Here is a 144,179-nt window from a genome sequence, read left to right as displayed (position 1 = left end):
CAAACATCTACCAAAATGGAAAATCGAGTGATGACAATTAAGAAATGTTCTACAAATACAATATGTAAAGTATATATTTAGATACAACTTAGTATGGCAAAGCTTTATGTTGTGGTCTTAACGAAATTATATCTTTGCTCTGTCCGCCCCAAAACTATGCGCTGTATTTGGTTTAGGGTGCAATAATTGCAAACTAACTCGCTACCAATTATTAAAAAAACCCTCTTAAAGCGCTAAAAAGCTAAAAATTTCAGTTTTGTGTAAGTTACTTCAATATACAATCATAAGTTCCCCACAGATTTTATATTATTTTACAATGATAGACATGGGAATGATATAATAGTTAAAGACTACGAAATTGCATCCTCGAATGAAGTAAAATGCATAGCAACACTATTAATAAAGTATCTATCGATTTGTCATTATAACAAAAAGTCATAACGACATAACTGTTTTTTTTCAAGGATTGAAACTTGAGTAAAAAATTACATGTTTATGTGCACATTTCCCCGACATCATTACATTACAAATTATTTCTAGACTTTCACGCAAATCGTTTCGAATTTATAATATAATTGTAGGGTTTGATGCTCCGCCTGGAATTTCATCTTCCGGATCTGAAAGAACGCCATCCAATCCTGGAATTATTTTTATCATATCGTCTTTCTTAGAATTTCTTTTCAAAAACAAGGAAATTTGCACTACCGATGACAGCATGGTAAATAAAAATGCTAAACCAGCAAAATAGAACGACCATCCATAACTATACTGAAAAACTAAATCACCGCTTTCGTTATATTGTCGATGTCCAACCTCGTCGTTTATTGATGATATGTACAGAATTATTCCTACCGCAAAAGTTAAACCTGGAAAAAAAATTATTATTAGGTTATACATGAACATGTACAGCAAAGTAAAACGTTAAAATTGATTACATTCAATTAAAAGTATTATTTTTAGCAGTCCAGCCACAAAAGTATAAGTAGTCCAGTAACAAAAGTATGGTAGTGCAGATACACAAGCATCAATAGTCCAGTAACACAAGTATGGAAGTGCAGATACACAAGTATCAATAGACCAGGAACACATTTTTAGGTAAAAAAAGGAGATTTCTGGTATGATTGCCAATGAGACTATAACTATCCACAAAAGTTTAAATGAAGTGGATGTAGGTTATTAAAGACAACCGTACGACCTTCTTGTAGTCCACTTCAGATCAAACGTATTGGTAGTCTTGTGAATAAAGTATCAGTAGTAAAGGTACATATTGCAGTACTGTTTGAAATATAAACGGTCACAATAGGAAGATATAAAATATCGGGATTTTAGTATTTAGTTTTTTTTTGTGCGCAGGTATTTTGTGCTATATTAAGAAACATGATACAGGGTTTTGATTTAAAAATCACAATGCTAGCTTGCCTTAATCGATTTCCAGTTTTTCAAAATACAGAACGACTGCGCATAGTAATGGGACAAACGTATCTCCAAGCAGTGCTAGCTGTTAAGTTCTTATTATCATAGTTATTCGAAAATTCAACAATCAAATCGAATATAGCTTCAAAAATGATTTTCTACGCTAAATAATAAAAACTGACTATATCCTCCTATATAGAGAAATAAAGGCACCAGTACTATACTGCTGTCAAATCAATTAAGAGATTAAAAATAAGAAAAGAACGCCGAAACAACAGCAACCCTGCACTATTATATTCTTTGACAACATATACCATGAAGCTTGAAAAGTAAATGTTCTATATCCAATAATAAAGGCGTTACCTCCAGATATATAGACAACAGATCCGATCAAGGTTTTTATGTCTCCTTGAATGTTTCCAATAGCACTCACAGTAAAACCAGTGACTAGTAAAACCAACGTTATGACAGGGAAAACTGTAGATACTCTGTTGGCTCCTAAAAATAAAAACTTATTATTAATGTAATTGGAAATAAAAATATTGCACGATTTATATTTAGAATACATTTTTTTTTATAGTATATGTCCCTTCCTGTTATTATAAGCTTGTGTGACTTATCACCTTATATTTATTTGCAATAAGTATTACAACGGATGCCAATAACGGTTCAGGGACTTTTTACCCTTTCGGAGTACATGAGTGTACCCAGGCTTTTGTATTTATCTGAGGAAAAATAAAACTCTAACTAAATAAGATTTGTTGTTATCATATTTATACTTCTTTATTTCTCTTCGCTATCTAAAAGAAAAACCATTATACGCCAAAAATCACCCACTTTCATTTTTTGTAATTCAAAAAAGATGATAAAATCCTTAACGGAAAGTAAGGAAAATGATGAGGAGAGTTGGGTTCATACGAAATAGTTATGCGAATTACGTTCTTAAAGACAAGAAGGACAAAAAAATGCACTGTTACTGGTCAACCTTTTTAATCATTAGAAACCTAACAACTGGTGTCGGGTTTGTCAGAATAATGCGAAGGAAGAGAGAGTTGACCATATTAACAAATGACAAATTAATAACAGCACTTGTTCTGTCAAAGTTTGCATTTATGTATTTTGTATCAGAAATTTTAAATTCATTTGTTCTAATTTCATGTGACCCGCATGGAATATAGTTCTCTCTGAAAACAGACTACATGAAACAATTACGCAAGGCAGTCGATTCATCTCTTTCGGTGGCAATAAGTGCTCTGTGACACTAGTATAGATTCATCTCCTCAATAACTACAGCCCAATACAGATATCAATTCCGTAAGATGTTTTATTTTAATCAAATGAGACGATTTGAAAGTCGTCCATTGTATATTCTCTTTGTACCCCGCAGATAATTTGTCTTATCCATAATATATATATATATATATATATATATATATATATATATATATATATATATATATATATATATATATATATATATATATATATATATATATATATATATATATATATATATATATATATATATATATATATATATATATATATATATATATATATATATATATATATATATATATATATATATATATATATAAAGAGATGTAGTATGATTGCCAATAAGACAACCATCCAGTAAACATCAAGAGACGGGAATGTAAAATATTAAAGGTTCAAGTAAGGCATTCGATACATTAAAACTCATACCTTGAGTTATATTATAAAAGGTCTCTACATTTGCCTTAGTATATCCGTTTGAATTTTGGCTAAGTAACATATTGGCGATTTTTTCTTCACCAAATGATAGCATACATTTCAGTGCCTCAAGGGGAAACATTTATTGTTTTTTAGAATAAAAAAGAACAATGCTTAACTTGCTTTAGTTGTTTACAATAAACTCCTACACCACTGTATTGTATGACATATGATGTACTATTACATTCACATCACAAATTAAAATGAAGATTTGTCTTACTCATAATAGCCATGGACGTTTCTTGACCCTCTTCTCTTCCTTCATCTGCATTTTCATATCCTACATTAACACATATGTCTGGGTAATCGTATCCTACAAAAATGAACATTGTAATATATAAATGATAGAATACATATAAAAATCCAATTAAAATAACACTACCAGGAACATTGGAACAGTATATCTAACTGTCAACATATATGTTCCTGTAGGGACTGGCCTAAACATGCCGTAAAGTATGTGGACGAGACGAAAGTAAATGCTGTACATTTCATTGAAAGGTTTTTCCATGAATTGTTCACCGAACGCAGAACAATCTACTAGTACAAGTATATGTTTAACATTAATTGCACTGCTTATGTCACTTATATCTTATACCTTCCTCAACTGTGATTTGATTTATTGCGTCACTGAAATTTATACTTTTCTTAACTTTGAATGGATTACAAAAGTCACTGATATTTTATACTTTTCTGAACTTTGATTGGATTGTTTACGTCACTGATATATTATACTTTCCTTAACTTTGATTGGATTGCTTAATTTACTGATATATTATACTTTTCTTAACTTTGATTGGATTGCTAACATCACTGATATATTATACTTTCCTTAACTTTGATTGGATTGTTTACGTCACTGATATATTATACTTTCCTTAACTTTGATTGGATTGCTTAGTTCACTGATATATTATACTTTTCTTAACTTTGATTGGATTGCTAACATCACTGATATATTATGCTTTTCTTAACTTTGATTGGATTGTTTACGTCACTGATATATCATACTTTCATTAACTTTGATTGGATTGTTTACGTCACTGATATATTATACTTTTCTTAACGTTGATTGGATTGCTAAATAAAGGCAACAGTAGTATACCGCTGTTCAAAACTCATAAATCTATGGACAAAAAACAAAATATCACTGATATATTATACTTAACTTTGATTGATTGTTTACATCACTGATATATAATACTTTCCTTAACTTTGATTGGATTGTTTACGTCACTGATATAGTATACTTTTATTAACTTTGATTGGATTGTTTACGTCACTGATATATTAAAATTTCCTTAACTTTGATTGGATTGCTTGCGTCACTGAAAAAAAAAAGTAAATCACAAAAATACTAAACTTCGAGGAAAATTTAAAACGAAAAATCCCTAATAAAATGACAAAATCAAATGACAAATCACATCAAACGAATTAACAACAACTGTCATATTCCTGACTTGGTACAGGCATTTTCAAATGTAGAAAACGGTGGATTAAACATGGTTTCATAGCGCTAAACCTCTCACTTGTATGACAGTTGCACCAAATCCCGTTATATCTACAACGATGCGTGAACAAAACAGACATATAATAGAAAAAATTGTCACAATATGGTGACAAAAGTCATCACTGTGTTACAACCTCAAACTAAATAAACATTTACAAAAAGCACAAAAAGCATCTATCAAATTAAAAAAACAAATTCATTGCTTCGCGTTTCTGACGTCAGCAAATGTAAACGTCACATAGGAAGAAATTTTGTCGTTCAATGTAAATTACATCCGTGATGTCTAATACTTTCCTTAACTTTGATTGGATTGTTTACGTCACTGATATCTTATACACTTTCCTTAACTTTGATTATATAACTTATGTTACTGAAGCCTTATACTTGTTAACCTCCTATTTGTTTTATACTTTCCTCAGCTTTGATTAGAATGCTTACCTCACTGATATCTTATAATTTCCTATTAGCTTTGATTAGATTGCTTACGTTTTTGGTCGTTTATACTTTCAATTTCATTACTGCTTATAGACTTCTCTTCTGTAAAGTAGTCAATGATTCCGTAACGACATCATTTAGATTAACGAAAGATTGATCATGCAAATTTTCAAAACCACTTTCTACAAATTCCTTCCAGAAACCTTGACATTGTTTGGTTAAGAGTGATATGCTTAAAAAGCTTATTTGTCCTATGTTATGCACCTGTTGTTTAATGGTACTCGTTTGTTTATGTGGTTCAGAAGTATTTCTCGTTTCTCATTTTTTATATGGATTAGGCCGTTGGTTTTCTTGTTTGAATTGTTTTACACTAGTCATTTTAAGGTCCTTAAAAGCTTGCTGTTCGATGTGAGGCAAGGCTCATTATTGATGGCCGTACTTTGTTTTATAACTGTTAACTTTTTATACATTGGGACTTGGATAGAGAGTTGTCTAATTGGCACTTATACCACATATTATCCCAAGCAGATAACCTTAGCCGTATTTGGAACAACTTTTAAGAATTTTGTGCTATCAATTCTCTTCATCTTTGTTTGGCTTTCTTTACTCTTTTGACCTGTGCGTCACTAATGAGTCTTATGTAGACGAAACACGCGTCTGGTGTATTGAATAATAGGCCTGATATCTTTAATAACTATAAGCTTGTCGTAATGTTCTATTGTATTGTTTATTTGTGTGTTTCTCTGTCCTGTATGTTCTTCCATTTATTTGTATTTTAGTCCTGGCATGAAATGTTGCCATTTTAGTGTTATATTTAATATTGCCACTAAATTTGGAGGTTTGGCTAGCCACAAAAGCAGGTTCAACACACCATTTTTTTTTAAATGTCGTGAACCAAGTCAGGAAAATTGCTATTGTTATCTTATAGTTCGTTTCTGTGTGTGTTGCATTTTAGTATTTCTGTAGTGTCGTTGTTCTACTCTTATACTAGATGTGTTTCCCTCTGTTTAAGTTTGTCACCTGGATTTGTTTTTTCTCAATCGATTTATGAATTTCGAACAGCGGTATACTACTGTTGCCTTTATTCTCATTTATATTATATTAACATCATTTAATCGCATGAGGTTGGACTGATTTGGTTTATTAGATGGATGAGGTTGTTTTTTTGCGCTATTTATATTCACAAAAAAAAACCCTCACATGTAAAATATTTATTCCATATAGACGTAAAGTTTTTAACTTCTATGTCATTTGGCTGTGCTTGAAAGTTGTCTCATTTGCAATCATACCACACCTTCTTATGAGTATCTTAATCTTTATATATGTATTGTTCACCATTGACAGATATTTGTATTTACATCTTATAGTATTAGCTGTAAGGACATTTGGTATGATTGCCAAATCGACTACATTCACCAACGAACGGTGGATGCTTTGCGATGAATACAATATTTTAAAGGCACCTTGGTTTCGTAAAATACATTCATCTAGACACAATAGCCCTGCATTAGAAGCTTTTTTGTCGTGTAAACGAATAAAAAAGGACTTTATTCTTAATCTGCTTCAAATTTTGTGATTAAAAGATTTATTTTCGTCTTTGACCCACAGTTACTGATGTATCAATGCATTATATATATATTTTATTTACTGATATACAGCGAGAAAATTCCGCACCAGGAGGCGTCCTTCAGCTAGCCTCTTAACACCATTGCCATGCCATTATCACTATCAGATAGCGCATATGATATACTGAACCTTGGTTATTAACTACACTCTAAACATTACAGTTATGACGATTTGATCTTTTATTTACCCGAGAAGAATCCTATATACTTGGTACGAATTCATACAAGTATTTTACTTTTTATGAAGATTTGCACAATAATAATATACTATTTATCATATTTTGTTATTAGTTTGAAATAAAACCCATTTTACGAACAACACTGACAGCTAGATAGTGACCATGTTATGAGAAAATGACTAATTAGGATTTGATCTGAAAATTATTTAGTGTTTTCGTAAAAATAAACTGTTTTATAATATTAAGATGTCAATATTCCCTTTACTAAAGGTCTATGCTAACGGCAAATTGAAGGATACGAAGATCTGTAGGGAATTGGTTTGACAGTTCAACAGATATATACTATACGATTTTGAAACATTTTCAAGGGATGCTATCGATTATGTGTTAATATTTTGTTAACTTTGTTAATAGCAAATAAACACCATATTTATAGAAGAAATGACATTTATAGAATACCAAGGTGGTCCAAGGTTATCTCAAAGTGTGGTTCGACTTTGACAGTTCATATATAGGATAACATTGGATTTTGACGACGTCTTGTCCAAGTCAAAGATGATAATTATGCTTCTCAAATTCAACAAATGTTCGTGTAGAAATTGGAATGTACACTTAAGATTAAACCGAATAATTTCACGAATACACTAAGTAATCACTGTCATGAAAAATTAGAAAAATACTCAAATAGTAAGTATGGCATAGCAAAAACCTTATTTCAGACTTGCCTGCATGATGGATATGTTGCTGTCGTAAAGCAGCGTTAATCGGATTGTCTACATCAAGACTACATGATTTTAATATAGATTTATAATATTTAGTTTTTGTCTGCACTTTTATTTAGTTAAATCAATTCATAATGTTTACAAATAAAAATAAAATTGAGAATGGAAATGGGGAATGTTTCAAAGAGACAACTAACCGACCAAAGAACAGAAAATAGCCGAAGACCACTAATGGGTCTCCAATATTATACAGCGAGAAAATCCCGCACCCGGAGGCGTGCTTCAGCTGGTCCCAAACAAAAATGTGTGTGTACTAGTTCAGTGATAATCGTCGTCATACAAAACTCCAAAATATATAAATGAATTAAATTCATACAAGACTTACTAAGGTCGAAGGCTCCAGACTTGAGAAGGCGCAAAAACATGTAATACGAAAATTAGATTAATTAGCCTCAACTTCGCTATAGAAAATGGAAAATTTAATGGCATAACAAGAAATAATACAATATGATTGCACTTTTTGTAAAAATGGCATTGCGACCATTGGTTTTCCCGTTTGAATGGTTTTACACTAGTAATTTTGGGGCCCTTTATAGCTTGTTGTTCGGTGTGAGCCAAGGCTCCATGTTGAAGACCGTACATTGACCTATAGTGGTTTACTTTTATTAATTGTTATTTGGATGGAGAGTTGTCTCATTGGCACTCGCATACAACTTCCTATATCTATTTTAAGGTTTTCGAAAGTTTCATATTAAGTTTATCAAACTAATGATTTCGATCAATGTAAAAGGGTTGTTTGATTGTGGTATAAAAACTCGACAGCAAAAATTGCTTAATTCGTTGAAAAATTCTAATTACAACATAAAACGACACATTCAAACAATTTCAGAGAGGAAAGTGAATATGAAGAGCATGAAGCAAAGACGAAATAAACAGTTTATGATATACATGTATTACCAGGCAGTTTAAACAATATTATAGTTTGAGCCATGAAAAAAACCCAAACATTTTATAACAATATCAAGTTTTGAAGGATTATTTGCCAAGTCTGTTTCGCGTATGGAATCCTGCCAGAAATAAGCTAGCAAACAATTCCAGCGACCAAGCAAGATAGTGATCAATTTTATCGAGTTTGAGTCTGGTTAGCACCTGTATTATTATCTAGGATACATGCAATATATCTGGAATTATTCGAGAAAAACGCATTTCAATCTAAAGGATGTTCTATGTTTGATTTATAGATCTGGCTCATACTGAAATTGAGGTTTATAATGAGTGTTGTGTCCGTTCGTCTGTTCTCTTTTTGGTGATTGATATTTAGCATCATTTAATAGAACTCACCAATATTGTCAATATGTCTTATTCTTACTAAATAACAACAAATCAGTTATCGAAGCTTAATTTCATAGAATACTACATATTACTCATTTCTCTGTTAGAATTTATACATGCAATTTGACCAATTTAAAGTTCATGCAAAAAATTCAGAAGAAAAATATCTAGAAAACGTATATATAGCCTTATTAAGTTTATCTCTAAGGAGTTCGAATATCAATTTATAATGGTAAATTGTCTCCGTGTTAACTTCAAATTCAATTAATAAGTACATGGAAATCAATTACTGGAGTCCTTGAATGTAATGAAATTGTTATCAATGAACTAAAAGAAAATAAGTAAAATATATTTGACATGACGATATTATTTCTGAATCAATAATTTTAGCGGAGAAAAAACGTAAACATTTCACGAAAAGAGTTTAAAAAAAAAGAACTTTTGAAATGAAACAGTAACAGTTAATATAAGTATATTTAACAACAACACGACCATGCAACAAATCACAATGCACTACACAAATTAAAAAAAAACAAATATACTTTTGAAACCAAACAGAAAAAGTAAATGTTAGTGTACTTTTAAAACAACAACACGACCATACAACGATTCACAATGCACTACACAAATTAAAAAAAAAAAAAAAGTAAATATAAGTGTATTTAACAACAACACGACCATACAACAAATCACAATGCACTACACAGAAAATTGACGATAGAACAAAACGAACCTCATTAAAAATTAACCATTCTGAGTGGTCCCCCCAGATAATGTAAGCGGTGGTCAAAGGACATCAAGTATAATATTATTGTATTGCTTGTAAGCTACAAAATTCTCGTTTTGGTTTTCTATTATAGAATTTATATTTCAAACGGTAATAATACATAATAGCTTGAGCATTTGATAGTTAGTTGAAACCTACACAAATCAACCTTAATACCTTTTGACTTGTTGGTTGATTTAAATTTGCTTAATATCCAGTGGGATATAATTTCATGCATTTAAAAGATAAAACATCAATATCATTAATTCTATTTTTGTATTTATTAGGAAAATAGCACAGGGAATAGAGAAACGCACATAATCGTAACTGAATTATAAGACTGTCAAGCATGGACGAGAAAATTGACGAGTTTGGCTAACCATCGTGTAAGAGTTCGAGTTAAAGTTAGAGTTAGAGTCCCAGTGCGAGATATCTTTCGAATTAAACTGAGTTCAAGTCAGGTTTCGAGTTAATGTTCGAGACACACTATGAAATAGAGTCATGTTTCGAGTTAGAAAGTGATCGAGTGAAATTTTTAATAAGAATTCGAGTATAGATTTTTGTTCTTACTTCAATATTTATTTTTATTTTTTCAAAACATTTCAAAACACTGTAAAAAATTCACAAAACAAGCAGCAGTCATATAGAAGAGTATAATTTTCTTGAAGTTTTCCAACTGTAAAATAATCATTCAGAGAATTACTTATTCTTGCTTCGGTCAAAAGACAATTTATTCGGACAATTATTCAATCATCATTATGAAAAAAACTGACTTAATTGTTTTTGTTACCCGATTATTATAGTAGGGGTATTATCTTTTCTTCTTTGTGTGACCGTCCGTCCATTAGTCTGTATCACAAGTTAAAATTTTGGTGTATGGTAGTCTATGTTGAATTTGTTAACATAAACTTAACATTTTCTATACATAATTGTTCATGATGGTGTTGATCAAGATTTCACGGTTATCTTATCAAAAGATTCTATTTAGTTCTTCGACATGAAAATTCTTGTCATATATACTGTATATAAATATGGATTTCGATTGTCATTTTGAAGTTTCTATACTTCCTGATCACAGCAGTATAACTGTTTACGAATTCTGTTCTCTTAATTGATTCTTAAAAAAAGGAAATAAGCAAAATCCCAAAAATACAGAACTCCTAGGAAAATTCAAAACGGAAAATCCCTTATTAAATGGCAAAATGAAAGCTCAAACACATTAAACGAATGTATAACAACTATCATACTCCTGACTTAGTACGTGCATTTTCTTATGTAGGAAAATGTTGGATTAAACCTGGTTTTATAGCTAGCTTGACCTCTCACTTGTATGACAGTCGTATCAAACTCCATTCCTAATCACCAATATTTCCGTAGCGTGACTGCAATAGATATAATGTCGGTTTTGTCGAGTTACTGGCAAACTTCGTGACTACTAGTAAATTCAGTAGTCCTATCTTATGATTGTATTTGTTAAGCAATTGGCACATGTAAACATGTTAGAAGTGACAAATTTCGATGAAACGTGACACCCTATCCAAACGTGCATCTGTTTATAAAGATATAAAAGTATATAAATAGTAAATGCTTTAGAGAGTTTGCTTCTCAGTTTCAAAATAATAAGCTTTTCAAAACACTTGTTTATATTTATAGGGGATTAATAAAGGAATAAAAAGAGCCAAAAAAAATATATAGGTCAATGTGCTTGTTTTTGAGATATAAGCCATTGCAATTTTGGCGGGGAAATGTTCACTCATGATTTTTCATAGCTTTATCGTTGACATGTTTAAGTTCTCAAAGACTTTTTAAAATATAATTAAAATAATATAAGACTTTTTACAAATGGCTTATCATTACACATGTAAAAGATTTATGAAAAGAAAACTTGGGATCAATGAGCATTTTTTGAACACCATTGGGTATGAAACAAAGTCAAAAGAAAGTGCGGTATTCTGAAGAATATCAATGGACATGTTGGCAATTTTTGCAAGAGAAGACAAATTGAAACCTCAGTGCAATTTCAGTCTACATGAGACGATAACAACTAAAGAATAAAAACATATCTAAATCAGCAAGACATAACTCACACTTGGTCATCAGCAATAGACAGGGGTCTATACAACTATTAATCGCCAGAACCCTTATGTTGTACTTGCATATAAAAACGACTATAAAGTTCTGTAAATAGTTATCAAAGGTACCAGGATTATAATTTAGTACGCCAGACGCGCGTTTCGTCTACATAAGACTCATCAGTGACGCTCATATCAAAATATTATAAAGCAAAACAAGTACAAAGTTGAAGAGCATTGAGCACTGTAAATAACACGAATTGTTTCAAACCACAAAAAAATGTGATATGACAAAAAAGAGACACTAACGATTTCTGTGCATGTGAACATGAGGCTATGAAATTTTTTTTTGTTGAAAAATAGACAAATAGATAAATAATAAAAATGATAAGATAGATAAACAAAAGATAAACAAACAAAAAATTGAATAAGAAAATAAATGAATAAGAATATTTATAACACAAACAAAATAGAAATAATAAATCAAAGAAATAATTTATTTGAATAAATTGAATATATTAAATCAAACAAATGAATATATTATATTAAATAAATAGAAACTTTCACCAACTGTATGTCATTGGTCAATAAGTATTTCACGAAAAGGCAAATAGAAAAGTTTGATTTAAAACAAGTTGTAGAAAAGAAAGTTCAATGATAATAAAGTTTTTTTTTTTTAAAGTGCTTTTCTTAGGAACGACCAATCTGTCAATATCTTTTTAAAACCATTAAGTCTACTATAAGACTTATGTGAACTGCATCACTTTATTTCTGTCGACATTAAAGGATTCTAATTATGAACCATAGCATGTAATAACAATCTTAATCTTCATCAGAAGTATATTTTTAGTTTTGACCTTTTCAGTAAAAATGTAGTTTCCTCCGCATTAGTCTGTATATATTGAAACCTTGATTTGATCTGTACTGAAGGCTTAAATTTGTATTGTATGATTTCAGGAGATTACAATATAAAAAAGAAGATGTGGTATGATTGCCAATGAGATAACTGTCCACAAGAGACCAAAATTACACAGACATTAAGAACTATAGGTCACCGTACGGCCTTCAACAATGAGCAAACCCATACCACATAGTCAGCTATAAAAGGCTCCAATATGACAATGTAAAACAATTCAAACGAGAAAACTAACGGCCTTATTTATATAAAAAATGAACCAAAAACAAATATGTAACACATAAACAAACGACAACCAATGAATTACAGGCTCCTGACTTGGGACAGGCACATACATAAATAATGTGGCGGGGTTAAACATTTTAGCGGGATCCCAACCCTCCCCCTAACCTGGAACAGCGGTATAACAGTATAACATAATAAAGAACAAACTATAAAAATCAGTTGAAAAAGGCTTAACTCATCAGATGGACAAAAATACAAGTGGACGTGGCCGGGCACTTGTACATCCCGACAAAAAGACACTAGGAACGGATATGAGAGTACTCGCAGTTATCTGACAGCTAGTTCAAAGCCACTAACAACTAACAAAACAATCATGCATCTAAGACTAAACTATCAACCCGTACACATCCAACATCCAATGGATTTAGTGTAAAGACGTCATAAACAGTCAGAGAAAAACATGACCTTGTGCAATGCCAATTTACAGGTATCGACAGATTGTAGATCCATGAAAGTGTATATGTATACAACATACTAGTACTATTTAGTTTGCTTTTAATTTACTGATAACAAAATCAATATCTATTCCAATAAAAACAATATTCAATGATCTTATTACAGTGTTGAATTGGTAACCTTTTAGAATAAGTTTATTTAAAGGAGTGATAAATTTACAAGGATCTTTTCTAAATTTGTCGGACACGGTTAACAACATTTCCGTAAAAATGAGGATGTGCTATCCCGTTTGAAATAAGTTTTCTTCAGGTACAACCAAACTTCAAAACCAAATCTTTATATCTATGGAAAAATTTAGTAAAGGTTTTAAGTACATGTAATTTATGGTAACGACATCCCTGGTTTAATAATTTACCAGTAATACATAGATTGCGTTCGTTAATATCAAAAACGTCACAACAGACATGGGCATAGCGAACGAGCTGTGAAATATAAACACCGTAAGATGGTGCCAAAGGAACATCACCATCTAAAAATGGAAAATTAACAATAGGGAACGAAAAATCGTCCCTTTTGTCGTTAATTGTAGTGTGGAGATTCCCGTTTAAAACCGAAATATCTAAATCTAGGAAAGGACAGTTGTTACCGTATAAATTTATTTTATTTAAAGTATGTTCCTTGGGGTAAATTTCAGCAGTATATTAAGAAAATTCTTGATTATTTAACGAAAAAATATCATCAAGATAACGGTAAGTAATGTTGAATTTATCAATTAAATGCAATTTCGACGGGTCTTTACAGAGTTTAGTCATAAACTGTGATTCGTAACAGTACAAACACAAGTCTGCTATTAAAGGGGCACAATAAGTACCCATGGGTATGCCTACATCCTGTCGATAAACTTTGTTGCCGAAACGTACATAAATATTATCAAGGAGAAAATTAACAGCTTCAATCATCAAATCACACCTTCAGTAAGTATATCTAGGATACTTTCTCAGTAGAGAAGAAGGCTTTAAATGAGTTGCAGCAAATATAAGTCCCTTTTATTGATTTAGTTGATAGATGTCCGATTATAGTCCAGTGGCAATTATTTCATGTACATCCAGCAGGAAAACAAATTAGCAATTAATGTAATAGTAGACACATTGAACGGTTTTTAGTCATTCAAATATTTCTAGTCAGAGTATATAAATGAATTAACGTGAGGAGGAATAATGAACTTAATGTGTCTCAGCTGCTCTGCAAATATACAAATGTTAACGGAATTAAATCAACAACAAAACTGTGCCAATGAAAAATAAGTTCTCTAAAATAATATCCCGAGGAAATAACAAAGAGTGTTTATACATGTTTTCCTTCATTTTATTTTTAAATTTCTGAATGTAAATGAAAAAACGACGAGAGATCAAGAATATATTAACTAAATAAGAAAACCCTGATTTGTGTTTTTCGGTTGTCATTCTTAAAAACAAACAAATTAATCAGCATCACTCGTATGTTCTGTAGCTAGCAAACACTTTTGTTATACATAACTTTAATTAAAATTGAGAATGAAAATTGGGAATATGTCAAAGAAACAACAACCCGACCAAAGATTGTTTGCATTATGAAGAGAAAAGCTCGGGAAAAAATGTTCTATGGCCCGTTTCGGATTTATTGCCAGTTCCTTGTTCGAACAAAAGAATCAGTGAAGAATGACTCAAATTGAAATAAATGTAAAAAAAACAACAACATAACTTAAAGTCATAAAGAAACGAGTGACTGGTGAAAAATAATGTTCATCCAATTCTTGAACCAATGCATGTATATATCATAAACTTAGTCCTCTGTGCACGATTTTATCATTTTTTACGCAAATATATCGTATCATCGTAAATTTTTTTCTATCTGTATGTTATGATTTAACAAATATGGCTAATCATTAAATGCCGTGTTTTGAAGCCGAAGTTTACCGATTGTCACCTTATAGTAAATAATCAACAAAAAGCATGGGTATTTAGCACGTGTTTAACATATACTATCAGGTAATTATTCTAATGACAGATTCATGCGTATTGCTATCACCGGGTTTTTACAAGGAGGGTTACGCTTAGGTCACTATGCATACGGAAAGTATGTCTGCGAATTGCTTCCTGGCAGCAAGCAATTAAAAATAAGAAAACTTCTTCTAAATGTGGACAAATTAAAGAATTTTCCTCAGAAAAAAGTATATGTACATAAGTTGTATAATGAAAACTATCCATTTAGTTTTAAAAAACATATGCATATTTTTTTTTTAATTTGAGGTTTCATATGACTTTAAGCAATAAACAATATACCTACATGAAGAACGAACCATTACTAACAGTTATTTTTTGTAAGGATGTAGACCTTGTTATTTTGTATAGACACGTGTCTGTCATTGAAAAAAAAAAAACGTACGTAAACATTTAGAAACTGTTCATGCCGGTTGGGTTGCTGCATCATCGACGTATTGCGGTTTGATCATATATACTAAGAAAAATAAAACAGTTTTACGACTGAAATGATTAATATATGGACAATGTATCACTATCTGCTGGTGTCTATTCAGGTGGGAATCATTCAATTACTCGTTCAGCAAGGAAAATACATTTACTGTATCAGAGAGATGAATTTCCCTACTATTCAAATGTCCAACATTGTTAGAACTTAAGGTCAAGTGTGAAGATATATCATGACATCATTAATGATTGAAGTGACAACTATGTTCTTGTTATTTCTAATTTGTAAGTTGAAGGATACGTTCTCCGTATTAAGAAGTTTTTATTTGGGGGAATTTGGAAGTTAACAGTATAATGTTACAAATTAGTTTTATATAGTTATGTTTGCTTGATCTTTTGACATTAAAAAAGAAACAAATGTGAACCGTGAAAAAATAAGAAAGAATCTTAACTTCTATCTAAACAGCAATCAACAAAACTAAATGAAAACCAAAAAAGAAAAAAACTCATCAAAAATCAAATATTTAGCATCTGTAAGTTTTCTATCTATCATTTCAGCTTAAAAAAGGAAAAGTTTTACACACAAAAACATTGACTCAAAATCGGAAAGTCTATAAAGCATAAATGTTAAAACAAAAGCTAAAAGTACGTTTTGAGTTTTTTTTTCCGGTTTACATATATGATACATAATGTAAATAAACTCATTAAAGATACCAGGACTTAATTATATATATATATAACAGGCGTAAGACTTACCCACAATAATGCAAAGTCGCCATAATCCTGTTCTTATATGGGCGGTAAATTTCAGAGTCCCATTTTCTATGTTCTTAATTGTCTCCTCTTCCGTAAACAACCACGAATCAGTGCCTACAGCAAGGGCCATAGTGCCTACTGCAACAGCACCAAGACACATGGAGAGAAAAGACAGAAACCGGACATTACAATGCATTTCTATGACAATTAATATCCAAACATTGTGTCATTGGTAGTTTCACTTTAAAATCATTTCGATCACTTACATTGTAAAGTGTGAAAATAATTTCCAGAACGTTAAGTTTGTCTCTCGAGTATTTATAAGGAGAACTTGATGCGTTATTCCTGATTTTCAATTAAATAATGTTATACGATTCCAAGATAGTACCAACATTGATGGTCGCTAACGAGTTGTTCACAGAAAATCGAAATATATGGTTGATAATCAAATTTGTTAATCTAATTACTTCTTTTATAAAGCAAACTTCTAAATGTGTGCATGCATGATTAAAAATCCGATAATATTGCTGAAAAGTTTCAATAAAATGTTCTCATTGTCTGGACACAGATACCTTGGTGTATTGACTATTCGATACAACATCAAAGATCACATTTATAAAAATATTCTCTCTATATGTAGTTAACGAAATTGATTGTTCTTCAGAGAGAAATGTTTTCAGTCCAAAATAAGTATTTAGTTTTTTCTTATGGTGTTGTGCTGAATAATCATTGATTTGTATAAAGTTATCACATCAACATATATTCCCTAGACTTTTCAACATTTTACTTATCTCTACCATATAAATATTTTCAGAAGATAACTGCACCAAACGGTTTCAGAGGAGTTGGGAATTACGTCAAACTGTATCCATCTTGGGAACTCAATTGCTTTTTCTTGTCGGGGTCTATAGTTTGTTTTTCTTTTTAAATTGTATACATTGATTAAGTCTTGTAAATGTAATGCTTTTCAGATCAAATGAGAGAAATGCGTAGGCTCCCCAACTCCCTTGGTACAACAACAAAAAAAAGAAGACAAATATTGAAATGGCACTGCATGTTTTTGTTACTTAAAAGGCATCATACGGATTTTTGTTATCCGTGTATAAGTACATGTATTATTAACGAGAAAAAAAAAGTCAAAATAAAGGAAAAACATATGAAGTATTATTAAAAATTCCCAGCTGCTTTCCAGATTTATCCATTGTTTAGAGTGTAAATGTGATGAAGTGTGTTAGTTTACAAATTGATCGTATTATTGACTAGTACTATGTCACTGTCAATTCAAGGACCCTGTGACAGCAAAATGGTTTCTAGCTTCTAATTTTCTATACAGAAAAATAGCAATCGATAAAACGTTACATGAAAGTCACAAAATTATTTTCCATTGACAACATGTACCAAAAGAGTAACATATGCCTATTGTCAGTTTCAGCATTTCAAGGAAGACTCTTTTTTGCAAGAAAACATATTTTCCATCCATAGATTAAAAATACGCCATGCTGACATTCGATTATATATCATGAATGAAGGATTTGTGCATTAAAGATCTTCAAACTGCGACGATTATTACATTTATATTAAATGTTTCTGTCAGTTAGAAGATTTTAGCTTACTCGGCTCAATATACATGTATTGACATTAAATGCATCACTTATTGGGCTAGTTCTTATCAGCTGACGACAGCTTTGTATCCTGTAAATTATATGGCAAAGTATTGAATAAATCCAATTAAGCTCCTATCCGTCTTTATTAACTCTTATTTGTTTAAATAAATGTGTTTTTAATACAACCCCAAATCTTTGGTTGAAAACAAACCTTCAAACAGAATACTAGTAACCTTTAATATGAAGCAGAACACACATTCCAGTAAAATTACCAAAAAACCAAGCCCACGTAAGCTTATCTGATGAATAAGTTATTTATTAACAATTGAACTGCTACGGAAACCTGGAGTTAAATCAAAGAACATCTATCCTTATTTGTTATCACATAGTTCGTTTCTATATATGTTGGCATTTGTTTTTTGTTTCATCTTAATGTTCCTGTTGTTCCTTTGTTGTCCACTTCTAATAGTTGAGGTGTTTCCTACGGATATAGTTTGTAACCCGGATATGTTTTAACTCTCAATCGATGTATGACTTTTAGACATCGGAACACTACTGTTGCCTGTACATTTACTTATTTCGTCAGTACTTGGAGCAAGAACTATGTGCCAAAGGAATAATATCAAAATGTCAAAATAACAAAACAACAGCAACGAACCGCATCGACATTGAAGTCATGCACACATAATTCCACAGCCACTATTATTATCATATTCCTCAACACTTATACTAAGTATGTAGAGAGGCAAGCTACTTAAAAAAATATTCCTCCATCTATTTCGTATTGATTAATGGGATAAAAAGGTAGCGACAAAAAAAAAACTAACTATAATGAAGAAACAAACACTAATCAAAACTATTGTAAAAGTGTAATGATACTATTAAGAATATAACAAATATAACGACAGAAAAACAGTCGAGTAACTGTCTTTTATTCTTAAGTTCTTATTAACTTCTTTTATAAAGCAACACTGAAATCAATGTGTCTCAAAACCAACAAGTAGGATTCACGGACAATCAAAAGTTCTATTGCAGGTCAATTGCAATTTTAACTAAAGATTCCCTTTACTGGATATCAAAATTACAAGTAGATTAACAGCATATACAAACTATTTTACAAACTTATGTGTATGAATATTTAGTAGTTGGCAGTAGTTTACAGATGTTATAATTTCGAAAATCGACGAAAAAGAGAATCAAGGTATCAAACACTAACTGATGTGTCGCATAAACTCGAAAATAAGCGACACCGTATTAGTCGAAAGGGTAAGCGTCTTCTGCTTTGGACGCATCGCCTGCTTTTCGTGTTCAAACTCAGTACAAATATCACAAACGGGAACAAGACAAACTCGGATAACTTGATATCAGACGACTACATGGGTATCTATAATAAAGATATAAGACATCGAAAACATGCCTCTAGTGGGACACTGATACATCGTAGCGGTCAACCAATTTGTGATGGTGACCAAAAAAAAAAAAAATGTATAATGTGCTTCCTCATTACGAGTGTTGATCTGTTTTGTGTAAGGAGCTCATCCTTTTCTATCAAATCGGTATATTGTGAACACACATGAGCGTAACGCTATAACTATTACATTTAAGGTATTGAATAAATCCAATTAAGCTCCTATGATCTGTAAAGGCAATACGATTGAACAGACCATATGTTATTGTTAAGAAATGATAAATTATAGCAATAAGCTGGAAAGTTGTTTTCATCGTGCTTGTCATGTATTATGTGTTATGAGTAGCTGTGTTTTTGTTATGTACGGTATGTACATCATGCTTATTCAGTTAAGAAGTAACTACCTGATCATTTCTGTACATTTATATATCAATGTTTCCTTGGGTATTCCCCGAAATGGGTTAATAAGACTGGAGTGCTCTCAAAACTAACTGTATTTCAATACGAATGTACCTGTCAAGAATAGTCGTTGAAGTTGTGGTTATCTCAACTTGTTTAAGAAGCGTTCGAAAGTTCACAATGCTTGTTTTTTATGGTTTTCGTATAGCTCAACCTTTAAATATATTTGTGTTGATTGTTTCGCAGTTATTCTGTTATTAAAGGTATGTCTCTATTTGACTTACGATTCCTGGTTGTAATTACTTGTTATTTGTTTTGACAATTGTAAGAATGTGTGTTCTTTAAGGATTATATACATAAGTCCATTTTAAACCTTCGCGATGATTTTTATCGACCATTTTTTTTTTTATAAGAGAACACATTTATAGACCTTAAACATTTCAAAAAGCTTTAGATAATTTGTGACTTCTGTCTTTATGTAAGATGTTTTTTTGTCCTCCTTGTCAATCCGATGAGTCAAATCAGTTTGTTTTAAAGTTTGTTCTTATGTTGTGCTTTGACACCATAATCTCAGGTTAAAGTAGAGAATTGTACGATCAAAAACGTGTTTATTGGACAGTTGTCTCATTGGCAATCATAACATATATCCTAATTTTATGTAGCAAACTATTTAATGATCTAGAAAAGTGATACAAATTGTTGCTGAAGTGGACAAATAGTCTACTCGATAAGTTAGCGGTTCAAGTTGCAAATTATTGTACCAACAGGTAATCAATATTGTAACAGGCTTGAGTGCTAGATGTTAAATATGAATGGTAAAAGCAATATCTAACTAGCCAAGAAAATAGATCAGAAAAAAGGAAAAGGAGCGAACAATGTAATAATTCATAAGTAAGACAACTTGGATGTTTTGAGTGGTAGATATTAAGGAAAACTGTTAAGGCCACAAACAAGTGTTTTTTTAGCACCAGTTACATAATATAATGCATAAAGCAAGATAACAAAAGTATCGAACTACAGGGAAAACTCAAAACGGAACGTCCCTCATCAAATGGAGAAATCAAAAGCTAAAACACACCAAAAGAATAAAATACAACTACTAGTATCATATTCCTAACTTTGTACATGTATTTCCTTATGTAGATACAATCAGGCTTTATAACTAGCCAAACTGGTCACTTGTATGCCAGTCCAATAAAATTCCATGATATGGATAACTTTATCCTTAAAATTAAGGAGATAAATTTATACTTTTACCCTTGTTTGTACTTTATTAGAATCTAGGAAAAAATCTGATATTTGCTTGAATCTTTTAAAATCTTATTAATCAAAGAGGACAAAATAAAGAATGTTGCTTGCCTGAAAAATACTAGTAGTTATAAATCTTTTGATAGTTTATGAAAATTAAATGTTGAATATTTTAAGTATATGTATACACATGTTGTATTTGAAATATCGTTAATTAGTGGTAAATATATTATTAGGCATTTGCCAATCGAAGAGGAAAGTGGATTTCAAGGAGGTCAAAATTGTAGGCAATATTGAATAAAAAAAGACATGACACTTCAATGTAATAGGAACAACATAAGTATGAATTGAACTGATTCTAATAGACCAATATAGCCTTCAGTTTAAAAGTAATTGTTTTGTAGGGAATAACCAGAATTACCCTAAAATACGTACCAACTACAAATGAACATGAAAACAGTGTTTAAGATATAATTTCTAGCTATTGCCATAGAATTTTATTATCAGAAATAACGTGTAGTAATGTACTAATACAATATGAAGGCATACATGAGAAAATCTTTTATACAATCGGAAGACTGGATCTTCACACCATATACTGTAGAGAACTGAATCATCTGATGTTGTCGTATAACCAATACTTTCTACAAACATATAATCTCAATTACACAAACGCTAATCATACATTTTATCATAGACATGCAAATATTGACAACTTTAAATCACTAGATACTTTTCCCAGGATGGTTGCAAATTGTTTGGCAATAATATTCATTAGTCGATCAATTTTTCATATTTTTATTTTGGTTTTATATCTATATGCTTTTGAAATAATTGAGATTTATTGAAGAGATGTTTTGTTTGCTTGAGATTTAAGTATTTAAAAGGCCATCAATATGATATCAAAACTGAAATAGAGAAGTAATTACTAGAAATAAAGAGTTTCATTATTTTCTTTGAGATAGTTAGAACTTAACATGACATTATAGGATCTTTTATTGATAGAGTTGGTTAGAAATCGGCTACAAGCATGCATGTTTAAGCTGTTTATTTTTGAATATATGTTTTTATGATGCAGCGTAATTTTATAATATGCAATTTTATCGCTATTTTACGAAATTTTCCTTTGATCTTACAGACTGATAATTTCCTTTCTCAGCGCAGTAGAGTGCTATGAAAAATAATCGCTAGAAATCAAGGGCGCAAGTGCTCGTTGTTTTAAATGTTCTCATTTTAGTCGTACGAAAATCTGTCTCGTTTCTTTGAGATGACCAACAATAATCTATATTTATAATATGAACTACATAAATAAGAATATTTTCTTAAAATAATATCCACAAAAACAATAAATCACAAAATTATCGAAACAAAATGCAATTCTGTATAATAAATCAAGGATTAATTAAGAAAAATTACAAACACATACAGAATTGTAATAAATTACTTAATTGTAACCTACTTTGCAAACAAAAGGAGAAAACAAAATAAAGGATACATAAAAAAATTTAATAGGGGAGGATATTGAATTGAATTTTTAAAGGTAAGCAAGCAATACTACAACCAAACGAAAGAAAATAGTTGCGATAGTTGAAAGTTGGCTTTGGACTAGTTTTCAATGACTTTCATTGCCCTAGGATCGGCAATCTGGATCTGTTTTTTAGTTTGTTCTTATGTTGTGTTGTAACGCAATATCGCATTTTGATATGTTTTTAAATATAATATTCTAATGGATAACTTTATTGTATATTGTAAATGCTCGAGTTTCATGGCAAATTTGGCTTTGACCACAGTTTGATTGGTGATTGGTTAACTTTAAGTTTAATAGTTTTTGACTATTCCTTATGCTGAATAGGAGTGCAATAGGTTTTCAACCGGTCATGCTGATTTTTCGATTATTTAATGCCAAAATACATCATTGTTTTTACTACTATTCTGACCGTATAACTTTTAAATAAAACAGTATAGATATATCATCTGTACAACAGCTTGAACAACTCAAATCTAAAATTCTTAAAAGACTTCTTATGACATTTTATTTCACACAGACAGCTAAATATATTAATTTACTTCCGATCTCCAATGCGTTAGCCGACATGAAAGCGCGATTAGGATGTAGACAACTTAGCGCTTAGCGCCTCATAGTCTTAAATTCAGTTCAGTATACATATCGTATCAAATAGAGATATTCCCATAACAGTGTGGACAACTATAATACTTATGCATGTTATGTTGGTTATACTACTGAATAATTTACCTTTAACTTGTTTGTCATATGCTATCTACTCAGAGGCTATCAATAACAATGATTTTATGTTTACTCAGTCTATCAGAAGCTTTCCAGAGGGGTTTCCCATAATCACTGGTCACACTTTTCGATCGATAAAAAAAGAAACATAAAAAAAAAAAACGCAAGCAAAAATGTTTCATCATTAAAAGTCATAAGAAACCTCAAATTAAAAAAAAATCATGCATATGTTTTTTTTTATAACTAAATGGATAGTTTTCATTATACAACTTATGTTCATATACTTTTTTCTGAGGAAAATTCTTTAATTTGTCCACATTTAGAAGAAGTTTATTTATTTTTAATTATAAAAAAGAAGATGTGGTATGATTGCCAATGAGACAACTATCCACAAAAGACCAAAATGACACAGACATTAACAACTATAGGTAACCGTACGGCCTTCAACAATGAGCAAAGCCCATACCGCATAGTCAGCTATAAAAGGCCCCGATAAGACAATGTAAAACAATTCAAACGATAAAACTAACGGCCTAATTTATGTAAAAAAAAAAAAAAAATATGTAACACATAAACCAACGACAACCACTGAATTACAGGCTCCTGATTGCTTGCTTCCAGGAAGCAATTCGCCGACATATTTTCCGTATGCATAGTGACTCGTAAAAATCCGGCGATCGCAATACGCATGGATCTGTCATTAAAATAAACATTTATCTGATTGTACATGTTAAACTCGTGCTCAATACCCATGCCTTTTGTTATTTGTTTACTATAAGGTGACAATCGGTAAACTTCGGCTTTAAAACACGGCATTTAATAAGAAACCATATTTGTTAAATTATAACAGACAGAGAGAAAAAAAATTGACGATTATACAATATATTTGAGTAAAAAGTGACAAAATCGTGCACAGAGTTCTATGTTTATGATATATACATGCATTGGTTCAAGAATTGGATAAACATTGTTTTTCACCACTCACTGGTTTCATATGACTTAAATAATAATCAAAACATGAAGGTTATTCATGTACTAGTTTGTCGAATTATTTGATTTAGGCATTGAGAACCTTTGGTGACCCCACAGTTTAAATGCCTATAATAAAAACGACGTGATAAGTGGACGTTACAGATGAACGTACACCTTATCTGACCCAATCAATCAAGTACTCGAGCGCGTCAAAAAATGGTCTCGTCCACACTGCTATGAAAACAATTCTATGTTATTTTCGTGCTTTTTAATTTTAAAAACATGCATTTAGATACCGCTCATTGGTCTAGCTGTTTTACTACTCTTTGATCGGTTTGATGTTTCCTTGACACATTCCACGTTGCATTTATTCCATTCTCAATTGTAGTCTAATAAAATACAATCGTGTTGATTTTAGCATTTTCGAATATATATTGCTAAATAAATGACACAGAAGTATACCACTGTTCAAAAGTCACAAATTCATTGAGAGAAAACAAATCAGGGTTACAAACAAAAACAAAGGGAAATACATCAACTATAAGAAAACACAACAAATAATCCTAGAATTACCATTACGTTTGCATTGACATATTTTTTTTTAAGTCTCGGTCACACCTTACCGGATAGCACCAACGGACGTCTAACGGATGAAAATAAAAGTTGTCCGTTGGGAGTCCGTTGATGTAGTGACCAAACAAAACGGACGCGTATCGAATGCATAACGGACACACACCGGATATGTAACGTACGAGAAACGGAAACGTACCGGACAGAACAGATGTCGAACGTACAGCCAACGGACGAGTACCGCATAAAACGGACACCTAACGGAATGGTACCGGATAAAACGGATGAACAAGATATACGGAAAAATTAAAGGCGACAATAATAATACATGTAAATCGCATAAATATTGAAAATGTTTCTGTGTAACTGGTTTTGGTTTGTACTTCAAAATGCCACCAAAGGGCAGTGTCTGGCCTGAATAAGAGCTGCTTAATAGTGGAGACGTGCCCTTACTCTTAGATCTATTATGAATAATAAGAATTCCTGAACCTCAAGAAATCTGACATACCAATAATTAGCATTCCTGGTGCGAAGTTTTCAATTGGCCTTTATAAGTTTCAGATCCGTTCATCATCCGTTTAGTCCGTTATACGTCCGGTCGAAGTCTGTTTCACATTCGTTCAACATCCGTTTTATCCATTAAACGTCAGGTAGAAGTCCGTTGGTGAATTTGTCTACCATATCTCCAACGGATGTATAACGGACAAGTAACGGATACAAAACGGAAACAAAACGGACGAGTACCGTACAAAACGGACGTCTACCGGACGTGCAACGGACACTTCATCCGTTGGACGTCCGTTTAAAGTTTTGAACATGCTCAAATTTTTCAACCGGACAGAACGGACGTCGACGGATAAAATGGACACTAAACGGACATGAAACGGATATAAACGGATGTCTAACGGATAAGAACGGACGTCTAACGGACATGAACGGGTTGAAAAAAAGTTATCCGTTAGGCATCCGTTTGATACGGTGCTTTTTGTCCGCAATTCGCTTTTTGTCCGCTTTTGCTTTTTGTCCGATAATTTTGCTTTTTGTCCGAAACTTTTGCTTTTTGTCCGTTGCTTTTTGTCCGTTTTGCCCTTTGTCCGATTATTTTGCTTTTTGTCCGAAACTTTTGCTTTTTGTCCGTTGCTTTTTGTCCGTTTTGCCTTTTGTCCGATAATTTTGCTTTTTGTCCGAAACTTTTGCTTTTTGTCCGTTGCTTTTTGTCCGTTTTGCCCTTTGTCCGATTATTTTGCTTTTTGTCCGAAACTTTTGCTTTTGTCCGTTGCTTTTTGTCCGTTTTGCCTTTTGTCCGATTATTTTGCTTTTTGTCCGAAACTTTTGCTTTTTGTCCGTTGCTTTTTGTCCGTTTTGCTTTTTGTCCGATAATTTTGCTTTATGTCCGATATAAAATGTGTATATTTTTGGCAGGTTTCATTTTGAACTTCAAAATACCATGTCCTTTTAGGAGTTAAATACAGACCATACTCACATTATAAATGATTTGTACATGAAATTTCATGTCTTTTACAATATATCGCATTACCTCTAAAATGGCTCGAAGCACTAATATCCTAGACCCGTAGGTGTTGGTCAACAGAGGGCAAGGGGAATACTCTTGCATATCCCTAAGTCTAAAAAACAACTATTGAAAGCTGGCTAAACTAAGACATACTCCAGGTAGGCCATTATACCAGAAGCAGAGGTAGTCAAACCCTTATAAATGGCTTATAGCACTTATGTCCTGGATCTACACGAGTTTATCAGCAACGAATTAAAAGGGGCATGAGTTTCGCCGGTATATCACGAAGTAAAAATAAACCTCATTATTGCCAGCTCTTCAAACTAAGAGATTCTCCACGTTGGCCATTATACCAGAGGTATAGGTAGGCAGTGCCTCTTAAATGGTCCATGGGCCATGGCACTTATGTCCTCGACCCGTACGAGTTGGTCAGAAGAGGGTAAGGGGAATACTCTAGTATATCACACAGTCCACCAAAAATAGTGACGGCTGCCCAAACTAAGACATTTTTAGGTGCGCCCTTATACTAGATGTTGGAGTAGTCATTCTCTTAAAAATGGCTCATAGCACTTATGCTATAGACCCGAACGAGTTTGTCAACAATGAGTTAAAAGGGGGATGAATTAGCCCGGTATATAACGAAGTTGAAATAAACTGTTGCCCGCTGGCTAAACTAAGAAATTATCCACGCGGGCCATAATATGAGAGGTAGAGGAAGGGATTGCCTCTATAAAATGACCATGAGCACGTATGACTTAGACCCGTACGAGTAAGTCAGCAAAGTGTAAGGTTGGTACCCTAGTATATAATAAAGTCGAACTAAACTATTGCTGGATGGCTAAGAGATTCTCCGCGTGGGCCATGATACCAGAGGTAGAGGTTGTCATTGCCTCTAAAATGGCCTAAATCACTTATTCCCTAGAGAAGTACGCGGTATCATCAAAGGGTTTAAAAGGGAGTTGGAACCTCTGTTTACAAAGAAGTCGAAATAAATTATTGCCGGCTTGCTTAAGTACGAAATTCTCCAAGTTGGCCATTAATCCTAGGTTAAATGTGTGCATTGCCTTTTAAATGGCTGATAAAACTAACGCCCTAGACCTGTACGAGTTTGTCAGCAAAAGGTTAAAGGGGGGATGCGATGCCTCTTTTTACAACGAAAATATAAATTAAGCCGACTGGCCTAGCTAAGAGATTCTATACGCGGGGTATTATATCAGAGGATGAGGTAGGCATTACCTCTAACATAGCCATAACACGTATGTCCCAGACCCGTGTAAGTTAATCAGCAAAGGGTAAGGGGGGTACCTAAGTATATCACAAAGTCGAAATAAACTATTGCTGGCTGGCTAAACGAAGAGATTCTCCACATGGGCCATGATACCAGAGGTAGAAGTGGCCATAGCCTCAAAAATGGCCACTTATGCCGTAGACCCGTACCAGTGCTTCAGCAAAGTGTTAAAAGGGGGAGGTGGTATCCATGTTTACAACGAAGTCGAAATGAATTATTGACCGGCTGGCCAAACAAAGAAATTCTCCACATAGGCCATTATAACAAAGGTAGTGGTGGACATTGCATCTAAAATGGCTCATACTTCTTATTCCATTGATCTGTACGAGTTTGTCAGCAAAGGGTAAGGAGGGTACCCTGGTATATAACAAAGTCGAAATAAACTATTGCCGGATGGCCAAAAATAAAAGATGATCCACGTTTATCATGATACCAGAGGTAGAGGTGGGCCTTACCTTTAAAATGGTTTATAGCACTTATGCCAGCAAAAGGAAAGGAGGGTATTCTAGTATATCGCAAAGTCGTTATGAAATATTGCCGGCTGTTCAAACTACGAGATTCACCACATGGGCCATGCTACCAGAGGTATAGGTGGTCATTGCCTTTAAAATAGCCTATAGCACTTATATGGCATATACCCGTACGAGTTTGTCAGTAAAGAGCTAAAATGAGGAGGTGGTACCTCTGTTCGAATTAAAGTCAAAATAACTGTAGCCGGTAGGCAAAACTCCGGGATTCTCTACGTGGATCATTATACCAGAGGTAGAGGTTTATTTCGACTTCGGTGTAAACAAAGGTAACACCTTTTATTTTTAACCCCTTGCAGGCAAAATCGTACAGGTCTTTGGAATTAGTGTTATATGCCATTTTAAAGGCAATTACCATATCTATCTCTGGTAAAATGGCCTACGTGGAGAACCTCTTAGTTTGGCCAGCCGGCAATACTTTATTTCGACTTGTTGTAAACAGAGGTACCATCTCCCCCTTTTGATTCATTATTGTCAAACTCGTACGGGTCTAGGGCATAAGTGCTATAAGAAATTTGTATGGCAATGCCCTCCTCTATCTTTGGTAAAATGGCCTACGTGGAGAATCTTTTAGTTTGGCCAGCCGGCAATTATTAAAGTGTATTTCGACTTCGTTGCAAACAGAGGTACCACCTTACCCTTTTAATTCATTGTTGTCAAACTCGTACGGGTCTTGGGCCTAAGTGATCTGTGCCTTTTTTAAGGCAATGCCTACTTCTACCTCTGGCATCATACCCCACGTGGAGAATCTCTTGGCCAGCCGGCAATTGTTTATTTCGACTTTTTTATATACCAAGGTACTCCCTAACCCTTTGCTGACTTACTCGCTGGCTTATCCCTTATTGTAAGTAAGTAAGTTCAATAAATATAAGACTATATACCAGGTCTTTCTGACAACCAATTACAAACAAATTGGGGTTTATCTAATGAGGCTTTTCCCAGGATGCAATTGCTCGTAGACTGTATACAGTTGACCAAATAATCCACAAATTCCGCAAAAGGATCTTTTAATTATAGGCCATGTCCATTTAGACATTAAGCAACAAAAGCCCAGCATGACCGATGCATTTGTCTTTAACATCTCCGATATTGATTCCGCGTGGCCTTCCAATTGACATGAGTGTCCATTGGTGTTCATTGTTAAACCTTTGGAGCTATATCAGTTTGTGTGGAAATTAAGAGCACGATGACCTTCCCTTGGTGATAACAACATGACCAACAACCATATCGTGTGTCACCAAAAGCCGTCAGCGATAGTCACACCGACAATTTGCTACCTTCGTGGACAAAAGCCTGGCTTTTCGCTGGATCCTAATTAACATCTAGTGTTGTCACTACCATTTGCTGTAGAGATTTAGTTGCACAACATAACAGAAACATTTTTTGTAAATACTCTAAGTTGATATTTTGACATTTGGATGGTTCATATACCAATTGTAGCCGAAAAATGATAATGAAACATTTCTGTTTAATATCGATCTATTGTTGGAATTGTAAATTGTCATATTCAATTTTTGTTTGTTTAAAGATGACCATTTTAAATAAAGATTTTAATTTTTTAAAAAGCAAGTGTTAGACTTGTGCTTTTATTGCCACTCAGTTCATATAACCTGTCATTTTAGTCGAGCCTGTAACTTTTGTTGCAGAAAGCTCGACATATGAATAATGATCCGGCGGCGGCGGCGGCGTAAGTTAACTTCTGAAAAGCTTAATATTTTAGAAGGTGGAAGAATTGGATGCTTCATACTCTGCATATAGATGCCTCATGTTACGAAGTTTCTGTCAGTCACATGTCCAATGTCCTTGACCTCATTTTCATGGTTCAGTGATCACTTGAAAAAAAAGTTCAGAATTTTTGTAATGTTGAATTCTCTCTTATTATAAGTAATAGGATAACTATATTTGGTATGTGCGTACCTTGCAAGGTACTCATGCCCGTCAGACAGTTTTCACTTGACCTCGACTTCATTTCGTGGATCAGTGAACAAAGGTTAGAATAAGTTTTGGTGGTCAAGTCCACATCTCAGATACTATAAGCAACAGGGCTAGTATATTCGGTGTATGGAAGGACTGTAAGGTGTACATGTCCAACTGGCAGGTGTCATCTGACCTTGACCTCATTTTCACGGTTCAGTGGTTATAGTTAAATTTTTCTGTCTTGGTCTGTTTTTCTCATACTGTATGCAATGAGTCTACAATATTTGTTGTATGGAATGATTGTAAGGTGTACATGTCTAGCGGGAAGATATCATCTGACCTTGACCTCATTTTCATGGTTCAGTGGTCAAAGTTCAGTTTTTGAGTTTTGGTCTTTTTATCTAATATTATATGCCAAAGGTTACTATATTTGGTGCATGAAAATATCTTATGATCTATATATAAGTCTCCCAGGTTTTATTTGACCATGACCTCAATTTCACGGCTCATTGCACAGTGTTAAGTTTTTGTGTTTTGGTCTGTTTTTCTTAAACTATAAGTAATAGGGCAAGTATATTTGTTGTATCGAAGAATTGTTAGCTGTTCATGTCTGCCTGGTATGGTTCGTCTGACCTTTACCTCATTTTCATAATTCATTTGGTCTTTGTTTAGCTATCTTGGTTAATGTTAAGTTTATGTGGCAGTTGTAATAAATCTTTATACTTAGGGCTATCAACATAATATTAATGATGAGTAAAGTAGGCGAGACATTTCAGTGTGTGCACTCTTGTTTAAATGTGCTTATTTATCCGAGTCCTGGACTGTATTCCAGTGGCTTTCATTCGTTTACTTTTGTGTAAATTTTATACAGATCAGTATTTTTTCAAATGTTTTACCAATATTTTAGCTGCATGTAACATCTTGAAAACTCAGAACAGCAAAACAAAATTTAGATTTCAGAAATAAATAGCCTTTAGTCATCGACGAATAGCCGATGATTTCAAGAGTTGTTTCCGTTAAAGGATGATTCCTTTTTTTTTGTGCAATACTTGCTCTTTCGGAGGCTCGAGGGTAATTTCAGCAAAAATTTTATCATTTTTGTTTTCATTACAAATTTTATTTATTACACTATTAGTTATAACTTTATGAATTGGCTCAAAAATCAACCCAAAAAATCGAATGATTTTGGCCTCAGATTTATTTTTCAAATGTTTATATCACTGTAAAAGCTCCAAATTGTCTCCCTTTAGTGCAATAATGACATTTTGTTTTGGTATTAGAATTAAAATGTCTTTTTCAACTCATCGGTGACCTATAGATATTTTTCAAATATGCTTTACGTAAACTAAACAGTTGTAAAATTAAATCGATTTCTGTAATTTAGTTCTTTTTTTATTTCGATATATATATATCTCTATCTCTCCTATTAGTTCAACTTAAAAAAAGTACCTTAACAAAAATGGTTGCTTCTTTCGAGGGCAGATTGTGAGCTTAAGTGAACGATAACCCCATGTTTTTATTTGATTTTTCTATTTAGTATATGATAAAAGTTCATCTATAGAAAAACAAGCAAAATCCTACATGTATATTTAAAAAATAATGGATTAATACCCTCCAGTCCCCTTAACGACAAAAAAAATAAATAGAACATTACGTTTAAGTATCACCTACAGTATTTTACAACCTCCATTGGTGATACATTATATGTATTTCTGCTGTTGTTTTATATAAGTTATTGTCCTGAATAAACATCTTTATGCGTTTTTGCGTTTTTGCGTTTCAGTTTTTATTGTGAAATTTCTTCAATCAGCCAAGACAAACTTTAAATTTCGCCTTAACGATGTTTTCGCGAGAAATCCATGTATTATTATCGAATTACTACATTTAATCATTGTCTAGTGCCCTAAAATGAGATTTTCCGAGACGCTGGGTTTGAAATGGGATACCCTATTTAATTTAAACAATATTTGCAATCTTTTCAAAAAGATGCAGATGGGAATTTTCGTTCCTTATGAAAGTGTTCGCAAGGAGTTAAATTATAAACTCCTTATAGGATTATCAAAAAGCAACTATTAAGGACCCCCTTGGAATAAAGATCTTCCAAGACAACGTGTTCGAGAGTTTGAGTTTAATACATGACTTTTTAAAACTTAATGGACGGAGCAGGATTATCTTACTCTTCCAGTTAACCATACATCATCACAGTTGCATTGGTTCTTGTTGCTCAGATTTTAAATTTCAATGATTTCGTCCGAGACCACAATTGTCGTCCCTTGATTTTCGTTATTAGTCCCTAGTGATAACAGTGGTTTACTTGCCAATAATTTTCATACCCCTTCCAAATTTATTTCTCCTTGTTTAATGCCTCACATTGTAAGAAGGGGGGGGGGGGGGGGGTGAAATTACACTGTAAAAAAATTTGGGTCCAGAATTTTACAGGAAAGTAGTGATTTGGTCCAGCTGAAAAAGGTTAAAAATTAGCACTTCGGAAGCTGTCAAAAGATTTCAAGACACCCTAAACACAAAATTGTCCATATTTTGAGATAGACGCGATGAAGTTTTCTATAATTTTGATATAATTTGTCCCAAAATTAGTACAACACACTGTAAAAGTTTCATTGAGAAAGCGCAGGTGGGATTTTTTTAATTTTCATTTATGTTCTAAAAGAAATGCACTACGAATTAATTGTGTTCTCGGACCATTTGTTTTGTGGACTGTTGTGTATCTTGTTGTTTTTCATTCAGCTGCGGCTTTGTTGGTTTGTTTCAACCCTTTTTAGTGTGATTATCCTTTGGTACACTTCGCCTCTCTCTTATATATGATATCGCAATAATTATATATATGTAAGCGTTCATATACATTTATATGGATACAATATTGAATTAAAATAGACATAATAATTAGATGAGTGAAAAAAAGAAAATGAAATAATAATTGTACGTGTGAGGAGTTGGCATTCTTATAAAAAAGAAGATGTGGTATTATTGCAAATGAGACAACTATCCACAAAAGACCAAAATGACACAGACATTAACAGCATTAGGTCACCGTACGGCCTTCAACAATGAGGAAAGCCCATACAGCATAGTCAGCTATAAAAGGCCCCGATAAGACAATGTAAAACAATTCAAACGAGAAAACTAACGGCCTTATTTATGTCAAAAAAATAAATGAAAAAACAAATATGTAACACATAAACAAACGACAACCACTGAATATACAGGCTCCTGACTTGGTACAGGCACATACATAAATAAAGTGGCGAGGTTAAAGTCTTTTACACTAGAAATATTTTAGATCTTGTTATATAGACTAATTCTTATTCATTCTGGTCGTAAGTTAGTCTGTCATCCTCAAACGTGTGAGCAATGGTGTACGTACACCAATTTGTAGAATACATGGGATATTCAAAGACTTAAACGAACGTTAAGTCTCAGAGGCATGACTTTTTATTAGTTGTTAGTGGCTTTGAAATAGCTGTCAGATAACTGCGAGTACTCTCAGATCTGTTCATTGTGACTTTTTGTGTCGGGATGTATAAGTACCCGGCCACGTCCACTTGTATTTGTGTCTATCTGATGAGTTAAGCCTTTTTCAACTGATTTTTATAGTTCGTTCTTATGTTGTACTGTTATACCACTGTCCCAGGTTAGGGGGAGGGTTGGGATCCCGCTAATATGTTTAACTCCGGCACATTATTTAAATCTGTGCCTGTCCCAAGTCAGGAGCCTGTAATTCAGTGGTTGTCGTTTGTTTATGTGTTACATATTTGTTTTTCGTTCATTTTTTACTTAAATAAGGCCGTTAGTTTTCTCGTTTGAATTGTTTTACATTGTCTTATCGGGGCCTTTATAGCTGACTATGCGGTATGGGCTTTGCTCATTGTTGAAGGTCGTACGGTGACCTATAGTTGTTAATGTTTGTGTCATTTTGGTCTTTTGTGGATAGTTGTCTCATTGGCAATCATACCACATCTTCTTTTTTATATGCTCGAAACTTTAGAATAGTTTAGAAATTTATCAAATCAAATAATCCTTGAGTGATGGTTTCGTTATTGAAATTCTAAATTGATGTTTAACCGCGCTAAATATTATATATGATAATCATACGAATAAGTCAGGAACGGAGTTTCAATCTGTAATTCAATAGTTGTTGTTTGTTTCTGTATTTGTTTGTCGTATAGTGTTTTGTAAATCAATGGTTTTCTCGTTTGAATAGTTTTATCATTATGTTAAATGGTGTCGGCGTTTGCTACATGTGGAAGTGCACACATTTACGACATGTTATTGCTTAAACGCACAGTTTCTTCTTCCCGCTAATAATATATAGTCACCATTTGCACTTATAAGCGAATGGCCGATTGACAGTCGCTCCAAAATATTTTGCAACATTTCAGTTAAAAAAAAACTTTTTTAAGTCTGGTAATATTTTCGTCATATTTCCAACAACTTTATTTTTCTTAAACATTACAAATATTACAAATATAACAAACAAACAAACTTCATTTTTGGAACACTATCACAAAGTTTACGTAATACATGTGTAGCTATTTATTTAGATAAACTGTATTAATCCATACATTTCGGAATTATTTAGCAACTATATCCAAATGACGAGGAAGTTCGAGGTTATTCAAGTAATAAGATTAAGGAAACTTTGGTTAACACAACAGCATTTTCAACAAAGTAGTTTATTTTTGTTTGACAAACTCGAAAAGAGGGGGAAAAGTAATAAAATGGTTACTTAAGCATTTACTTAATTTCTATCACGAAATAAATGCGTTTAATATTTTAGATACAGATACAATATAGTGCATTCGTAAATGTAAAACACTTTTTAATAGAAAATTTAAAAGAGATACATCAACAGTGTTTATTTTAGAATTGCTCAAGTCTGTAGGGCTTATTCCCGATTGTCCCACTTTTTTTTAAATTAAGAGCTCATATTGTCCCACATGAAAAGTTCTGACTGGTCCACATTATTTTATGAGGCGAAATGTTCTTATCCCTTGTTAGATTGTCTCTATGGTTTTGTTTCAGATATATAAGCCAAAATCTACATTTTATGCGATGCTCTTCTTTTAGACATTGCGGTCATCTTAATTATTGGGCGGGGTCATCGGATACTTTTTTGAAACTAAATACCCTAAGGATGATTTTGGCCATTTTTGCTTTAATCTTGCCAGTAGTTTCAGAAGAGAAGATTTTTGTAAAAATTAATGACGACGACGAATAATGAGAAAATGAGAAAAGCTCACTTAGTCCTATGGTCCAGGTGAGCTAAAAAGCAAAACGGACAAAAAGCAACGGACAAAAAGCAAAAGTGTCGGACAAAAAGCAAAATTATCGGACAAAAAGCAAAACGGACAAAAAGCAACGGACAAAAAGCAAAAGTATCGGACAAAAAGCAAAACAGACAAAAAGCAACGGACAAAAAGCAAAAGTATCGGACAAAAAGCAAAATAATCGGACAAAAAGCAAAAGCGGACAAAAAGCAAATCGCGGACAAAAAGCACCGTATCATCCGTTCTAGCTATCCGTTAAGGTGTGACCGAGGCTTTAGAATCCGTGTGTTTGTATTAAAATGTATACATTGCATGTCTTTGTTTTTGTGACGAACGTTTGTTCCTCCTACCTTTTTACTGCTTCCAAGTAACTATTTCGAAACAGTTGAATTTTTTTGGTTAACCAGTCTTTTTTAACTGGATACAAGCATACAAAAGCAACAACAAATCTTATCATAAACACAAATCAAATAAGATAGAAGATATATACATTTGTATTCACGTAAGAGTTATTACATTCAGCTTCTTCACACACAATTAGAGTCAAAGTTTTATAAACAGAATATTTTTATTGATGTAGAATTCCCATTGTTTTAGACTCTCAACACATGATATACAATAAACAAAACCAATAGTAGTAATAGAGGCCCGTTAACAGTACTTCTGTCGTTGATAAACCATAAAAGAGAGATTTATTATATACGTGCACATATTTCCAACGGGAAATCTAAAAAAAATATCAAATGGTGTAATTTGTTTTAGTTCACAATCATAGTGACAAGAAGGCATCATCTAAATTGCAGGCATGTGAATTTGAGTATAACGTTCATTTGCAATATCGAATTAATGTAGATAGAGAGATGGGGGTCTAGATTACAATCGATATATTTTTTTATATTTTGTTAAAAAATTTTCAAGCTTACAAAAGTTATCAGTTGTTTAAGTTATACAAGGAAAATAAAATGTGTGAAAAAAACCCAAATACTAAACATAAAATTTGAATAATGGCATTAATCTTCAACATATTCAATAGAGAAAGATGAAACAAATTGCAATACTTTTGGCTTTTTAATTGAAATAGGATGAATTTGGTGACATTGTTTTGTTCAAAATATAGCGTACTGTAGTGCACGTGATAGATTGCGCAGGATATGCAGTTAGCGTTCCATTCTCCAACCATGAACGGGAGCTTTCCGAATTCAAAATCTTTTGGAGTGGATTTGGCTTTTTAGAAGCCGATCAGTTCTGTTTGAATAACACTTTGTAAGTTAATTCAAATGCTGGTCGCACAGTAAAAAATAACTAACATATGAATTAGTAAGAATGTATTATTATAAAAAGTAAAATCACAAAAATACTGAACTTAAAGGAAAATCAATTCGGAAAGTCTATAATCACATGGCAAAATCAAATACAAAACGCATCAAAAACGAAAGAACAAGAACTGTCATATTCCTGACTTGGTACAGGCATTTCCAAATGTAGAAAAGGCATTATGTAAACACTTCTTTTTCATTATATGATTATTATATATGAAATATACATTAGATCATAATTCAGAATGCATACCGCTATTCAATAGTCACTAAATAAAGATAGAGATGTGTAATGCATACTATTGGCAAATTCAATTGGATTTTCACGTATTTGTGTAGCAGACAAAATTTGAATGATAAATTTCTAATCAAACAGTTGTTTGCTTTTTGGGAAAAGTTGTCCAGAAAAGCTTAAAAAGGTTAGGGGTTAACTTATTTAATTAAATATCAAGTTCTTTGGAGAATATTTGATCGTTTTCGATGTATTTGTTTATAACATCTATTACACATTTATTTTTCTTCCAAAACAAATTTCTATAAGATACAAGTTTATGATTTTTATCTATGGTAGAATGACTGTTATATTTAGTAATATCAATTGACATAACCGTATGATTCCAAAAAGGCCTTATTGATATCAGAGAACCTGATCAATATTGCAAGGTTATATAAAATTGAAGTGTATGTAAATAAATCAGTATATGTGAATTAAAGTTCGTATCAAAACAGAAGTCGAAAAACTCCACATAAATAGACAACGTATGAATGTAATCATTTCCATAGCTTATAGTATGATGATATAAATGTGGTCGGCTTAGGAACTTTCGTTCATTGCGAGCAAGAGTGTATCACAGAATTGACTAATAGTATCTAGATATTAACTGTGCAGCCAATCTACTGTATGCTTTTATAAAATACAATATATTTGAACTGAAGATATATGGAATTTTAACAGCAAAGTAGTCTTTAACAATTTTAAGCATCTTGCCATGGCGTTGTAAGTTAATTTTCGACTTTGAATGTCAATTTGTTATCTTTCATCTATTTGTTTTATTTATCATAGTTCCAGGTATATAATAATAAAATTGAGAATGGAAATGGGGAATGTGCCAAAGAGACAACAATCCGATCATAGAGCAGACAACAGCAGAAGGTCACCAACAGGTCTTCAATGCAACGAGAAATTCTCGCACCCGGAGGCGTCCTTCAGCTGGCCCCTAAACAAATATATACTGGTTCAGTGATAATGAACCCCATACTAAACTCCAAATTGTACACAAGAAACTAAAAGTTAAAATAATACAAGACTAACAAAGGCCAGAGGCTCCTGACTTGGGACAGGTGCAAAAATGCGGCGGGGTTAAACATGTTTGTGAGATCTCAACCCTCCCCCATACCTCTAGCCAATGCAGAAAAGTAAACGCATAACAATACGCACATTAAAATTCAGTTCAAGAGAAGTCCGAGTCTGATGTCAGAAGATGTAACCAAAGAAAATAAACAAAATGACAATAATACATAAATAACATCAATAACTACTAGCAGTTAACTGACATGAAGTACATATTTCTGTCCCGACGGAGCATCAATTAAAAATACAGTATTCAAAATTGAGAACGGAAATGGGGAATATGTCAAAGAGACAACAGCAAAAGGCCACCAATTGGTCTTCAACGCAGTATTTGTATACATGCGGCGATTACATTGAAATACATGTAGTTTTTTGTGCTGGTGGCCGATATTTGATACTCTTTGAAGACATTATCAAAATTATTTGGAATCCGAATGTTATTTGTGTCGTTTGTTACTGGATTTAAATGATTTTTAATGCAAAGTGCAATTATGAATAATTTCCATTATGTTAATTGGAAGACCATAGCTTCTTTTTAAAAAGAAATTATGTGTTCTGTGCGCTTTTCTTTAATAACCTTCACTGTTTTGGTGCACACTCAGTTAAATCGTCTCTACAAAAAGGTCTTTAAACAGGATAAATCATGTTTGCACATAAAATACATTCTGAGTTTTCTGTTAGACAAAGCGGACTTTATCATGTACGACTATGACGTAGGAACTTGTTTTTCTTCTTCTTTTTTTAATGATACAGCACATCACTCTTTCAAAGTTATTCCTTCAATGTGAGGATATACATTGCTAATTCAATAAAACTTGTATCGATCATAGCTTAAATCGAACTATTAATCTTTTTCTCAGTAGTTATTTCTACATTTTTTCCAAGTCCTTTGGGGTCTCATTTTGTATATTTACTTTTGTTGTAAAAACATTATGGTCATGTGGGATTCTTGGTCTGATTGAATATATTGGTAATTGTTTGGAATACATTGAATGAACAATTTAAATGTAATTGTTTGCTTTCCATTTAAGTGTAATTCTCAGTAGGGAAAATAGACTGATTAAGGATTCGTTAACAAAGTAGTATTTCATCTACTTTTGTGTAGATATTTGTCAGGTTTTATTTGTTTGCATTTATTTGAACATTAGGAACGCGTTTCTCTAACAGACATTAAAATTTCAGAAAAAAATCTGGGTTAATTACGAAATGAAGCAATGAACACTGGAATAGCATAAAATTTTCAAAAAAGGCCGAAACTAGACACACAAATTGAATATAAAACCCCCAAAAACGAATCAATTTGCAAATAATTTTGTTGAAAAAAATTTGTCGATGGTTTTTCATCAATAGACGTAAGGAGATTTTATATGAGTGCCAACGAGGCAACACTCATTCCAAGTCACAATTCATAAAAGTAAACCATTATAGGTCAAAGTTCGGTCTTCAACACGGTGCCCTGGCTCACATAGAACAGCAAGATGTACAGGACCCTAAACATGACTAGTGTAAAACCATTCAAACGGGAAAACCTGCGGTCTCATCTATATAAACGACAAACACTTAAGAACCACATCAACTGAACATCAGATTCTTGACTTCAGACAATGAGAAAAAAAATCCATACCATATGGTTGGCTATAAAAGGACCAATCATAAAAATATGAAACAATTCAATTCAGAAAACCAACAGCCTAATTTATAACAAAACAGTTAAAGAAAAAATATGGCAACCATATCAGCTGCTGTGAAAGCAAAACAGTTATGTTTTAACAATACTGTAAGTCAATTCAAATATAAGTCACACAACCTACAATTATAAACATGGTAGAATGTTTTTTTTTTTAATTCTTTGATAATTGTCTATGAAATATGCATTAAATCATAATGCAAGATGCATACTGAAATTGGATACTTGATGACTAGATACAGATTGAGATGTGAAATGCATAATATCGGTATTTTAAATGGAATTTGAACGGAATTGGACATCAAAAGAAGAGTATTTGTATAGCAGACATCAGTTGAAACATAAATGTCTGATCAAACTGATGTTCGCTTTTTTGGCAAACATTGTCTAGAAAGATAACATAGAAAATGTTAGGGAGTAACTAGATTAAATATCAAGTTAAATGCAGAATATTTGATATTGATAGTTATATTTGTTTATTATATCTATAAAACCTGTTGAGAATGTACTGTAATATCTATTAACATTATTTGACATAGCCGTATGATTATAAAAATGCATTATTGTAATCGGGGCGCTAGACCAATAGTGGAAAGTTATTTACACTAAAATGGGATAAGAGCCATTATGTGTCGAAATTCGCATCTGGTGCAGAAACTTTTGTAACGTTTATATTATTACCATCACAGGGTCGATGCCTCTGTTGGTTGACGGATAGTTCCCAGGATATCCCCAGCCCAGTAGCCAGTACTTAGAACTGGCATGAATAAATAAAGGCAACAGTAGTATACAAATGTTCGAAAGTCATAAATCTATTGAGACAAAACAAATGTGGGTTACAAACTAAAACTGATGAAAAAAACATCAAATATAAGAGGTAAACAACGAAACAGAAACACTATAGTGCAACAAAAACCAAACGACAATGTAACACACACAGAATTTTTCATACTTTGCTAGGGACATTTAAAAAAAAATGGTGGGTTGAACCTGGTTTTGTGGCTAGCCAAACATCCAGCTTTTATGGCAATGTTAAATATAACACTTAAATGACAACATCACATGACAGAACTACAATACAATAAATTGAAGAACATACAGGACAGAGAAAAACACAAACAAACAATACACTAGAACATTACGACATGATTATAGTTATTAAAGGTACCAGGCTTTTAACTTAATACGGCAGACGCGCGTTACATTTACATAAGGCTCATCAGTGACGTTCAGGTAAAAAAGTAAAGAAAGCCACACAAAGATAAAGAGCATCGATGACCCAAAATTCCGAAAGAATGTGCCAAATACGGCTAAGGTGATCTGCATGTGATAAGAGAATCAGTATTTAGAATAATTCATACTTTTGCAAACAGTAAATCGATATAAAGAAATGACTATATAATTGAAAATGTAGATTACATGTTATCAAAATTTTGGAAATTGTGCATCTGGTGCAGAAAATGTGTCGATTATGTAATAAATTACAAATACAAGATGTATTTGTGTTGATAACAGATCTTTGATATCTCTGTTACATGTAAAATTATAATACTATATCTAGCTAAAGAAATAGTGCGCTCTGTGTGGATTTACTGCATTTGTACAGTCTTTCAACAGAACATTATATGTTTAGGCAAAAAAACATTTATCGAGTTTGCCATCCGGCAATGTAGACCATTATGCATTACAATGTCTGTGATATGTATTTATGTTTGATTATCACGCTTCAGCAAATCAGTTTTTCAAATATCACCAATTTGACAATTTACATTCAATAATTCAATAACACTTGTATCGATCATATTTTAGGTCTTTTTCATCTGCTGCTTGTACATTATCGTCAAGTCCTATGGGGTTCTAATTTTGAATACTTTCTTTTGTTGTAAAACATTATGGTCTAACAGGATTAATGGTTTGGTGAATGTGTTGGTTTTTGTTTGGAATACGAAATAAGAGTAGATGAACAGTTTAAATGTTATTTGTTTTCCATTTAAATGTTATTCCCAGTAAGGGACATTTTCTTGAACAGATATTCGTTAACCAAACAGTAATTAATGTATTTTATTTGGTTTTATTTGCTTACTTCTATTGTATGCATCAAAACACATCTATGTTGTCACATTTTTCAGTTTCTTAAAAACAAATTCGATGGAAAACTACGACGTAAAACAATCAACAAAAACAATAAACCAACGAGTGTCATGAACAAGCTACTAAAACTTAGATTATTTTAGAAATTGTCACTTCAATGTACGAAAAATAACAAAATAAATTAAAAGTCGATCATGAAATTCATCAGGGACTATAAGGAGCTATTGTAAACTGCAAGCATCATCATTTTGTTATCTGTTTATTAAACTTTCAGCAACATCCAACCGTATGTCTGAAAACTATTGTTAAACAATAGACCTTGAAACTTTTTTAATCGGAAGCTATTCTATTAGTTAGTTATAGGAAACTTATTAAATATATGGAAACACCAACATCTGTTTTTGGATTACAAATTGAAAAAAAAAAATAAATGAATTACACGTAACACAAGTTGTTTAAGTCGTAACTATAATCCCCTTCCCTTTTCATGAATGTGACCTACCGAATTAGACTATTTACTGGGTTTGTATTTACACAACGGGTGCCATTTGTAAAGTAGGATCTGCTTACACTTCTGGAGAACCTGAGGTCATCCCCAGGTTTTCGTGGGGTTCGTGTTGCTTAGTCTTTAGTGTTCTATGTTTAGTATTGTGTACTATTATTTGTCTTTTTGTCTTTTTCCTTTTCAACCATGGCGTTGTCAGTTTATTTCTAATTTATGAGTTTGACTGTCCCTCTGGTATCTTACGTTCCTCTTTGAAAAAATACTTCGGGGCGGACGACCAGTTGGCATTCGATTTTTAGGGAGGGGGAGAAGAGGGCGAGTTGTTTGTTGCATTTTATGATGTAGAATATTCATTTTCATATTGTCTTATGCCAAGTGAATTATTTTTTGCTCTTACTATACCAAGCTATTCGTTTTCAGAATCCGCCAGACACCTCTACCCCAACCCATGGAAATCGAATGATTAATACTTTGCCTGTATGTTTAAAGTAGTAGAAAAAATAAAAGATAAAATGAAGAAGAAGTAAATTTATAACGTAAAATAAATCTACATTCTAAGGGAATTAACTCAAACTGTACAATGGTCATAACGTAAAACTAATACTCTCAGATCTGTTCATTGTGTCTTTTTGTGTGGGGATGTATAAGTACCCGGCCACGTCCACTAGTAATTTTGTTCTTCTGATGAGTTAAGCCTTTTTCAACTGATTTTTATAGTTCATTCTTATGTTGTACTGTTATGTCACTGTCCCAGGTTAGGGGGAGGGTTGGGATCCCGGTAACATGTTTAACCCCACCAAATTATTTATGTATGTGCCTGTCCCAAGTCAGGAGCCTGTAATTCAGTGGTTTATGTGTTACATGTTTGTTTTTCGTTCATTTTTTTTTACATTAATAAGGCCGTTAGTTTTCTCGTTTGAATTGTTTTACATTGTCTTATCGGGGCCTTTTATAGCTGACTATGCGGTATGGGCTTTGCTCATTGTTAAAGGCCGTACGGTGACCTATAGTTGTTAATGTCTGTGTCATATTGGTCTTTTGTGGATAGTTGTCTCATTGGCAATCATACCACATCTTCTTTTTCATATAACGTAAAACTAATGGTTACTAACGTTTGATACCAGTAAAAGATTTGTTCGAAACTATTACTTATCGTGAAATCAAAATTATAAAGTATAGCTGATATAATTGATGTAGTAATCTCAGCAGATGTTAAGGTAATCTATTATTATCACAGGAATAGATTACCTTAGCCGTGTTTGGCACAACTTTTTGGAATTTTGGGTCCTCAATGCTCTTCAACTTTCTATTTGTTTGGCTTTATAACTATTTTGATCTGAACGTCACTGATGAGTCTTATGTAGACGAAACGCGCGTATGGCGTACTAAACTATAATCCTGGTACCTTTGATACCTAGTTAAACATACATGCAAACAATGGCTGAATGTTAATGTCCTTATCAAGGACTATCCGTTTTGAATTTTCCTCGCAGTTCAGTATTTTTGAGATTTTACTTTTTAATGTCATTGTATAAACTATTAGAGTATATTTGATTTATTTATCCACCATATTTAAACAATTTAAATATGTTTGGTTGATTTTTCTAGACTTTAACTACTTTCAGTCACTAGACTAAGTATGATTTTCATATATATAATATATAATATAGAATCAAAAATTATAAATTAAATGATATCACCGATAATTATTACTTAGAAAATCATTTCAAATCTTGCGATTGATTAATAACGGGATGGACAGCAGATTAACATTTTCTTTACAATAAAACATTGTACGACCAATGTCCCTATAGGTCATTTTTTTTTATTTATGATTTGAAACTCAATTAAAATTCAATATTACTTTAAAAGTATCTGTTCATATAAAACAAGCGCTTTGCATACAATGTTTGCAACGAAACCAATCATGTTTTATTCATTTCCCCAAATAATTCATAAACTCCAGTGATAAATAAGTTTTACTTAATCGTTTCATGAATAACATAATCATACGTATAACTATTTTACTTATATGACTATAATTTGTATGACAGAAGGGGTTCATGTGTTGCAGTAATGATTTAATCCATTAATTGCAATGTTTGTACGTCCGCGCTAACGTATTTTTTTCATTCTTCTCAACTGAACGTATGTACCAATAAACAACAGCACTGACATGGAAAATAATGCGACAATGTTCTGCCAGAAATCCCATTTCGTTTCATATACAACGTCTTGTCTTCTAAGATATCTGTTGCCAGTGTTAGGACTGGAAATAAAAAATATTCTAGAATATTCCCTTTTTATTAATATAGAACGATACATACATGATAACATAATCTCAGAAGCACATGTCATGTGCATGTCTATTGAACGTCCGTATTAAATTATAATCCTAGTACCTTGATAACAATTGGAATGGTTCGTTTATATGAAGCACGATCAAACAGCACATTTGACGGTTTAAGTATAAGTAATGTTTGTGTCAGTATTTTTCAAATGTTTAATTGGTCATGTATTTGTATTTGTTTCAATGAAGATTTTTCTGTACTGGTTTCTTATATGTTCTTGTATGTTAGTTGTGATAATCTTCTGATCAAATTAACAGATGGTGAATGTTTATATCTCAAGAAACTATTTTAATCCAGCTACACTTCCACATGCCTGTTTTGGAATCTATTCTGTAGATATTGCATATTATTTGCAATGTGTTCTATATTTTTTGGAATGGATGTTTAATTACAGTTTTTTTTCTTGTTTCTGTTAAATTTATTCGAATTTTCTTTACAACTTTAAATTAACAAAATTATTTTTCGAACAAGAGGGAAAAAACCCAGGAACACAGTCATAGTCTTTACATTTACCTACCATAAAACTTTTCCATTCGTAAAAGTCATATCTTTCAATTCAATTATTTGTAAAGCCTAAAAAGTCATATAAAACAGTAACAATGAATGGAGAAAAACACACACATTATCAACACTTTATAATACGTACCAACATTTTAGCAAATCATGAAACAGTAAGTTACAAATAAACAAATATGTTTTATCTTTTGTCCTGTAGATATACAAAAAAAAAGAAGATGTGGTATGATTGCCAATGAGACAACTCTCCACAAGAGTTCTGTTATAGCTAATTATACGGTATAGTGTTTACACATTGTTGAAGTCCGTACTGCGATATATTCCGGTTATTAACATACCCATACCCAAATTGCTACATTGCTACATGACTTTGAAAAACATCGAAAGCGTTGGTTAGGAGGGGGGGGGGGTGTCGGCCTTAAAACGGAAATGCCCACTTAAATATGTTTATCTTGCAATTGTTTCACAAAATTTTCAGAGGGCTGCTTAAATCAAAACAGCAGTAAAATTAAAATTTGAACGAGTTTCTGTCGCAAATTGCATTCTAGAGACCCTTATTATCTATCATAGTATCTTGTATGCTCCAACTCTATCGGTATCCATTTCTTGCATCCACATCCCACTGGACTTGTCACTGTTATTTTGCAAACTATAAGCAACACGTCGAGTGTCAATAGATCACCATCGTTTGTGCAACATTTTCATGGATCAATCGTTTGTTTTCTATGTGTTATTTTGTAGCTAGTTGTTTATCTTTTAACCTTTCATAAAAAATAAACATGTTTTCCTTCGACCTATGCCCTAAATTTCATTACAACGTCTTCGTCCTTGTATTGTCTCAAAGTTCAAAGATAAATTAGAATATCATGCTTTTAATAATCGAATAAGAGATGAATTAAGTAATAAAACGAAGAAATGCTTAGAGTAGACTGTGGTGTAACAAAAAAGATCGTTGTTATATAGTTCGGACAAGTTCTAACTAGAAATTATTAGCATTGGTTATTCAAAGATTAAGATATATGATACCTACATTAAGACCATATCTAAATAAACTAAACCATTTGATCCATCGTAACCAAGCTTGTACTGTTTTTATATTAACCAACAAACCACTAAACACCTGTAAAAATAACATTAAAAGTTGGTACTAGCTCTTTAGTGACCATTCCTATTAAAAAAACACATGAAATTATTTTTCGAAATACTAAGGCTTAGGAATAGATTACATTATTTGCATTTGGCAAAACTTTTAGGATTTTTTGGTCCTCAATGCTTTTCAGCGTCGTACTTTTTTTTGGCCTTTTAAACATTGTTTTATTCGAGCGTTACTGATGAGTCTTTTGTAGACGAAACGCGAGTCTAGCGTTACTATAAAATTTCTATCCTGGTAGCTTTGATGAGTTTATTTAGTACAACTATACAGCTCTTAGAATGACGAAAATAGACATAGGTGTATCAGATTAATTGTAGGAGTTTACTTTTTAGTAATGCCAGTTTGTGTTAGCTTACCCTGTAATTAGAAAACAAAATAAACTTCCTAACGATAACTTACATTGAAATTATTACAAATGGATCAAACTAAAATGGTAAAATCTAAAGGAGTCGATCATACAAAATTTCTTTTGTTCACATAATTTCCCTATAATGGAGCCAGTTTCTTTTTATTATTGGTTATGTCTGAAATAGACTATATAAATACATATTTGTTTTTCATTTATTTTTTGTACATAATTTTTTTTTGTTTGAATTGTTTCGATACCTTTTATAGCTGACCATGCGGTATGAGCTGTGCTCATTGTTGTAGGTCATATGGCGACCTACAGTTGTTAATTTCTGTGTCATTTGGTCTCTTGTGGAGAGTTGTCTTGTTGATATCATTCCACATATTTTTTTTTTATATATCTACATTATATTCGTAATTATAGACACATTCTTACCATCATTAACACATATGTCACAGCAATCCACACATTAGCCATACCAAAATCTGTAACGCATGCGCTGAAGAAAAATGCAATGCTAGTTCCTGTCATAGCTACCATAAACAGTGTTAGAGCGTACAGGAAAAATTTCTCCGTGTCCACCGTTAAACCTGTAACGCATAAAATGCCTTATTCTTTCGTGATTACAATGTATACATACTAACATGTTCGGACAACGGATGCAAAAGGAAAAAAGGAATGCATTGAAATATTGCCTTTGTCACTTGATAACAAAAAATGAAAAGATAGAAACTGTAATGCTGGTTGCAGAAAACAATAACGTCTAAATATTAAAAAAAACATTCATTATAATTGTAAAAGGTACAGTGATGTTGTTTTTGATGATCAAACTTAAGCCGTTACTTGCTATGCAATACGGTGAACCTATATAACCAGGATATATGTTCTATAGTTGGTGATGGTCTACATGCATCAACGTTAAGAAAATAAATTTATGTATTAATATTATTAAATTAATATATTAGCCAATTTGTAAAACACTTTATGTGAACACTACTTTAATAAATATATTATTTGTTCATTACCAAGCATGAAATATGTGATCACAGAAAACAGAAATACAGGAATCAGTCTCATTGATAAAGAATCGCATATAATCTTAGAAAAGAAATATGCTGACACTCTGTAAAATCCACTTAAATTTTCATGTCTGCAAATAAAATTAAAAAAGATATTACATACAAATAAAAAATCCATTGAATATTCACAATGTTTCAATGAACAAAAAAGGGAAAAAAAGAACATTTAAACATATACTTTACTTGTTGAAATATATAACAAAACACGATAATTTAGCAATCTTAGAAAAGTAAATGGCAAATCTTGACTCTGCTTATGATTTTTAGCTCAATTGTACTCTTTGCTTAAGCTATGGAGGTTTTTAAATTGGATTTTACATTTTTTCCATATATAGTAACTAATAAATCATGTTTATGTGTTACTTACATAAAAATTGATCGTTCTTTAATAAATAGTTCTACAGCTGACAAACTTGAAAAGACAATGTTCATCAAAATGAAGAAAAAAGCACCAACTCTATGAAAAGACAAACAAGAGTTATTCAACTATAATTCAACAAACAAATGTATTGACAATAAATACTGTGATCGTTGTGATTTTGTTGTTTTGTCCATAAATGTTATTTCGATTTATAATTTTGGTAAAAGATTGTTTTCTATCAACGAAATAGAAACAAAAAGAATGTATACCTTTTAAGGTAGCTTAATTTAAGATTGAGTGTGTTTCTGTTTATTTTTGATTAACGGACGTTTTTCATATCACATACGTGTGCAGTTTAGGCGTTTGCAAGTCTTGGAAAACAGATTTGGTTGTATTTTCTATCTAGTTATTTTTCTAACTTTCATTTAAATAAATTAATCACTTTGAATGTTGAGTGTTATGCATATTTCAATTCAGGTCAATGTGGAAAAAAACAATAAATCGTTTCCGGTTTTGAGCTGCTGCATCTTGGTCTTTCTATGTAGCAATTCTCCGGCTAAAGTTTCGTCATTTGTTAGTGTTCTTCTGTTGACAACATTATTGCTTGCCTTATTCGTCTTATGTTTCCTTTGTCAAGTTGGTATAATATCACTAGTTATAAAATGATCAACTAACTAAAAGTCTTGTAATTACCTGTTCTGTATACCGGATTCACAATCCCTTTCCATCCGCCAATAAATAGTCCCAACAATCAGACCAAATATAATTAAAACAAACCACTGAAAATAAAGGCATCCAAAAAAAAAAAAAAAATAATCAAATACACAACAAGACAATATTTAGAATATTCAATCATGACGGAATGCAAATAAATATAAATATTCTGGTTATGGTACTTAGATCTTTTTAAAATAAATTTATATGAGAGAAAACTAATGTGTGAGCACACATTTTGTTAATTAGATTTTTATAAGGTACATGTATAGCAAATGTGCATATCATAAAGATATACGATGTATACTATTCGGTATTTAACTTCTGAATTCGTCACTTTTAAACAATGGTATGCACACATAACTAGATGACACTTTTAAATAGATTGACAGTAGGAACAATCTTTATATTCATTGTTGTGTTGGACTGGTATGAATGTTATTAGAAAAGTAGCTCCTACTGATACTTACGTGTAAAATTGAAAGTTGGGGATTTCTCAGTGAATTCAATAAAGTTCTACTTGATATCACTCTGAACTGAGGGAATAGAACAAATATAAATAACTTGAGTATGCAAACATAGAAATGATAATGATAAAAAAAGCATCAACTGTTTCTGATGGTTCAGTATGAATGTCAATACTTCCACAGTACCTGAGATCATTCTCAGTTTTGGTAAGGTTCGTTTTGCTTATACTCTGGTTTTCTATTTCGTGTTTTGTATACTGCTGTTTGTCTTTTGTGTTTTTCGTTTTTCGTTATCGTTATTGTCAGGATTTTTTCAACTTGTGACTTTGAATGTTCCTTTGTTATCGTATGCTCTCTTTTCCCATACTGACTGAAACTTAAGCAAACAGCCGTGTATACTATTTTAATGTGATGTTGGGTAGCCGCTTGATTTTAGTGTAACTAATGTCTCCGTATTAAGGTATGTGAGACAACACCATTGAATATGAAATAATCATACAACGTTTCAAATGTTTTAAAACTTGCATATTGTTTCCTTACATGTTTCGATAGTTAAAGTCTTGATAGTCTACTAGACAGTATAAATGAATGGACATTTATGATAGAACGAAATTCATAACAGTGTGGTCGACAGTAAAACGTTTATTAGTAATTGTACTGAAAAGTTTACCTTTAACTTGTTTGTCGTGGGCGATGATTTTATGCTCACTCAGTCTATCGGAGGCCTTCAAGTGGGGATTTAAATAATCATTTGTTACAAATTTTGATACATAAAATGAAACTTTCTTTTCACAAATCATTTAAGGAATTTATTTTAAATAATTGTTATACCATCACTTACAACAGTTTAACTTTTAAGAATATTAATGTACAGAGCTGATATCAATAAATAATAATATCCTTCTATTTATTCAATGCTAACCATGTGGGCTTTGTTTTTTTTATATACCATAAATCAATTCGTTCATTCAGATATTGGTCAGTTTGCCTTGGCTCTTCAAGTCCAACACACAACTTCTCACGAAATTGGTATTTTTCTTACAAAAATTACATCCATGTGATGTATTCTTTTCATGGAGAATGAATGTTGCACCTTATTTTATTTGTTATCGTTTTTTGTGTGTGTATCATTGACGTATAAGACAACCTGAATCTTCTTTATTCAAATTTAAAACATACGAAATGGCAATTATGACACAAAATAACTAAATTAAACTTACAGCAGAAGAAAGATAATGAACATCGCTTTTCTAAAGATCGAAGACGCGTGGTCTTTTTAAAAATGATGTAAATTTATAAAGGAAACAACAAACAAAATAGTTCGAATATTTATATTGGAAAAAGTAACGGTGTGTAAATCATAACAATTATTTTATTTCAATGAAAATCAAACTGTTGAATTTTTTCCGCTGCGAGCAAATTTTTAATTTTGGTCGCATTTTGAAAATCAATAAATCTTGTATTCTTGTTGGAAGCTGCACTGTGTAGTTTATACCCGTTTTTTTCAATGCCACACAAATCCAACACAGACAAAAAAAAAAAATGGTAGGTTCAAGAAATAATTGATGCAAACTATACTTTATTGTAGTTTTAACATGGGTAGGCATTATATTCGTGATTATTTTTGCCCGAGCGATATCGAAAAACTATTATAAAAAGTGTCCTAGTTCAGTGAAAATGTACGTCATACTTATTTCCTAAACAAATAAATAAACAAACATTAATTAACATACAACACTACCAAAGGCCAGAGACTCCTTACTTGTATGATTTTGTAAAAAAATGCATCTTTTTAAAACAGTCGAAAACAAAATTGTCTGTCCAATGGAAAAGTCGAAGCCCAAAAAAGATGAACAGTGCATTATAGAAACATAGAAGCTGGTTGCAAAAGTTGACGACAAGATATATTTTATAACTTGAGTATGGCCTAATACTATTAACCTGAAATAAATATATTTATAGCAATTCCCTTGATACGAAAGATCTACATGTTGCCTTGGGCTTTTTTTCTTTTTTTTTTTTTTTGCTCTTTGGTTGGGTTTTTGTCTCAATGACAATTCAATTTTCATTCTTATCATAGATATAACTGCATGTTAAAATAAAAATATGAAGTGTGATAGACAATCAGACACATTCTTTCCAGGGACCAACAGGCGTTATCAAGCTATAGGTCCCCGTATGGCCTTCGACCATTAGCAAAATACACACTTTATAGAATGAAAGCTCCAAGAGGTCTTGGGATGAAAAAACAAACAAACATAAAAGATGAGCGAGAAAAAAAATAGGGATACCGCATGGAAATTGGAAAATGGTCCGCAACATTAATTTAGTCAACTCACTTAGTTGAAATTAAAGACCTGGCGAATTTTAGCCTTTTGCAATGGATGTGATGTATGTTTAAAAAAAATCATGGTTTGTTTGGACATTTTTATAAATCAAGTCTTGTTTTTAAATTATTTGCAAGTAAGTTTTAAGTCATGAACAAATAATCACTCACAGAAAGACGTCAAATCCATCAACAAAAGAAAAAAATTAATAGACGACCGACAACGCACAGAATATCATGTATGTGTTCCGGACCATATGAGTATTTGGACCATACGCATATATCATGACCATAAGGGTATACTAATATGGTCCAACCATACACGTATGGTCCAAATACTCATAAGATCCGGAACATATTTTATTTGCGATCACAAATGCACGAAGACGTCCATTTCTATGTAAATTGGGTCGATTTTTTTATATAGATAAGATGAATGCGTTTCTGTTGCCAAGTGTTTTTCACAAGTATAGTAGCAGTATAGCAGAACGGTTTAAGTTTCCTATATACACCAAATGATACATTTTGCCAATACAATAACGTAAATGCATGCAAATTTCACAAGGTTTAATCCAAATAGCTTTCTTACTATCCAATAACTTTCAAGTACGAAAAAGACAGGGCAGAAGTATATTTTGTCTTTATGTTTCGTATTTGCACAACTTTTGAAAGTGGATTATGCATTCGTTCTAAAATAAAATTAGACCAGATAAAAGTTAAAAGATTACATAACTCGACAATCGCAATTGTTAAATCCGAAAAAGATAATCAATCAATACATGCATTCAGTAAGTCATTCTTTTTTCTGAAAGAACATGGCTTTGCGATATCTTATTATGAAAATTGATTGTCGAAACATAACAAAAACACAAGTAAAGGACGTTTAATTAATCAATATAAATCAAAACACAAATTCCTGATTAGTATTTCGAATTATTTTATATAGGCGTTGAGAACCTTTGGTGACCCCACGGTTTAAATGTTTATATTAAGGACGTCGTGAGCAATGGGCGTTATAGACGAACGTTCACCTAATCTGTCCCAGTCAATGGGATATTATAGTGCGCCAATCAATGTCCATAGCCACACTGTTATGAATTCGATACTAAATCTTTTTTCGACAATAATAGTAGTTGTCAAGAAACATATTGTTCTTACTACTGTCTGCTGTCATTCGGACAAGTATTTCAACTGACGTGGGTGTAAAACCTTCAGACAAAAACAAACATTCAATGCCACCTTAATTCTATTTAAATGATCTCTGCCCTCTTTTTCCTACTCTCTTCTCTCAACAAACGTTTATCTTAACACAAAGGCCGAAGAAACCAGAGGGAAATATCAAAATCGAGTCGAGTAACACTGACAACGCCATGATAAACACAACAGAAGAAAAAATCAAACGAGTTAAAAAAAAACACTTCAAAGAAAACTATACGCTTAGCAAAACGAACCACACATAAACCATGGGTAGTATCAGATGCTCTGGAAGTGTGAGAAGTTCCTGCTCCATTAGGGCACCGTCTTGTTGCTCGTCATTTAAAAAACTATGTTAAGTCTCATTTGGTAATGACACAATCGAGATCAAGAGTAGTTGAAACTATTTCGGTTTTTATTAAATTCTAATTTTTTAATTTGTTAAATGATCTTACAGCCTTAATCAATGGGAAACAAACTATCCACTATCAAATTTTGTATTTTACGATCATACCACAGCTTGACATAATCCTCGATTGAATCGATTATTATTATTTAAAAAAATTCCGTTAACATTATGTAAGTTTCTTGTTGTTCAATGTATAACCATGTATTGTATAAGTATGTTCGAAAACAATATTTTTACAATAGTATTCAGGCGATTTCATAAGTGCGGTGTTACCGTGTCAGATTCTTTTTCAGGTATTTTCAACGCAGACCACATGTTCAACTTAAATCATCGTATCAAAAGAATACAATAATTAACATACCGATGTTTGATGATTTCGTGAATAAAAGGGAACCATAAATTGAAATGTTCAACTGAATACAAATTTTCTATACGCTTGTATGCAGATTCTAGCAAAACAATGAAATCAAATATCAATGAAATTTCATTTTTCTCGCAATCCACAAAAAAATGTTATTACGTAAATGAATTAACTCACTATGTGTATATAATTGCAAGTAAGTCATCATATGTTATTTCTTAAAATAAATAATTATGTAGTTTGATCATAAGTTTACATCTTGTTTATAGATCAGTAGAACAGTTTTGATGGACGACTTGATGTCTAAAACATTTAAAACACTGTTTGTAACAGTCTACCTGATAAATATTTTCCTAATGTTATTTACCTGTTTCACAAAGTTTGTTTTATAATCTACTTTAGGTGATATTTTTAAGGTATTTGTATCAAGTGCTTGTCGGTACTGGTAAAGTATAGGCTTCATTAAATTCTGCAATCTAACAAAAATAAAAGACATAAATTGACAGCATGCAATAATTATACCCTGTAATGTGCAGTCATAAACATCTGTTACCTTACTTTTGTTTAGACAAGGTGATATATAATTAGAGGGGTAAATTCAGTAAATAAATATACGTCATCAGGGACCGCCCATTTAGGGGAGAGCTTTCTGTCTAAAAGTGAAGACATGTGCTCTTCTGATTGGTAGATAATGTTTGTAATAAATATTTTTTGGTAGATGGATCAAAACTAGAGTTGAAAAAAAATAAAAAATAAATGCTGAATGCACTAATTCTTTTCCCTACAGGGTTGAAAAGTAATGGGGGTCAGTATAGGAATTCAGTGCGAATCTACATTGTTTGTAAACAAGGCCATGTGAATGCCCAAAAATGCCGCATGACCCTATGTTTTTATTGTTGCAAAAGATAGGGCTACATTTGTACTTTCATGAATGATATATGAAAGTTTTTAATTTCTAAAGGTAAATCAGGTATAAATTTATTTCCAAACATAGATTAGCATTAAAGTCAATGGGAGATTTTTTACTGAATTTACCCCTAGAATTAGCCAATTTTTTTATTTTATAAAATACAGTTTTCTGATAGAAGTAAGTTGAAGCAGAATATGTTAATTTAAAATGTAAATGAAAATGTAACTGAAAATGAAATATTTAACACCGTCAGTGTATAATTCGCAAACTAAACGGAGGAAAAGGACAAACGAGCATTGTCAAATAAATAACTATAATTTACATTCTTACTAGAAAAGATAATGTCTTTAACTCTGTCACATCCCGATTATTAATCTTTCTGATAAGGAAACATCTGTATATTCTTTAAATTAGTAAAAAATGACTGAAAACTTTGCGTCTTCTCGAAAAATTTGGTTTATGACCCGATCAAATCGCAATATTTAAGAGCTAAATTTATTAAATAGATAAGAAATCAAATGTTGAACGAAAATTTAGCAGAATGTTAAAAGCAAGATGTATACTCTTATAATTATGAAGGGATGTAAAAATCTAAAATTACTTACCTGGAATTCAATTTTGATTTCCTGAATGATGATACAATTGTTTGGTGAACATCCCCAATGTCTTAACATTAAAAAAAATAAATTTTATGTTATTTAGACACATATAAACGATATTTTGTTCATTCTATTCAGCACTACACATAATTAATTTGAATTTGAGCTCCTTATTAAGTCTCAGAGAAGGAAAAGGTAAACAAAGTATAAAGCTTAAATCGTATTTTAAATAGGTGCAAAACTTATTATATATAAGGGACTCCAAACTAGGGGAAATACAGGGATTTTGAGGCACATTCATCTGCCTATAATATATATCTGCTACTATAGGATCCAATTTGCAAATAATGTTTTGAAATTTTTCTTGTATTTATCTGTAACGGTAATGGACAATTAATATTTACTTTTATCCCTTATTTTGACAGTCGCTCCATTAATAACATCTAGAAAGAAATCAGGTGGATTGTTGTGCTCTTCTATGATATATCCTACAAATTTCAAGGAATATGTGTTTTAATCAGAACATATTGTTAAACTTGATTAAATGTATCATCTCTATAGACAATACCCGTAAGTTCGTATATTCGTTTTCATAACATAAACTTATTTTAAAATTGTGAATTAAAATGTAGATAAAAATACGTCGACTGTCAAATATGCTCTTATTTTTTTTAATGAACATATGTTTACACACATGTCAATATTACATTTGCTGGAGGATTAATACAAGTCACATTTAGAAACTAAATGAATATTTGCCGTTCATAAACCCTGATAAATATGATTAGCATGTGAACATTTCTGGACACCTTAAGTTTTTAAGGTCAATGTTTTATTGCACTGCTTTTATAATATTGCATTTCAAATACTGAAGAACATATAATATATTATTTTAACAGCTCCAGTTAATTGTAGAAATCGCCTTGACAATTTGGTATAATAATCACTGTGGTTTAAAATCTGAATATTTTGGGTAATAAACAAAGCAAATGTATAATTTTGATATGCCTTACAAAATATACTATTGACTACAAACCTATAGACCGGAAGTAGTCCAAAGATTCGCGAGCAGGTCCATGATAGACACATTCACCAAGGGATAACAACATTAAACTATCGAATAACTTAAAGATAGAGAATCTAGGCTGATGAATGGAAAAGACAACTGTTGTTCCATTTTTTGATAAACTAAAAAGAAAAAAGAAGAAGTAAAAAAAAAACCACCTACTGACATATCACTACATGATTATGATTTTGAAATGTCACTGTATATCTACTGTTTCGTATAAATTTCAGTGGATACTTAAACACCTTAGGACAACCTATTTTTCAGTTCTAGTAATAGTAACAACAACAAAAATATAGAAATATCATTACGTGTATACTTGATTGTGATTTTGTTATATTCTTGATTCGTTTTTGTCTATATATTTCAATTTATACTGAAACAAAGTAAAACAATATATTTTTCGGCACTAGTATTAAAATAGTACTTAATACATATGCCTTTATTGATTAATATTAAAGAATGAACTAGATGTTCATTGCGCATAAAGAAAAAAACCATAACATTTGGAAATAATTAAATATCAAAATAAAAATAAGGAGATGTGGTGTGAGTGCTAATGAGACAACAATCCACCAAAGTTCAAATGAATACATGTAAGCATTGATAGGCAACAATGAGAAACACCAGTATCATATAGTCATATTTAAAGGCTCCAACTTGAAGAATATGAACCAAAACAAATGAGAAAACTAACAGCTTTATTTCTAAGAAAGCAATTTACAACCAAATACAACCAATGAACTACAGGCTCTTGAATTTGGACAGGCATATTAAACATGTCGCGGGATTAAATATATTTTCAGCGCTCAACCCTCCCTCTCACCTGGGACAGGAGGGTAACAGCACAACATAAGAACTAACTATAAAAACGAGTTGAAAAGGCCAAACTCATGAAAGCATTCTTGTTATTTCAGAAATAACAATGAACACAGAAAGTAGAACGCTTTACACATTTGTTATCTCCTTATTCGACCTGAAGTTGGATGCACTGTATATATAACTTGCTTGAGGACATAAACAATGAAGGAAACTAAACCAAGAGGAATATTAACAAATTAGAAAACATAAGTTGCTCTGAAACTTATTGGAACATATATTACATATTAGATAATGTGATATATCTCAGTGATCGTCATGCAAGCTACATACAAAAGTATTAACTTTCAAACTTGTATTTGTACCTTTTTAACAACTGCATAACTGAATGAGCTGTGTTTGCATCAAGACCTGTTGTTGGTTCATCTAGAAATAATACATGTGGTGAAATAATCAGTTCCATACCAATATTGGTCCGTTTTCTTTCTCCGCCAGAAATTCCTCGACAAAGTTCGTTTCCAACCTACAGAAATAGAAGACAATTATATAAACGCTCTGTTTAAATATATTCGTGAAATATAATAGAAAAGTAAAACATAAACCGAAAATTTGAAAAATGTGATTAAATGAATTATTTGAATCATTTAAATGTTTGTCGAGCTTTAAAATGCAACTAACTTTTTGTTGAGGAAACCTTCTATTCGTCGGCGTCGGAACTATCGCATTGCTTAAGGCCATTTAATGAATTATAAAATTGATGAAGTTTCCATTTACTGAACATGTAGCTAACATGTAGCTAACATGTGCAGTTAATTCTAATTACCGTCGTATCAGCACACTCTGTCAGCTGTTTCATATCTGACAGCCGGCCTTTAAATGTCTTCTAGAGACTGTTTAATTCAATCTGACTTGATATGTTTCCAAAACAGGGGCGAAAGATACCAGAGGGACAGTAAAACTCATAGATTCCAAACAATGCCTTAAGTCATAATTACCTTCGTATCAGCACAACTTTTCAAACCAAGTTCGCATATTACATTTTGTATCTTTTCATGTATATCAGCCTTTGTGATATGAGTGGGTAATCTGAGAGCCGCTGAAAATGCAAAGTTTTCTCGTACAGTCAGTCCACCCATCACAACATCATCCTGTTAAAAATAAACCGAATGGTATCAATAAAATGGTGATACTTTTCAATTTATAGATTTTGTACTCCTCTCGATTCTATTCTTCCTGTCTCAATGTCTATCCAAAACAGTCAAAAATTGTCGACAACACCATTACAAAATATTCGTACCATTGAAATACTGACTAATTAAATCAATCGTCCAATCTCAAAAAGTCCAGAAATTGACAAATTTGACAGTTTTTGTGATTTTATTCAGCTTATTTTCTTTCGACTAAATTCATTTATTTTGTTTGATAACATTTGTATTATCGACATTAATAAACAAAAGCAAGATATCTGCTATTGATATATGTCCCTGCAAAAATTCTGGTTGCTCGACTACAAGAATCGACACTGACCTAGCAGCGCTAACACATAACAAAATCAAAATATTAGATTGATTGAGTATTGATAGACTGCAATGATTACTCAAAAGTTATTTAGGACTTCGATGAACTAACAAAAAAGGCATCATAGGCATTATGAAGGCTTACAAAATATTTTGAAAAAAAACCAACGTTTTTTTTTCAAAAACAACGAAAATATAAATTACACAAGACGCAACATAAATGGACAACCTAAACCAAAAGATTGGGGTTGATTTCAGGTGCTCCCAAATATTCTGCTCCACTAATGGCACCCGTCGTGTTTCACATTATAATATTTCAGATAAGTACCTGCACAACATATCCAACCATACATTTAAAATTTTCTGGAGGAGGTGATCCATTGAACAGTAGGTCTCCACTCACTCTCAGTGGTTCTTTCCGTCCTGCCAATACATCTAACAACCTATGTTATAAAGAAAATCCATATCAGTTATTATCATACGTTAACCTTAAATCCAAGGAAGTTTGTCACTTAATTAAACATTTCAGTCAGTACATCATATAGCCTGGTTTTAAATCAACAGCAATATTCAATATCACCTTTCAGGTCTGTTCATCTAAAAGACTCGATCATTGCTCATTGTTATGAACTCTGCTAGTAAACTTCACCATAGCCTTCTACCAGTATTTTTTCTGATAAATGGTTGTTTCTTACAAGGAATCCAAAGAGCTCTAATAAGTTATCAAAAGCACCAGTCTTATGATTTAATACGCCAGAAAGCAAAACAAGTACAAAGTTAAAGAACATTGATGAACCAAAAATCCAAAACGTTATGCCAAATACGGCTAAGGTGACCATGCCTGGAATAAGAACATTATCAGAATTTCGAAATGGCACCTATTACAATTTGGTTGGTCGATTTCTCAGATGACCAATGATGTGTTTCACATGTTTTCACATGCCCATTTCCCGCCTTCGTTTATCACACTATTGGAGCGAACAGATAGTACTTGCTATTGGTAACCATACTTGTATCTCTACTGAAGCATGTACTTTAAATCTTTCCAGAGCAAAGCATATTTTTTAGTTTTTCTCTTGGTATTTATTCAATACTTACAACCTTTCGCGTTACTTTTTTAGGGATCAGCAGCTTTTAAGTTTTCAAGACTAAAGTTTTATGTTTGTTATGAGATAAGAGAAATACGCAGGTAAAACTTTATATATCTATATATATATATATAAATCTAATTAATTTTATCATAACTGGTGAGTGCTTAAAAAGTTGTTATTCTAATTGTCTAAATTTGCGGAAAAAAATTAGAATATCGAATGTTGCATACTTCGGGGAATTATTTTCCATATGTAGAGAAATACAAATGCAAAAACAAAGCAAAGTAAATTATTCCTAAGATTCATCATATTTTTGGGAGACAAAACCATTCTGGTGTACAAAAATATTATATCAAATGGTGGTAAATAATTTCTATTAAGTTGGTTGTTATAATTGGCAATGAAATGAAGAAATGACTGGACTCTATTGTAACACAAATAAAACATTAAGTATCTATTTTCTTATATCAATCAAATTCCAGAAGAAATATTACTTATCTATAGTCAATTGAAATAACAGTTTGCTAAAAACAGTGCGATAGTTTTGATATAAAAAAAAGATGTAATAGTGCTATTTTAAATAATACAAACTAGTTTTGTTTTCTTTCTCTGATAGCCATCATATCTTATGAAAAAACTGTGATGTAAAAACTACTAGTTCATGATATCCATTTGAACAAAGAACTAATTGCATTCATATTTAACACAACCATAAGTTTAGGTATCTTTATCCTTATATTATTCACATTTTATCAGAAATCACTTATCCAGAGGCATTCAAAATGACTAGTTACATAACGTTGCACTTTTTTTTATTAAGAGGAAAAAATATGTGCATTTTTAACAATGTAAACAAAATGAAAGTAACTTTTCTCTGATCTCCATCATATTTTATTAAAAAAACTACTCATCAGGATAAACAAAAAGATCTTATATCCAATGACTGGTCATGATTTTCATTTGAAAAAGATTATGATTATTTTTCCTATGAATCACAAACAAAAGATTAAATCTTTATACTCTAATTATTCAAATATTATCACAAATGATAACTTCTCCGGAGGCATTTGTAACAACTGATGGCAAATCACATTGCATCAATTTTGATAAAATGAAGGTTTATTTTAATAATGCGTCTTTTCTTTACTATTTATAAAACTTTATTAAAAACATCACATCCTGATTTACAAAAAGTACTCAAATCCAAAGGCGGTTCATGACATCCATTTGAATAAAAAATAGTTTCATTCGTATTGAACGCAAAGAAACGTTTAAGATGTTATATCCTTAAAGTATGGAAATTGGATAAGAATTAAATTAAGAGGAGTTATTAAAAAAAAGGATTGCAAGCAAGACTGTTTCATTTTTGATAAAAGGAAGAAATATTAGTATTTCTTACCAATGCTTACAGTATTTTAATATCTTTTCTCTCTTGCTATCCATCCTATCTTATGTAAAACAACCCACCCGATGTACCAACAAGTCAACAAACCAATCACTGTTGATGAATTCCATTAAGGAGGTTCGCTACTCAGTTACAAAATGACAACTTTTTCATAACACTAGTATATCTTTATAGGGGAATATTAAAGGAATCAAAAGAGACCCAAAAAAATTAATAGGACAATGTGCTTGTTTTCGAGATATAAGCCACTGAAATATTGGCCGGAAAATGTTCTCTCTTGACTTTTCATAGCTTTATCATTGACAAGTTTAAGTGCTCAAAAACTGAAAATTTTGCACATTTATTCAACAATAACACAAGTTTAAGTGTTTTAATTAACTTGTCTAGTCATTGAAAATAACTGCTTAGTACATTGGAGTATTTCTGACTGATGTACAAAAAGTATTAAAAACTAATGGTGGTTTACTATCTTCATTAGAAAAAAGAAATAATTGCATTTTATTTAACAGACACAAACATAAGTTTATGCATATTTATCCTTAAATTATTCAAATTTTATCAAAAGAACTCATACATATGAATTTGAAATGAGTTGATTACAAACAAAAGTGCATGTGTTTCCATAAAAGAAAATATGGGGAATCTTTAACAATGCAAACATAATTTTACTAATTTATCTCCTGTATTCGTCATATTTTATGAAAAACAAGCCATCTACATATTCATTTTGACTAAAAACCAAAGGCTTATCATAATTTCAATAACAGCAGAGAGTTAATTGACTGGAAAAAAAAATAAGTTTCTTAATCCTTTAATTATTCAAATATAAAAAAAAAATAACTTATCCAAAGTCATTCAAAAAAGTAGATTACAAACATTATGCATTCTATTTATCAATAGAAGAAATATTGGTTATTTTTAACAAATGCGAACAAAAGTTTCGTACCTTACTCTGATATTCATCATATTGTAAAAAAAACCAATCGATCCTGATGTACAGAAAGTAATATGACCTATGACGATTTATCATTAGACATTTGCGGAAACTATCATACACTTACGATTAGGATTACAATTACACTTTCAGGAAGCATTTTAATCTTAGGTCGTTTCAAAGTATCAATACAAACCGTGAGTTATCTTGATAGATAGTTGCTGCTCACATCAAACTTTTAAACAAAGAGTTCCAATTGGTGAAGTTGAAATCATCCCTTCGCAAATTTTACGGACACCATCGAGGATTGGTTGACTGTTATGGAATATCCCTTTCACAGATGATATCGGATATGTTCCCTTTGACGTACTACAATCCACTTCCCTTTTTACGAATTTAACCTCCAAAATTAGACATTTACCGGGTTTGTAATAACATGAGCAACACGACGGGTTCCACATGTCGAACAGGATATGCTTACCCTTCCTGGGCATTAGAGATCACTCCTAGATTTTGATGGAGTTCGTATTGGTCTTCAGTTTTGTGTACTATTATAGTCTCTTTGTCGTTTTCTTTTTTAGACATGGCGTTGTCATTTTATTTTCTATTAAAGAGTTTGAATGTCCCTATGGTATCTTTCGACCCTTTTATGCATCATTATTATAAGATTATTCAAAAGTTAAAAATGTCTCATCCAGAGTTGTATGAAATTTTTAATTGAAAATGAAAGTTCATTAATTGATCTTTATAAAAAGAAGAAATATTGGTTTTTTAAAGCATCATGAACAGCATTGTAGTAAAAGAGATGAGAAAGATACTACAGAGTATTTAAGGTCATCAGTCATAACTAAAAAGTAAAAAAAAAAAAAACAGACAAACAATAGTACAAAAACAAAAACGTACAAAACCAAAGAGTGACCAACAGGAACCCAACCATAATCTGGGTAGGATCTTAAGTGCTCCGGAAGGGTAAACATATACTGCTTCACATGTTGCATCCATTGTGTTGCTCGTGTAATTACAAACTGGGTAATAAGTCTAATTCTGTAGGTCACACTCGGGAAAAGGGAACGGGATTGTAATAACATCATTTGGAACATATTCGCTATCCATTGTGATATTCTATAATTGTCCAACAACTAGTGATGGCGCCAGTTATACTAACGATGGTATTCTTTCCACTTCACCACTTGGAACTCTTAGTTTAAAATCTTCCTTGTGAGCTGCAACCTGTTATTAAGGAAATCATATGGGAAATACAAGCCCTTGATTATCGTATCACCTGAGAGATATGTACTCCTAATGCAAGCGCCGCTGAAATGTTGCTTCATAGAAATAGTAAGTTCACAATTGGGAAGCTGCAATAATCTCCTTTGTCGCAAGTTTTGTTTTCAACAAACCCGCATTGACAATTTCTAGATATAAGTCGTGATTATTGTTTATTCTGTACTCATATGTAGCAGAATGCATATCGAATCTTCTTAGGGCCAAACATTACAAGCATCTGTCAAAGTTCTTATATTTCATTTTCAGATATATTGAGGATGTCCTGTTACTCAATGACCCAATTCAAATGCATTGATCGGCCAAAAAAAAAGGGGGTCCAACCCCCGTACCCCCCTGCATCCGCCAATGCCAGTGAACTTGTGATTAAATAGAACAAAAACTCAAAGATTGAAAATAGTTTGATTTTTTCCTCACTGTTTTTGTACTATCTTTAATTGACGAATTCAAACTAGAATCTATAAAAAAACGTAATGTTTTCAATTTTCCGATTGGTAATCTCACATTACTTTGCTGTGACATACTATGTGCAACCTTGTATGGAGTTTAATTATCTCACTAAATACGTTTCGATCGTTCATATTTTACACTATATGGACAAGGACGTGCTCTTTACACAAAAACTGTAGATTTATAAGGATGAACAACTGAAATCAGCACAACATAATTTTCACGAAAACCATCATAAATTGGTTGAATATACAATGTTTAAGTGTCTCAACTCAAGAGTAAATGTTGTTCCGGTCCAAGGACTGTACATTTCAGTATAATTAGGTCTTTCCACCTTTTTTTTCTTCCGCCTAATTTTTTTTCTTCCGTAGTGTTGATGTTTCAAAAGAGGGACGAAAGATACCAAAGGGACAGTCAAACTCATAAATCCAAAATAAACTGATAACGCCATGGCTAAAAATGAAAAAGACAAACAATAGTACATATGACACAACATAGAAAACTAAAGAATAAACAACACGAACCCCACCAAAAACTAGGGGTGATCTAAGGTGCTCCGGAAGGGTAAGCAGATCCTGCTCCACATGTGGCACCCGTCGTGTTGCTTATGTGATAACAAATCCGGTAAATAATCTAATCAACAGATGTCGCTTAGATATTTGGAATATGGTATCGTATAGTTTATAACTGCGTAACAAAATACTTTACGTTGTAAGAGTTATCTCCCCAAACACTGTTTTTCTTGTGGCCACTACTCCTTTGCAACCGTAAAAGATTATGACAAATTTATTTTACCAAATTGCTCGTTACATCTTAAGGATTAGGATATTCATTTGGACCGAAGCTTTACGGAGACTCCATATGAGAGTTATTCCCCTTTATCATATGAATTAAGTGATATATATTTCTAAATGGTAAACCATAAGTGATAGAGACACGGGGTCTTTAGATTTGAGGTCCTTGATCCAAAAAAAAATGAAAATTAGGTCAAGGTCAAAGGTCAAGGTCATATTCTAAATTTTGATTTTGGCTTATTTTCACTCATTTTCATTAATCTTATAAGATATCGACAAAACTATTTTTACAAAATTGTTAGTTGGGACTTATGAATTTTGGTTGAAAGGGTGCGTAGACAATAAATGGGAGTTTTTGCCCCTCTTATACATTTATTTAGAATTGTGCGTAAAGTGATATTACTAATTAACCATACATATTAAAGACCTATGGTCTTTTGATTCGATGTCCTTGGTTTGTGACCTTGAAATTGAGGTCAAGGTCAAAGGTTTATAGGACGTTCTAGATTTTGACCTTTGCTTTAAATTCATATTTAAACACCATAAAGCCATAGGAACTGACATTTTAGACTGATTTTTAATATTTTAATATCAAAATAGATCTTAACTGGTGTTCTCTGAACAATTGGTTTTTAATTATAGTAATTTTAGTGTGGATTCGCATAGTGTATGATGCAAGCAAACCAGGAGTCGATTATTATATGGACGCACTCGCTTTTGTTTATTATATTTTACTCAATAATCAATATTTTTATGACGGCAAGGTATGACCATGCATCACCCCTTCTAGAGGTCATTAAACTTCTTAAGTATTTGTGTGTAATACTGATTAATATCTTCTTAATCGATTTATGAGATTTGAACATCGATAAACAACTATTGCTCAAATTGAGATAGGAAATAAAATCATACTAGAATTATCCTTAAATTTCTCCTTCCGGTATAGAGAAGTTTGTTACTATGTTAAATGCGTCCATACCTTCGAACTTGAAATATAAGATATCCACGATACTGTATGCTTCGAACATTGAATTACATCAATAAATTGACGATAAGCGTTAGTTTTAAACTATAATTACTAGTTACGACAAAAGAGTCATATTCATCTTTTCAATTATGGTCTTACTATTTTCATGTAGCAATTTACGGGAAGCTCATGCACACGGAGTTTATATCTCAGAGCTCCCTGCCATGTCATTACTCGATCGACAGTTACTGCATACTCGGAAGCTATTGGTCGACTGGTTTGGAATATCACTGTCACACTTGACTACAAATAAGTTCCAATTGTTGTAGTCACAAACCCACCTTCTTTTCCCGATTAAGACAGCACCGAATGTGACTTGTCATCGATTTGTTTTTTGGAATACGGGAATATAATCTCCTTACCACTCGGAGAAACTGCGATTACTTCCTGTTTTGTTTATGTTAATTGTTTGCGTATTTTTGCGGGGCAATGTATTGTATTGTCATCGACTTCTGGTCTCAAGTACGGTCATCTGGTCATCTGGTATGTCTCCCCTCCCCCACGATATATCAAACTAAATAATGAAAACTTAAAGTGGGGTAAACATACTACACTCAACACATTATCTTCAGGGCACAGGTAATTCTGATAAATTTAGCAATGGTGTTAACAAAGTATATATATAAAGATAAGCAACTGAAAAACATCATGAAGGTCAGAGACCACAGTTATTTTGTAGTGCATTTCTTTTAGACAATAAATGAAAATTTAAAAAAATCCCACCTGCGCTTTCTCAATAATATTTTTAAAGTGGTTTGTACTACTTTTGGGAATTTTATGTCATATTTTAGAAAACTTCATCGGCTCTAACTCAAAATATGGACAACTTTATTTTAAGGGCGTCTTGAAATCTTTTGACAGCTTCCAAAATACGAATTTTTTACCTTTTTTAACTGGACCAAATCACTACTTGACTTTCAAATTTATGACCCAAATTTTTTTACAGTGTAATTTCATCTCCCTTCTTGCTATTTGAGGTATAAAACATGAAAAAAATAAATTTGGAAGTGGTATAAAAAAATGGGCAAGTAACACACAGTCCACACTAGGGGCTATATCAAAGGACGCTATAACTATGTATTCGGACCTAGTAAAAATTGACATGATTTAGTATTATAGATTGTATAAAATGGAAAGCGCTTTTTTACATATGCGGAATATTTTTTTCTTTTAGAGAACTTACGTAGATTTTCCACAGCCAGTTGGTCCCAATATAGCATTCATACCAGGCATAAAAACTCCACTAAAAATTCAAAACAATATAGATAGAAATTTGTACATTATGTACTATTTTTATTCGGTTATTATTGTTATTTTACTTATTTTTCGAACATATGTGCCGTCGTACCATTGTGATTAGAGTAATTATCTAATAATATAATTAATGTGTTCAGTTTTATTTAAAATTCCATGATGAAAATTGTTTCAACTCGATGAATTCGATGAAAATGAATATTAAAAAGGTTTTAGATTATAAATTGGTATAGCTGCGTAGTTACCCCCTCTCTCCCCAAAAAGAAGATAAAAATAAATATACACCATTTGAAATGGAAAAAAAACAAAAAACAAAAGAACTATATTTTTTTTCAAATACTGAATATTGGAATTAAAAGTAAAATAACACATTAACTTTTTTTTCTATTCATTTATACCCATATTGGAAAAAGGTCGATACACTTAATATTCTACTTCGATATTGAATCTAAATTTACCTAACATAATATATATATACTTGAATTTGTTAATTGATTAAGTCCAAACTTACTGAATTCCTTTTAGTATGTCTTTTGATTCTATGTTCCTTGGACATAATTTGGTTTTGACATCCACTCTATATCTGATATCATGACAAGTGATAGTTGTTGACTGTTTGTGTTCAAATTCTTTCACACGAATCTTGACCCTCGCAGTGTTGCAATCGTTGATAAAAACTGGATTAACCACGCAAGATTTCGTTTTCATATCAAATTTAATTGTTCTAACCTTTTACATTAATGATGATTTTTGGAAGACGTGTTTTCTAACAATCTTCCGAATACCGAGTTCGATATGTTTTGCTATAATGCATTTGGGTAATAAATTAAAAGCATTCTACGCATTTGTATTAGATCAAACAAAAGAGAAAAAAATTTCCTCTTCCAGTACTTCTAGGTTATTCGCTAAAAGCTGGCAATAAAATTATCATAATTTAGTTGTCGATACGCAATAGCAAGTACATGTAGTTGAGTGTAATAGTTATTCATCCGAAAATCTTGTTATAAGATTATATAACTGTAATTTTTCCCTAGGACATAAGATATATATTGACATGTTCTTATGAAATATACAACTACTGATAATATATGATAAATACGCAGTTATTATTTATCTCTACCCCCTCCAATTTTCTTTACAGAATTTGAAATGAAAGAATTCAACCATCAATGCTTGGTGTTTTAAAAACTGAATATTTGAATTAAAACTAAAATAACACACCAACAATGTGATATTCCAGGGAAACGTTTTACGAAAATTAAAAGATTTGGGTGATATTTAGAAACTGAATTTTTGAGAATGTATGGAATTTCATAAACTCATATATATGTGTGTGTAGGTCAATATAAGCCATTGATTTTTCATAATTAGACTTTTTTTCTTTTTAAATGCGCAGTCGAAAACATTATATTTTTCTGTGAAGGGACTAACTCCACCAATTGAGTTCAAACCGCTGGTCGAAATTTACAAAAAGTACTCTAGCACAGCCAGTCAAGTCATCAGTGATAGAAATGCATACATTTGAAATAAAAAAAAAGCATAAATGCAATCCTTTTTATTTGATTTCAGTTTCATTTTTGCTAGCACAGAACAGCTTATAATGTCTTACTGAATAACTAATTGTTATTAAAATACAGGTACGGTTATCATTCTTATTTATGATTTAATTGTTAAAATTAAGGACTTATTCTTTGTAAAAATTCATCCATCTTTATTGAAAACTGACTTCGATTTGAAATTTTAAATAAGATGTATGTAGCATTACAAAATATCGAAATATTTCCATGGGAGTTTTATTGAAATACTTATATAAAAATTATAATAAAAATATAATCGACAAATGACTAATCATTACATTTAATTTAGAAATGCGCGTCGCGCATGAAGTATTTATCAGTATTGTACTGAAAAAAATATTATTAGTGTTTTACTGTAACGAGATAAGTACTTCTTTTTCGATATTTAAAATATTTGATCAGTTATTTTTTTAAATACATTGACAGGTTAATTGACATAAAGTAAAAATCTTGTTAATACACATCATGTTTTGTTTAGATGCCCTAAAACTTGCATATAATAGAATACATTTCTTATGGGATGTTTACTTGAATGTTTCAGTTTTATAGCAGTTAAACAAATATCTTTTCTTTCAGTGATCTTACAACTGATCTTAGAATTTCAGCTTTGCAATATTGTATCTTCATAACACTGTACGTATGTTTTATTTCAGCTCGTGTACTACTACATTATTGACCTGATTGTGACTACTATCTAAGGAATTGTGGGTAACAGTTTGATTTGATGATGTAAATTTCCATGGGTTATAACTTTTTTATGGCTTGCAGTAAGTAGAGTGAAACACTTTTAGTGATTTCAGTGCAACATTAACTATCGATCAATTTTAAATTATAGATGTAAATACGGTTGTGAAAAAAGTAATAATTAAGATCGATCATGATACTTTCTATAGATAAGAGACCATCAAACAAACAGATATCAATATACTAGTATCAGCACATATAGTAATTATAATGTAAACGATAGCAAAATGAAATTGAAGTTCGATATTTAAGTTTTTCACATCTAACAGTCGTTATGTTGTTTCTGTGCAATAACTTGTTGAAAGGTTTAGCTAGCTATTAAATCAAGTTTAATCCACTAATTATTTAGATTTGAATTTTTCCTTTGAAATCGGTATTTTTGTTGTTGTACTTTTTTGTTAACCCTTCGTTTTTTTCCGGTTTAGAACGATTTTGTCCATGACCAAATACAGATAATGTGAGATAATTTTAAGCTCTTAAAGAAAATTAGTGATTTATTTGTTTAGGTGTATCGTTCTCTACGCTTAACAATGATTAAATATCGAACGTTGTTTTTACTAAGTAAAAAATAGAATTAACTCACAATTACAAAGAACATCATGAAGAAACCAAGACATCATATATAATGAATAAATAAATTAAGGCAACAGTAGTTTACCACTGTTCAATAAGACAGTGACGATGTAATTATTGACATGCAACAATAAAAAATATCGAATTTGTTAGGAAATATGAATACTTTCAGGCGAATTTTGTACCAAAACATACATATTCAAGCGCCCGGTTTATGAATAAATATGTACATTGTGCCGTTTACTCAGAATTACCCACCTACCCCTTTCCATTTAAAAATGGATGTTTTGAAGTTCAATTCTATGGTTATACGCCGCTTTCTAGCGATCTGAAATCATCTCGACTTGAGATATAACTATGACTGCGGAACGAAGAAACATATAACTAGTCTCAAAAGGACGAGTTTCTACATCCGAATAAACTCCTTAATATTAATCTATAGATACTATGATATATCATATAAATACAAATAAAACATATAAATGCAAGTTTAATGCAGATTAGTTAATGTCCGGGTAAACGTGGCATGGCCTATAGGGATAATGGTAGCCTTAAGCTTTAAAGAATGTTCATCACTTTCTAACGCTGCCAAAAATTCTACATACACAGTTATCTGAAGTACTTTCATTATCATATTCAGAAATAAATTTGAATATGTATGATGACTGTTTACATGTTTTGCTATTTTTCAGAACCTAAGGTCAATAGTGTTTTTAAGTCTTGAATCATGTAGTGGATACAAAATCTCAAAAAAATTCTCAAAAATTCATTTTCTTCTGATTCATCCCTCAGTTTTGGAAAGTATGTTCTGTCGATACTGTGTTTTTGTCCAATCACACTGTTCAGATACATTGACTTAAATAGGTTACACAAAATAGCAAACTACATACTGAAATTTGTTTACTACCGTGCCAACTTAAACCTATCTCCGAATTGTTTCCCTGTAGTATAATTTCGTTTTTGTGACATCTTGGAAAGGATTTTATACATGCATAAACATGTTGGGTGCCATAACGCTGACCAATAAAACAAGACCACCAAATGTCAACAACACGTATCAATTTATCTATTCATAGCGCAATTGAACTGTTTTCTTATATAGATAATGATACACATTATTTATCTACACCAACTAAATTGAATTCCGAAAAAAATAAAAGGAAACTTCAATTTACGAAACGTTTAATAAAAAATATTGATGATGAGTTCATCATTAACTATTATTATTATAAATATACTTATAGTAACACCACCAAATAATACTTTTTTCAAAAACTTGAAGCGATTCTATCAAGTTTTATATGCGGCTAAATATGGACTCACTCAACATAGTTTTAGGACTACAATTTAAAAAGAACAAATGACATGCAGCTAACATGCCATTTTGGGAAAAATAGTACTTGTATGTTTGTTGAACATATTTTTTTCACAGAAAAAATATATATAAGATAAAAGTGGAAACAATGCAATTCATAATGTAAAACAAAAATCTACATTCTAAGGGAAATAACTCAAAACCCTATAATGAACATTATGTGAAACTAATCGATACTTCCATGCGAAACCAGTATGTATAATGTCCAAAAGCGTATGAAATGCGTACAATCATAATTATTAGGTAAGAGATGTTAAATTTACATCCAAAGCAGATGCTGAAAGATCGGTGTTAGTATATTCAATTTTTTTTTTGTCTTAACAAAATTTAAACAAAATGAAATATGTTGAGTAAACTTTCAAGACTTAAACGGTAGCCACCAGTCAAGTTTTCAAATATATATCATGTGGAAGATAGATTATTGATCATAGACTTATATCAAAGATAATTATGAACTTCTTCCAATATTCATGCAATGTCTTTTTAGTATTCATTCATTTATCTTGTGTGATAGAAATGTAATGAAAAGGGATGGACAGCAGTTTTACATTATCTTTATGATAAAGAATTTTACGATCAATGTCTATATATAGGACTTTTTTCATATCAAAATTGAATCCGGGTTCTTCAATATTACATTTCAAGTGTCTTTGTATGAAAACCAAAAAAAAAAAAAACCAATTATGTTTTTTAATCTTTCCAATCAAATCATCACCATATCCCAATGATACCTAGACTTTTACAAGATTGTTAAAAGAATATTTTTTTCATATATAAACATTATAACTAGTTCGGTCCTACATTTTCGTGCAATAACAACAACTTGACTTTTTTCTATATTCGATGAAGGATGTGATTAATTTCAACGTGTCATTTTTAAATATGTGTACTGATTGATACTTTTTTCTAGGGAAACATGATTGATTCATTAGCTTTGAAGTAGCTTTTATTAACTGCGAACACTTTGAGATGGTATACTTCATGTCTTTTGTGGAAGAGTTACGCGCTCACATTCTATATTCGCCTGTCTAAAGTCAGGAGCCAGTAATACAGTGGTTATTTTTGGTTTCTGTCATATTTCACCGTGTAGAACGCCACTTGCGGGGTGTCGGCTATGTTTGACATGGGGTGGCAATTTTGAAGCGACGAAAAAGTAACAAGGTAAGTTCAAGCATCAAAATTTCTTATTTCTATAACTCTCAGTACCATATAATGTATTGCACGGAAGGAACCGCAACATAATCTATTTCCTGAAAGCAGAAGCAGTCGTTTTCGGTGCTCAGTTTTCTCAAACACCTCGCCCTAGTTTTCCGTGTTGCAGATTTTGAGGCTTTATATGCAAATTTCGGTATAAAAAACTACTTTACACAGCTACCCTCCGTATCATTTATATAGAATTGTATTCCTCTCATTGACTTATACGAGATACCAGTTTCTTAGTTAAAATTAATTGATTTTTAAAACTGTTATTCATCAAAATATAAAGTGTCGCTCGGGGTGTCAGATTTTGCGTCGCAAGGGGTAGAGGCTTGTCATAAAAAAAGAATACATTTTCTTATAAATCGATCTCTATCTAATACTTTTTAATTCAAACACACCTACACAAATATGAACATAAATGTAACAGAAATTCAACCTAGAAAAACACAGGTTACATCAAATTCTTCAAATTTTATTCAATACTGGTTCGTTTAGAGATATGTATATAGTCAGAGTAGACCTTTAAAGTAGATATGATATGATAGATGTGTAACAGAAAACGGATAGTGCTAGCTGAGCGATTACGAACGAAATAACTGTCTTGAATCATTTTTTTCTTGTAAACCTGTTCCGTTGTATATTTGTGTACAAGTCGTTGTTTTCTCATTGACAATTGTAGTATCATCGTCTTCAGGATTACTTGAAGTTGTGTTGTCATTCGCTGAAAAAGATGCCGGTGAGTGTTTCATTGGAGAGAGTGTTCTAATTCTTTTAGGACTAATGGATTTTTGCGGTGTGCACGAGTACTTTTTAGATAAATCTGACACCCCGAGCGACACTTTATATTTTGATGAATAACAGTTTTATAAATCAATTAATTTTAACTATTAAAGAAACTGGTATTTGGTATAAGTCAATGAGAGGAATACAATTCTATATAAATGATACGGAGGGTAGCTGTGTAAAGTAGTTTTTATACCGAAATTTGCATATAAAGCCTCAAAATCTGCAACACGGAAAACAAGGGCGAGGTGTTTGAGAAAACTGAGAACTGAAAACGACTGCTTCTGCTTTCAGGAAATAGATTATGTTGCGGTTCCTTCCGTGCAATACATTATAAAGTACTGAGAGTTCTAGAAATAAGAAATTTTGATGCTTGAACTTACCTTGTTACTTTTTCGTCGCTTCGAAATTGCCACCCCATGTCAAACATAACCGACACCCCGCATGTGGCGTTCTACACGGTGTATTTGTTAATCGTTTATGGTTTGATCATATATCGAGCCGTTTTTGTTTTGTTTGTTTCTTCATTTAGAAATAAGAAGATGTGGTACGAATGCCAATGAGACAACTCTACATCAAATTCACACTGTTTAAAAAAGTAGACAAGTATAGGTCAAAGTACTACCTTCAACAAAAATCCTTGTCTCACACCGAACAGCAGGTTTTCTTTTAAATTTTGTAATGTTTGTGCCTTTTATATCCGACTTTCGGTATGCGTTTTACTCATTATTGAAGGCTGTTTGGTGTCCCATAGTTTCTGAACATCCACGTCATTAAGACTTAAGTGGAAAGTTATCTCGTTCCAATCTCTTGCAATTTGCAGCCACGGTTAATTAAGTATATAAACCAAAGTTAATATAGCTTCCAATTGTTATTGACATTAGGATTTACTTTAGTTTCTGTGCAATGCTTTGTTGACTCTGAATTGTTTTAATTTTTACTGCGTGACTTTATAGTGTCGTCTGTCTTTGTTAACCTTCAGATTTTTCTTCCCATTTTGAATCTCATGTAGATATAGGAAAATGGGGTGTGAGTGCCAATGAGACAACCCTCCATCCAAATAACAATTTATAAAAAAAAGTAAACCATTATAGGTCAATGTACGGCCTTCAACATGTAGCCTTGGTTCACACCGAACAACAAGCTATAAAGGGCCCCAAAATTACTAGTGTAAAACCATTCAAACGGGAAAACCAACGGTATAATCTATATAAAAAAACGAGAAATGCCCTTTTTCACTTTTTTGGAAAATGCACTTGTACACATTTAACTATTGGTTCATTTTAACAGAAGATCATTTATAGAAGACATATGTATAGCAACGATTTTTTTTAAATACTATTACTCCCATTTATGAATAAAAGAAGTATGAAATTAATGAATAATTTTATTGGATAATACACTGGTTAAAATTTCAGTCCATAACAATAGTTTTAGGAAAAGTCCTCCCAGATTGTAGAATACATTTTGAAACATTAATATACGGTCTCAATGCATAACAGAGAATAACAAATTGGTTATTTATAGTATTATTACGAGACAATTATACACATTGAATAAAATGAGCTGATTTATTTCATACATACACACATGGAATGTATTGTCATCTTTACATTGCAACAAAGTCATATTTTTAAAGTTTCTGAGATTCTCATTCTAAGAATCTACATATTCCAGCAAAACATCTCCCAGTCGTATAATCTCTCGCTACAGCTTTAAACTCTGTTCCATCACAGGACATACCGACTTTAAGCGTGGTATCGTCATTTATGTTTGACATTTTTATACGTATTGTTCCTATTTTTCTGCAGTGAGCATCAGAAACAACTTTCGGTGGTACATTGCTGTCTGATGCATATACCTCAATTATCACCTTCTCTTGTCCAGAACTGACAGGAACATCATACTCAGCAATGACGTCATTTACCTTAATTGGGTCTAATTTCTTAATAAAAGCAAGGAACTCTGGTTCAGTATCTGTTTGTTCCGCAAGAGATCCATTAAACGACTCGACAAGGTCAAGTTCAGAATTGATTGCAATTCCGTAGTGATATCGTGCTAATCTTCTTGCAATGGGTGTATTCATGTGACCCATTATAACAGCCCCTTTTATTACAGTTGTTTCAGGGTCAGGTGGATATATTATTTTTAGATCAGAAAACATATCTTTTAGGGTTTTCTGTAATAAGGTGCACGACGAGTACCCACCAACCATTATAAGACTAGACACATCTTCGGTTTCCTTCTTGCTTAGCAAATCTTTTATATTTTTACAAAGTGTATCGATACATTCTTTGAATATGGCGTTTACCATTTTCTTTTCAATTTGCAATCTGCCTTTCACCATTTTAACGGCATCTTTATTTTTGTCATAAACAAGGTCGGCATTCAATTTCTTTGCCTCATCAAGCAATGAATCAGGAACTTCGACATAAAAACGTTCATCAAAGTCATAATTTTTCTTCTCTTCTTCTACTGCACGTATCATTTGTAAATAATCGTCTCCATGTTCTTTCATGAAGTTTTGGACTACAGCATTGCCAAAAAAATCATAGATTACGATCCATATTTTATGATTGATCATATTACCTCCCCAAGGACCACCGGAGGCGTTGTATATTTCTTTAAGTTGTCCAGAGTCTAAAACTTCATTAGCAGTTATATCCACTGCTCCACCTAAATAATATATCAAATAAGTCATTTATTTTATTTTAAATTGCACTTCTTTATGTTTCATGCTATCTAATTTTAAATTCATTTCCTATAAAGAGATGTTCATAACCTCTATCGACAAAGAAAAATTGTAGAATTGTTCATGTCTCATTAACAAGTTATTGGCCTGAACATGCATTTGATTCTTGTAAATTCAACAGTCATCAATCAATCAAATCAGGCACTCTATAGCGTGTAATGAGATCTTAGTAAAAACAGTAAATTGTCCAAATTAAAGTCCAAACAAGGTAGCTCAGAAACAGGTGTTATGTTATCTTAATAAAAAATACTTTAAAATAGTAATAATTTTACCAATTCCAAATATTTTGACGAAAATAACAGCTCAGTTTTAATAAGATTAACCTCGAGTTTTTCAACTCAATGAAAGGAGCATTTATAATCTATCTTTTTTTAGAAAGTTTTAAGTATTAAAACAACTGAATCATAGAAATACAAATTCAAATTAAAAATGTATCACATAAAAATGTGTCAGTACTTTGGAATGAATTAAAACAATTTCCAACAACCCTTTCACTTTTATAAATATGCTTTGTTTTGGGAGTCATTTTTCTCTCCAACAGACCATTTGAGAAGTTTGGTACGCGTTTGTGACAGCATGTGATAGTCATACCTCCTAGATCAACAATGAGAAATCTTGATCCCGTTGCAAACACATGCGTTCCCTTGGTTCCCTTCAATTTCTTGTCTGTTTCTAAACATTTACAACAAATTGCAGCAGCTTCTGGTTCTAATACTAGTGTAATGCTCTTTCTATCAATGCCACTCTGAAAAAATATACATATTCGCATTTTCACCTTATGGAATCCACACTGATATACGTTTGTTAGGATATGACCAAAATGTCTGCTCCTAATGATAAACGAATATTTCAGCAATGAACCGATGTGATGGTTCAATTCTTTACCTCGGTTCAGGTATGTAAGTTTGATCCAAACAAATGAATATCTGACCAGATTCAATACAGTGATCTAACATGATGTAAAGATTTTGTGATCTATTCTAGAATGTGAAATGTTAACCAAGTGTGGATTCGCATAGAAGGTGATGCATGTATATCATATTTTTGTATGCCGGCATGTGATATATATATATACAGCATGATACGCTTACACTACCTACACAACCTTTCACCCTTGACTTGAATATTCTTAATGGATTTATTGTGATCTGAACACCGGTTTATCGAAGTTGCCTGGAATTTACCTGGACACGAAACATACTGGATCTATCCAATTGTCTTATAACTATTTAGTATGTGAATTCCATTTAGTGATTTTACCTTGATTAACCAGTGATAAATTTCTTTGCTTACTTAAGATATATAAAGACAATACTTTGATATGTCTGTGTCTATTATTTGTTATACATCAAGTTAATTTCAAAAATCTGCAAGCCAGCAAGAAAGGAAAACCATGCAAACATTTTTTTTTAAATATTTATAAACTAAACATGCTATATTGTTTAACGCCATTTCAAAGTAAAATCGGTTTTGTTTAAGAACTTCACATTCGTTAAAAATGTAAGTAATGCCATAACCAAGTCAGAAATATGACAGTTGTTATTCATTCGTTTGATGTGTTTGAGCTGTGTACATTATTCCATTTGGTTAGGAACTTTCCGTTTTGAATATCTTCGGAGTCCAGTGTTTTTTGGTTTTTTTTACTTTTCATTTTGAACCAAATAAGGATTTAGGACAAATAACGTAACTTCAAGTAACCCATTACAAATGCAAATTTCCAATTTTCAACCGATTTATGAAATATCTTTGCTGTTGATTTTTTTGTGTTTTTTATTTTACCTAAATACATTAAAAATGCGTTGAATCGTTACCAAATATTCCCTTTCACGATAGATGACCCCAAATAAAAGAAAGAAAAAGACAAAAATGCAGAAAAACGCACATGATGTTCTATGCACTTGCCTGTAAAATAGAATGTATAAAAATATGGCATACATTTTAGAATAAACAACATAAGTTTGAGGATGGAAGTTTGAATGTTTTGTTCATACCTCTTCTGCTGCTTCGAGCATAAATTGTCTGGCTGATTCATTCCACATTGCCGGGCAGGTCAATACCCATCGGATATCGTAGTCTTTTAATGAACTATCTTTGTCAAAGATTTTCTCCACTACCATATTATATATGTACTCGATACATAGTGCAAACACATAATCTGCTTTCATAGACTTTCCACCCAAATCTTTAAACTTCAACAGCTTCGACAAACTCTGAAAGGACATAGCCATATCTCAATTTTACATACTGATGAGCAAACAAAACCGCTAACATAAGGCTTGGTTTTGTATGACCTACTAGGTTTTAAATAATACATAACAGACAATGAAACAATTCCATGACCTGAGTGTTTCTGTTGTTTCGTTGTTTTCGTCTTATAGTTGATGTGTTTCCTTCGGTTTTATTTTGTAACCCGGATTTGTTTATGTCTCAATCGACTTTCGAACAGCGGAATACTACTGTTGACTATTAATCATTCAAATTAATAATGAAAACATAATTTCAAACTTTCAAACTATAAGAAATGCAAGTCAATATTACCTTATTATTATAAAGCTGCATTTTGAAATTTCGAAATAGATACCAATCGTTCGCTCCATCTGGGTCCTCTTGTTGTAACTGTGTTAATTTCTCTTCTGCTTTTGATCCGAAGGAATCAAACTGACCTTCCTGATTGAGCAGTAGAATAGTTGGTTCTTTATGACTTTCATCAATTGTCACAACATGTATATCCAAAGGATCTTTTTTGTACTCAGATTTAAATGAAAAGGCACAGCATGTATAACTAGATCCAAAATCGATAGCGGCAACAACTTGAAAATTCTTCCTAAGTATATGAAAAATGATGATAACAAATTATCATACATAAATGAAAAACATTAAATTCTAATTAATCCTTTTTCTAATCATGATTAAAATGTACCAAGATATTATCATTTTGCATGATAAAAATGAACGGTGTGATAAAAGTAAAATAAAAAAAATACTAAACTCCGAGGAAAGTCCCTAATCAAAAGGCAAAAATCAAATGATAAGAATATATATAAGCTGAATACATGCATTCGAAGCAGTAAATGCGAAAAAGAAATACTGATAGTCGCAAGACACTTTAGATATTTTCAATTTTACAAATGTGTACCTCTTGCTGTCAATCATTAGCCTTCTGAATTGTGCTGTAACTTGTTCTTGTGACATTATAGTCTTGACAACTCCTTTCAACGACGTAAACCTTCTTTCGAAATTAGTTTCCTCTGAAAAAATACTTTCTTTTTACTGAAAATGACTTGTTAACATCAAGTTGAAACAAAGATAACCAAAATGATGCACACTTGTATTTGGACTACTCGACAGTTCAAATGAGCAATGAGTTAACCGTTACCATAACACCAAAAAATGCATCATAATATTTAGAACTAATGTAAAATATTAAGCAATATTTATAACACTATAGCAGCACTTACCAAAGCAGTTACAAAGATAAAGTAGAAAGAAAATGCATAACGGAAGGAAAATACTTTCTGCAATTTATGAAAACAAATGCCTGAAAAATAAATTTATCAAAGAAACAAGTAATAAAACAAATATCATGCTCACTTTTCTAGCAGCATAACAAATTATATAATATATGACAGCTTAACAAAAAGTCACGACATTTTGCTGTTTCAACATCAAATGCCATTCTACTTACCTACAACTCTGGCTAAACAGAAGCTTAGCAGTTTTGGAATTTGATGAGCAAAGTGGTACATGGAAAACTAAATAAATAAACTATATGATTAACCTTTGGGTTTCGAAAGCAAAGAGGCGTGTAGAATATTAATGAAATATACTGTCCCTGAACTTAAAGAATGGCACAGAATATATGTAAATAAAATACTTCTAAAGAATTGCATTATTTGGCTTTTTCAACTTTAACCTTTTGATTAACAAGAGGGTGCAAAGAAACCCTTACATCAATTACAAGGCTCAGCATAATACTTTTAAGTTATCTGTTAACATTTGAATAAGGAAGAGCTGCAGGGAAAACAAAATAAAAAGTACAATATAGTATAATAGTTAACTTCAGATCAGTGAAAGCATGATTCATTTAAGTATTTTATTATTACATCTTTCTTCGATCTTTTTGAAAGTATTGTGTGTTAATTTTTTGATAGAAACATAGGCAACAATATATTATTGTTGGGCAAGAGTATATTTTACTTATACTGCATTTGTTCACTTTGCTTGAAGTCTTGCATATTTGAAGGAAAGATAGGGTAAAACATGCATATTACGTTATTCTAGCAACTACTCCTATACTTTTGTAAAAAGTTAAATAAAATACCTTGAGTAACAACCTCCTTATTCCCTTCTTCATCTTGTACAGAATCTGTTTCGTCCTCTTCTTCTTTTTCTTCCTCCTTCGATGAATAAAATTCATTTCAAGTTCAAATAGTATCTATACTATATAGTTAGCGATATACAACTATTTCGTTTCCTAATATGTTACGTATATTTTTTTGTTAAGTAATTATTTTTAATACCTACACATCAAAGTTTCAAAAGGTAATATTTCATCCATCCGTCCGTCAGTTCATGTGCATGACTGTTTGACAGTACATGTAGAATCATATTCAAAACAGTGTAGCTGTGGCCATTGATTGACGACCTTAGAGTATCCCATTGACTGGGACAGATTAGGTGAACGTGTGTCAGTAACGACAACTGCTCACTACTTACTTTTTATAGAATTTAAACTGTGGGGTCACCAAAGGTTCTTAACGCCTTTAATATTAAAATAATTCGAAAAATTAATTAGGAATAACTTTATGTTTTGATTTATATTATAAATATAAATCAAAACATCATGTTCTCCCTGATTAATTTTTCTAATTTCTTAATTTAGGTGTTGAGAACCTTTTGTGACCCCACAGTTTAAGTGTCTTTAACAAGTACATAGTGAGCAACGGCCGTTACAGACAAACGTTCACATAATCTACCCCAGTCAATGGGATAATTTAAGGTCGTCAATCAATGGCCACAGCTACACTGTTTTGAATATGATTCTATGTCCACGTCACCTTGGTGTCGTAATTTAAAATCAAATTAATAGATGGGGGCTTCATGTCACAATAAGCTTGGAATAGGTTAATAATTAGAAAAATCTGAAATATGGGACTGGTCGTCGACTAACACAGACTTCTAGACGTCAGATACCCTAGCAGTCAGAGGAAACTTTGACTAAAAAATGTTAAAGTGTAACTACTGAGCCTCCGCATTGGGTTTTCGATTATGTAATTACTTGGCTATTTTTATAGTGATTATTTAATTACAAGACAAACTATTTAATGTTTTTTGGATTTTTTGATAAACTTGGATTGTATTTTTGATTATTTGATTATCTTAAATTAATGATTATGTGATTATACTAGCAAACCATTTGTGATTAAGTGATTACTTTGATACCCCCATGGGGAGGGGGGGCATACTACTGTTTAGAAACTTACATCTGACAGATCATCTCTAGCTCCTGATTTGATATCTTCAATGACAGCTATCCACTGGTCAGCTTCTTCTTCATTTTCGGCTTTTAAATTAATATAATATATTCAAAGTTGAGTATAGTTTAATATACAGTAAAATATGTTTTTGAATGTATAGGCTATAAAGGAGTAGGATCATTAAGATCATATTCAAATTATTTATACTTGACATTGTGTTTTCTCACTTTTTAATATCTTTTTTTGTTGCATATTCTTTAAATATCAATTTTTATAAATTGAGGAATTGATTTATTGTGTGTCTCACATCCATTTTCCATCAGTCCATACATTTTTAAGAAAATATTTATCAAATAAGATATTTCTGTGAAGTTGTAGAAAGGGACAAACAATGGACAATTTGGACTGGTAGTGGAAAAGTTCAATTCAGGTAGCGTCAGAAAATTAGCTTTGCCAAAAAAAAAAAAAAAAAAAAACACCTACAGGTTCCCAAAAAGCGTTTACGCAATACATCGTTCGTATGCAGTGACTGCTGTATAGAGTGTGTCACTCTTCTTACGCGAGGCATCAGACCCAACGCAACCTTTTAAATCTAATGCTGTTTTCGTATTTATACATCAAGCACAGGTAAGTAACCAAATGTCTTTTCCCAATAAATCCATTAGTATAACAACAAATGATAAGTATTCACACTATAACCATATTAAGTAGATGAATTGAATAAAGGTAACTTACCTCTAAAACTGAACTTCTGACCTTCATTTGAAATCACCTTAAAACGTTTGTCATCTTTCCTTTCTATTTCTGCAAACTTCACACAGAAACAATTTTACTTATTATGATATTAACAATATCTTTAACTTAAGATGGTATTTCATTAGGATTAAACCAAATTTCAAAGATTTACTTGATACAATATCAACTAACAGATTCTACTTATCCTGTACAAATTGGTGAACATTATATATGTATATGATAATAAAAATGACAAATGAAATCATTTCATTTCATTTCCCACCAATAAACGTCTACTGTTTCTAAGAAATTCAAATGTACATTTTGAAGTCGAACTGTGAATAAATATAATGCGGTGTACATATTCGTTATGTGTCTCTTTAGTGCGGAACCGCAAAGATACATTTAATGCAATCTGTGATATACTACTGATCAATCTGTGATATACTACTGATCAATCTGTGATATACTACTGATCAAATTGATTTTTTTATGCATTAAAGTGAGCAGATTGGTCATATTTTGACTTCGTTAACTCAACGTCTTCGTTAGGGATTATCTGAAATGGTAACAGCTTACGAATACTTACAAAGACCGTAAAATTGCTATTCTTTTAAACTTCAATACCAAAGCAACAAGAAGACGAAGATGGAAAAAATGAAAGGGGGTGTTAATTACCTTGCATTGACTACCCATGAGGGACTTGAACGATCGGCTCAGCAACTAGTCCGTAAATTAGAATGTTCATGAAAATACAGAGATTACCATATATAGAGAAATACCAAACCAAAGATGACTAACATTTTTGTAATACCTATTAAGAAATCAGCTTCCAAGGTACTTACTGATAATTTTATCTGTCCCCTCGGTGGTTCTGTTAGGTCATCCGGTTCTGTCTAAATATATAAAGGGTAACTTTGTGAGAAAGCGGACCATAGGTTGAATATAACATATCTTCACACTTATGTTTGAAATATTTTCTAAGCGAAAATTATTTAACTTTAAATGTTCAAGACTATTGCTTTTATATATATCTAATTTTAACTTCTGTCAATCTACCAAACTATGATGTAACTAGACAAAAGGTCAAATTTGCCTTTTGTATTACCTATTGACATAAAGCTTTTGGCGAATACTTCAACATCGACACTGCCTTGGAATAATAAGAAAAATCAACTTACTCGATCAGAATGTCTTATAACAAGTTATACCGTGTTTAACAATACCATTGATACTTCACGGTCAGCGTGAGTGGTTTTATTTTTTCCCACTTGTTTCCTCGATAGATTGAACGACGTGGTATTGCCCATGTTTGATGCACATTTTAAGCTTTAAGACCATGAGATTCATTGGATTACGTCGTTAGTATATATTTTTTACTTCAAATAATAAGTTATAGAGATTTCTCTTTACCTCGTAGTACTTTAGACAGCCGTCATTAGTGAGGATCACCCATCTGTGTTGGTATCCACGGAATAGCGACGTCCATTTCTTCAAAGTTCCGTTCATCTTACCTATGTATAAATTCAAGTAAAATCATAAAAATACTGAACTCCGAGGAAAATTCAAAACGGAAAGTCCCTAATCAAATGGCTAAATCAAATGATAAAACATATCAAATGAATGGACAACAACTGTCATATTCCTGACTTGGCATGCTTAAAATAAAAGTGAAGAAATATCAAATGTGCCTTAAATGAATATTTTTACATGACTTGTTTTCTAAACAGCTTTAAATGCAACGGAACCTAAAAATCACAAAACGATCAAATGCTCAAAAAAGGAATGTTGAGTATAAATTAGTATCGTAAACAATAAGAAATTAGAATTCAAATAAAACAGTGTAGCATTTCTATTTTGATTTTTATACTCGCAGTGGTCGCTCGTGTGCTATTTAACATACAGTTAAACGGTTCATTCAACAGAAAAACGAATAAATTGACTCTAAAACAGTAGTAACAAAGATACCAAACTGCAAGGTTTATCATATATATATATACCTGACAAAAGCAGGTGCTCGACTTGATGAACCAACAGAACGATTGGAAAACAACTATCATATTCCTAATTAATACAGGCATTTCCCCGAGGAAATTGTAGGTTAAACCTGGTTTTATAGCTATCGTAACCTCCCACTTGTATGATAGTTTATATCTTATCAAATGCTAAATTTCATAAAAATGTCCAACGGGTTTTATTTATTTTAATGTATACAACAGTCAAATGTATGTGTAATATTCAAACACTTCGAAAGTACTGAAATCAATCTGATAAGAATAAACCCGAATTCGGTTATCCCTGTAAATTTCATATACAAAACGTAAATTTTAGTATCTGCTATATCTATTCTTTATTCTCATAACCACTGTACAATATGTAATGATTAAAGATTTTTAGAAATAATAATTTAAATTGAAGTTTAAAGAAGAAAAAAAAAAAAAAACTTCCGCATTCGATCGCCAAAACGTACCTTTTACATTTATGAAATGGTTATTTTCAACCCAGGACTGTTTACAACCCAGGACTGTTTAAAGAGTAAGCATAGTTCAATAAACACGCACACATCGTCTTCATACATGTATACATGTTTACAACCTATAAGCATAGCTGGTCAACAATGCATATCGTTTAGATTAATAACTTGTCAAAAAGATATATATAACAGGTAAAACTACAAGAAATGGACTTTTTGTCCATAACAGGGTCAACGAATTATGTAGTTTCGCCAAACATAAACATGATAAAAGTTTGAGTGTTGAGGGTTAATTTGAAAATTAGGATAGATTTTTAGGTTTATTCTAACAGGGAAACCAGGGAAATCCGAAAAACACTTTTGTTTTTTTGGCCTTACGATTTATTGACCATCTATATATGCACTACACTGCCCACATCATGCACATATGATTTTGACTTCACAAGGGAAACATCTACCGAATTAACTAACAAAACATATGATTCTTTCATCATATAAGATTTTTAATAGAGGGTAAACGAGTGAGCAAGTAAAGTTGGACTGTAATAAGGCTTATTATTGACAACTGTAAATAGTTAGAGAATAAAATCTGACGAAAGGGGATTGGAACCCAACTCTTGGTCCATGAATGCATCACGATTGTAGCTTTTTCATATATAAATTATAATTACGAAATGTTATTTGACATAATTATATTAGGTTAACCTATCGATTGTTAGAATATAGTCAACAATTCAATTGTAAAGTAAATCCCTACCTGGTACAGATAGACTAAGTTATAGATAAAACTCGCTTACCTTCATAGAGCCGCGCCTTTGACTAAAAACATCAACATTACAATAAACTTAGCTGCAGTTTTCTAATATATACACATGGAGGAATACTTTGCTTATTGATTGCAAGGCGGCTGATATTCTTTAAGTCTGCTTCTTCAATACACCTAGCTATGATTAGATAATTATTGATTCAGTGTGTAGTGAACACTACAAGTAAATTATCCAAGGTCAAAATCTGAGTGTATTGACATTAACAATTTCTATGCTTACCGTTGTGGAACGTATCTATGTTAAGTACCAATAGCTCTAATTCACATTTTTTTTATACATCAATCTTGATTTGGAGTTTCAGTACATTGTAGTGCAACATTTTATAACAATATATGAATAAGAGGCGATTCATATATGTTTCTGACGTCCAGTGGCAAACATCTTATTCTTCATATTCTGGTCGAGAAGAAATTAACAAATAAGTTATAGCTTTCTAAAAAACTTGCCAACTCATAGCTGATTAAAAATTAAAATTGTTATCAGCATTGCAGTTTCATATATTTTCAAATATAAACTTTGACGGCTTATGATTTTTTTTTTTAGATTTGCAGATCTCTTTCCAATTTTACGGGTAAGGGGAAAAGGGGGGAGGTGTAGCTGGTACAATAACTAGTCTAGGACGTACGCCACAGACTTTTCCTTATCTCTTGTGTTTATGTTTTTTTAATTTCGGTAAATATTTGGTACTATTTAGAAGAATATCGGGTCTATTTTCCATAAGACAACTTTCTTTTGTTTGTTACAGTAGAAATGTATGACATTTTCCACTTGTGTCTGTCTCATTCAGTCGTTTATTCTGTAATACATTGTAACATGATGGTATTGATAATATCTTCATAATGTTTTACAATATTTTTACACAATATTAATAAGTTTAAATATTTATGAATTTATGATTAATATTAATATTAAAACAACATTTCCGTGACATTTAATTTAACATTTGAATGTTATGTTGAAGGAAACAATGATATTTGAATGAATCGGTGGATATCCTGCTACAGCTTACATTTGGAATATATATATATGTCATTATATATGACTATAATTTGTATGATAATAGAGATTCATTTGTAATGATAATATCCATTAAACTCTGATTTCAAGATTGTATTTTTTGCAAGTCCGTTCATCGTTCGTCTCAACTGGACGTTGACCTGTATTTGTCTTTTAGTTTTATGTGTCGTTCGGTTGATGTCTCATTGACGTATACCTCACTTTCCCTTTTATTCACAATGGTTTATCAAAGAAGAAAATCCCGGTTTTTTTATTTAAACAAAAGTAAAATTAGTATGTTTCTTTGAAAAAACAATCATAGTCTTTATATTTACAAACTTTGTTTTCTTAATTTTTAAACGAGATGACCCAGCTGATGTTCTTATCCGTTACCGTGTTTGGGTCTAAAACATAAAGGGGTGAATTGGTAGTAGCTTTCAGTGTATCTTTTGAAAATGGTTACTTGGAAATTATTTCCAAAAGTTGTTAATAATTGCACGCTACATTTTGTATTTTTAAGGGAGCTACCATTTGATTATTATGGGGGGGGGGGGGGGGGGGGGGGGGGGGGGGCTAGGATGAAATTTGAAAAAAATAGGCAGGACAGGAGTTTTGAGTAAAAAAAAAGACAGGATGAGACACTTCGCAAAAAAAAAAAAGGCAGGATGACAATTTAGGTAAAAAAAGTCAGGATAAACTAATAAAAAAAAAAGGCAGGACCGATTAGAGTGAAAAATAAAAAGGTAGGACAGAGATTACAACTAAAAAAAAAATGCAGGACAAAATTTTTCATCCTAGCCCCCCCATAAAAATCAAATGGTAGCTCCCTAAAGTCAAAACAGAATTTCTTTTTTACCGTTAATATTATTCACTTGCAAGATTTATAACCTTGTTATACGTCGAGGTAACTCCATTTCAATTCCTCGTTTAAACATCTATGTGTTGCCTCCAAATGTGGATTGAATCGAGTTTTAATCTGGTACGAGTTGTCATCAAGAGTGGTTCAAGTTGTCTTAAGATTAGTCTGAATTCTCTTGGTCTTGTGGTTCGATTTGTCTTAAGATTGATATGATTTGTTTTGGTCTGGTGGTTGGAGTTGTCTTAAGATTGATATGATTTGTTTTGGTCTGGTGGTTGGAGTTGTCTTAAGATTGGTCTGATTTGTTTTGGTCTGGTGGTTGGAGTTGTCTTTTAAAGATTGATATGATTTGTTTTGGTATGGTGGTTGGAGTTGTCTTAAGATTGGTCTGATTTGTTTTGGTCTGGTGGTTCGAGTTGTCTTAAGATTGGTATGATTTGTCTTGGTCTGGTGATTCGAGTCTTAGTGGTCTGATTCGTCTTGGTCTGGTGGTTCGAGTCTTAAGATTGGCTTGATTTGATTAGGTCTGGTTGTTCGACATGTCTTTATATTGACATGATTTGTCTTGGTCTGGTGGTTTGAGTCTTAAGATTGGTATAATTCGGTATAATTCGTCTTGGTCTTGTGGTTCGAGTTGTCGTAAGATTGGTCTGGTGGTTGGAGTTGTCTTGAGATTGGTTTGTTGGTTCGAGTTGTACAAAGATTGGTTTAATATGTCTTTGTCTAGTGGTCGGAGTTGTCTTAAATTTGTCTGGGGGTTTGAGTAGTTTAAAGATTGGTCTGATTTATTTTGGTCTGTTGGTTCGAGTTTTCTTGAGATTGGTCTTATTTGTCTTAGTCTGGTGGTTCAAGTTTTCTTGAGATTGGTCTTATTTGTCTTAGTCTGGTGGTACGAGTTGTCTTAAGATTGGTTGATTTTTCTTGGTCTGGTAGTTCGAGTTGTCTTAATATTGGTTTGGTGGTTAATGCTGTCATAAGATTGGCTGATTTGTCTTGGTCTGGTAGTTGGAATTGTTTTAATATTGGTTTGGTGGTTCAAGTTGTCATAAGATTGGCTGATTTGTCTTGGTCTGGTAGTTGGAATTGTCTTAATATTGGTTTGGTGGTTCATGTTGTCATAAGATTGGCTGATTTGTCTTGGTCTGGTAGTTGGAATTGTCTTAATATTGGTTTGGTGGTTCAAGTTGTCATAAGATTGGCTGATTTGTCTTGGTCTGGTAGTTGGAATTGTTTTAATATTGGTTTGGTGGTTCAAGTTGTCATAAGATTGGTCTGATTTTTCTTGGTCTGGTAGTTGGAATTGTCTTATTATTGGTTTGGTGGTTCATGTTGTCATAAGATTGGTCTGATTTGTCTTGGTCTGGTAGTTGGAATTGTTTTAATATTGGTTTGGTGGTTCATGTTGTCATAAGATTGGTCTGATTTGTCTTGGTCTGGTAGTTCGAGTTGTCTTAATATTGGTTTGGTGGTTCATGTTGTCATAAGATTGGCTGATTTGTCTTGGTCTGGTAGTTGGAATTGTTTTAATATTGGTTTGGTGGTTCATGTTGTCATAAGATTGGCTGATTTGTCTTGGTCTGGTAGTTGGAGTTGTTTTAATATTGGTTTGGTGGTTCATGTTGTCATAAGATTGGCTGATTTGTCTTGGTCTGGTAGTTGGAGTTGTTTTAATATTGGTTTGGTGGTTCATGTTGTCATAAGATTGGCTGATTTGTCTTGGTCTGGTAGTTGGAATTGTTTTAATATTGGTTTGGTGGTTCAAGTTGTCATAAGATTGGTCTGATTTTTCTTGGTCTGGTAGTTGGAATTGTCTTATTATTGGTTTGGTGGTTCATGTTGTCATAAGATTGGTCTGATTTGTCTTGGTCTGGTAGTTGGAATTGTTTTAATATTGGTTTGGTGGTTCATGTTGTCATAAGATTGGTCTGATTTGTCTTGGTCTGGTAGTTCGAGTTGTCTTAATATTGGTTTGGTGGTTCATGTTGTCATAAGATTGGCTGATTTGTCTTGGTCTGGTAGTTGGAATTGTTTTAATATTGGTTTGGTGGTTCATGTTGTCATAAGATTGGCTGATTTGTCTTGGTCTGGTAGTTGGAGTTGTTTTAATATTGGTTTGGTGGTTCATGTTGTCATAAGATTGGCTGATTTGTCTTGGTCTGGTAGTTGGAGTTGTTTTAATATTGGTTTGGTGGTTCATGTTGTCATAAGATTGGCTGATTTGTCTTGGTCTGGTAGTTGGAATTGTTTTAATATTGGTTTGGTGGTTCATGTTGTCTTAAGATTGGCTGATTTGTCTTGGTCTGGTAGTTGGAATTGTTTTAATATTGGTTTGGTGGTTCATGTTGTCATAAGATTGGCTGATTTGTTATGGTCTGGTAGTTGGAGTTGTTTTAATATTGGTTTGGTGGTTCATGTTGTCTTAAGATTGGTTGATTTTTCTTGGTCTGGTAGTTGGAATTGTTTTAATATTGGTTTGGTGGTTCATGTTGTCATAAGATTGGCTGATTTGTCTTGGTCTGGTAGTTGGAGTTGTTTTAATATTGGTTTGGTGGTTCAAGTTGTCATAAGATTGGCTGATTTGTCTTGGTCTGGTAGTTGGAGTTGTTTTAATATTGGTTTGGTGGTTCATGTTGTCATAAGATTGGTCGAATTTGTCTTTGTCCATTGGTTGGGGTTGCCAAAAGATTCGTGTATTTTGTCTTGGTTTGCAAGTTCGAGTTGTCTTAATATTGATCTGATTTGTCATGGTCTGGAGGTTGGAGTTGTCAATCGATCAGTCTAATTTGTCTTGTTGTTTTGGTCTGAGTTGTCATGCATTCATAGATAAGCACCTACTTACATGGAAGCTGTCAAACAGTTAATTTTAAGTGGTCTTTGTAAATTTACCTTTAATGTAGAGGTCTATGAATGCTTTTAACATGAAATCATTATAATGGCTAACACATGACATTAGCTATGATCTAGAATTCTGTATATGTAAGGTTCTTGAGTCATGTCATTAATTAATAAGAAAGCATGTGTATATCAATTTTAATCAACGAAATAACTGTAAAAATCTAAATACAACGTAAGTTTGGTGGTATGAACTGGGTACCAAAGACAAAACCAGTACAATATTTATATGGACTATTCTAAAAGATATATAATTAGTAAATAGAACAGATATGAATCATACATATGAATCATATCATGTAAAATTACATTTGGGTCCTCTTAAATCTGGCTGCATGTTATTCACTATAACCTTTATCAAGTGAAATAATATAAAAAATAATAATCAGTTGAAAACTAAGAACAAAGACAAAGAAACAACATATTCAATAGACAAAGTTTTAAATTAAAAAAAATTGCAGCAATGAGTCGTCTCATATACATTTTACTAATGTAAATAAACCATTCAAAAGTTGTTTTCTTTTTCGTTGTTCTTAATCATGAAATAAGAGAAAATAAATCAATTAGAAAAATTTGCAACACTACAGAATATAACAAGTTGATTTTTTTTAAAGTAGCATGATTTGTTTAAATAGGACAGCGATCAATGTTAAAATGAACCATTGTGATAGTATTTCCTTATATTTCATATTTGAATACAATGTACTAAACTTTCCTCACAAGCTAATTATGTGAAAAAACAATATGAAACAAGATAAAACTTGTCATGGGACTTTTCACCATCATTTAATTTGGCACTGATATTAAGTAGACTGTTGACACATAAAAGGTTCTGCATAAAATTCAGAAAAAGACAATCTGATGAAGAGCAACTTTGCTTATCAGTTCAGTCACTGGACCATGAACTAGTGGACAGGACCTGAAAATGGTTGACAAACTGAAATGTACATACAGTAATGTAACTTTATAGAAAATGGTGTATTGTATAAATAGCTATAGTTACTATCATTCAAACTTCACCAAAAAATTGAAAGTAATTCAGTCATTAAACCATGACCTAGAGGACAGGGCAGGGTGTCAAAATAGTTGTCAAACTCATATATGTACTGATATTTATGCAACTTTATAGAAAATATCATTGATATATCACAAGTAGTTCCTATGCAATTGAGTTGAGAAGAAAACTTAACATTGAAAATTGCTAGTTAGTTCAAAGTCACTGGAATATGACTGAGTGGGCAGGGTCTCAAAATAGTTGTCAAATTGATAACTAACAATAGTAATACAATTTTGTATTAAACATCAATGATCTATCACAAGTACTTTCTATCAAACTAACTTAAGCAGAAAGCTTAACAATTGTTCATTTGCATTTCCATTGCAATCACTTTTTCTCACTTTCACCCAACTTTTCTTGTTACAGGAGACAAAAATGAATAAAAATAAAGACATTTATGTATCAAAAAACATGAATAAAAATCACACCTAAATAATTATACAAATTGGTCATAAAACTGGAAATCAGTAAATTATAGAAAATGAAATGCTAACCTCTGAACACAACAATGATTGGCAAGAATACTGATTTTGATTGTCATATTTCTGATTTAATTGACTGATTGTTTCAAATTGCCACTGTAATGCTGCAGTTTGTACATTGGTAAATGTTTAGTTATTTTTCACAATCGTTTAAGTCTTACACAAGTTCTATTGTGCATTTTCTATATATAATCTACAGCTTAAATAAACTATCCTGGTAATTGATATAGAATACATGTACTTGGGTAAATGATTAATTGAAAGTAAGATACATTCAGACATTTATACAGTTACAATTACTAGGTTCCATTTTAACAGAGATAAATTAAAGAAACTTTGAGAGTAGACTCACATAACTTATGGTCCCACATTGTCACTGGACAAACACTAAGAGTTATAAGTTCAAAGACTTCTACAAAAGTCAACTGATCATAATTTCTTGTGAATATGCCATACTTCAAGTAGTACAACTGGCCAAAGTTTAAGGGGCATAACTCCTAGAAAAAAGTTGAATCATAATTTCCTGTCAATATGCACATTTACATAGTATGTGCTAATTAACCAAAAAGTTTCATGAAATTCTTTGATACAAGTGATAATAACAGCGTGGACGGGGCAAAACAGTTATACCCTACATTTTTTTTTACTGTGGGATATAATAAATATATGGCTTTATCAACATTTAATATATTTCATAGCTGCGCTAAAGCTTTCTACCTTCTACTTTCATGTAGTGTCAAATCGTCAAACCAAATTTCACTATGGTAGTTTAGTAGAAAGAAAGGTTTCCAATGTAGAAGATTGTGTGGCTCAGAAAGGACAATTGTAAACATAACAAACATAACAAAAATCATTGTTTCATTGGATAGAATCTTAAAAACTGGTTCTTTAAGGTTGAATATAAGAACTTATGAGGTATGTATTTGTTAACTCTATTACCTTAATATATTTTATAATTTTAACTATATTTATTAATGTATCACTATGGCAAGATTAATAATATTTACTGGCCTACATTTATCATATGAATATATATCTATAGAAATATCATGAATTACTAATATGTGCATGATCTAGAATTGGTCTTTTGGATTGATCCTATGCATTTAAATTTCAAGCTAACTAATGTATATATATATTTTTAAAAATTCTTAGAATAATCCGTAACTTTTGACCAGTCATGCTTCTCTTCTTCAGCTGTCCTCTACTGTTAGGTAGTTGAATAACAATTATTTTATTAGTAACTGAGCTCAACTTTTGTAAAGAAAAAAAAACTATAACTGCATATCAATAGGATGAATCTGGCCCTTCATTTGATTTGAAAATAAGTAAACTATTGTCAATTCACCTTTTTAGGTTAGAACTTTTTGACTTTTAACTTTGACTTCCACAATGCTTATGAATACCATCGGCTGTAATATGTATTTTACAAATTGATGAATTTGGTTGAATGATACAAACTATAATAAGCAAACATATAAACAGACTGCTCAAGGTTGCAGCTCACACAATTAAGTCACAATTATTACAGATTTTACAATTTACCTCAAAATTTTAAGGGCTTTCATTTCCCAGCCATATACTATTAAACAAATTTGAGTAAAAAGCTGATTTATGGCTTCAAAAATAATGTCTAAAAACATACAGTGAAGGTGCTGGGTGGATGGTATTCACTTTTTAATAAGCTAAGCTGGACAGGTCAATTTTTAGCTAAAGAGGCCAATAAAGTTTACAAGTTATCCACCCATTAAAGCATGATAGCTCTTCCTACTTCAATTAACTAATTCAAGAACTAGACATTTTTCAAATTTAAACTTAAGTTAGAATTAAAGATAATTTTCCAGTATATGTACTTGTCATTAGGTCAAGTTAAAAATAAAACTTTATATGTTTTACCTAACTACAACACATGTAAAAACCAATAATCAATAATTACATATATACATTATTATTATGTATTATCTATACATGATTTTTTCATTTATTTGTGTAAAAACTGAAAACAAAGATGTTCAACATTTCTTAAAACACAAATCAAATCAAGTTATTCTTTTTTTCCCAGCTAACTAGCCAAAAATAAAAAAAATCTCAAAATAAGCGTAAGTTCCTTGATAGCTAAACCCCAACACTTATAAAGGGTCACAACTCTGTTTCCACAAAGAAACACATATGGATTTGGTCCTTGCACTAATCTGTCATGTTTTCTCTACTATAAGATCTTTATCTTAATTTCTTCATTCTTCTCAGCTGGATGTATGTACCGGTCATGGAGATCACTGACATGGCCCCTAGTGCAACAATATTCTGCCAGAAATCCCAGCTTGTTTGATAAGGAATGTTCTGATCAATTAGGTAATCATTACCAGTCCCTGAGCTACAAACACAAATATAATCAATTGAATGGATAACAAACAAGTTACAAATCTTAAAGAGAATAAAAGACTAATTATAAAAGTTTTGGCATTAATGTTTTTAACTTACCATCAACAATTAATGGACAAAGATAAAATGAACATAGTTAATCCTTTTGGTAAATCTTTATCTGGCTGAGGGAGCTACTTGTTTTATTTGTTAATATAGCCAAAATACTCTTTTAAATAGCCTTTAATGCTAGAATCTCACAAATTTTCCTAATAATTTCTTTTTTTTTTTTAATAATAATTTCACTTTAAAGACATTACAGTCAAAACTGTGTCATCAAGGCTATACTAAAATTCGGGTTTTTTTTGGTTTTTTTGGTGTTTTTTTTAATGAAAAGCCATTGTATTGATACTATAAAATGTGATAATGACAAGAATTTTTTTCTTTGGTGGATTTACAGGGCCAAAAAAGCCACACATTCTGTATATGTGTTTATCCACAGTATGGAGCATTTTGTTAGTTGCAGCATATCATATTTGTTTCTCATTTATTATTTGGTATATATAAATCAGGCTGTTAGTTTTCTTGCTTTATATATTTTATATTTGTCATTTTTTTTTATAGCCTACTATGTGGTATGGATTTTATGGTGACCATTTGCTGCTTACTTCTATATCAATTAGTCTTTGGTGGAGAGGAGTCATATAGGAAATCGTATTGGAAATCATAACAAATTTTCTTATTTATATATATAATTTGTACCTTGTCATTTCATATCTATAGAAATATACATGAAAGCTTTCCAAACAGAAAATATAATAAATGATGAAGCATGTACATAAATTTTTTTTAAATAGGCTGCTACTAAAAAAAAAAGCACATTATGTTTTTGGGTCTTTTATTGTTTTTTTTTGTCTTTTATTCATAAGGATATACAAATTAATACCAGGGTATATGAAAAAGGTTAATTACTGTAAAAACCCTGAGCCAGCTTCAATAAGTAAATGCATAACTAGCTTTTTCAGGTGACTAAACATTTCGTCTCTGATTACAATATATTGCTTGATAAAGGTCTTTAGGACTGAAGCATCTAGTCAAGTTTTTTCTTTACTATAGTTGTTTACACCTATAACCTAGCTACTTCTTTATTTTGTATCTTACCATGTTGCTGTGCCATTGGAAAAGGTCATGTCTTTCAACTCATTTATATCCAATGCCTATAATACATACACATTTATCAAATACCGGTAGGAAGTTAAAATTCTCTTAACAAAATAAATCACAAAAATCTTATATATCAAGTTCCTATTCACAAACAGATCTTAAAATTATTTTTGTCTAAGAATGAGTCAAGGGCTTTTATTTTAAATTTGTGGATACATTATTATTTGTTGGATACCAATAATGCTTATGATAGTACACCATAGTAAAGCAGATTGTTAGATGACATTGTAAATGTTGATTGTTGCTATATAGGGTTAGAATGACCTTTTTATTTGGATGATAACTTGAACAAATGTCTTGCAAGTTAACATGATCTTATATCTAACATTTCAACTTCAATTAAATCTACCATGGAAAGTCTGTTAGTTTTATCCAGTTGCTCCTGTACTCATTTATATCAACTTACACAGACAGATATATAATCTTAGGGTTACTTTGAAAAAGAAAAGATAAGAGTTATCCAATCATGACACAAAATCTACAAAACAAAAAGAGTAACAGCACTTGTATTGTTGTTATTCATCTCTCATCACAGAGAACCTTCAACAAGGAACAAAGTCTCACTTCACTGCAAGTTTAAGACAGCCCTTAGTCCCAGTTTGAACCGAAATCTCGCAAACTAACGATGAGAAATTGAAGCATGAAAAGACCATTAAAAATATACTTTATTCAACCTAGATGTTGTTCATTATAATTAGTAAAACATAAAATAGTACATAATCAATACTTACGTTTAAACCATATCTAAATAAGCTTGCCCATTTCAGCCATCGTAACCATGATGGAACAGAGGATACATTTACTAGTAAACCACTGAATACCTGAGATGGAAACAGAAATTCAGTAATTAGTATGTGTAAACCCCCTGACCCCTCAAAACTCAGAACAAAAATAAAATAGAATGTAAATGTATGTGTAAAACATCTCAATGCAAGCAGAAAGAGTTACAGTAATTATTTTGTGTGAACCCCTCAAAAATGAAGCATAATGAAAAATAAGATTTCTACATATTTTCAGCATCTAAACTCACTGCTGTTTTTTGGAAGCTTAAGGGGTCGCGTTACTCAGTTTTTTAAAATTAAGAATGGAAATGGGGAATGTGCCAAAGAGACAACAACCCGACCATTGAAAAAAACAACAGCAGAAGATCACCTACAGGTCTTTTAGTTTTCTTTATTTTGCTTTGTGTACTGTTGTTCTGTCATGGCATTGTCAGTTTGTTTTTCAATTTACGATTTAGCATATCCCCTTGATATCTTCTGTATCTCTTAAATGAAGAGGATCATCAAACATTGTATTGTGAAAGTAAATGTTAATTGGTCTAATATCATAACAATGTGTCAATTATCAACACTTTGTATTTGGAACTTTGATTACCTTTCTTAGAGATTATGAAACTGTCACAGGACAGTTAGAATGATTTGAATACACTCTCAAGTAACAAGTACCGGAAGTGATAAAAAATTATTTTTATGAAATTACATGCCACTAACTTTAAAGTCAATCCTTTAACCCCTTGAAAAATTGCTGTTTTATTGACTTGGTAAAAATTGAATATTGCTGATGAAGAAAGCGACCCACAGCGAGTATCATAAACAGCAGGGCGACTTGTTTTACCTTTTGAGGGTCTGGCAAAGCGAAGTGACGGTTGGGAAAGCAACTTCTTAGCCCTAATCGCTTAGTAGCGTGAGCCCTGGTCTTTGCTCATTGTTGAAAGCTGTATGGTGACCTATAGTTGTTAATTTCTGTGTCATTTGGTCTTTTGTGGAGAGTTGTCTCATTGGCAATAGTACCACATCTTCCTTTTTATATTCACCTAATGAGCAAGTTACTCTTCTTGTCAATCAAATTAAACATTGGCAACAAAAAATATAAATGTGAAATATTACCATCATAAAGACATATGTGAGAGCAATACACAAGTTAGCCACAGCAAATATTGACACAGTAGCACTGAAGAAGAAAGCGATTCCTGATGCAGACATGGCTACTAAAAACAATGACAGGACATACAGGAAAAAGTTCTCTGCTGCTAGTCGTAAGCCTGAAAAATAGGGTTGAAATTATACAAATCATTGAAAAATGTTATACTGTAAGCACAAACATTTTTTTGATGTTTTTTTATTGCAAAAATTGTAACAGAATATTTTAAAACATCATCAAATAAAAGCATCTGAAATTTGATATCTTTATTTGCATGTATCATTTATAATAATAATAAAAATCTTTTAAATGCTTTAAATTCTCAAAATTATAGAATAAATTCACTATAAATCAAAAACACACACATTTCACTCGAAGTATCAAAATAGGTATTCTAACTTACCCAACATAAAATATGTGACAGTTGAAAACAGAATAACTGGAATCAGTCTCATAGGTATTACATCACAGATAATCTTGGAGAAAAAGTAGGCAGACACTCTGTAAAATCCACTCACATTCTCATGCCTAAAAATAGCATTGTTACAAAGTTTTTATATTTTCAAGTAAATGTAAAAAAGCTAAATGTACTGGTGCTATGCATTTAATCAGTTACATTCCATGTTATCTATTAAGTTTTTGAAGAAATACTAAGCTAAAACTGGATATAACCAATGAGAAAAGTTAAATGTAATAAACCTGGGATACACATGTATCAGATTTCTATTTAATGCTTGTTTTTCCCTAATGGTAAAATTATTTTTGTTTAATAGGATATGTGTAAAAATTGTTGTTTAGTTGGATATGTGTAAACAGTGCTGTTTCAATGGGATAGGATGTGTGTAAAATTGTAGATTAATGGGATTTGTGTATATTTAACCAGGTGCTCCGCAGGGCGCAGCTTTATACGACCGCAGAGGTCGAACCCTGAACAGTTGGGGCAAGTATGGACAAAACATTCAAGCATGATACAGCTCTGAATTTGGATTGTGATCAAATTTTTGACATTACATGGTTTTTTTTTACACAAAACAAATGCCAAGATTTTACAAATCAATTAAAGATTTCTTCTTCAAACTTTTTAAATCTAAAATTAAATAGTTGACACAGCATAGGTTTCTGACACAGAATGAATGTGGTCTAATGAACTTAAAAGGTTTTTTTTGCCTTTGAGCAATTCACTATGCTGTTGAATATTAATCCTCTCAAAAAAATGTTTGAAGAAATTTTCTTTTTATTTATGAAATCTGAAATGAGAAAAATTTAACCCCCCCCCCTTTTTTTTCACATCCCCGTTTCCCTTTTTCAAAACTGATATCAATTCAAATTTCTAATGGAGTTTGCAACAATAACTACTCATTCAAATACATCATAAAATATTAAGATGTAAAAAAACTGCTTGTTATCACTGAATGGTAAAGATTATTTAAATTTATCAGTTGGTAGTAAAAAGTGTATATACATTGTATATTGTATATAACAAAGATTTAAGTTGATTCTGGACAAAGAAAGATAACTCCAATTAAAAAAAATTTTTGCTATTGCACAATATTGTGCAATAGGATATTTCTTGCTTACTATTCTGGACAAAGAAAGATAACTCTAATTAAAAAAAAAATTGCTATTTCACAATATTGTGCAATTAGATATTTCTTGCCATTGCACAATACTGTGCAATTGAAAAGACTTGCTATTGCACAATACTTAATATAATAATTTTAGATCCTGATTTGGACCAACTTGAAAACTGGGCCCATAATCAAAAATCTAAGTACATGTTTAGATTCAGCATATCAAAGAGGCCCAAGAATTCAATTTTTGTTAAAATCAAACTTAGTTTAATTTTGGACCCTTTGGACTTTAATGTAGAATTTGAAATTTGAAAACAGGACCAAAAATGAAGAATCTACATACACAGTTAGATTTGGCATATCAAAGAACCCCAAGGATTCAATTTTTGATGAAATCAAACAAAGTTTAATTTTGGACCCTTTGGACCTTAATGTAGACCAATTTGAAAACGGGACCAAAAGTTGAGAATCTACATATACAGTTAGATTCGGCATATCAAAGAACCCCAATTATTCAATTTTGATGAAATCAAACAAAGTTTAATTTTGGACCCTTTGGGCCCCTTTTTCCTAAACTGTTGGGACCAAAACTCCCAAAATCAATACCAACCTTCCTTTTATGGTCATAAGCCTTGTGTTTAAATTTCATAGATTTGTATTTACTTATACTAACGTTATGGTGCGAAAACCAAGAAAAATGCTTATTTGGGTCCCTTTTTGGCCCCTAATTCCTAAACTGTTGGGTCCTAAACTCCCAAAATCAATACCAACCTTCCTTTTGTGGTCATAAACATTGTGTTTAAATTTCATAGATTTCTATTTACTTAACCTAAGGTTATTGTGCAAAAACCAAGAAAAATGCTTATTTGGGCCCTTTATTGGCCCCTTATTCCTAAACTATTGAAACCAAAACTCCCAAAATCAATCCCAATCTTTCTTTTGTGGTCATAAACCTTGTGTCAAAATTTCATAGATTTCTATTAACTTAAACTAAAGTTATGGTGCGAAAACCAAGAAAATGCTTATTTGGGCCCTTTTTGGCCCCTAATTCCTAAAATGTTGTGACCAAAACTCCCAAAATCAATACCAACCTTCCTTTTATGGTCATAAACCTTGTGTTAAAATTTCATAGATTTCTATTCACTTTTACTACAGTTAGAGTGCGAAAACTAAAAGTATTCGGACGCCGGACGACGACGACGACGACGACGCCGACGCCAACGTGATAGCAATATACGACGAAAATTTTTTCAAAATTTGCGGTCGTATAAAAACTGTTGTTTAGTGGAACGAGCTTATACATGGTTGTTTAATGGGATATGTGTATACATCTGTGTTCAATGGATGTGTGTGAACATCGTGAAAATATAAACCTCTTTTAAAAAAATTATATTGAACTAAATATTTCCAAATACTTGATTCAAAATCATAAAGGGAAAAAAAATAAAGATTTAGTCAAAACTACAACTACTAAAATGAACAATTCTATAAAATTACATACATGAATATGGATCTCTCTTTGATAAACAATTCTACTGCCGATAAATTTCCAAATACTTGATTCATTATAATGAAGAAAAAGGCTCCAACTCTGGAAGATAAGAGAAAAATTCAGTTAATACAGTTATGAAGATATTCAAATACCTAATAGTAAATGATATGTGTATTTAATAGGGATGTCAAAAGATCTGAAATTTAATACTTGGGTACTCAGTCATGATATTTCAAAGGGAAGATAAATTCAAGGGAAACATCTCAAGATTTATAAAAGACAAACGAGTATTCAAGTACTTAATTTGTACTCAAGTTTTTCGACCTTCCATGTGAGTACTCGACTTGAGTACTACTTCGTTGCCATCCCTAGTATTAAGATATACTAAAAATTTGTAAGGGTTCCGCGGAACCCAGTGTCTCGCCTACTTTTGCTGTTAATCAAACACTCATCAAAAATGATGAAAAAAATCAATAAAATTATTCCTCTCGATACTATCTTTTGATTGTGAGAAGCTTCTGTCCAAGTTTGGTAAAAATCCAGGCTAGTTTAAGAATCTTAAAAATGTTTTAAATACTTTAACTGCAGACTGTATGTAATGTTAACTGGAAGAAAAACTAAGTCCATTTATAAGTAAAATACGGGAAAAATGGAATTTTATTTTTACAAAATTTACTTCTGGATACTATCTCCTGATCATAAACAAGCTTCTGGCCAAGTTTCTTACAATTCCAGGATAGTTTAAGAAAGTTATTAAAATTTTAAAAACTTTAACCACAGAGTGAATGTAATGTTTCCTGGCAGAAAAAACTAAGTCCATTTATAAGTAAAATACGGAAAAAATGGAATTTTATTTTTACAAAATTTACTTCTGGATACTATCTCCTGATCATAAACAAGCTTCTGGCCAAGTTTTGTACATTTCCAGGATAGTTTAAGAAAGTTATTAAAATTTTAAAAACTTTAACCACAGAGTGAATGTAATGTTTCCTGGCAGAAAAAACTAAGTCCATTTATAAGTAAAATACGGAAAAAATGGAATTTTATTTTTACAAAATTTACTTCTGGATACTATCTTATGAACATAAACAAGCTTCTGTCCAAGTTTCGTACAATTCAAGGATAGTTTAAGAAAGTTATTAAAATTTCAAAAACTTTAACCACAGAGTGAATATTTGTGGACGCCGCCGACGACGACGACGCCGACGCCGACGGAATGTAGGATCGCTATGTCTCGCTTTTTCGACTAAAGTCGAAGGCTCGACAAAAAGCATGGTATAAAGCAAATGTTTTCAAATCAACACAATTCTATTGTCCTATTTGAGGAATGACTTTAATACTTTTTCTGAATTTTTGAAAGAACAAAAAAAAAGTGGTGCAGTTACTAGATATCTACTATACCTGTTCTGGATTCCTGTTACACAATCTTTCTCTAGCTGCCAGTAAATAGCACCAACTATCAGTCCAAATATTATCAACACCAACCACTGTAAAACAAAATCTGAAAATTTTAAATTTTCCGAATAAATTACCTTACAAAGTTTCTATCTAAAGACAAACATGGAAATGCCACAGTTAATAGTCAATCATATGTTTATGAACACTGCTAGCTGAATTGGTGAAACAGTGAAATTGGAAGTCTACATTTACATTTGAATGTATCATTAAGGTAGATTCACAGTACAGTGAGTATTACCGCCATCTTGGATTGTACAATAGCTGTACAAAATCAAAATAGTTCTTTGCCTTAATCTGCAAATTTTGAGTCAGAATTGCAATTTAAGTGTAAGACTGTTAATTTGTACAAAAAAAATCAAAGAGCTTCGGAAAGACGGCCCTTGTTTCTATTTCATTTTTTGGGGGTGGGGGTTGGGGGGGTTGGGGTTTATCTTTTGACAGTCTTCATATAAAGAATGAAAAAAAGAACAGCTAGAACATGTGGAAGGTTGACACTATTGGAATCAATTGTTGTTTAATGTAATTTCGTTTCTTTAGTTTAGGATTCAATTTAGACCAATGGAAGAGATCTGCATCTTCTAAATCTAAACATTCAATTAAAGTTGATAGTTAATTATCTAAAATTCAACTAGTTGAATTCTGTCATTTAACAACAACTACAATTATTAAATCTTAATAGTGTACGACTGAACTGTAGGCTAGGGCCATTTTCCATTTTTTTGTGACAGTACTCTTAAAATTTTTAATTTTTTTCTTGAGAAAGTTAGGACTGAAAAATCTATTCAGTTTTAAATTTCCATTGATAAAGTTCCCAGTTATATCTCTCATCACAGGGATACAGGTACTAATAAAAATAACAATATGATTGATGTAAACTGTGTGAAGCTTGTTTCCAAATCCTACATTTTGAAATATTTGTAAAATTTCATGAATAAATAGGTTTAAACTACAAAATGCAACATTTGTAATTTTTTTGTAACTATTACAATGATTATGTTGGTACACAAAATTTAGTTTTAATGAAAGACTACTTATCATATACTAAATGTCACATTTTAAGTGTTTATTTTAGTGGATAATTAGCTCATAAATCGAGGTGCTCCTGAATTGGAGGAAGATTCTCAAAACAGAGTTTTACAGAAAAAATGGAAAAGATCGTTTCTCTCCCCGATCTCATGTAGCCCCTCCGACTTTCTGTTTACTTTGAAAGTTGTTGACCTACAAATTAAAGTATTGCATGTTGATGTTTAAATTATCTACAGCAAACATCATTATGTTTAAATTCAACAAATACTATTTTTTAATAAGTGCACAATCTTTGAGAATGATTTAAATAACCAGTGAAGGATATCCCTGCTTATGCGTAATGTGGCTTTCAAACAATGACGTCACTATAAAATATAATGTAGGTTGGATATATTTAGAATATTTCGTCATACTGATTTTTCTGGATTGTAAAAGAAACGTAAAAAGTGTAAAGGAGAACTCGATATACGATAATTTCGAGAGAAACAGAAGGGAAATGTGTAAAAAAAGTGTTTAAAGTCAATTTATTCATTTGTGTCTCCCCATCTCTTCATTCTTAGTAAGATTTGTTGGGGGGTTTTCCACACTATAAAAACAAAATGAATGATGTGAGGGAATGTCACTCTGGTCAACCCCATTGTCTTCCCCAACAAGTGATTTATTGCATTATTTAAAATATTTAAACAAATGACAAATATTTCTGTTATTATGAATCATTTTTTCAACTTAGCCATTTAAGGGGAGATAACTCTTAAAGTAAAAATTTAATACTGGAATGATGATTTTTTTTTTTACTTGTAGCAAGAAAACAAGTTAGGTGATCCAATATTTTCTTCTTATTTTCTTAAATCTTGTTATTAAAGCTGCCCTCTCATATTTATTTTCAAAATTCTGTCTCATAGATTTCTTTTATTCACAAAAATGTGTTTTTTTTCATGAACAATCTTTCCAAATATGAGCAATTTGGCATGACTTGGTGACCCATAGTTTTTTTTATTATGTTATTGTTTTTGAAAAAAGGATAGTAAATCTTCATTTTGGCAAAGTATAAGAAAATTCTATCTAAGGAAATATATACCTATGATCCCCCTTAAGTAATTTAACAATAAATGTATTTAAGCACCAATAATGATGATGATGAAGGGTTTGTGTTTATTTTCAAGGACAACTATTATAGGTTGCACTTAGTAAATACAGTTGTTTCACAAACCACACCTCTTTTGGGGTATAATATTCATAGATATTTGGTTTTGTTTACATACTGGTTCCCAAATATGATCTCCATGTTTCATCAAATAAAGACCTAACTTGGGAATGTTACCAGTATTAATGAACATACGCCAGAGTGTAGGAATGGGTAGTACAGAATTTTAATATAAAACTCTTAGAAGTTCAGGGCATGTAAATCTTTCACTAGCTTAACTAGAGGCTCTTGTGAGCCTGTGTCGCTCACCTTGGTCTATGTGCATATTAAACAATTTACACAGATGGATTCATGAAAAAATTGTGTTTTGGTGATGGTGATGTGTTTGTAGATCTTTATTTACTGAAATTCTTGCTACTTACAATTTTCTCTATCTATAATAAACTTAGCCCTTTCGTTACAGAGGAAAATATTTTGTAAAAATTTACAAAAATTTACCAAATTAATGAAAATTGTTAAAAATTGACTATAAAGGGCAATAAATCCTTCAGGGGTCAACTGACCATTTTGGTTATGTTGACTTATTTGTAGATCTTACTTTGCTAAACATTATTGCTGTTTACAGCTTATCTCTATCTATAATAGTATTCAAGATAATAACCAAAAATGGCAACATTTCTTTAATCAAAGAGCTGAAAGCTCTGAAGAAAAATGACGCCACTGTCTCTAATATAGGGATAGTTTTTATGCAAGTCTTGATTTTCACATACCGTAATTAGTTTAACAATGCAACATGTCTCGTAAGCATATAATTGATATTCGTATATATGTGTGTGTGTGAAGTGAAGGTGACAACTGGCTGTTTTTTTAAGACAAATGAATAGGTCAAGACTACCTGAATTGTACAAATAAATACCGTAGAAAGGCTTGTATATTTCTCACTGGTATATAGTCTGAATCCGGGTCCGTTCGCGCCCACTCATGTTCGCCCCCTTTCACTTTCACACCCTAAATGTTCGCACCAAATCTTAATTGGTTTTGTGTTTAAAGCAAGTGTTTTCTTATAAGTATAATTGTTGTCATTGTCTCAAAATAAAGTGAGACAGCATTTTTATTTGTGTTGAATAAATCTTAATCATGTTTTGGATAGCGTATTGTTAAAAATAATGATAATCCTTTCTAATTAAAGTGGTATTTTGTCAACGTTTTATTTTGTGTTGAATAACTCTTAATCATGTTTTGGTTAGTGTATTGCTATAACTTTGTTTCATTGACTTCTTTCAAAATGAAGTGAGATTCTGACTATGTTTTTTTCTGTGTGTTGAATAGATTTTATCATGTTTTGGTTATAATAGTGGATTGCTATATTTTGGTTCCTATATTTTATTGTTTCGTTGTTTCAGATCAAAGGGACCAAGCTGTTAAAAACAATTATCTTTTGTGTTTTTCCTTTAAAATCTTCAATGTTTTACTCATACCAAGCTATAAATACATTCAGTATTTACAGCAAAGCAATTTAAAACAACAATCATGATTTTCCAATTATTCAACTTGAATTTGAATTAAAATTGAGCGCGAATGAGTAGAGTGCGAACGGACCTTGGGTGCGAACATGCGAGGTGCGAACCTGCAAGGTGCGAAAGTGTATTGGGCGCGAACAGACCTGATACCACAAAATATTAAGTAAATAATCTTTTTGTTACTGTTATCAAAGGTCTAATGAAACTCAGGTAATTTCAAACATTTGTCAAAGAATTCTAGTCAAACCGGCACCTGGTTAAATTGGCACCTGGACAAATCAGCACCTGGTTAAATCGACACCTGATATAGTCAATTCGTCACCCATGTTAAATATATATTTTAACAGTATTTTAAGCAAAAAGAGTAATCAAAGAGCAGATTGCTCTGAGGGATACGATTGCCGTTGTTTCATTGACACATGTATAATAATAATAATAAAATTCTTTATTTAACGAAGGTAACACATTTAACAATTACATGTTAATCTTCCATGAGGCCTTCAAAAACTATTTATACAAATAGAAAACGGACAAAAATACATACAAAATTAAATACATAATACAGTTAAATATAGCAGCTTAAATATTGAATAAGCACATATATATGAATTCAGTAGAAGAAAAGATATGCCTTAGTTTCGTGCATCTTTATTCTGTTCAGTTAGAAAATAGTTTGAACAGTTGGTCTTAAATGTATCTAAATTATCTATTTCTTTAATATTATTTGGTAAATTATTCCAGGTAATAAGACCAGAATATTTAAATGTTCTTTTTAAAAAATCAGAATTAGGTCTTGGTACATGAAGAAGTCCTGATGTTGTCGACCTCAGACAATAATTATAAAGATCAGCACAAGCAGTAAATTTAATAGATAGATAGCCAGGTGCTAGACCATTCATACACTTAAACATTAACACAGCTTGAAAATAGTGTATCCTCGTAAATATAGTCATCCATGCAAGTTTTTTAAACATTACTGTTGATGGAAAATCAAAAGAAACAGATAAAACTAATCTTGCAGCACGTTTTTGGAGCTTATGTATCCTCTCCAGATTAATGTGTGTAGTAAGACCCCATACTGTACAACAGTAGTCAATAATGGGTAATATATAGCTATTGTAAAAAAGATTAAGACCCTTTAATGGTAAATAACGTTTCAACCTTTTTAACAAATATATTCTGGTTGAAATAGTTTCGCATATTTTATCAATTTGAATTGACCATGACAGGTTTTTATCAATATGAATTCCGAGAAGTTTTTCAACTTCAACATTATCTAAAGCGATATTATCTTGTGATAAAACACATAAACATTCATTACAGTTTACCAGTTTTCTGTCTGATCCAACAAGCATACATTTTGATTTCTTGCTATTTATCGTCATATCATTTTCTTTACACCATTTAATAACATTGTCTAAGTCTTTATTCAAACACATATAGATCAGATTCTGTATATTCTAGGGTTAATGGTAAGTCATTTATATAAATGAGGAACAATAAAGGTCCAAGTACAGAACCTTGAGGAACTCCAAAAGTCACAGTTTGATATTCTGATTCAGTGGTTCCTAACTTAACTTTTTGCATTCTCTGAGAAAGGTACGATGAAAACCATTTTACAGAGTGGTCATCACATTTGTATAATTTGAGTTTTGATAAAAGTATATTGTGATTTACCGTATCAAAAGCCTTCTTAAAATCTAAAAAGAGAATGGCGGTAAAATTTCCATTGTCCAATTCTTCTAACCATTTATCAATTATTTTAATGAGTGCTGTATGGCAAGAATGTTTTTCTCTAAATCCAGACTGCTGTTGTATTAATAATTTGTGTGTGGTTAAGAATAGATATAGTTGTTTAAAGACAGTCTTTTCAAATAACTTGGACACAGTGGGTAAAATCGAAATGGGTCGATAATTGTTTGGGTCTGTTTTATCCCCTCCTTTAAATATGGGAGCAACTTTAGCAGATTTTAATATGTTAGGAAATAATCCTGTACATAAACTAAGGTTTATTATGTGAGCAAGAGGGCTTACTACAATCGACCTTGATAGTTTTAAAATTCTTGGTCCAACTCCATCAGTTCCAGTTGATTTAGTTGTGTCTAGATTTTTGAGACCTTGTAGAACCTCGTCATTTGTGACAGTATATAATGAGAATTTAGTATCATCACTTATTTTTGAATTGACATAATTATTAATTTTCTCAGATTTAAAACTTTGGTGAGGATTTGAAATAAGCTTCTCACCTACTGTGCTAAAATGATCATTTAAGCAGTTAGCAATATCATTTTTGTTTATAAGTACTTTTCCTTCGTGTGTTAAAATGTCAATTTCCTGTTTAGTTGTTGAATTCATATCCTTTAAATGCCTCCAAAGAATTTTACAGTTTTTATCGTTATCTATTGCATCCATAAAATATTTTGCTTTTGCAGAACGGATTAATTCACTAGTTTTATTCCTATATTTTTTATAATTTTCAGTGTCTTTCTTTTTGTGAAAATAATCTCTTTGGAATTTTGATTTACCAATTTCATTAGTATACCATTCAGGTTGATATTTATTTTTTACACGTCTAGTAACAACAGGTGCATGTTTATCTAATACATTGACAAGTAATACCACATGTCCATTGCTTCGTTTGGATCATTGATTTCATGTATTATATCGAATGGTTGATTTGACAAATCTTGTAAAAACATTTCATCATTAAATGTTTTGAAGTTTCTGTATTTGATCTCAAAATGTGAATCTGATTTGTCTGTAATAAGCTTTGCAAATTTGTTTACAGTACAGCATGTATACATGTAGCTGGATAATATTATTTTTAAAACTAATTCTACTGCACATGTAAAATAGTTACAAAATAGCCAATCCCGGATAAAAGTGTATGAACAATGTAATTAGACCTATTGTGTTTTATTTTTGTACTATCAATTCCAAGTTTACTTTCCACAGCAGTCACCGAGAATCAAGAGTGAGAGAAGGTATTTCACCTCGTACATTATCTGATCACCTATTTTCCTACGTTATTTCTAGGAGGCACCCCATTCCTAACTCTTTAAATATTTAATTTCCTTTGGGTCAGTGATCATGGCTCCTTTCCGTACACATTTATCGGTTTAATCTGCGATCGTTATTAATATAATACGACGTTTATTGACAGAACGAGCTAATACCCGATTTCAGAATTCATGGAATTTACTTCCGGAAGGGAGACAACTCAAAACGGTAATATGGAAGACTCCATTTCGCCGAAAGGGGTGTTCTACGATGTGGACGATATTTATTTTATTTTAAATCATGCATATGATTTAAAATTATGCGACCACAATAACCCTCAATAGCGGGCATATATAAAAAAAGATCACATGAGTTATAAATTAATTAATTGAGTGGGGAATCTAGAGCAACCATTCAATCTAAAACCCCTTGAAGTCAAGAAAACTATACGCATGCGCATAATTTCCAAAACAAACCCTGAAGCAAGAACCTATAATAAATGTTTATTAAACGACCTAGATGGTTATCTATTTCTTTATGGAAATACAATCTCAAATATCAGTTTCATAACGGTAACATACAAGAAAAACTCCACTTCAGTTCTTATATGACAGATATAGATTGATCGGAATTCAGAGAACTCTCGCATTTAACAAAACTGGGAATTCCCTCTGACGTGTTTCTAAATTTATAAATACACTAAATATAAATACTGCTTAATTCTGATTTTCCGTGTTGTTAAAAACACGCATATAAGTCAAGGGAATTATCAAACATGAAGATTATGAAAAGAACATTATAGGAAAGTTGTTTAAGTTCAATCCCTTTGTTTGTTTTTACCTTTTAAAGCAAGACAATCATAAGAATCCGAGATGTTCCTTAATGTTTAGAATAAAACGATTGACGTGAGGGAAATGCTCTGAGCCACCGGTATAAGTCTACAGATTGCTTGAAAGCAATTGTATCCCAAAAATAAGTAAGGGGTTGCCAGAATTTTTTTCAGTATTTAAGCAAAAAGAGTTAAATACTAACTTTCACATTTTTGGGTGTTCATTGTACATTTTGTATATATTTATTTTTCTCAATTAAATGACATTTTTGGTGTATTTTTAATGATATATATATATATGAGTAGTCAAAATAATTATTACGTCTGGCAAGGCTTTTTTAATTTTATTCTGGGACACCTTTCTATGACCGCAAGGCTATGTTAATTTTTTTCTGGGACGCCTTCCTAAGAAAGCCTTCCTACGAACTTCGTAGGAAGACGTCACAGAAAAAAAATAAAATAGCCTTGCCAGACGTCATAATTATTTGGACTAATACATGAGATATTGGATATTTTTCTGCATTATTTAAACCAGTTGAGCATTTTACAGGATTGTTTGTTTAATGCTTTTTAAACTTTACTGAAAAAAAAACACCTTAAATTTGCTTATTATTTGGCATGAAAGTTTGATTTATTGAAAGGGACTCATAGTTTTCCATTTTTTTTTAATAATTGTCTAATTGTTAAAACAACAGCTTGGGTAAGGGCTTCGTTGTTTACCTTTATACACAACAACATAATTTCACTTTGGTTTCGTTGTTTACCTAAATACACAACAACATATTCACTATGTACTTGGTAACAGTTATTACTTAATTGAATAGAAAATATTATAACAAATATTATTGGATGCCGAATTGACGTCAAATAGGTGCCGATTTGACTATAGTAGATGCCAATTTAACCAGGTGCCGACTTGACTTGTACGTTTCAATTCCTCTGCGATCGTTTGCGGTATTTTCTTGAGAAAAACCTATTTTCCATCATCAAAGAGAAGAAGAAACTGCTTGAAAATGATTCTGGAACGCTTCATGATTGTTAAAATAAGTTAAATTCACTCAAAAAACAATTTTAAAACTTGCGATGTTTAAACAGGAAGTTTCAAAAGCACGTGTAAAAAAAGAAATTAACCGGTGAGAGTGGAAATCCGTACATAACAGATATCACTATAGTACGACTTTGAAAGCAAAACAGTTCCATCCTTTTGTAAAACAGTCTTTAATATACCTATCACATTAATGTTTGAAGGGTCTTAAGCTTATTCAAACCATAAAAGTCGGTATGAAACACCAAAACGGAATGAACAATAACCGATTACGTTTTGTAGTTTACAAATTCTAAACTGGTTCCCGTCAAACTACAACACTTTGTCCGAGTGTAGTGGAATACAAGCAGAAACCAGTTAGTTTGTAAACTGGTTCCTGGCTGATTACTACACAATGACCTCTCATGCATAATTAATGATAACACAAGCAGATTCCAGTTTGTATAGAAAATAGTAAATACGAAACCAAGCGCGGTAGGCAGAGAAATGTAATGAAGTTCAGGTCGCCAGTAATGGAACAATGACTGCGTCATTTTCCAAAAATTACCAATTGGGGGACAGCAACCCAACAATCAGTTGTCCAATTCATGTGAAAATTTCAGGGCAGATAGATATTGATTTGATAAACAATTTAACTACTTTGTCAGATTTGCTTTAAATGCTTTGGTTTTAAAGTTATAAGCCAAAATCTACATTTTACCCCTATGTTCTATTTTTAGCCATGGTGGCCATCTTGGTTGGTTGGCTGGGTCACTGTACACATTTTTTAAACTAGATACCCCAATGATGATTGTGACCAAGTTTGGTTAAATTTGACCCAGTAGTTTCAGAGGAGAAGATTTTTGTAAAAGTTAACGAAGAGGGACGACGATGACGACGACGGACGACTTAGATTGTGGCTAAGTTTGATCAAACTTGGCCCAGCAGTTTCAGAGGAGAAGACTTTTGTAGAAGATTACAAAAATTTACGAAAAATTGGTAAAAAATGACTTTAAAGGGCAATAACTCCTTAAGGGGTCAACTGACCATTTTGGTCATGTTGACTTATTTGTAGATCATACTTTGCTAAACATTATTGCTGTTTACAGCTTATCTCTATCTATAATAATATTCAAAATAATAAAATTTTTAAACCCAACAACAGGTTCTCTGATTCATCTGAAAAAATCAGGGCAGATAAATCTTGACCTGATCAACAATTTTACCCATTGTCAGATTTGCTCTAAATGCTTTGGTTTCAGAGATAAAAGCTAAAGTCTACATTTTCCCCCATGTTCTATTTTTAGCCATGGGGGCCATCTTGGTTGGTTGGCCGGGTCACCGGACACATTTTTTAAACTAGATACCCCAATGATGATTGTGACCAAGTTTGGTTAAATTTGACCCAGTAGTTTCAGATAAGAAGATTTTTGTAAAAGTTAACGAAGACGGACGACGATGACGACGACGGACGACAGACGCCAAGTGATGAGAAAAGCTCACTTGGCCCTGTGGGCCAGGTGAGCTAAAAATAACACCAAATTTCAAATGGAAACATCGACACAGATAGCAAATGTCATCTTTTCAAACAATCTTACCTGCATAACTGACAGCTGTGGATTTCTCAGCAAATTAAGTATTGTTCTGCCAGATACAGCTCTAAACTGAAAAAAAAAATAATGACATCCCCCTTGGTTAAATTAGCCATATTTTTAACATGTGATTGCTTTGATAGTAATAAATATATATAACCAAGAGCTCCAAATATGGTTTTAGGGATTATATTGATTGAGGGTTGATACAGTGTGTAATGTTGAATAAGCTATATAAATGAATGAATGAATGTCTCCTGTATGTAAATGACAGAGGCATGTTAGTACAGTATTGCATTATTACAGCCAGCCAAATAGGTTTGCAATGCAGTTATGTTGTAGATAGATAAGTTCCCTTATTCCACCATTCATGTAATGCACCTTTGAAATATTTCTGTTTATAGTTTGTAGCATAAAATGACATCTGCTTTAGTTTAGATCAATTTGAAGAAAGTATATATCAATAAGATAACCAAGTTAAACAAAGAAGAGGTTGTGCCATTTATTTTTGGCCTTTAATATGAAACCACATTTCATTTTGTTGAATCTTCCATTTAAAATTGAACTATAAAAAAATATGGATATGGTAACGGCACAGATTGAATATTCATATTGACTTATTTTTTTTATACATGGATTGTACTGTGCCCATCCCTAGATTTTCCATGCAGTTCAACTTTTTCCATGATAAAATGATGGAAAATGATGGAAATTTTGTTTTTTTCCATGAATTTCCATGGAATTTCATGGAAAAATAATTCATGTCAGATGGAAAACTTATATGTGTTACTTATTCCATCATTTTCCATGATAAGATGGAAAACTTTCCATGGAATTCCATGGAAAAAATACTTCTTGGATGGAAAATGGGATGGAAAGTAGACTAATAAAACTTTGTAGATGGAAAAGAGGATGGAAAGTGGACTTAGAATATTTTTGAGATGAAAAAGAGGATGGAATCTTGACTTAGAATATTTTTAACATGGAAAAAATTATAGAATCTTAACTTAGAATATTTTTGAGATGGAAAGTCATGGAAAAAATGTACACAAATTACATACATTAATTCTTTATCAGGGGCGTAGCTAGGCATTCATTCAACTGTAGGCACAAATCGGCAGGGGGTCTGGGGTCTTGATAGGGGTTCAGGGGGCCGAAGCCCCCCGACGGAAAACGGATTTCAGTGTTTTGGCTGCAAAATTTTATGCACAAAAATATTAAATTTTCTGGTCATTTAATCATGATAATTATAATATACATAATGAAAAGTTCGAATGATCTGAATGGTAAATTAAAAAACGCAGTACAATTGGAAAATCAAATATTAAAAGAAATATTTACAATATGTACTGCCCATCAAAGATCCGCGTATCCTTTTAATTAAGCAGTACACCCTGTTTGGTATTTTCAAATCTATTCCGTTATGATCGATATATACGTTTAACTTAATGGATAGTACATATTGACGATTCTTCATTAAAAAAAAAATGCGCACGTGCACGTAAACACTGATATTATACTATATAATAACACTATTCTTTTGGCTAAAAAAAACATCAACCATCAATATTTTGATTCTTAAACCTTCACCCTAGCCACACAAAAACATACACACATAGTCGATGCCTAGTGCAAAAGTTCTGTTCTGTTCATACTAACGTAACAAAATTCAAGAAATTCGTATTTCTTTATATACCGCTCTACTGTAAAATCCCTACCTGCTTAGGAATTTTAATAATTGTGGTCATTACTCGTAGATCTGAGAGTACAACAAACTACTGGAAGCTAGTTGATAGATTGATTTCTAAACATCCAGTTTAAAATATTTATACAAAATAAAAAATGATTATTTACAATAAACACAACAGGGAGCTTAGTCCTGTAATAAGTGTTGTACAGGATGAAGGTCTGAAAATTTGAAAATGCCATGCATTGGAAAATGAGGGATTATTGGATAGGAGAACAAAAATTGCCTTTCAGTAGACCAACTACGAACTCCTCAAGAGTGGCATTCTCTCTACAACTGTCCCCATTCTGACCAGACGTGACTACGTCTTTATGCATCCTGCACAGCCAAACGGACGACCAACATTGGCAAGTCGGGTGAAGACAAAGTGGAAAGCTAGTTGAAAACTAACAACAACTAATTAAAAATTCATTTGTCTAAGTAGATGTTCATTCAAGTTTTTGTTGATAGAATTGAAATGATCTGAACCAAAGTTCTAGTTTATAGTTTCTATATAGGAACATACATAAAACACATTCAATTCTATCCAATATGCCATTCACTAAGGACGAGAGACTAGTGTACACATGACATTCGAGTTGTGACAACTGCACTCGAGCTCATCTACATATAACGTTGTTTATTATTTTTTTTAACCAAAAAAAAAAATTTGTGAAAAAATTATGTGTAGGCACGTGCCTTAAGTGCCTAACGGCAGCTACGCCCCTGTTTATCATCAATTAGACAGTGAAAGAAATGTAAAGTGCCATCTGGTTTTCATTGGTCTTTGTGTAGAAGACAGGAAATGATATGACCATACAGTGTGAGGCCAAATGTAGGGTAGAACATGGATTTATACATTTTTGTGCAATTATTATTACTTAAAACATAAAAATGGTAAATAAACAATAAATGGACAATCTTTTATTAAAATATATATAAAATATCCAAGATTTTGTTAAATAACAGTATTCAATTGTGACTCTTTTAAAAGAAATCAGATAACTCCTCATACATCCCCCAACACATTGAAAATTTGAACTTGCAATGGATATGCAGGCAACAAATAAAAATGTCTTCTCTCCTGAACAAAATGCAAAATTTATATTGGACTTAGATTAAATAGTTCCAAATAGTTCTTGACATCGAATAGTGCAGATTTATTCTCTGATGACTTGCATTGACTGTTGGATTTAGAGCATATTTTTTGGTAAGTACACTGAATTAAATTCTACCATTTTAAGTGTGTGCAAGCTCCTTTAGTTCAACATAAAAACATCATGAAAACACATATAGTAGATTTTTTACTTATAATTATAATGATTGGGTATTAAGACAAGACAAACTGTATATGGTGTATTATAATAACTAATAATCCACTAATGAAGTAATTTGGTTATAAAATTTAAGATCCGTTGAAATTGGTTGCCAATGAGAAATTCCATAAAAGTAAAAAAAAGTGTATCTTTACAGCAAACTGCAGATCAACATTAAGTTCTAAATATATGGAAAATACCAATGAAGACATTTATATACAATAATTATGAAAAATATATTTAGGACAAAGACTAAAGTTGTTAACCATTATTAATAATGTCATTATTTAAAGAATATCTCTTTATTTATAACAGTAAAATTATTTTTAGGTATTAAGAGGAAGAAATGAAACTCCAATAAAATGGTTAATGCTGTTCTACAAGATGGATCTACTGAAGCCTGGTGCTGACATAAGTGACGTTTATAACCTTAATTTCTTGATATAAAGGCAGTGCAAACATATACCAGTATTGAAAGTTTTTTCTTGTTTGTTGTATTTATTATAATACATCAAATGAGTTTGAATTAAAGGTTAAAATGATGATTGAGTCTATTGCTTATTACTGACCATTGTAAGACTCAAAAGACCTTACCAAACCGAAAAAAAGCATGGCACCTAGTTTTTTTTATCTTCATTATTACAGATATTGTTAAACAGGGTATATTGTCAAAAGGTTAATTTGAGCAATTCATTTTAAATGGAAATGATGGAAATATTTCCATGGAATTCCATGGAAAAAGGAATTCTATGTAATATATTTCCATGGAATTCCATGGAAAAACTTCATGGAAAATATTTCAGATGGAAATATTATTAATTCCTTTTTTTTCTCTTTTTATTTTCCATGGATTTCCATGGAAAACAGGTTCCAATACTCCATGGAATTCCATGGAAAAATATTCCATGGAATTCCATGCAGTTTTCCATGATAGATGATGGAAAATCTAGGGATGGGTGTAAAGACCTTTTAAATTCCCCTTTTCAAAAGAAGGACTACGGGTAATCTCATTGTTTGGACACCAAAATTAAAATAATGTTACGTCATTGGATGGATAAAACTGTTTTAAACCATTCACAACATTATGGTGTAAGCTTTTGAAAATATTACCCAGAATGCATTAGATTCTGAAACAGCTAAATTAGCATATTTGAATTTGACAAAAATCCAAAATTTTGAATGGAATTTTCTAAGTCAATCTGGAATTCACAGATTTGGAAATGCTTTTTAGATGGAACATAAGAAAAGAGGAAAATCTTTCATGCATGTTCAGTGCAACATATGAAAAAGCAAATCACTAAATCTTCCTCTTTATAACACAACAATATACCTGTGTGAAAGCTGATGTTGCATATTCTATTTTAGGTAAAACCTTAACAGTATTGGTCTCTACAGCATGCTGATACTGTTGTAAGATAGGATTCATCTGACTTTGTAATCTGTCAATAAATATAATTAAGTTATCTCCCCAGGCATGCAAAAGTTTATAACAATGTAAAAACATTCACTTACATGCACACTAAAGACTGTTATTCTTTAAGTATACACTAAAGACTGTTATTCTTTAAGTATACACTAAAGACTGTTATTCTTTTAGTATACACTAAAGACTGTTATTCTTTTAGTATTCATAAATAAGATGCATTCATGCATAGTATGACTACAGGTACAGTGATTAGAGTCAAAGCAGTGTTCATGACATTGTACATTTGATCTAAATACAGATCAGCCAATCAAACAATTTAGTATTAATCTACAGCAGGTCTGCCAAGTGCAGATTCATGGATTTTCATGCTTATTAATGGTGACATTTTTCTTTGATCTACTGTTGATTCTCTTTCATTTTTACATTTTCATGATTTTAGCCAAATCTCACAGATGTGCTTTCATGAAAGGTTGGCAGAACTGCTATACTTGTAACTACATTATACTACAAAAGAGTAAAAACCCATAATAAAGGCAGTTAATATAAGCAAATTGTGAAGACAAAACACAAGAACAGTTACAATATTTTCATATGATTGATGGTAATGAATATCATGCAATTTTACAGGGAAGATTCCTATCTGACAATCTTATTGGAGAACCATAACGAACAGCTGTGCAACTACAAAGACCACATGATAGACCGGTATTTATAAGGGGATTTCCCTTGAAGTTCAGTACTTTTATTACTTTATTTTGTACAGATTGATAGACTACATGTACATAGTACCATAATATGTCTCCTTTGGGCGTATAAAAGACAATTACAATTATTGTCAACATTTTCTCATCTAGCAATGCAACTCTTTAAGGTATTTGTTTCTTTTTGAATTTGCTGTTTTTTCCTGAATATTCTATGTTTTCCAAATAATCCTTATAGATTCTATACCTTGAATTTAAAGTTGACTTCTGAAATGATGATACCAATTTTGTATGTACTTCTTCAATGTCTGTAAAAATACTGGGTATAATTAATTCAAATAGTTTAAATCATTCATAAGTACATTATATATTCTTTCAGCAGACTTGGGGTAATTGTAATTGTAATCATTAATCAGCTGTAATTGATTACAATTTTTCAAGTAATCAGTGTAATCATTAATCAGCCAAAAATCTGATTACATGTAATTTAATTTAATCAATTACTTTTCAAAATACCCTGTAATCATGATTACTTTTTGATTACATTCTGATTACAATGAAAAAAAATCTAAAATTGTGTTTTTGGTCATTAAATGAACCTCTTTGTTATTCATATTTGATAAATTTTAAACATGATAAAAATGGTTTGGTTACTTTAAACATGTCTACTTCAGAAAAAAAATAAACTGTTACAGTATTGAAAAGTCACCATTAGCCTTAGCAGAGACATATAATATAATTATTTACCTTCAATCTTGGTAAGAAATATTGTACATACAGGTATATTCATTGTTTTATAATGATCTTCATATTAATATTTGATAATAACTGTTATATATTCAAGTAATACTTTTCTTTAACCCTGAATTATAATCTTTTGTTAATTTTTGTGATTTTTGTCAACTTTGAATTGACAGGTAGGAGACTAATTAAGGTTTGTTTTTATTACAATTACCAATTGAGTATAGCTGTAGGGAAATATCATTTTATAATTGAACCTAAATGAAATACTTCCTCAAAAATGCTATAGTTATATTGAACGTTTATTCATTCACATCATTCAAAATGTTTTGTTTTTAAATTCATTGTAATCAGATGTAATCATGATTACTTTGCTAATGTAATCATTAATTTAATCAGATACTTTCAGAAATGATGTAATCATTAATTTAATTTAATCGTACAAATGACGAAGTAATTGTAATTTAATCAATTACATTGAAAGTAATCGGACCCATCTCTGTCTTTCAGCAGGGTGACTAGTATTTCATTCAAGTTTAAGACACTGTATTGAAAGTTTCTTCCAAAATTACAACCAGATGCTCCGCAGGGCGTAGCTTTATACGACCGCAGAGGTTGAACCCTGAACGGTTGGGGCAAGTATGGACACAACATTCAAGCTGGATTCAGCTCTAAATTTGGATTGTGATTAAATAGTTGACACAGCATAGGTTTCTGACACAGAATGAATGTGTTCTAATGAACTTAAAATTTTTGTTTTCTCTTAGAGCAATTCACTATGCTGTTGAATATTAATCCTCTCAAAAAAATGTTTGAAGAAATTTTCTTTTTTATTTATGAAATTTCAAATGAGAAAAATTGAACCCAATTTTTTTAATCACCTCCCCCTTTCCCTTATTCCAAAACTAATCTCAATTAAAATTTCTAATGGAGTTTGAAACAATAACTACTCATTTAAATACATCATAAAATATTAAGATGTAAAAAAACTGCTTGTTATCACTGAATGGTAAAGATTATTTTAATTTATCAGTTGGTTATAAAAAAGTGAATATACATTGTATATTGTATATAACAAAGATTTAAGTTGATTCTGGACAAAGAAAGATAACTCCAATTAAAAAAAAATCTTGCTATTGCACAATATTTTGCAATTAGATATTTCTTGCATACTATTCTGGACAAAGAAAGATAACTCTAATTAAAAAAAAATTTGCTATTTCACAATATTGTGCAATTAGATATTTCTTGCCATTGCGCAATACTGTGCAATTGAAAAGACTTGCTATTGCACAATACTTAATATAATAATTTTAGATCCTGATTTGGACCAACTTGAAAACTGGGCCCATAATAAAAAATCTAAGTACATTTTTGGATTCAGCATATCAAAGAACCCCAAGATTTCAATTTTTGTTAAAATCAGACTAAGTTTAATTTTGGACCCTTTGGACTTAGTGTAGACCAATTTGAAAACAGGACCAAAAATGAAGAATCTACATACACAGTTAGATTTGGTATATCAAAGAACCCCATTTATTCAATTTTTGATGAAATCAAACAAAGTTTAATTTTGGACCCCGATTTGGACCAACTTGAAAACTGGGCCAATAATCAAGAATCTAAGTACATTTTTAGATTCAGCATATCAAAGAACCTAACTGATTCATTTTTTGTCAAAATCAAACTAAGTTTAATTTTGGACCCTTTGGACCTTAATGTAGACCAATTTGAAAACGGGACCAAAAGTTAAGAATCTACATACACAGTTAGATTCGGCATATCAAAGAACCCCAATTATTCAATTTTGATAAAATCAAACAAAGTTTAATTTTGGACCCTTTGGGCCCCTTATTCTGTTGGGACCAAAACTCCCAAAATCAATACCAACCTTCCTTTTATGGTCATAAACCTTGTGTTTAAATTTCATAGATTTCTATTTACTGATACTAACGTTATGGTGCGAAAACCAAGAAAAATGCTTATTTGGGTCCCTTTTTGGCCCCTCATTCCTAAACTGTTGGGAATTAAACTCCCAAAATCAATACCAACCTTCCTTTTGTAGTCATTAACATTGTGTTTAAATTTCATTGATTTCTAATACTTAAACTAAAGTTATTGTGCGAAAACCAAGAATAATGCTTATTTGGGCCCTTTTTTGGCCCCTAATTCCTAAACTGTTGAAACCAAAACTCCCAAAATCAATCCCAACTGTTCTTTTGTGGTCATAAACCTTGTGTCAAAATTTCATAGATTTCTATTAACTTAAACTAAAGTTATAGTGCGAAAACCAAGAAAATGCTTATTTGGGCCCTTTTTGGCCCCTAATTCCTAAAATGTTGGGACCAAAACTCCCAAAATCAATACCAACCTTCCTTTTGTGGTCATAAACCTTGTGTTAAAATTTCATAGATTTCCATTCACTTTTAATAAAGTTATAGTGCGAAAACTAAAAGTATTCGGACGATGCCGACGACGACGCAGACGACGACGCCAACGTGATAGCAATATACGACGCAAATTTTTTCATATTTTGCGGTCGTATAAAAAAGTTTTAAAACTTGAACACTGAATTATTACACTACGTATTTGAATAAAGCTACCTTTTAACATTGCAATAAATTTTGAGATTTTAACCACTTTTCCTGTGAACTTAGGCCAAATAAATGTATATATGTGGTTCCATTTACCCCACCGACCCTACTGAACTGTTCCAGATTTTTGTCCAAAAAAAATATATACGAATTAAAAAAAAAAATTGCAGACCTACCAACCCTATGTTTTTAAAAAAATGTCACTACAATCACACATATACTTTTATTTGGCCTTAAAAGCAAACTGAAAACTATATGTCTTTTTGAGTTTTTTTTATGTTTGTTGTTTGGTTGCTGTCTCACTGACATATACCAAACACCTCCTTTTATTCATGTATGTATAGCTGTATTTTTAAAACTTTTAATTAATTCTTATAATAAAAAAGAGGGAGTAAAATTTACCTAAAAACTGTGGACATTTAAAAAAAATTCATTTGGCAAATATTTTTTTTAAGTAGAAAACAAAATGAAAAAATTGACAAAAATTAATGATTGTTAAAGAAATAACAATATATTATGTCCAATTAAAGCAAGTCCAAGCTTAAAATATCATTTTCTAAGAATATGAATTAGAAAAATCTATGGAAATAAGAATCATCAATGGCCAAGAGCTTGAAAAAGCATAAGAATATGTGATGCTATTCAATACACAAAAGCAAGAATCATGTGAAAGCTATAGTCATCAAACTAAAAGCTCAGTATTTAATATTCATATCCAGTTTCAAGATTTTCAATTTTTTTTATAAAGTGTCTTCATAGCCAAACATGATAAATGCTTATCATTAAGGCTTAAACAAATCTAATGGGTAAAAATATGATATATGGGACATGAAGATCCTTGAATATCCTTGATATACCAACATGGTGATATTTAAGTTGGCCTACATGCAAATGTTAACCAAAGTCACTCTGACAATATTAAAAAAAATTTAGTAACTACTTAAATTTATAATATCAGATGACCAAAACATTAAATGTACTATTCATTCAATATAATACTGATACATTTATGTATCACTTACATTGACTTATAATAATACTTCTGATACATAAACCTAAGGCAACAATAATTGTTATCAGGAACATATATCAAATGGGCAATAATTTTCAAATGAGAAAATTTTATGTGTCCTACAGTTAAGGGAAAAATAAGATATAATGGTTAATTTTCTAGGGGCCTTGGTGGCTGAGTGGTCTAATAAGTACAACTACTTTATCAAATAAAAACTGATTGTCACAAAATATATAATGGTGTTTAAAGTAGCGTTAAATTCCTATTAATCAATCAAGTTATTTTGTTTAGATTTGGGGAAATACAAAACCACTTTTTTAGTATTCTTATGAGAAAATTAATCAAAGTGCTGTAAGCGCTGAAGGCAGTTAACCAAAAACCAAGGCAACCGTAATTATGAAAACTGTGGTAATGTTGCCTCAACATTAAACATTCATATATAGTACATTCATGTTTATCTAATGATTTATTTATTAAGGCAAATAATTTATATGTTATCAAGGTTTCAAAAGCAATGCATATATCAATGTATACAGGGTTTCCGCTGGCGGTCGCCATTTTCGCAATTTGCGAAAAAATAATAATTGTGGCGATTAAAATTCGTCATTGGCGAAGGATTTGGCGAAAGAAATATATGTAACGATTTATTTTCAGCCATCTTGTTTATTTACTTTTTTCGGGTTTCTCTGACTTTACCGATCAGACAATACACGGAATTCACCTTGAACTCGTTAAGATTTTGACAGAAAATCAATAATTAGCTGATTGCATTCATAGCTATCGACATCAAAGGACTAATTAATAAAGGTGTTGATTGTATGATATGACAAAATGATATGGTTAAATGGCCTCTGTCACATGTCACAAAAGAGATTTATTAACCACTTAATTTTTTTGCGACGCACGTGTTTGTAGCAATCTAATTAAAACATAGATCTCCGATTTCGTTATGTGTAGTAACGTAGTATAACGAGATCGGAGATCTATATTTTAATTAGATTGGTGTTCGAAGCAAAAATTTTACGCTTCCTCTCCTTCTTTTAATGATAGTCCAGAAAAGAAAATTATTGTTATGACGAAAAATGTTCAACATTTGTTCAAAAGCAAGAAAGGTCTCTGATTTAAAACTTTATCATTTAACTTTCATATAGATCATTGATTTGAGTGGGTACTTTAAAGTCGTTTCAGTGACACACGTGTTTCAAGCATATAGTTTTACTTATTTACGATGGTCTAAAAAAGAAAACTGTCGTTATGAAGAAATCTATTCAAACGGTTGGCATGAGAGTAGCCCTTCAATGTAATGACTACACCTTACACGAGGGATCAATTCCTAAGTTGTAAGATGCTTCGTTTTGTTGTAAAAACAACTTCTTATTTAAGGGGGTGGGGGCTGAAAAAAAAGGAAAATTTTAAAAGAAAAATATATTTGTGTTACTTGGCGAAAAAAATAATAAAGTGGCGAAAAATATATTGTTTTGGCGAAAGAGGTGGCGAAAAAAATAATTGACCCAGGGGAAACCCTGAATGTATATTTTTTATGGTGAGTCTGCAGTGGTACAAGTTCCCAATGATTGCAGTTGTTCTACTTGGTAGTTAACCTTGGTTTTATTTGACTGCTAGAAGTTCAATTTGACGTAGTATGAACATTTAATAGTATGAATGGACTGGTTTCCCTGGAAAGAAAACTGAGTTTGTGTTCTATAGTACAAAAGTTAAATGAGATACGAATCAGACAAATGTTCACTACAACAGGGATATAAGATGAGGTCTGACTGACTTGCCCATAGTAAATGTAAATGATTTGTTATTTTGTCCCATACATATGAATATATATAATTTAGGGGGGGGGGATCTCAACGGTTTTCAAGTTCTCACGCAGGTAGGGGTAGGCAGAGGATTTAGGGGGCAGGGGGCCCAGCCCCCTATTTGGGAACAAATTTGGTTGCTTATATAGGGAATCACTGAAGCGTGACTGGAGCGGGCCCCTCTTAGGTCAGTCAGTGGGCCCCACTTATGAAAATTTCTTGATCCGCCACTGGGGGTAGGGTGACCCTAGGGACTTCCCCTACATTTCATTTTATTTGTTATATTGTCCCATACATGAATATATATGGTTTAGGGGTGGGGATCTCATTGGTTTCCAAGTTCTCAAACAGGAAGGGTAGGGTGACCCAAGGGACTCCCCCTATATTTCATTTAATTAGTTATATTGATCCCTATATGAATATATATTGTTTTGGTGTGGGGATCTCGACCGTTTCCAAGTTCTCAAACAGGAGTGTTGGGATGACCACAGGGACTTCCCTTATATTTCATTTGATTTGTTATATTGTCCCATAGTATGGGACCCATACATGAGTATATATGGTTTAGGGGTAAGGATCTTGACCATTTCCAAGTTCTCAAACAGGAGGGTGAACAGTGACCTCAGGGACTCCCTCTATCTTTCATCTGATTTGTTATATGGTTTAGGGATGGGGATCTCGACCATTTTTAAATTCTAAAACAGGAGGGGTGGGTGACCCCTAGCGACTCTTCCTATATTTCATTTGATTTTTCATATTGTCACATTGTCATACTGTCACATTGTCATATTGTCACAAACATGAATATATATGGTTAAGGGGTGTGGATCTCGACCGTTTCCAAGTTCTCAAACAGTAGGGGGTGGGGTAACTCCAGGGACTCCCCCTATATTTCATTTTTTATTTATTATATTGTCCTATACTTGAATATATGCAGGGGCGGATTCAGACGGGGGAAGGTTGAGGGCTTGCACCCCCCTTAAATTTGCAAAGCATGGGTTGTTCTCAGCTTAATAAAGAAAATTCCGATAATTTTACCTCAATTTTTTTTTAGCCTCGCTCTGCTCGGCGAAAATTTAATTTTGCGCCCCTCCTACCTAAAATCCTGGATCTGCCCCTCATATGGTTTAGGGGTGGGGAGCTCGACCGTTTCCTGAATCCAAGTTATCAAACAGGAGGGGGTAGAGTGCCCCAAAGAATGCCACCTATACATCATATGATTTACTTACATTAAGGTATAAATAATATAGTTGCATTATTTGTGAAAATAAAGAATGAAACTTTCAGCTACTTTAATTGACCCTTCAAAATTGAGAAAAAACAAATAACCCCTCGAAATTGCAGTAATATGTTTACACTTTAAAAGCATCTCACATGCATTATCATCATTTATCATTTATAAAGAAAATTTAGACTGTGACCATGAACATGTATATTGTTAGATATACTGTTCCCAGCTGTCACGTTGTATTGGATTTTTAAATTAAAATCTATCAAAAAGTAATTTTTAGTTTCTGAATAAAATATTTTTCTGCTTTTTCTTTCTTTTACATATATCTTTTGGTTTACAATACTAGTGTTTATATTCATTTACCATGCATAGATGTATTTTTTCACCTGCTTGGATTTATTTTGTAAATGATCGTCAAACCCGGAATTACCCTTATCCGCTTCCGGAATCGGATCCGATTTTGTAAAATTTTGTCTTCACGGCCGCCATTGTTATTTGTTTACAATGTTGTTTTTGTCAATCAGATACGATTTTACTCGAATTTATACAATATTTGTCGGCGATTTTCTGTATAAAGCTAGCGGTTGAACAAAATGAACATCGCCGTCATGAATAATAATGATAAAAATAAGTTTTTAGCTCGTTTAATTGGAGACTTTGGTGAACATGGTGAAAAGGTTTGCAAAGTAATTTCTTATTTTCTTTCAAATGTAAGGCGACTACGTCGGGCGTAGCTAGAAACCAACTATCCTAGTCGAAATTCCGCTTACAAAAGTGGAAGGTCTCGGACCACCGCTAATTTGCACACCTGCCTCCAAATTGAAAAGCTACGAAAATATCTTTTTCTAATTTGAAATTGCCGCCAACAGCATGAACAGTTGAATTATATAATAGACTACTGACGTAGTTGTACTACGTATTGATGACAAACAATATTCCTACGACTTTTGTCATTTAGGAAATCTAAACTGCTTGTCTTAAGAGATTTTCGGCGATTAAATATTTCATACAATTGTTCTTTGACATCTTAGCTAAAAGCACAAGTCATAATGAACTACACAAGAATTTTTAATAAGCACTACTTCCTATGTGTAACTTTAAAACTTTTGGATAAATCGACAATCATTTAAGGTTTTTCTGGTAATTTTTTTTGTAATCCAGAATAAAAAGTATTAAAAAAGTGTTCAATTAGTTATATATAACATAGTAACAAGCTAGATAATAACAATGGCAAGCATTTCAGGATTTATTGGGTAGAACACAAATCTAGGGTGCTCGCATAATGCAGCTTAACTGCATAAAAATAAGAATGGACACAGATCTGTAATTATTCTGTACAGAAAAGTGTAAGTCTTAAGGCCATATTGATATATACTGGTTTAAAGATATCACATGAAATACTGCAAGATATAGATAATATCTAAAAAGCTTCCAGAAAAAAGCAATGCAATAATATATTTAGTGCATCATTAACTTTTAAAAAGTAAGTGAATTAGTTTGCTAATTACACCTTTGTAGCCTATGCTAACTTGTATATAAAATATACATTATCAACCATACACACATGCAGGTTTACACACTATTAGTATTGTGTACATTATCACAATTACCTTTCACTGAAATTTCGTTTATATCTAGAAACAAAGGAAAGTATTTTATCTCAATAAATGCAAGCATTAAATATCATGAGTTTTTATTGAAATGGATATATATTAAAGATTCTAATTGGACTTTGCCCTTATTGAGTTTAGAATTTTAAAATTGTGTGCAAAATTGAAACAGTGATAGTACAACTGATGAAAGAAATACAATCTCCATGGAAACAGATTACTCCATATCTAAGTGTTTTCTTTTGACATATAAGCACACAAATTAGAGAACATTAAAAAAGAAAATATTTTTATATCCTTAATGTTTTAAAGTAGATGTATTATACAATATCATCTAAATATTAAGTTTTATATGAACTTTAACATATGGCTTCCAACTGTTTAATCTAATACCTGAAGGTCACTCAACAATGATATCTAAAAACTTCACCTTGTCACCTCAATCATAAAACTTTACTGCTTTGTCATCTTTTAATGCCCCAATAACTTTAAACATAACATAAATCTTTAATACTAACTTTAAACCGAAATTTATGAAACTAAAATTTAAGATGATATTGATACATTTTGTACTTCAAATATAAAAATATTCAGAAATTCCATAAAGTTTCTCTTTTTCAATGTGTAAATTATCCTTTTTTCAGTCTTTTTGCAAATGATTAATTAAAAAGCTTTTATTAATATCATATTCAACTCAATATTAATTATGAATAATTTTTGTGATATTCAAATCAATTATCCTAGTCTAAATTGCACTTGTTTTTGTGAAAGTGATCCTTGTCCAAGTAACATATTCTTTATGTGAATTTTAAATTTGAGTACATGTATAACATTCTAGTAAATGTCTAAAATATATAAGTGAAACAAAAAATAAGATATTCAATGATTTTCCAAAATGAGTGCACACCCTGATATTGATCAAAGAACCTTGAAAATGAGGTTAAAGTCAGGTGACCTATATTAACTGCACAGTTGACCAAATACAATGAAACAGAAAAAATAACATTAACAGCTGTTTGACCTATTGAAATGAGATCAAGATTAAGTGACATATTTAGTTGACCTATTATCAGGGTAAAAAAACTTAATGTAACCAGAAAATGAGGTCAATGTCAGTAATCTCCATGGCAAGGTCAGATATACTTACATTTAGTTAAACTATTGTTTACAGTAACCTTGAAGCAGACCTCAACACTTTAACTAATGTTAATTATTAAACCATCAAATTAGGACAAGGTCAAAACTCAATAGATTATTAAACCATCAAATTAGGACTGAGGTCAATAGACCCCAGTCAAACAAGCATAAACATCATTACTATTTAATAAATCAAAGTACATAAATTAATAAACTATTGAATCTTGAATCTTGAATCTACATTTGAAAATGCTACCTGAGCTAATAGCATTAACTGAAAAATGAAAAAACTTTTAAAAAGCAGTACAGTTTATCTTAAACTTAAATTAGTTAAGAAATTATTCTAACTTCATACAAAAACTTTTTCATATCATTGATTTATGAAGTCAGTCCTGGCATGAAGTCATAAACATTTTTGAGTCATTTTTTTTGTACTCATACTCCAAAATCAACCAATCGAAAAGTTGGATTTCATGTTTGAGCATGATTTTTGTGCTCTGAGCACTAAGCAAAGTTTTATGACTTCAACCCCAGGTGAACTTCTTCTATATACCTTTCAAAAATACTGTTTATCGAATATTATTAAACTTGTAATTAAACAAGATAAGAAATACACCTTATAACAAAACAAAACCATAACTTTTATTTTGTCGTTGAACCATATTAATGAGGTCAAGGACATGAAACAAATGTGAGTTAGAAACTTCACATCACTAGCCATTTTTAGGAATATGGATTACCCCCCTTTAAAAATATTAAGCTAAAACATGGTTTACATATGTTCATTTACAGTAATTTTTACTGCTATCTAAGACAGGACAACAATGATAATAAATATTTCATTTCATATTTAAAATCATTGAAAAAAATCTATGTTGAACTGACTAATGAAATTACTCAACTGGCAAATGGTCTACATAAATGTCATTCTGCCTTAATGTTAGCCAATTAAATGTATTTGTTTGGCCCTGATACTCATTTTGTTTAAGTTCTAGAACAAATATGAGATACTGTAACATACATCAGTGATCTGTCAAGAAACAATGAGGTTAATATGCTGAAGTTTAAAACACAACTGAATCAACTGATCAATATTTGATGGCTGTAATTTCATACAAGGATTGATCACTTACATTTTTTTTCAAAACTTGAACACAAAGAACAAATTCAAATAAGAGGATTCATTTATTTTCATGTAAACAAATTTTCTGTATAGATGAAAAATTGAATTTTGGTGGATATATGAGTTCAAAGTTTTGCCAAAATATGCACAACAGCATATAGCAAAATTGTCCTTTGTTGATCGATTTGTGTTAAACAAATACATACAAAAATAACATCCAAGAAATTATAATGAATTCAAAATATGTGGACGGATATAAAATGTAATACCTTTATCTGAGTGATTTGCCTCTCCATTAATAACATCTAAGAAAAAATCTGGGGGATTGTTGTGTTCTTCTATAACGTATCCTGTAAAAATAATTATCACTTTAAAAGTAACTGTCAACAAAAATACTATACCAAGATATTTTTTCAATACAGTATAAAACTGTATGACCTATAGTGTTTACAAAAACAACATCAAAGAACATCTAAACGTTCCAAATAGTGAAGTTGAAATCCTCTCTTCATAAATTTTACGGACACCATCATGAGTTGGTTGACCGTTATGGAATAACTGTTTCACAGATGATACCGGATATGTTCCTCATAAATGTCATAACTACAATCCCCTTCCCTTACCATGAATGTGACCTTCCAAATTAGACTGTTAACTGGCTTTGTAATAATATTAGTAACATGACGGGTGCCACATGTGGAGCAACCTTCATGGGCACCTGAGATCACCCCCAGTTTTTGGTGGGGGTTTGTGTTGCTTAGTCTTTAGTTTTCTATGTTGTGTCTTGTGTACTATTGTTTGTCTGTTAGTCCTTTTCATTTATAGCCATGGCGTTGTCAGTTTATTTTTTATCTATGAGGTTGACTGTCCCTCTGGTAAATTTCGCTCCTCTTCTATCATGTCTACATACCAGAATAAAATTTGAAATCAAATACATGTATTTTCTTAACAATAATCAAATATTTTTTCAATTATTACTATACCAGTCGTAATAGCATTTCACATATTATTTGTAGAATAAAATGGTCTTGAAGGTATTATCCAAGAATAGGCAAAATTCTAAATTGTTACACAGCAACTGAAGGCAGTCCAATACTGATTGTTCTAAATATCAAAGGTAACTCTTATTGGCCAGTGAAAGATATTAAAAATATTGGAAGCAGCTATCCACTTTCAGTAAGTAATTGATGGTCACCATTATGTTTAGCCAATTACTTACAGTCCGTTTTGGCACATAGACATTAACCCTTGCCGTAAGAATGTGAGTTAGCCACATTTCTGAAAATCATAGCTATTATGTATACAAACCTATAGATTTGAAGTACTCTAAAGATTCACTGGCAGGTCCATGATAAACACATTCACCCATGGATAACAGCATTAAACTGTCAAATAACTTGAAGATAGAATATCTTGGCTGATGAATGGAAAAGACAACTGTCCTTCCTTTTAATGCTAATCTACAAGCAAAACCAGAGGTTCAATTTTAATGAAAATTTTTAGTATATGTATATATGACAAACTTGCATGATGGAAATTGGAATCTGATCAAAGCAACAATTTTTCAGATACATAAGTAAGAGTCATAATTTCTGAAGGATGCCAAATAGGCATATATTGGTTCATAATAAAAACGGAAAAGTTTCTAAAGATTTGGACATCTGGTTAAGCATTCAGAAATTAAATGTTTGATGGTCAAAATAACTAAGGTTTAGATATACAAATATGTTAAAAGCATTGTTTTTGATATCCACATTTTAATAATAGCTTAGCTTATTTAACTATAAGATAAGTTCTATTAAGTTTTTTCAAGGACTGACTGATGGCTATGTCAAGTGGCAAATATTATACGTAAATTTAGGATCAATACTTTTCTTTCCTTAAACTCTTTAAACTTTTTAGGTCAGCCAACGACAGGACTATTGACCTTCTCCACACACAGTCCATTATTGTTAATTACTGGGTAGTAAGATGCATCAAATAGAATAAACATGAAATAAAGACTTTGTTAAGGTAGCACAGTACAAAGATTTTTCATCCCCAATCAGACATCTTTAAACTGATGTAATTCCACTCATCTTTCTTTAATTTTATAAATGAGGTACCAAAAGAAAGAAGAAGTATTAATCTTTCAAATTGTGATAATTTCATTATGACATAATTATTACATCATTAATTGTTATGTAATTAGTTGCCATTCTGTGATGTCCATACTTGAATGAATTTAGCTTCTTTGTTCTTCATAGCATCCCAAAATTTTTTATAGATTCTTGCACAATACAGTTTGACCTCCAAAACTTTGTCTCAGATTTTTCCTATTGTATTTCGTTCTCTCATAAATCTTCAATGAAGTTTGCAACATCAATTCATTAGAGACCACTTAATTCAATTGGGTATAAAATTTGTTCTATTAACGTTTTTGGAAATCTGAGACACAGTTTTGGAGGTCAAGCTGTGTTGTACAAGAATCTATAAAATATTTTGGGATGCTATGAAGCCTTCAACAAAGACGCTAAATTCATTCAAGTGTAGACATCACAATATAGCAACTAATAACATAATAATTAGTTATGTAATAATTATGCCATAATGAAATTATCAATATTTGAAAGATTAATCTTTCTTCTTTCTTTTGGTACCTCATTTATAAAATATAAAGAAGGATGAAATGAATTACATCAGTTTAAAGTTGTCTGATTGGGAGTGAAAAAATCTTTGTATTGTGCTACCTTAAAGTGTTAGTTACACTACAGACTCTTTAAGATGCTTCAGATAATTTTATTAATGGCAGTTGTCTACATCATTATGAACAGAGTAATACCTTCTCAATAACATCATTACAGAATTAGCTGTGTTGGCATCAAGGCCAGTTGTTGGTTCATCTAAAAATAGCACAGGAGGGGAGATAATCAACTCCATACCAATATTTGTTCTTTTTCTTTCTCCACCAGATACACCACGGAAAAATTCATTTCCAACCTTTGAAAAATATATATATAATCAGCTAAACTGACTTAAGCCTTTGAAATTTAAAATACATTTCTATTTACCAAAATCAGGAGGCTGCACCTTATTTTGTTTAAAATTAATTATATTTTGCATCATCAATTTTCCCCCCATATAATCGAGAAAGATTGTTCAAACTCATGGACCTTGGTTGTGTAAAAATTTATGAAAATATGAATTACTGGGTATCATTTCATACTTTGAGATCTCACAAACATGTTTAACCCCGCCGCATTTTTGCGCCTGTCCCAAGTCAGGAGCCTCTGGCCTTTGTTAGTCTTGTATTATTTTAATTTTAGTTTCTTGTGTACAATTTGGAAATTAGTATGGCGTTCATTATCACTGGACTAGTATATATTTGTTTAGGGGCCAGCTGAGGGACGCCTCCGGGTGCGGGAATTTCTCGCTACATTGAAGACCTGTTGGTGACCCTCTGCTGTTGTTTTTTATTTGGTCGGGTTGTTGTCTCTTTGACACATTCCCCATTTCCATTCTCAATTTTATTCATTTGAGTAAAATCACATGTATTGTTGCCTTGCTTTAGATTTTGTCACATTAGTGCAAGCTAGAGATTCTGTGTCCTGAATTAATATGCCATATCATTTCTTTTTCCATCACACTTAATGGATCATCATAGATCACTGTCTACATACCTTAGTATCGGCACATTTGTTCAGACCAAGTTCATTTATAACATTATCTACTCTGTCTTTTCTGTCAGCTTTAGTGACATCACTAGGTAATCTTAGAGTCGCTGAGAACTCAAAATTCTCACGAACTGTCAGTCCACCCATAACAACATCATCCTGTAAAATTACAAGTTAGTAAATATCATGTAATTATAAATTTATAGCCATTCATAAGCTCTATAAATTTCCCATTTATAGCTAGTGAATATAATAAGCCATTTGTATTTAATTTTTAATAATGCCATGAGGGAGGGGAGATTTTATTCAGCAAAACTGCACCAAAAGACGAACTGTTTCTTTGAATAAAAAAAAAAAACACATTTCTTTTCCTCTTTGTTACCATGCATGTATATGTACTCTAATATTACCTAGAGTACAAAAAATGTATGTTTATGTAACATTGGAATTATCATGCGAGTGGGTAAAAATATATAACATGTATACTATTGGAGTAAAATAAAAATGGAAATAAAATGATATCAGGTATTGATACTAAATACATTCTGAATTTTGGAACACGCACCTGAACAACATAGCCCACCATACACTTAAAATTTTCAGGAGGTGGAGATCCATCCAGTAAGAGATGTCCACTTAAACCAGCAGGGTCTTTTCTTCCCGCTAATATATCTAATACACTGCAAGTGTTAAAAATTTTATAATTTACTGGTATGTAAATGTATGATTACAGTAATACAGTGTATGATCTAAGCCGAAGAATTTGCATCAAAATGATGTTGAATAAAAAGTGAACTTATCTCCTGCACCACTTAGAAAACACCATATTTTCAAATTAAACTGTCACATCAATTATATTATGTTAGTTCACAGACACTACATGGTTGATCTCTCAATTTATAGATGACAATTGTTGCAAGAAGGGACAAAAATGAAATACACAATACCAATCAAGAAAGGATATTTCTAAATAAAAAAAAGGGGGGAGGGTCACCCCCAAAATGTGCCTGTGCATTTTCCTAAAACTTTTAAAGTTTTACAATTTTGTGTTTCAAACATCAGTTAGTTAAGTAATATTATCAGTCACCTTATCAGTATGAAATGACAGATTTATAGCCCTACTTAACCATTTTATAATTGAGAGAAGATATGAAATTTTAACTTTCTAGTGCATGGATTCAGGACTGAACATGCTGAATAGGCATATTTTTTTGGTTTAATATGTATTTTCTCCCATGCTATTTATATTTCAATCTTAAGATAAAGTCTCATAATCCGAAAATTATTGGTGTTTTCCTAGAATCTTCTAAAACAACCTAAAGTGTTACTAAAAAGGTGTTACCGTGGTGACAATTCAATGAAATTACATGTATAACAAAATTGAGATTTATGGGTAAAAGATTTTTATCAATAATAATAACATATAAAAAATATATTCAGTAATCTTAAAAAACACAAAAGTCTCATAGAAGCCCCAGCTTTTACATAACTTAAAATCGCAAATTTTGCAAACTTTGGTAAAAAGGTAATAAATAACTGGCGCTTTTGATTTTTTTTTAAATTTTATACAACCAAAACATAAAATTTCATTATAAATGGCAATGTAAGGTGGTTATTAATTTTCATATTGAGTATATAAATATATATGAGCAAATCTATATTAGAGCATTAAAATACTAAAAAGTTTTACTTCACATACAGCCCATGAAGAATGACTGCAATACTTACGAAGATTTTCCACTACCTGTTGGTCCAAGGATGGCATTCATACCAGGCTTGAAAATACCACTAAAATAGGAAATAAGAGTTTGTAAGATTATTAATGTTTCTTTTTCACTCCTGATTTTTTGGCAATACATTGTAACTATTATATTACTACATACATGTATTAACATGTTCTTATCTATCAATTGATTGGTCAAAAGATTGTTGGTGTTAAACCATCTTTAAGGGCTCTTGGATATATCATAGGGCCAACATTTAATGTTGGAGAAAGCCATTGTATCCAGAGAGAACCAAGACCTTTAGCCTAATTATATCTTAGTTGAACACACCCTGGCATTAGCGTGGTTCAAAGTCACGACCTCAGTGTTGACAAGCTTGTGATTCCTGTAACATGGTAAATGAACTACTTGTACCAATTAGGTATAGAGGTCTCAACCTTGGAATATTGTTGCTCATTTTAATAGTAGTTTTATGTATAAAAAAGAAGATGTGGTATGGTTGCCAATGAGATAACTATTTAAAAAGTCTTTCTTTTGAGCATGTTGACTGTGTGGTATATCTTTTTACTTTTTAGTCCTGATGAATTGTGTTAACCCCCTTTCCATTTCTGTTGTTTGCTTATATAGATACACTAATCATGCGATATTAACGTGAGCTGATAAGTGAAAAAAGTTAAAGCCAAATTGTCAACAAATATGGACAATGTTAGAATTTGGACACATAACATTGGAGGCAGATCATATATGTTTGAAACTGTCAAAACTGCAGCAAATCTGTGGAATTCAACATATACAATATTTTGTTAAGATAGTATTCAATGGTAAATGACATCAAAATGTACCTCTAATTTGTCATAATTTTAATGTAGGATTTCTAATGTATCCTCTGGAAAAATTAACTGCCATAATACAATATACTTAAATGTATATGAGGGTTTGGATGGGGTGATTACAGAATAATGCCCTTAAAAAATGAAGATTAGAGAATAACGGCCCAAAAAAATAAAGATTAGAGAAATGCGTAGTCTAGTTTTTTTAAAATTAGAGATAACCAGATGCTCCGCAGTGCGCAGCTTTATACGACCGCAGTCACCGCAGAGGTTGAACCCTGAACGGTTGGGGCAAGTATGGACACTATATTCAAGCTGGATTCAGCTATAAATTTGGATTGTGATTAAATAGTTGACACAGCATAGGTTTCTGACACAGAATGAATGTGGTCTAATGAACTTAAAATATTTTTTTTGCCTTTGAGCAATTCACTATCCTGTTGAAAAGTAATCCTCTCAAAAAAATGTTTGAAGAAATTTTCTTTTTATTTATGAAATCTAAAATGAGAAAAATTAACCCCCCCCCGTCCCCCCCCCCTCCCTTTCCCTTTTTCCAAAACTGATCTCAATTCAAATTTCTAATGGAGTTTGCAACAATAACTACTCATTTAAATACATCATAAAATATTAAAATGTAAAATAAAGTGCTTGTTATCACTGAATGGTAAAGATTGTTTTAATTTATCAGTTGGTAGTAAAAGTGAAAATACATTGTATATTGTATAAAACAATGATTTAAGTTGATTCAACTACTATTCTGGACAAAGAAAGATAACTCCAATTGAAAATTTCTTGCTATTGCACAATACTGTGCAATTGAAGATTTCTTGCTATTGCTGAATACTGTGCAATTGAAAATTCTTGCTATTGCACAATACTTAATATAATAATTTTGGATCCTGATTTGAACCAACTTGAAAACTGGGCATGTTTAGATTCAGCATATCAAAAAAGCCCAAGAATTCAATTTTTGTTACAATCAAACTTAGTTTAATTTTGGACCCTTTGAACTTTAATGTAGACCAATTTGAAAACAGGACCAAAAATAAAAAATCTACATACACAGTTAGATTTGGCTTATCAAAGAACCCGAATTATTCAATTTTTGATGAAATCAGACAAAGTTTAATTTTGGACCCCGATTTGGACCAACTTGAAAACTGGGCCCATAATCAAAAATCTAAGTACATTTTAAAGTTCAGCATATAAAAAAAGGCCAAGAATTCAATTTTTGTTACAATCAAACTAAAGTTTAATATTGGACCCTTTTGGACTTTAATGTACACCAATTTGAAAACGGGACCAAAAATTAAAAATCTACATACACAGTTAGATTTGGCATATCAAAGAACCCCAATTATTCAATTTTTGATGAAATCAAACAAAGTTTAATTTTGGACCCCGATATAACCAACTTGAAAACTGGGCCAATAATTAAAAATCTAAGTACATTTTTAGATTCAGCATATCAAAGAACCCCAAGGATTCAATTTTTGTTAAAATCAAACTAAGTTTAATTTTGGACCCTTTGGACCTTAATGTAGACCAATTTGAAAAGGGGACCAAAAATTAAGAATCTAAATACAGAGTTAGATTTGGCGTATCAAAAAACCCCAATTATTCAATTTTTGATGAAATCAAACAAAGTTCAATTTTGGACCCTTTGGGCCCCTTATTCCTAAACAGTTGGGACCAAAACTCCCAAAATCAATCCCAACCTTCCTTTTGTGGTCATAAACCTTGTTTCAAAATTTCATAGATTTCTATTTACATAAACTAAAGTTATAGTGCAAAAACCAAGACAAGAGTGCACACGCTGAAATGTCTCGCCTTCTTTACTAATCATTGATATTATGTTGATAGTCCTAAGTATAAAGCTTTATTAAAAACTGTCACATAAACTTAACATTAACCAAGATAACTAAACAAAGACCAATGAACCATGAAAATGAGGTCAAGGTCAGATGAACCATGCCAGGCAGACATGTACAGCTAACAATGCTTCCATACAACAAATATAGGTGACCTATTACTTATACATGTAGTTTAAGAAAAATAGACCAAAACACAAAAAATTAACACTGAGCAATGAACCGTGAAAATGAGGACGAGGTCAAATAAAACCTGCGCGACTGACATATAGATCATAAAATATTTCCATACACTAAATATAGTTGACCTATGGCATATAGTATTAGATAAAAAGACCAAAACTCAAAAACTTAACTTTGACCACTCAACCATGAAAATGAGGTCAAGGTCAGATGACATCTGCCCGCTAGACATGTACACCTTACAATCATTCCATACAACAAATATAGTAGATCTATTGCATAAAGTATGAGAAAAACAGATCAAAACACAAAAACTTAACTATCCTTCCATACACCGAATATACTAGACCTATTGCTTATAGTATCTGAGATATGGACTTGACCACCAAAACTTAACCTTGTTCACTGATCCATGAAATGAGGTCGAGGTCAAGTGAAAACTGTCTGACAGGCATGAGGACATTGCAAGGTACGCACATACCAAATATAATTATCCTATTACTTATAATAAGAGAGAATTCAACATTACAAAAAATCTGAACTTTTTTTTCAAGTGGTCACTGAACCATGAAAATGAGGTCAAGGACATTTGACATGTGACTGACGGAAACTTCGTAACATGAGGCATCTATATACAAAGTATGAAGCACCCAGGTCTTCCAGCTTCTAAAATATAAAGCTTTTTAAAAGTTAGCTAACGCCGCCGCCGGATCACTATCCCTATGTCGAGCCATCTGCAACAAAAGTTGCAGGCTCGACAAAAATGCTTATTTTGGCCCTTTTTGGCCCCTAATTCCTAAAATGTTGGGACCAAAACTCCAAAAATCAATCCCAACCTTCCTTTTGTGGTCATAAACCTTGTGTTAAAATTTCATCGATTTCTATGCACTTTTACTAAAGTTAGAGTGCGAAAACTAAAAGTATTTCCGGACGAAAATGACAATCGATGCAAACGTGATAGCAACGACGAAAAATTAAAATTTTTACGGTCATATAAAAAGGGTTAATTTTTTTAAGATTAGAGAAAAAAGGAGTTAATTTTTTGAAGATTAGAGAAAAAAGGGGCGAAAATTAAATGTTTACAGAATAACAGACCCCCCCCCCCCCCCAATTCAGAGTGAGACCCTCTTTTATGTGATGTTAGCATTTGCCAGCCAAAATTGGCACTGTGGTAAACTGCTATTTGTTGTTAAAAAAACATGCACATCTAGTTTCAATTAAATAGCTATTGTAGTAATGATTATGGACATATGAACTGTAGGATTACATGTAGGTGAAATTAACTATATATATAAATATATATTTATGATAAGAACATTTATTTAAAGCAAACATAATGTTGTTTAAAACTGTCCTAGTATTAAACACTTATTGTAATAACTTGATAACATTGTATGCATATTGACTAAAATACCTACTTGCAATGTACAAATGTAGATATGGTCTCTTATCATTTAGAAAATATGTCTTTGTATATTTGTCTTTATTTTTAGTTTATTTTTGAAAATTGCATTTTGTAAATGTCAGATGGTACATGTACATGTACAATGTACGTGTACATGTATATCATTCCTGCATTGGAATTTGCACCAATAAATATATTTGATTTGATTTAATTTGCACATAGATTTAAAATTTTTGTGTAGGCTAAACCTGGGACATAATATATTATACATTGAATATGGGAAATAATTATATGTTGTAAGTTATATTAAATGTATTCCCAGGCGTAACTTAATTAGCTTTTGGTAATTTCAACATAATATTATTTCAAAGAGGAGTATGTGTACACGTGTATGTTTTCACGAAAAGTGTGAATTTTTGACAGTAACTGGTGCTGGATCAGTATTAACTCTTTAACAATAAATTTTGTTGACAAAGTTGATGAAATATTTGGGGCTAAGTTATTTGTCAATTTTATGACTGTGTGTGGTGTCTGTGCTTGTTACTCACTAGCAACTTGCTGTGAAAAGGAGAGTCGAGCGTAAGTTTTATCACCATTTACAGCCTCTCATGCAGAAAGATGTACAAAATGTAACTGGGCACCTCTTCTATGTTGTCTTTCAGCTCTCTCTTTTCAAGACTCCTAGTATATTTTAGTGAATTTTATATTGACATTGCTGTTACAGCTTCTGAATCATCAGCATTGGTATTGTCTATTTCTTCTTCAGATGGCATTTCTGCAACCCTCCCCCACACTTCCTATATTGATATTTAGGTATTCAGTCTCTTTTGTAACAGTAGATAACTGTATTGCCCATGCCCATGATTCTGAATCAACTGCCTTGACTACCCTTTACATTCATGTAGACACACTAGTCAATTTGATTGAGTACCCAAATTGCACCTATTTACATGTAGCAAAATTAGCAGCGGAAATCTTACAAGATTTCTTATAGACTAAACAATTTGTCTATTTATGATTTGATACTATGCACATCTTTCAACATAGGTAAAAATATTTAGATATGCACAAAACTTTCACAGTATTTATCAACAGATGAAGTGTTTACTGAAAAAGCAAAATGTACGGAAAGCTACATGTACGTCATCAAAACGTCATTTTTTTAAAATTAGCAAATACATGAAATACGATATGTTACAAGTATCCATTTCTTAAAAAACAAAGAGTAAGCATGGACTTATATCCAATTGTTCAAAATATATGAAGAAATTAAACAACCAGATGCTCCACAGGGCGTACAAATGTAGCTTCATACGACTGCAGAGGTCGAACCCTAAACAGTTGGGGCAAGTATGGACACAACATTCAAGCTTGATACAGCTCTAAATTTGGATTGTGATTAAATAGTTGACACATAGGTTAGCTGACACAGAATGAATGTGGTCTAAGAACTTAAATTTTTTAAATTGGACATTTACCTATTATGGTCCAATATCCAAAATCTAAATTTTTTATGAAATCAAATAATGTTCAATTTTAGACCCTTTATACCTCAATGTGGACCGATTTGATAACCGGGCCCAAATATTAAAAATCTAAATACATTTTACATGGTTAGATTCAGCATATTGAAGAACCCCATATACATAAAATTGAGAATGGAAATGGGGAATGTGTCAAAGAGACAACAACCCGCCCAAATAAAAAACAACAGCAGAGGGTCACCAACAGGTCTTCAATGTAGCGAGAAATTCCCGCACCCGGAGGCGTCCTTCAGCTGGCCCCTAAACAAATATATACTAGTCCAGTGATAATGAACGCCATACTAATTTCCAAATTGTATACACAGATACATTTGTACATGTATCATGAATATTCAATTTTTGTTGAAATCAAAAGTTTAATTTTGGACCCTGATTTGGACCAACTTGAAAACTGGGCCCATAATCAAAAATCTATGTACATGTTAAGATTCAGCATAACAAAGAACCCCAACAATTCCATTTTTGTTAAAATCAAATTAAGTTCAATTTTGGACCCTTTGGAACTTAATGTAGACCAATTTGAAAACGGGACCAAAAATTAAGAATTTAAATACACGGTAATAGATTTGGCATATCAAAGAATCCCAATAATTCAATTTTTGATGAAATCAAACAAAAGTTTACTTTTGGACCCTTTTGGCCCCTAATTCCAAAACTGTTGAGACCAAAACTCATAGATTTCTTTTTACTAATACTAAAGTTATTATGCAAAAACCAAGAAAAATGCTTATTTGGGCCCTATTTTTTGGCCCCTACATGTAATTCCTATACTGTTGGGACCAAAACTCCCAAAATCAACCCCAACCTTTCTTTTTTGGTCATAAACCTTGTGTTAAAAAATTTCATAGATTTCTATTTACTTATTCTAAAGATATTGTGCGAAAACCAAGAAAAATGCTTATTTGGGCCCTTTTTGGCCCCTAATTCCTGAACTGTTGGGACCAAATTTAAAACTCCCAAAATCAATCCCAACCTTCCTTTTGTGGTCATGATAATAAACCTTGTGTTTAAATTTCATAGATTTCTATTTACTTATACTAAAGTTATAGTGCGAAAACCAAATGTCTACGGACAACGACTACGCCAATGTCATACCAAATATACATGATATAAGACTAGAAAAATTTTATTTTTTGCGGTCGTATAAAAACTCTGTTATTAGACTTTTGACGATGCGAATTTAAGCATGGGTGGATTTTGCTTTGTCAACCGGCCCACCATGGGAGTGGGCACCGGGTGGGCAAAATTTCTACCTTGTCCACTCTGCCCACCTGTAGGAGCCAGCATTCAATTTCTTTTGGATCATCTAAAGACAAGTTTGCAAGTACAATCACTTGAAAAAAGCAGATAAGCATTTTTAATCAATATTTTTACAAAAAAGAGATTATAGCTAGAGTGGGCACCGGTGGACTGCCCGCTGTTGGCAGGTGGAAAATGCAAAATCTTCCAGCAAATTCATGTATAGCATTTACTGATGGGTCCTGTCTTGGTAGTCCTGGCCCTGTAGGAGCAGGTGCTGTCATCTTTCCATCAAATAATCAACCACAAATTGAAATTAGTAAAGCTGTATCCAAAAAAGGATCAATACTACTAGGAGAACTGATCGCCATTAAACTTGTTGTTGACCACTTTTTAATATCAGAAAACAGACAAAACACAGACTCAATTACACTTTTATCAGATAGTCAGACCTCAATTGGAATTTTAACTTTAAACTGGAAATCAGAGAATTACATCAAAGTCATAAGAGAAATTAAGAAAAACATGAAAGTATTAAAGATGAATGGAATTCCATTAAATTTTGAATGGACACCTGGTCATGCTGATATCCAAGGAAATGACATTGCTGATTCACTGGCCAAAAAAGGAGCTAAAGAAGCTGAAAAAATAGAAGAACCATCAGAAGTAACCAGGCAGGATATAAAACGTGCAGCAAGAGAAAGTGTTTTAAGAAAATGGCAAAACCAATGGGAATCAAGTCAACGTGGCAGAAATTATTACAACTATCATCAAAAAGTCTGTCAGAAAATACCAAAAGATTTACCATCCAAATGGTCGTTTTCAATTACTTCTAGTTTGAGAACAGGTTATTGTGATCTAAATGATTATAAATCCAAAATTATACCATCATCAGACAAAAACTGTTCCTGTGGAGAGCCAGAAACTGTAGAACACTACCTTTTACATTGTTCTAACTATGAGGAGGCTAGAGAGAGGATGAGAACATCTATTTACTTCATTACAGGAAATATACACATGGATTTAGACACCTTATTAGGAATCGATGAAGAAGAAATTAATAGAGACAATCGAAATGAGATATTGTGCCATCTGGAAAATTATTTAAAGGAGTCTGGTAGATTCAAAAACACTATACAGCAAAAAACACTATAAATCTATATCAAAATTAAGTCAAAATTTTTTAAGCAGCAGCCACAATTTCAATTAAGTACATGAGTGAACATTACATATGTGAAGAAACTACAAAAGAGGAAACGTACACAAGTGTTTACAGTGTCATTTGGGACACTTACTAAAGACTAAAGACTCCACACGGACTGTTGTGTACCCTAAGAAACATTTAGTTAAAGTTTGAAGGTACATGTATTTGGCCCAGTACAGCAGTAGTTTCAGAGGAGAAGATTTTTAAAATAGATTACGACAACAGACGACAACGACAAGTGAAGGCATATAAGCTCATATGAGCCCAAAATGGCCCAGTGAGCTTTTAATGAAAAAAAATAATCATAAACTTAAAAGAAGGAACATCAAATAAATTATCAGTCGTCATAAATATTATGCTTTGCTCAGTTCAGTTGCTGAGTTGATAGATTGAATACATTATAATACTTACTTGATTCCTTTTAATATTTCCTTCTTCTCTATTTGCCCACAACATGGTTTTGTTTTCACATCCACTGTGTATACGATATTATGACCAGTGATCGTTGCAGCTCTTTCATAATGACTTGATTCCATGTCAACTTTGGAGTGTTCATCTTTGGACCCGTAGTTGTACGCCGGGTTTGGAACACCATTCGTTTTAGACATTCCTTAATCTACAGTTTTGACAAACTGATACAGTTTTCTGACGCGTGTTTGTCTAGGGTAAAAATGGTTAGGACATCTGAACTCTTTTAAACACGTGAAATAGATTATGTATATTTTTTTGTTTACATAACTTCTTCTATTTTATATTTAAATTCCTCCATATCGGAGCACATATATCACGGTATAGGGTGCTTTCGCTCCATTACATTGTTCGCCCTAGGTTCGTTTGTCCATCTCGCCTAACTTCTTCTATTTTCTATTAAAATTCCTCCGTATCGGAGCACATATGTCATGGTATAGGGTCCGTTTGCCCCGTTGCATGTTCGCCCTATATAATCGTGGTCCATATAATCTTCTCGCCCTATTAACGAAAAAAAAATTGTAAATTTTAATGGTTTTTAGATTTTTATGCCAATAAATGTTGATAATTTTTGAAAATTATAAATATAAAAAAATGAATAAATCATAAAATTCGTGTAAAAAATATAAGTTTTACAGGCGTATTCTTTTTTAATAGGTAGAATAGTCTGAATAGAATAGAATAGAACATTTTATTTTAAAATATTAAGACATATAGGACATTTAGAACATAATACAACATACACAATAGACAATCAGATAAAGACAGCTATTTATTGCATTAGCAAAAATGTTTATATATATATATAAAAGCAAGCACAAACAAGTAAAGCATTAAACTGGATTATAAGCACAAGCAAAGCAGACGAAATAAATAAAGCAAAACTGGTTCTGAAAGTTGCAACGTTAACGTAAAAAAAACAAAAGTGCCGAGGGGTTAAACATGTTTTGTGAAATCTCGACCCTCCCCTATACCTTTAGCCAATGCAGAAAAAAAAACACACAGTAAAACTCATTTAAAACAGAGAATGAAGTTTTGAAAGGGGCAATGGATATAGCTTCATGCAAATGTGATGAATACCCAACGGCTCTTGTATAAATGGCGCGGCAAGTCATTAATAGAGACATCATGGATAGTTGGTAATGTGTAATGACGATGATTATGACTGCGTTTACGTCAAGGAGTTGAGTTGAAATTTTCATCAAATTCACCCAGCTACAGATAGGACTAGATAGAATACCTATACCATCAGTTTTGTCATTGCAACCATATAAGCCTTCTTTCGTTTTACCGACGTTTTCCAATCCGCAATTGTTACACTATAATCGTCACTGAGACGACATTTATAGATTTACAATTCAGATCATCGTAACTTCTGGTAAAATAGGACTTTTCTAGATAAATTGCTACTGAATAGAGCATATATCATTTTAAATCAACAGGTTTTGCAGTCATTGGCTTCACTGAGAGATCGGTTTTTAATTAGATTGCTCTGAATTTGTCATGTTTGGGATAATTGTTATGTCTGGTGATGACGGGACACCTGCCATATCAGACGACACTTTGTCTATGGTGACGTCTGTTTCGGACCTTTTTATACTGGGCGACGTCTGAGCCAGTATTCTGTTAGATCCTCGTAAATTCATGCAATATTGATACTGGGCGGATGATGTCCGCGGGGAAG

General features: G+C 31.8%; 4 protein-coding genes across 11 annotated transcripts in view; all 4 read right to left on the bottom strand.

Moving 5' to 3' along the window:
• The window catches only part of LOC143045960 (voltage-dependent calcium channel gamma-7 subunit-like), a 17,641-nt gene extending 429 nt beyond the window's left edge, over window positions 1-17,212 (bottom strand). The window contains exons 1-4 of the mRNA XM_076218827.1: window positions 16,628-17,212; window positions 3,389-3,481; window positions 1,777-1,911; window positions 1-866 (exon numbers count right to left, since the gene is read on the bottom strand). The exon at window positions 1-866 is cut by the window's left edge and continues 429 nt beyond it. Of these exons, the coding sequence (XP_076074942.1) occupies window positions 565-866; window positions 1,777-1,911; window positions 3,389-3,481; window positions 16,628-16,823 (726 nt within the window). The 5' untranslated portion in view covers window positions 16,824-17,212 and the 3' untranslated portion in view covers window positions 1-564. The remainder of the gene's footprint in view (window positions 867-1,776; window positions 1,912-3,388; window positions 3,482-16,627) is intronic.
• Window positions 17,213-44,519: 27,307 nt separating this feature from the next.
• LOC143045959 (broad substrate specificity ATP-binding cassette transporter ABCG2-like) lies at window positions 44,520-67,915 on the bottom strand. Of its 3 annotated transcripts, XM_076218822.1 has the most exons (17): window positions 67,495-67,911; window positions 66,913-66,972; window positions 59,073-59,187; window positions 58,223-58,375; window positions 57,593-57,750; window positions 56,379-56,530; window positions 55,747-55,830; window positions 55,349-55,409; window positions 54,201-54,309; window positions 49,547-49,612; window positions 49,056-49,141; window positions 48,369-48,458; window positions 47,948-48,072; window positions 47,358-47,512; window positions 46,451-46,540; window positions 45,422-45,477; window positions 44,520-44,822 (listed from the first exon to the last, which is right to left on the bottom strand). In XM_076218822.1, the coding sequence occupies exons 1-17, from the start codon at window positions 67,689-67,691 to the stop codon at window positions 44,669-44,671; spliced, it is 1,911 nt and encodes a 636-aa protein (XP_076074937.1). In that variant the 5' UTR covers window positions 67,692-67,911; the 3' UTR covers window positions 44,520-44,668. The 3 variants fall into 3 exon arrangements, with proteins under 3 accessions (XP_076074937.1, XP_076074941.1, XP_076074940.1); XM_076218826.1 differs by lacking the exons at window positions 66,913-66,972; window positions 67,495-67,911 and having other exon boundaries at window positions 59,096-59,167; XM_076218825.1 differs by lacking the exons at window positions 44,520-44,822; window positions 45,422-45,477 and having other exon boundaries at window positions 46,458-46,588; window positions 67,495-67,915.
• A 6,901-nt stretch (window positions 67,916-74,816) lies between these two features.
• LOC143045956 (heat shock 70 kDa protein 12A-like) lies at window positions 74,817-85,629 on the bottom strand. 5 transcript variants are annotated; one of them, XM_076218816.1, is made up of 11 exons: window positions 85,470-85,627; window positions 83,613-83,713; window positions 83,045-83,095; window positions 82,200-82,275; window positions 81,471-81,550; window positions 80,309-80,384; window positions 79,124-79,235; window positions 78,526-78,811; window positions 77,979-78,197; window positions 76,579-76,732; window positions 74,817-75,911 (listed from the first exon to the last, which is right to left on the bottom strand). In XM_076218816.1, the coding sequence occupies exons 2-11, from the start codon at window positions 83,706-83,708 to the stop codon at window positions 74,887-74,889; spliced, it is 2,175 nt and encodes a 724-aa protein (XP_076074931.1). In that variant the 5' UTR covers window positions 83,709-83,713; window positions 85,470-85,627; the 3' UTR covers window positions 74,817-74,886. The 5 variants fall into 5 exon arrangements, 4 of the variants coding, with proteins under 4 accessions (XP_076074931.1, XP_076074932.1, XP_076074933.1 ...); XM_076218817.1 differs by lacking the exon at window positions 85,470-85,627 and adding an exon at window positions 84,670-84,984; XM_076218818.1 differs by lacking the exon at window positions 85,470-85,627 and adding an exon at window positions 84,074-84,156.
• A 4,741-nt stretch (window positions 85,630-90,370) lies between these two features.
• On the bottom strand, window positions 90,371-142,749 carry LOC143045958 (broad substrate specificity ATP-binding cassette transporter ABCG2-like). Of its 2 annotated transcripts, XM_076218820.1 has the most exons (18): window positions 142,439-142,749; window positions 133,756-133,815; window positions 132,593-132,707; window positions 132,034-132,186; window positions 131,196-131,353; window positions 129,683-129,834; window positions 128,644-128,724; window positions 126,115-126,138; window positions 117,366-117,426; window positions 116,322-116,430; window positions 111,956-112,021; window positions 101,758-101,843; window positions 100,366-100,455; window positions 97,697-97,821; window positions 97,260-97,414; window positions 96,102-96,191; window positions 95,308-95,363; window positions 90,371-94,159 (listed from the first exon to the last, which is right to left on the bottom strand). In XM_076218820.1, exons 1-18 carry the CDS (start codon window positions 142,633-142,635, stop codon window positions 94,006-94,008), a joined length of 1,932 nt encoding a protein of 643 aa, XP_076074935.1. In that variant the 5' UTR covers window positions 142,636-142,749; the 3' UTR covers window positions 90,371-94,005. The 2 variants fall into 2 exon arrangements, with proteins under 2 accessions (XP_076074935.1, XP_076074936.1); XM_076218821.1 differs by lacking the exon at window positions 126,115-126,138.
• Between the last annotated feature and the right edge of the window lie 1,430 nt (window positions 142,750-144,179).

Source organism: Mytilus galloprovincialis, chromosome 9 (assembly GCF_965363235.1).
Source record: "Mytilus galloprovincialis chromosome 9, xbMytGall1.hap1.1, whole genome shotgun sequence".
Classification (NCBI taxonomy): domain Eukaryota; kingdom Metazoa; phylum Mollusca; class Bivalvia; order Mytilida; family Mytilidae; genus Mytilus; species Mytilus galloprovincialis.
Note: the sequence above shows the minus strand (reverse complement) of the source record. Positions and strands in the feature narration are given on the sequence as shown.

Excerpts from the sequence above, each read along its gene's own strand:
- LOC143045958 (XM_076218820.1), bottom strand. The coding sequence starts at position 142,635 with ATGTCTAAAACGAATGGTGTTCCAAACCCGGCGTACAACTACGGGTCC. Across the intron at positions 101,844-111,955 it reads CACAGCTGTCAGTTATGCAG|TGGTTGGTGTTGATAATATT; the intron begins GTAAGATTGTTT and ends TTTGTTTTACAG. Across the intron at positions 94,160-95,307 it reads TCCAATGGCACAGCAACATG|CTCAGGGACTGGTAATGATT; the intron begins GTAAGATACAAA and ends TTGTGTTTGTAG.
- LOC143045959 (XM_076218822.1), bottom strand. The coding sequence starts at position 67,691 with ATGAAAACGAAATCTTGCGTGGTTAATCCAGTTTTTATCAACGATTGC. Across the intron at positions 59,188-66,912 it reads ACTGGCTGTGGAAAATCTAC|GTTGTTAGATGTATTGGCAG; the intron begins GTAAGTTCTCTA and ends TTTATAACATAG. Across the intron at positions 49,613-54,200 it reads AAACAAACTTTGTGAAACAG|TTCAGAGTGATATCAAGTAG; the intron begins GTAAATAACATT and ends CTATTCCCTCAG.
- LOC143045956 (XM_076218816.1), bottom strand. The coding sequence starts at position 83,708 with ATGAACGGAACTTTGAAGAAATGGACGTCGCTATTCCGTGGATACCAA. Across the intron at positions 80,385-81,470 it reads CTAGAGATGATCTGTCAGAT|GAGGAAGAAAAAGAAGAAGA; the intron begins GTAAGTTTCTAA and ends TATTCATCGAAG. Across the intron at positions 79,236-80,308 it reads TAAGGAGGTTGTTACTCAAG|AGGAAACTAATTTCGAAAGA; the intron begins GTATTTTATTTA and ends GTATTTTTTCAG.